Here is a 144,179-nt window from a genome sequence, read left to right on the forward strand (position 1 = left end):
GAGGCCTTTCCGTGACCCCGAGTGGACAGCGCTCCCCCCTCGGCTCTGTTTTGGGCGACGGAGGCTGACAGCCCCGCTCCCGCTCCTCCGGCCGAGCTGCCGGCTCCGTGCCGCCGGGAAGGAGGACGCGCGGGCGCTGACCCCTCCGAAGGGGCCGGCGGCCCGGTGCGCTGCGGGCACGCCGGGCACAGCCGAGCCCAGCCGAGCCCCGGGCTCCTTCTCCGCCCGGGGCCGGGGCCGGGGGAGGGAGGGAGGGAGGCGGCCGCGCATGCCCGCCGCGGCCGTGCCCCCCGCCCGGGCTCGGCCGGGCTCCGCGCAGACGTTGCGGCCGCGGCGGGCAGGGGAGCTGCGCCCCCGCGCAGCGATGCGCGCTGCCCCCGGCCGGGCCGGAGAACAAAGGGCCGCCGGCTGCCGCCTCCCCGCCCCCGGCTGAGCCGCGCCGCTGCCCGCAGCCACCTGCTGCTCCGCTCCGCGCCGCTCCGCGCCCCGCCGGCGCCCGCCACCTCCCTGCGCCGAGCGGCGGGGGAGGCGGCCGCGCCCGCCCCGAGCCGCGGCGGGGAGCGGAGCTGTCCGGGGCCGCGGCCCTGTCCGTGGTGCTGCCGCCGGCCCAGCCCTTCCGCGGATCCCGTGCCGGGGGAGCCGGCACCTCGGCTCCGAGCCGGCACCTCGGTCCGGAGCCGGCACCTCGGTCCGGAGCCGGCCCGCGGCTGCCGCCCGCCCTCGGCTCCCTTCTCGCCGGCAGATCCCAACCAACAGGCGCGGCGCAGCCGGCAGCCCGAGGCATCCTGTTGCGCGGGGTTCCCGGCGAGGAGGGGAGAAGCGGCGTCTTCCGAAAGAGCCTCTGCCCAGGTTGAGATTCGCTCCTGGCTCGGAACAATGGCTGCGCTGCCAAGGCTGGTTTGTGCGTCTTCGGTCGTGTTGGTGGTCTGGGGTAGGTGCTTCCATTCCGTGTTCTCTTCGGCCAGGTTCTCCACCAAATCTGGTGCTTGCCTCTTGCAGGATGCTTCTTTATAGCACCGCTTTCCCTAGCAAGGCTCCCTTAACGCTGTCATGAAAACCAGCCTTTGAAGTGGCTTTTTTGTTTACAAGAGGAGAAAGAAACAGTATTCATGCAGAGTTAGTATGAATGTGATGGAGTTAATATGAGCAGAAAAAGACGTTACTGCTAAGTAGACTTAGGGCACAAAGCGTGTGCTTTAATATGCATGCAAGTTCTTTACCGTTTCCTGTTTGCTGCTGTTTTGAAATTTGCAATGTAATTTAATGTTTAGTTGCCTCAGGGAGGATGTGCAAACCGTCAAGCAGTGCGTGTTAGTGCTAGTTTTCCGTGCAGTCTCTATAAACCGGAGTAAATCGTTTTATTGCAATTACAGTTTTTCTTCTGCAACCAAGAAAAGGTTGGTTAGTTTTGCTCATACAGCTACATTTGATGTGCACGTATACCTACAGCTCTGTGTGTGGGTGCATATCTGTGTGTACGTATCTAATTTAACCGGAGTAAAGCATGATCCAGTAGCTTCTTTCTTATTTCTCCCCGAAAGCTGGTGCTACCCATGGAGCTGATAGTACGGGAGAACTGGAATCTGGCTATTTCCAGGATAGGTCCTGGGATAATACAGTGCTCGAGAGAGTGGGTTAATGGTATCTCGGAGGCTGGGGAGGAGGGAGCAGCCAGCAAAGTCAGCATCTTCACAGAGCTGAACTCTAGGCTTTGGAGACAGGTTTGGACAGACAGAACCCAGTATTGTGTAGCCCAGGGGACAAATGTCAGCAGGGATTTAGTCCGAGATGTCGTGCTGAAGCATTCCTTTTCTTATCAAATATGTAGCTTCACAGACAATGATTTTTGTCTTGTTTGGGCGAGCAGTATTTCATGGTTGCCAGTGTTAGCACAGATCTGGTTGGAAGCATTTTGAACAGGAATGCATGTAAAATCAATAACTCCTCCCGCTGCCAAATTTACTCGAGCCCAAGCCCCTTGGTTCCCAGTACTGCTTATGAAACCTAGAAACAGGAAGGGTGGTGAATCCTCCCAGTTTGTTTTGAACACATTGCCAGATTAAAACATCCAGGCCTTTTAACTTAGCACAAAGAGCGAGCTGTTCCTCCACGCTTGCATTCTGGGCTTTCTCTCGTACCAGACTGTAATTGCTACTGTAACAGGAGTGTGCTCAGCGTGCATGGGAGAGAATGAACAATGCCTCTAAAGTGGCATTAATTACTATGGGAAAAATTAAAGTTGTGGCAAAGCAGATGCTGGAGAGGTGAATCTGCATGAAGTGATGACCCTCTGTTAATTATTATGAATTATTTATATCTCACAGAAGGAAGCTTGGTAAAATTTGACATTATCTGTTGTCAGAGGGTGCTAGTAATGAATCAAACGGTTTTCCATTGGGGATGATGTGATCATAAATGCCGAGATGTGGATAACTGATGTCTCTCTAATTCTGTCTTACGCTTCTCTGTCTCGCTTCTTCTCTGCTGCTCCTTCTCCCTAGCTGGTTTTTGTTCTGCAGTATGTGTTGAAGTTCCATCAGAGACAGAGGCTGTCCAAGGAACGCACATGAAGCTACTCTGCATCTCCTGCATGAAGAGGGAGGAGGTCACGGCCAACACGGTGGTGGAATGGTTCTACAGGCCGGAGGGTGGAAAAGATGAACCCGTATGTATGTTTGGTAGCTGAGCCCTTGTTTTCGTACGTCTTACTGTGAAACACAGTTCAGTGAACTCATGTGGGAGAAGCCAAAAGGTATTTATGAGAGTGTAAGTTTGTCCTGCGGCAGGATCCCCAAGGAAGACTGTATAAGGGAAGGAGAGAGACCCAAATATGAACAAAAGCTTTCTGCCACATTCTTATTCAAAGTCTATAGAAATGCCCAGCAAGCTGCTTTCATATCACGGAGAAGAGACGAGCTTGGAGTTCAGCTCTAAGCTGCAGATCTTCACAATTTGTGCAGCATTTTCACCCAGAGGTTCCACAGCACCAATTCTGAGCAGAAATTAAAGTGTCTCTTCCTCGCTTAGCTGATTTCCACACTTGGGCACAGCAGGAACTCATGGCAGGAAAAGCTAGAACCTATTGTTGAGTTCAGACATTTGGGGTCATACATGAATGTGAATTTCCAGTACCGTTCCTTGAATATGTGAAGTCTAGTATGTAAGGAAATCAAGAAGGGAAAGGGAAGCATGGAGTGACACCTGGCACCCTTGGCCAGGTTCCTTTCTTTGGACACTTCTGAATCCCACAGCTGTTCTTTGGAGGTGAAATCGGGCTCCGATAAATCTGTAGGACAGGATTTACTTCTTTTTGCCTCAGAGAAGGCACTGTTATCCTGACTGTGGGAGGATCTCTGAGAGTTGTTCTGGATCCCTGTCGGGAAAAGGTAAAATTTGTTTTCAGAGTGAATCAAAATGGGAATGGTACAGATGAGGGGCAACTGGAATTCAAGAAAGAATGGTAAAACGGAGAATAAGATAAAGGATGCGTGCACACATTTCTTTCTAGCTGTTTTTTTCTGAGTATGAAGCATTAGATCAGTGGTTGCATTTCATCGAGATTGAGCAGGGCCAGACAAGATGACAAATATTCTCCTACTGTCTGAGAACTAAAGGGACCGTGCTAAGGAACGAGATGGGAATTCACTGTCAGTGACCTTAGTGATACATTTGCTAGTGGCAACCCAAAGAATGCTAACGAAGGTGCGCTGCGGCGGGCAGTTTAATGATGGGGACCCTGGTCAGCCAGAAACTTGCAAGAGATTAAGCCTGCCAAAGCCACCCAAGCTCTGTTGTTCTGATGTACCGTTTTCACGCTGTCATATTTATCCTGCAACACTTCCATTTCAGCTGAATATCCCAGGGCTTACCGAAAATGACTGTTTGTCTTTGCTGTATTTATTCTGTGGTTCCTTCTTCAGATGATCTTGCGTGCAGTGCCCGACAGGCTAGGCACGAAGACTGCAGGATACTAATTTTCAGTTCCATTGCTGATCTTTTGTGTCATTGTCCACATGTGTGTCTGGTTTTCTGTGCCTTAGTTTTTCTGCCTCTGTGATGGAGATAATTCAGTTTTCTGTCTTTTGTAAAGTAGTCTGAGATTTTGAGGTAAATGAAGATAGAATATGAATAGCTGCTGTTGCTAAGGAAGCCATAGCTACACACATGTATGTTCTTGGCTAGAGGATGATGTTGTTCCTTGCATATGCTGTGGTGTTGTCCGAGATACGAGTCAGTGATTAATCAGAATACCCCTTCACGTTTCCTCACAGATCTACGAGTACAGGAAAAGGAACCACGAATTTCCAAGCCGCTTCAGCGGTCGGTTACAGTGGAATGGGAGTAAAGACATGCAGGATGTATCCATCACTGTGTTAAATGTGACCTTGAACGATTCGGGTATCTACACCTGTAACATCACCCGGGAGTTTGAGTTTGAGATCCACCGACCTCTCTTCACAAGCTCCAGATTGATCCACCTCACCGTGGTGGAGGAGGGTATGAAGGATTGGCAGACAGTGTGTTGTGCCTTAACTCGCCATGGGTGTTGTCATCCAGGGATACAGTTTGTCATTGCAGTGTGGGAGAGAGGAGACTGAGCTGCCAGAGAATTGTGCCTGTATTTGCCAGCGAGAAACACTACACAGGGTTCAGGAGGAAAGACCTGCATTTTGTTTGCCAGCTGCAGCCTCTTTTTAGGCTCAGAGCGGTTGCGTGTGACCGTGGGAAGGTACAATAAGCTTGGCAGGCTGGGGCAACAGCTGGGAACAGCTGGGCAGGCACAAGAAGCAAGCAGAGGTTTCCAGTTTCTCCGTTCAGAACCCTCGCTTCTCCCCTGGCGGCTCTAGGACGCTACAGCACAGCCTTTGCCAGGGTTCCCGCAGCTTCTGCTTCCTTGCTTCCGCCCCCTCCCTCTTGGAACGACTCATTCTCCATTTTGATATCAGTCTCTTGCTTCCACCCTCTCCCAATCCCTCCTTCCCTTTGCAGTGCTCCTGAGTCTGTCTGTTCCTCTTGGGTTTGCTCAGTTCAGTGCTGAAATCCTGGCTTGTTAGAAATCCATGGGAATTCTGCTGTTCTCTTCAGAGAGGGATAAGAGCTTTTAGCCCTCATCTTTTTCTGCTCTGTCTTCCCTTCCCTTCCGCCCCACAAGCATCTCTGTGTTTTGATCTCTTTCAAATCACTGGCGGCACAATACAGTCAAGTAACACCAGCGAGTAGGACGCATAAAGGAAACAGAGTGCAAAGATGAGATAGGCTAACGGTGAGCGATCTGTATGAACATGTGGGCGGCAGAGAATGCAAGGCACATGCAAGGCTGTGCACGTTTGATTCTGCTAGAAACACGCAGTGGGATCGCCGCTGGCGTATCCTGTTGGCAGCCTCACCCGTTCCCTGTCTGTTGCCCCCTCACAGTGTAGCGGCACCTGGGGATCTCTGGCAAGGTGGGTTAGGAAGGGTGACACGAGGGCGGAAAGTGTCAGTGGAGCTGCTGTGCTCCGATAGCTGCACGTAAATGATCAGAGATTATTTCGTTTTCTTAACAGCTGGAGAAGACTTCACCTCGGTCATCTCTGAAATTATGATGTATATTCTGCTGGTCTTCCTCACCTTGTGGCTACTGATAGAAATGGTCTATTGCTACAGGAAAGTCTCTAAGGCAGAGGAGGCTGCCCAGGAAAATGCGTAAGTGTGAAATCTCTCCAGATGCGAGCTGTTCTGCAAGGGTTCTTCAGATGTCTCAGTCCAGATCAGGCTGCAAGAAGACTGAACTTTGCTATCGCACGTTTCTAGCTGATGTTTGCCATGTCTGGAATCATTGCAATGTTTAGGAGTACCAAAAGAGGCAGTGCACTTGCACAGTGCACCAGGTAGGGAGGGTGGCCACGGTGCACGGTATTCCAAAGTGGCCCGGTTTGAACTGCGCAGAGATGCTCTCCTGGAAGGCCTGCTTTCAGAGATCTGGCTCACAGATGCAGCTGACACAGCAGAGTTGTTCCGATATTTATACTGGCCCATTCCCATCTTTCTACATACTTGGCTCCTTGTACATGGTAGGAAGGCTGTGTGTGTAGCGTTTCACAGTAGGGAAGACTCGGTGTCTGCTCCTGACTCTGCCGAGGAGAGTTTCCTACTGCGAGCATCTTCTACAGGTGACATTTGTTACCCTAGAGATACTTATAGGCAGGCAGTATCTCTCTAAGGGTGAATGGACCCGAACTGTTTTTTGCACTGTAGCAGTTGAGGTTATGCTTTCCTCCTTCCCTCCAACTACAGGACAGACTATCTGGCGATTCCATCAGAAAACAAGGAAAACTGTGCTGTGCCTGTGGAGGAATAGCAGAGAGGAGTCATCGGAACGAACGGCACCAAGGTAGGCGATGAGGAAACAGTCAGTCGCTGCTTGCGTCTGTCAACCCTTCAGCCTTACCACAGTGGGTTAGGCGTGCGTGGGGCTGGAGAAAAGGCGGACGGGAGCCTCCTGGAGTCTGGCTGTGCTCCTTCTCTGGAGCTTCCCCAGTGGCCTTAGAAGCACTATAGGTATCGTTAGATGGTGGGTGTACTGATACTACTTTAAACCCCTAACCGACACACACGTTCGCTCTCAGGCCATGGCGTAATTCCTCCTCCTTTGCCCATTCCTGTGGAGTTGGGAATAGTCACTGTCCTCAGCAGATGGGGAGCTGTGCTCAGGAGGAATATAAGGGCACAATCTCCAACGGAAGCATCTGCTAGGAAGGCCTTTGTGCGCAAAAGACCAAAATCTAGGTCTTTTAAAGTCTTGTTCACGTCCTGTCAGTTATCGCGCTAATTATATCACGATCCTCACTCCAGTAAGGTCAAATGACTTGCGCTCCAAGAGGAATTCTCTCAATTGCAGGGGCTCTGAAGACACAAGGACCGCGTCATGCCAGCCAGGTTTGAGGGGGAGCTCTGCGCCGTCGGGAGGAAGTACGGGGAAGTGTAAATTCTCTTCCATTTGCCTTGGACTCTGTACAGCCTTGACTTTGGCCTCATGACTCCATTCTGAGCTGCCAGCCCATTTGCTAAAGGACTCTTCTTTTGAAGCATGCTGAGCAAAGGGCACAGGGGTGTGGGCAGCATGGCTCCTTCCCAAGTTTCAGTCCCATCATCACGTTAATGGCTTTGTAAATGTTAAGTGTCATTTCTTAGCTGCTGTCACCACCACCTTTATTTGCTAAATATGCTAGTTCTCCATTGCAGAGGTAAAGGGTATGTATGTCATGTTACTCTGACCTGCAGGACTGGGAATGAGGTCATCTTAGGGTAATCCACTGTATGTTACAGCCCAAGCACTCTTATCGGTGTTAATCAGGAAGAATTTAATTAATTAGTTGTTGCTTGGTAAGTTGCTCTGGACTTTGGGCTGCCTGTGCACAGGCAGAGTAGGATGAGGACTATGATGTATTAGAATTGTTGAAAATGTGTAGTAGGAAGGATGGGTCCCTGTGCCATGTTCACACTTGCTTCTGAAGGAGGGAACTGAGAACACAGGTCCTGAAGCACTCCTACTTTAGGAGGCGGTATGACGTAAGTATAAGAATCCCCTGTGCCCCCCCCTTTCATTTAGCAAGTGTCAAAACTCTTAGTTCCTTCCATTTGCCTTGCATAGCAGGTTTACTCCTCAAGTATGCAGAGACACGGTGGTAGGAATAACCTGCGGAGCCGCGTGCTGCAACAACAGGCCAGCCGGTAGGACAAGGTATGCAGTTCACCTCTTCCTGGGGAAACCCCCGAAAGGAAGACAGCCCGATGCAAGTAGGCAAGCAAAGTAAATAGGATGCACAGCCCTCACAGGAAAAGGACAGGCAGCTTCGTAAAATGGTAGTACGTTTTGTAACTGTGCTATCAGTCTTCTCATACTATAGTGTAGCACCACCTAGAGGAATAGATAGAAAACGCTTGGGTTTTTTCTAGTTAATCGTAATTCTTTCTTGTGACAATTAGTCGCTGGTTTGAATAGTCAGCGTTCATCGTAAATGATCCACTGCTGCACAGGAATCACGCTGTAAATTCAATGTTTCCTATCCAAACTCGCCTTTTCAATTGTAGCGGATTAAGCAGAGTAAAATTTGTTTTCTGGCCTCAAACGTAGATTAGTTGAGCTCAACAACTAGGATTATGAGGGGAAAAAAGGCAGAAGCATTGGGCGGGGTGGAATTATACCTGAAGACAAAATGGGGGAAGGTTTGTTTTTTTCACATAGCAGATGTTGTTACATCCCTGCTGCAATGGAGCCTATACTGCTTGCAAGAGTTGACAAATTTTGCTACACTGACCGCTTCTAAATAGTTACAAAATGCTTGTGAATCAAGGCATGCTTCCCACTTAGGGAATTTCCTCTGCTTTGTTCTGCTGCTTTTTATGTGTTGCTAAAATCACAGAAATTACTCCATTTGTAAGTCAGGCCCGGGCCAGATTTCTAACTGGCAGTTGTTCAAAATTCCTTTTTTAGAGTGGGTGTCAACTTTAGTAAACTACTGCTTCACAGTAGGATCGCTCTCAAGTCCAGAGCCGAGTCTGGCAACCTGAGCACGTTTTCCAGATAAAGCACGCTTGTAGTCTGGGCACCGGTTCCTTAAAACCTAGTATCCAAAAGGGGAAAAAGCAGCTCCTCTTCTAATTCAGCTGGATGCCTGCATTTTCCCTAGGCCAACTTGCCTGGCCTCAGGGCAATTTGGGGCATAATCCCAAGTCTAAACCCACAGCAACAGAGGAGGGACTAGATTGTAACTCCAGACTTTCTGTTGCTGACCACAGCACTGACGCCCAACGGTGATTTTTAGGTAAGGTCACGTAACCCCTCTCCCACTTCAGCTCTGCTCCTCAGTCCCCGTGAAACATTGGTAACCCTCTGGTGTCATAATGTTAAGTCAAAAGCGGAGTAAATTGAGAACTTCTTGAGAGCTACCTCAGGTGGTAAAGAAGGGCCGTCCTTTAGTCCTGCACCTTCCAGTATCTTACGTGCATCTTCTTAAGATGCCTTTTTCTGGACATATCTTTCGCTTTTCCAGTTCCTGCAGACAGATATGACTGTTGCCCTGTGGTGTTCTAGGCAGGAGAAAATGGTGTGTAAATTTTGCTCAAGATTCTCAAAAAAAAAAGGGGGGGGGAGGGAGATTTTTCAAGGGTGGTGTTAAAGGCAGGCTGTGTCCTGGAAGAGATGGTCCTGGTTGGTCTCTGAAAAGACTCTCTCTGTATTTGGAAATGACAGAATAGACTTTAGAATAGGCAGGATAATAAAAAGAACAAAGCACTCACGAGTCGCGCCGTTTGTTTGATAGATTTTTTTTTTTTTTTAATTTATACCGTACTTCCATTGTACTAGCTACTTTACATTAAGTTTTGGCTGCATAGCCTTTACAATTCCTAGGTTCTAGCAGGTAAGTTTCATTATCGTTTTACCGCATTTGCGCACAGCGCAAAGTTTATGACAGTTAGACAACTCCTAAAACAAAACCACGGTTCTCCCCCGCCCCACCCTGGAGTTCACGTTAGCACTACAGGCGCATCGGCCTTGGCCAACAGCCCCCTGCTTCCCGGGCGCCGGTGGTGAAAGCCAGAAGGGAAGCGCACGCCTACGGGTGATTGTACGACCCACTCCCATTCCTTGCCGACGTGAGGCGATCCTCATTAGTCTGCAGTTACGCACAGCAATTGGGGTTGCAGGATCCAGGGCCTCAGGTGGGGAGAACGCGCTCCAGGTTTTTAGCAGCTTTACCCAGCCCTGGAGCACGTGATGGGAGATGAACTGCCGCGCGAATGGCAACATCCCAGAGGTGCCGCAGCCACGCCGTGCCAGTCCTGGGCGGTTGTAACACTGCAACGGTTCTGCTGCTCCTCCCTCCCCCCGACCTCGTCGGGCTAAGAGCCAGGTTAGTGCTTCCGCATCTGCTCTGTTAAGGGCTATCACAAGGGAGGTGGGCTTGCGAAGATGGGGAATGGCGCGCGTGGGACACAGGCTCCACCTCTCTGCTGGATAAAGTTGCTGTTTTGTAACAGCCGCTCTCCCAAATCCTAATGCCACTGGGGCAGACTGGGCCGAAACTGAGACACAACCAAATGGCTCTAGAACCTGAGCTGCACATTGGTTTTATTCCCTAACTATTCTCGGAGTTTGGGGTGGGGAAGGTGGCCATTTAACGTTAGCAATGGAATTGGCCTAAATGAGTGAGGTAACAGAAACGGCCAGAGGAGGAACCTCCCTGAGCCATGTGCAAATATAATTCCTTCAGCAGAAGGAAGTCCTTTTACCTACTGAAAAAAATAAAACACATTCACTTAAAAAGCATACAGACTGCGGCAAGGAAAGGCAAGCAGGGACAGCACCAGGTCAGTCCATCTATGACACCGGGAATGATTGTCTGGCAGCAAAGGTGTGAGGGGAGAGGGGAAAGCCATAGCAAGCACTGCAAAATGTGTGTGGGAGAGGGGGGCATGGCACGCCACGTATCCATGCTAAGGGTTAAGCCCATGCTGTCTGGCTGGATCGGGAAATAATCTCAATCAGCAGTCGATCGAGACACGAGGAGATTATTTGGCCAGTGTGCACATCTAGAAAAAGACAGGTATTATGGCACAGAGAGACTCGTGCTGTAGAGACTGCAAAGCAGAGAGAGATCAGAGCATGCCAGGCAGGGGGAATGGGCCAGAAAGTCAGCAGTCGTGTCTTGGAAACTACGCTGACACAAATGTTTCGTGAGCCACTTACCTCGGATGCTTTGGTTCAAGAGTCTCTGTTTCGAGTATTGTTTTAAGCAAGCCCCTGCCGGATATTTTAACTAGTGCCGAGACTGTCCGAAAAGACTAAGCCAGAGTCCGCGTGACTGTGCCATGTAGCACACCAGTGGCAGCAAGCCTGGCAGAGATCCTGTCGGAAAGATCTCTTTGGAGGTCAGCAGGTAGCGCAGAAAGCGCTGGTCTGTCAAGAGCTGTGGGACAGCAGCAGCTGCCTTGACAAATGTGACAGAATTGCCCCCTCCCAAACCAGGCGCTCTTCCTTTAAAGTTGTTACTGACTGTGCTTTTCTGCATACTGTCCCACCTCTAAATTGGGAAGCGGTTCGCTTCTATCCTGGTTGGGAAAAGCAAACGCTGACCGATGGAGCGCTACCTGGTTAAAAGGGCTAGTTCAGTACACGTGATGGAAACACTGTAAGGATGTTCCCTGGCAAAGTCCCCTTGGGAGCGTAGCATCTCCGCGCCGATGGCAGAGCAGTACCCAACGTTTGCCGCACGCTATGACTGAGCCCCGCTGCGGACAGAGCCTCTTCCTAGATCGCTGCACTAGGCTAGAGACCGTGTACGCCTGGGTACTAACCTTCACAGATGGTTTTTTCATCGACGTTAACTCACATGCTGGCTTTATGCTAACTGTGCTGATGTAAATGAACCCGAGAGGAAGAGGAGTCCCAAATGTTTTTCCGCTCCTAGTAGCACAGAAAGACCCATCTAACTAGCCAGGAGCGATTCGCTCCCCCACTAACCTCTGTTTCGCAGCTCATTCTGCGTGAGCAGTGCTGGTCTTTTTAGGGTTGGACGCTCTCTCACCACTCCGTCCTAGTGCTGGACAGTGTGAAGGCTGCAGGCTGCCCTCCCTGTCTGTCTCCTCTATTCAGATGCCATAGGATCACTGAAAGATGATGGGAATATGAGTCTGAGAAGGCAAAGCTACCAGGAAAGAGAGAGGGATGAAGGCCATGTGACACACAAGTACTGTATTCACCAAAACCTGCAGGTACGCGCACCCTTCTGGTTAGCACTTCTGACACGCAGAAAGCCAAAGCGTGAGGTTTGCAAGTGTGTCTTTCGCTCAGCCTTGCTGTATGGCAGGCGCCTTTCCGTCGCCTTTGTATCTGCACAGAAATGACTGTAGAGCACATCCAAGAGGTCTCGTTTCAAGTACCCGGACCAAAAGTGTCTCCAGCTGCTATTTGGAAAACAAATTTCTACCTTCTTAAAGGTAAGAAAAAGCATGTATGTAGGCTACATGGTTTAGTGCTGAGGAGACAAGTACGCTAAAAATGTCTGTCCCCATCTACATGCAGGTGAGCTTCTGAAATTAAAGGGGTCTGTCTGATAAGAACACAGATTAAGCACGCCAGGCTTTCTGAGAGGGGATATGGCAATGCAGGCATCATTATTTCACAGGCGGTTTTGTGCCAGGGCTTTAAATCCAGCAAAGCACCATGCTTTGAAACCTTGCCTCTTTCAACACAGGGTCGTATTTATAATAAAGGCATGCTGCGTATCTCTTGGGTTTCCCTTTATTAGATCTAAAGCAGAGAAGTGGGGTCGGGTGGTCAAATGGCAGACTGCCGCACCAGGCTGGTACAGCGGTCTATAAGCTGTGTGTAAATGCATGCTCTACATCAGCAGCGTAACGGAGATAAGCTAGGGGAGATCAAGGTTGTGTGACTTTTTTCTCTTCTCCTAAAGGACTTAAGGGAGCCAGAAAGGATTTGTGCAGAAGTTAGCATCAGTTAACATCAATTAATATCAAAGTTTTCTGACTGAAGCATGCCTTGGATTATCGGTTAATTGTTGAGCACGCAAAAAGCATGGTTGTCCAGTTCATTCATAGCTAAGCTCCCATTCTTACCCTTGCAGGTACTTTTCTCTCTTTTAAGTGGAATGTGCAGACCTAGCAATGCCCCCGTCTTGGGCACATGCTTCTGATCTTACGGCCTGAAATAACCTGTGTCTTTTGGTCCTTCGGACACTTTATGCGCAGGTGCTGCACTAGATACGCTTGGTATCTACTTTATGAATGTGTAATTGCACAGCAGTTATCCAGGTCTCAAATCCACTTTGAGCTTATCCCAGATGCCATAACCCAAACACCTCTTTTAAGGTAAGCATTAGAAGGCGTGTATTTATCAGAAGCAAGATTGCATCAAGCTAGGATTAGTGAGTATATTACACAAACTGGCAAATCGGAGCCTCCTGTCTCTTCTCCCTCCTCCTAACAGGTAGCACCCTACTTGGCAAGAATTAGGCTACTAGCTGTTGGCATTAGTCTCTATGTTTGGCTGGAGAAATGCTTTTTTAAAAATCTCTCTTTTGTAGTTGTTTGGGTTCTGCAGATCAAACCCCAGCTGCGCTCACCTGGCAGATTACCAGCGGCAGAAGGGTCAGAGAGAGGACTTGGCGGGGGGAAACGCGTCTACGAGGCGCTGTAAAGAAAACTACCATTGATGTGGGATTTCTGGCACAGGTAAGCAAGGCCAGCAAGTAAAGAAGCGAAACTCTGACAATGGAAGCCAAGCTACGACTTGGCTGTGGCTGCTTAGGGCAGGCAGAAGTACCACCCTTGTAACATTATTCAGGTGGCCTGGCCTTGCTCCTAGAAAGCATTGCTAGTTTCTCTAGGAAATGTACTCATAAAGTGACTGGTCCAAAATTGTCTATGGCTGCAAAAGGAATTAATCTGTCGACTGGGATTCGGCTGCAGTAGCAGGCGATTCCTATCATAGCTCTCTAGAGGAAGGCATCTAGGTGAAAACGTGCCAAGGTTTTGTTTAAGCCCTCACCTTCAGTGCCATTGTGGGTTTTGCCTTAAGAAAAAGACCTTGCTAGTTTCTCTTTTATTACTACTGTGATAAATTAAGAGGCAATAAAAGATCGTGAATCCTATCCAACCCCAAGCCAGACTTGCTGGCAAGTGGCAAAAAAGAAAGTAAATAACTAGGAATCTGAGAAAGAGAAACCTAAGGCCTCAAAGAGAAACCTTCCTCAGTCTGAAGGGCGCTGCAGGTACAAGGTTCTGTTTGGCGACCACCACCCTTAGGCTCTTTATTGAAAGATTTAACGTAGCTCTGTGTCAGGATATACATCAAATATGTTAAACCCAGTTTAAAGTAATGTGTGGGAAGAACGAACATTAGTGCTTGAGATTGCGATGGCTGCCTCTGCGTGGCCTCGCGTTAATTTAACAGAGCTTGTGCAATTCAGTCTCTAGGGCCAAGCCCGAGGAAGCCGTGTCAGCGGGAACATCTCGAACCTAACGCAACGGCAATCTGGAAGAATGCAGCAGAGGAAGAAGGATGCGCGGATGAACGAATGGATTTCTTGCCTCCGTAACTACCAAGAGAATGTGATATTGGTAAGAAACCAACTCTGATCGCTAGCATTTATTTTTCACCCTCTCGGACAGGTGGGTTTCTCTGCCTCTCGATGGGTTACGTCCATCTATGTACAAGCCCCTCCTAGCTACGTGGCAGAGACCCCACGTTCCAGGCTTCTCCCTCAAGACATGGCCTTGTTCTTTTCTGGCATGGGTGAGGTGGCAAGCACAGGGCTTCCTCTCTGTCTTCTTTCTTGGTGCTTGGAATTAAATTCTAGAAAAGGAAAAGATGGGCAGCAGGGGATTTTTCTGTGCTTAGTAACTGTGGGAGTGACTAATGGGGAAACGGGACTCTTGGCCAGTGTGGCAAGTCACAGCGGGGAGTCGGGGCCCTCCTGTCCCGAGATGAGCCGCAGAATGCCCTTCCCAGGCACTAGCACCTCAGTTTCATTGTACAGTAGCCATTTCAGCAGCCTCCCTGGAAGAAAGTCAGGGAGCAGTACAGTAGTCAGCAGCATTAAATTAAATAAATAGTCATAAATACACATTACTCTCTAGTTGCCGAGGCATGTTTTTTCCCAATTGTACCTCTTAAATGTCACAGTCCTTCAAATGTGAGTCGTCTTCTGCGAGACATGTTGTGTGTAGCACTTGGTCATGAAAACTGTAGGCAGGTTGGGAGAAATCAGCGGGTTACTTCTACGTACGTTACCTTGCCCTAACTGGAATGCACGAGCATGAGCTTGTGAGGGTTTTCCTTAGACACCCCTCTGTCACCCAGCTGCGCGGATGAGAGCTCCTGGTACAGAGAAGACGACCAGTTACTCACCCTTATGTCCCCTGCTCTTTCAGCGCCCATTGGAGCTAGAGACACCGTTTGCGTAAGAGGAATATGCAGCTGACTCCCCCTTGCTATTCAGAAGGTGGAAAAACCCTGGTGTTGGACAAGGTGGAGATTGAGGGCCTCGCATGTCACCTAATCTACCTGGCTGGGTAAGATGAGAAAGCATTTATTAAACATTCAAACAAGCACCCTGCATCCTAACCAGTCACAGTGGTGTTCAGTACGCCGCACAGCGCAGCCTCTGCTGGCCCTCTTCCTCCTTCAGCCACTAACGGGAGGCCGGAATTATCCCCCAGAACAAGTGGAGATATATATTGTCTTTCTAATGCAGCTCTACCATCTGACTGGCTTACAGAGCAAGTGCTTTGCTATCCAGCTTACGAGAGATACCAGTCAGAAGCCTCGCACTGTGGACATTCCTCCAGATGTATCCTGCCACCCACTGACAGTCCCTTTTTTCTGTTCTTTTCTCTTTTTGGTCCCCGTGACCCTTCCCAACCTCTCCTGGACTTTCGGAGGCCTTGTTGCTGTACAGATGCAGTCATGGAAATATCCCAGCAAAGGAAGTTGTTCTTTTTCTCCCTAAGGTTTTCCTGCAGAGTTTATAAGACCAGGTAAGGGCCAGGTGGTACAAGCAAAATGGTCTCGCAGACCAGGGGCAGGAGGGAAATTGGCTGAGCAGGGTAGCAGGAGCAGTTGCAAATAAATATTAATTTTGGTTTTCTTTTTTAAGTTGGGGTACTCCCCCTATCGTGGGAAGTCACACAGGTAGTAGCCCTTTCAGCACCGATGTAGATCTTCAGCACAGGGATGGCTTAATGGCAGGGGCCCAAGCACACAGAAAGCAGAGAACTACAGAAAATGTAAAGGGGACACTGTCAAAGGGAACAGAAGCGTGCTTTCTGTGGTGTGGCTCTCCTCCATCCACGCACCTTGTAGGCAGATACTCCCCACCATCTCCTTGGCTATTAATGCAGCATCAATAACAGGAGGCGGCAACCTAGTGTTTGGAGAAAGCATTTCAGCTCATTTACATTCTGTGCTTCGCTCTCTGAACCAGGCTGGCTGGCACGACAGCAAAGTGTATTTCTGCTCCAAGAAGTACAGAAGGTGATTGCCGGCGAGACCTGCTCTCTACAGACCTACAGCAATTCTGCCGGAGGCCCCCTCTCCAACTGCGGAACGGTTTTGTAGGGGATTGACGGCGATTGCCAAAACCTCTCTGCCCTGAAGCCAGCAAGGTAAGAAAGTTGACAGTGTCCCCTTTGTATGTATAGATAAATGTAGTCAATCAGGGACCTGCATGCGTAGGGAGGGTTGGGGGGGCACTCACTCTGATGCTTCCCTTTGGAACAACAGAAACAAAACAGACAGACAGACAAACAGCCAGGAATATTACAGAAGTGGTGCAAGGGCCCAGGGGAGCGCACTTAGGCGCTCCCCTAAGCGCACCTCAGTGCCGGGAGAGCACAGCCCTCCCACACACGCACACACCACGCTACCACCGAGACGCTCCATTTCAGCCAGTGTTTGGAGGTCAATCCTTCCTCTCGATACGTAGGCTTTTTTTTCTCTTAAAATCTGTATATAATATATATATTTATATTCTGTATATATATATTTATATATATATATTTATATATCCTATTTACACGTATTGCACACCGTCCTCTGGCCTCCTGCATTCCTGCCTGTTAGTGGAAACGTTTCCGTTTCTCCTCTGGATCTGACCCGAAGTCCCGGGACCCGATGCCATTCTGAAGATTTATTAGTGAATCCTTCATCTGCAAGACAAGAAATTTCTCCACTGTGATGCTACCCTAGAGGTGAGAGCACTTTGAGGTTTCCTTCCCCATCGGTGCCTCCTTCTTCCATGTAAAGTATCAATACCATAATCATCTGGTTTTTGGGAGCAGCGCATCGGGGCCGGGATTCACGGATGGGGACTGAGAAAATGGGAGACCGTTCTCCAAGGTAACAGAGAAGGGGCGAGCAGAATGAGGTATGGGGTGAGCACCTCTCTCCGTAGGGGAGAGCAGCTTTCATTTACGAACTCTGTTCTAAGCAGCCCGGTGTACAACCGGCTCTTCAGGCAGCGGATACCAAAACCCCGGCTTTGTGCTATTAAGGGCCCACGCAGAGCGCGTCCCCGTCGTCCACGCAAGCTACGTGTGAATCCAGGGCCGAGGTAAAAAAGTTTTCTTTCCAAACTGGGATGCCAGAGACTAGATGTAAGATGTGCTAATGTAAGGTTTTTGGCCCTGTAGAATTCTCTCCCTGACGTGCGTGGACCCCTGTGAGGTGACAGAGAAGCTGCAGTATCCAGCGAACAGCCCTGGGGACCTGCTGCCCACCGCTGCGTCAGAGGACGGATCTAAAGGGAGACGGTAGCGGAGGTGACGCACCCGATTGATGGACTACAGTGGAACCAGGTAAGGCTGAAGGATTGCGAGTGGGTGGCTACGGTGACCCTCTAGTCACAGCACTAACTGGCCATGCGGTCTCACCTGGTCTAGAAGCATCACCGAGGATTTGATGATCTCACGCCATTTTTGTAGCTCTGAGTCATGATACTTCTGCTGAGATTCTAGTAACTGGGCCCATTCTGTCTGAGATTGGGGTAACCTGTCAGGCAGAATACGAGCAAGAGTGAGTCTCGGGGAACTGAAGTCAAGGGGGAGCAAAGTGGATTGGGGGGGGGTGTGTGTGTGTGTGTGTGTGTGTGTGTGTAGATTTTATCGGTTTCTGTCTAATCTTTTCACCCTAAAGGGGCAGGTTTTCTTGAGCAAAACTGCATTTACATGTGCGTAGTATTTTCCTAAATTGGATACCAATGTTATTCTGTCTGAACCATGGTAATCAATGAATTAATAGCAAAGAAAGATGTGCCTTTTGCAGAAGTTGTTGCAGCGTGGGAGGAACCGAAGGCCCATTTGCCAGAGGGGAACGTGAGGACAGAAGGCAGCGTGCTCGGAGACGCGTATACTGAAAGATGGCACCGTGGCCGTTGATGGGGAATAATGCAACGCAGCGTAATGTTGTGGGACAGGTAGCCCTGTACAGCTTCTGTGTTCTGTTTTTTTGAGACATGCTGTGTCAGTCTTTATGTAATACAAGGCTTTCTCTTTATTATGAGCAATAGCAGCATCAGCTCTCTTTTTAATGGCGGGTAAGTGTAAGTAAGGATTGAGCCCCTCCCTTCAGGCTCAACTAATCCTCCAGAACAGGGCTGGAGGCTGCTGAGTGGAGCAGAATCGGGGCAGATGCGAGCAGTCAAGGCGCTGATGGGAGGATCACCGGGACTGGCCGCCCGGAGCTGCCACTCAGGGCCCCGGGCAGGAGGTGGAGCTTGGCTGGGATAAGTCTCAGTCGAGCAGAGCGACGCCAGGAGCGTAGCGACGAGGAGCGGAGTCAAGGCAGTTAGCGCGGCAGTTGGCAGGAAGGCACGGCAGCAGCACCCCACTCTGCCTGTTTCTCCTGAGAGGTAGGACACCTCTTGCATGCCAATAGCTAAGTCATGCTACTTTGTAACATTAGCTAAACATCTTTGCTGGTCTCTAAGATAGCTAAAAAGTCCCTTCTGCTTACTTGTTTGGGTTTTGCTACTTTCTAACATGGCTAAAAAAGTCTTTCCTACTCTTTCTGCTTTCCTCTTTGGTCTCTGCTGGTTTCTAAGATGATAGCTAAAAAGTCCCTTCTGCTTACTTGTTTGGGTTTCGCTACTTTCCAACATGGCTAAAAGTCTTTCCTGCTTTTTCTGCTGGTTTCTAACAGAGCTAAAAAGTCCCTTCTGCTTACTTGGGTTTTGCTACTTTCTAACATAGCTGAATCCCTCCTCTCAGGCTACAGTAGAGATTTTCAAGCCTCCGTGTTACTGAGAGCTGATCTGCAGCTAAAACTCACTTCTTGGGTAAGTTCCTCCTTTCTCCCTGGCAATGTAATGTAACAGTCTAACTTGTTCCCCTCTTACCTTGGCAAACAGGCAGAGTGGGGTGCTCCTGCCGATGCCAACTGCCGCGCTAACTGCCTTGACTCCGCTCCTCGTCGCTACGCTCCTGCAGTTGCTCTGCTCGACTGAGATTTATCCCAGCCAAGCTCCACCTCCTGCCCGGGGCCCTGAGTGGCAGCCAGTCCCGGTGATCCTCCCATCAGCGCCTTGAGTGTTTCCATCTGCCCTGCTCAGCGGGCTCCAGACCTGGAGATAAAACAAAGAAATGTTAATTAAGCATGACAATAAAAAACCAACACAAGAGAAAAAATCGACCCCCTCCCCATGGTCAATAATGCTAGTCTCTAATCAGGAACCCTCTACTGCTAATAAAGACTGCTTTCCCTGTCTGAGTGGAGAAGCTACATACTTGGGGTTGGTACACTTAGTTCGGGGGACCGCTGACTGCCCCCGCCCACAGGGAGCTTAAGTCTCAGTAGAACCAGATATGGAAAAAAATGTCTTCAGAGCCTCAAACTGAATGTTTCTAAGCACGCCCAGCAGATGGGTTCAGTCCACTTCCACAGCAATCATGGCTGCAACACAATGAAGTCACCTGTACAGGGCGGGGGGGGGGAACAGAGCTGCCCATATAATTCCAGTATGTGCACGTTACAAGAAGCATACAAACAGCATTTAAGTCCTATACTTAAATACTATATTGTAGTGGTCCAGATAAATACCAAGAGGGCCAGAGGAAGATAAAGCAGGCAAACATCGCTCCGTGTATCTATCCATGGCAAAGTAGCAGGGCTGTTTGTTATGGGGAAAATAATAATTCCCTTCCCTAATGAGGAGAAATGAGACAAATAATGCAAAAAGCCATCACAACAGTAGCACGTGGCTATGGATGCTTAAAGTTAAACCCAACTTAGCAAGGGAATAACTGTGACCGCACAAAAATACAGCCAGGAAGGGGACATAAGGGGACAAAAACACCTTAGCAAAGTGGACTTGGGATGTTCTCAACCTCTGAAAACAAAGTAAACAGGCAGGATACCTAGCACTTACTTACATACATAAAAAAAGCATTCATCTAAAAATGCCAGAAGGAATTCAAAACACCAAATTGCTGGCTGTCATTATAAACAAACAACTCGGGTCACCCCTGTAAATGCTGTCTACAAAAAGGTGCTCTGGAGCAGACTGGCAGGTCTGCCTTTGACCCTAGACAAAATGGGGGAGTCTATATAATAAAAGACTGATCCCAACAATAAATTTCACATTTTTGGCATGCCTTCTGTAAAGGGAAGTGGACACTGTACCAAAATAGGATGTCCAAAAAGCCTTGGACAAGGTTCCATGCTACAAATTACTAAAGAAATTAAGTCAATCTGCAGTCACACTTCACTGCTTACCATCTAGTAGTGCCAGGGAACGCTTAGGTTGTTAAGGAGCGCCCCGTGTCCTCCTAGTGATCTCGCTTGTCCTCCCACGCTCTAACAACTTGCTGATATCTGGACCCACACCTTTCAAAACACTCCTCTAACAGTCAGTTGTGTGTCACAGGCCCAAATTCTCCTCTGAGTACAAAGGGTTCTTTCTAGGACACTGCTTTTCATACAGAGGCAAGTTTAGCCATCAAAGGAGGGGAGGTGACGACCTTGGCCCAAGACTGCAAAACATTTATTCGTACAGCACCCTCCGTTACATGGGATGCTGGGAAGAAGCAGAGGTTGCCTTAACTCGCTGTCTTCTGCTGCAACTGTTCAGCAGTTTCAGATCTGGAAATGCTGATGGCCCCACAGCTTCAGCTAACTACCTGCTTCATCTGCGTTACACAAAAAGGAAGCCATCTCCAAGAGAGCCCGGGGCTTTGGCGTTCTGGGAAAGCCGCTAACGACCGGAGCAAACAACATGCAAGAAGAGGCAAAGACAAAGCAGGTGTGACAGTACCTTTCCTGTAGCCGCAAGCCCTGCCACGCCGTGAGCGTCTGCGTAGTATATTCCAACATCCAGAGTTTGTAGAACAGCATCATATTGAGAATGACCAGCAGCACCAGACTGGAAATGAAGAAAACAGTCGGTTTACTAGGAGTGCTTCATAGCCCATTGCCTGCCAATCACACCTGGGAAAATGCCCAAGGCTTTAAGAAGGTGTCTGGGGCCCAGGTCCACGCTGTTATGTGAGTGGGGATTTAATCTGAGTAAGGGCCAGGTGACCAGAACCCAAAACTTCGCCTTGTGGGAGAAATGTGTGAGCAAGGAGGACGGACAGACAGAAAGACAGGGATGATGCGTCCGACAGAACAGATGGATGAGTGGATGTGCTGAATGCAGAGAAAGGGAGGGAAACAGGAGAGTAAAGAGGTAAAAAAAGAGAGAGACAGTACCTGAAACAGATCCTAATGGGAGCAGGGAAGAGAAAAGACGGAGTAGCTGCAGGTTAGAAACAGACTGACACAGAACAGGAGAAACTAGGCTGAGCAGAGAAGGCTCAGAGACAGTGCAGAAGATATATGGGGGGGAGGAGGGAAGAAAGGAACAGTGGGAAGAGGGGCAAGAAGGACAGACAAATAACCGTGTGCCTGCAATTAATGGTGACGTTTCCTCAGCAAAAGATGAGCTGCGTGTAGCTCTTGCGGACAAGCCCAAAGCGCGCCCACGCAGGGCACTGTCTGGCGCGTAATCGCACGTTGCAGCCTGTGTGCATCCAGCTTTACCCCCTCCTATCGCACGCGGCGATGGGAACGCCACCGCAGGCCGCCCTGCGAACCGGCGCTTTGACCAGATCTTGTGCCGCTCCTCTCACCCCCCAGCTGCCGCGCATGGGCTTTTCCGCTCCTGTTGGCCACACGCGGGGAATGGATTCCAAAATAACAGGCTCGTGCCTGTCTCTGAATAGCACAGCTATTTTGCTGGAAGAATGGCCCACTATCACCCAATTCAGTCAGGCGGATGGCACCTGGCCAGAAGAGTATTCTGAAAACATTACGGAGGGCTCTCTGACTGCTCTAAGCTAAGCTGGTAGCCTGTCAGGAGAGATTGTCATAAAGCTTTTGTGCCTTCCTACCCTAAGTTTTAATTGCATCTCACCTGTCCGGATGCAGAAGACAGCACGAGGCTATCTTCTCATCATTACATTACCTTACTTATCATTATAGCAGCTAGCTGGGTTGCTGCTGCAACCCTGCGCAGTCTTTATCCCCACTGGGAAAAGGAAATGCGGAAAGCAGCTCAATTTGAAAAGTAACCTCAGTCTACCAGTCTCAGCTTCTTCCCACCTCACTAAAAGGTGGGTGGAGCTTAAAGAAAGAATGAGCCCAAGTTCTGCTGTTCCTCTGGGGTTAACAGGATGCTTCCATTTCCCCAAGCGATGAAAAAACCCGCCGTATCTGGATTGCTCCTTTAGACTGTACCACTTCACAGCACCTGCCCAGCAACCGCTGCAGCACTAACACATGAAAGCTGCCATCAGCCCAAGAGGCAGAGAAACACTAAATACGCCCGGCTTTAGGCATAAAGACTGAGCCACAGGGACACGAGGGGCCCATACCCAGCTCACTTGGAGCACACATCCAGCCGAGTCCAAGACTAGCGGCTGAAAGGTGGTGGCAGAAAAGGGCCCCAAACCAAACATAGTACTTGCTGCTGAACTAATGACATCATGCCAATCTCTCTTGCTTCATGTGTTTCTACTCTTATTTTGCAGAAATCATCTCTAAACAGTCCAGCTTCTTTCTGAGGTGGTATCTCTCACAAAGATCGCCACCCAGGACCAGACCAGAGGAAAGAAGTAACAGACTGACTCCTCACATACACTGAGCCCAGTTGTGATAGCACAGTAACTCCCAGAGAGCTTCGCATGGTCATCTTTCATGCTAACAGCTAGTTTGTCAGCAGATTACATTAAATGACTTATTTTAAACTAACAAAAACCCCACAGTTTCTAGATGCCATTGACAATCTCTAAACTGAATCCCTGAAATAAAAAAGACTCTTTCTACTTGTTGGATTTCTTCTCTTCTAAGTATTGACTCCCCTTTCCTTGCACAGCTGCCCTTCGCCTTGCTGGTCACCATCCATGTTGCCCATGTCCCAGACAGTACAGCTGACCTGCATTTAGGACTCCCAGAAACATGCAGGCCCGCAAAGCCCGTGCTTGGTTAAAACAAGGTCAAAACTGAGGGGAAAGGAGAGACTTTGATAAAATAAGATCCAGAACCTACAGAGCCAGATCAGTGGCCAGATGAATACTGGCAAAAACTGGGATCAAGCCAGACAAAACAGCTGATGGGACATTTGGGGGAAAGTTTAATTAAATTCTTTTCTGCCTGTCATTGCTTTCCTCTCCTCTGTCCTGCGCAAAGTTTGGGACCAGAGAGGAATACGAGAGAGGAAAAACTGGCAGAGGGGAGCACAGAATGCCAGAAACATAAAAGGACCAAAGTTGTTAAAGGCTGACTGTGAAGGAAAGCAAAAAAGTCGCTTACACAAAACTGATGACAAGGAGCAGCTTGGAGACGCTCTGCAGGTGGAAGCCGCTGGGGCTCTCCTCAGGGATGTGCCGTGTCTGAGTGGAACCTGAGGAGGCAGATGCGTTTAGGCTAGGAAATGCTGCCCGACGTGGAGAGCAACCCTCTTCCCGCTACCCACCCCTCCATCTCACTCAGGCAATCATCATGCATCTTCCCTGCCCTGGAAAGCCCCGGCCCCTCTTCCCATTAACCCTCCGTGAGCAAAGCTCCAGTTTTTCTTCAGAGGTACCCAGCTCTCCATCCCCAAGCGCGAGGGGTCTGCCCTTCCCTACCTGCCACATGCTTGATTCGATGTGCGACCTCCTCATCCGTGGGGGTGGTGACGGGACTCAGCACCTCCTCCAAGTGCGGCACCCGCAGATGGGCATGGGCCCGTTTCCTACGGCGCACGGTCGATTGCTTGCTCACTTTCTCTTTGGGGGATTGTCTGTGGACCTCGGCCAGGTACGTGCTCTCGGTTTTGGTCAGTTCGCTTTCTGTAGAGACAGCAAGGGAAAGCACTTAATACAAGCGGCACTGGCCTTGCAGAGATACAGACTTAAGCCCTCTAATGGGACGGCTGCTGGGCCAAAGAAGCTGGCAGGGTCTAAGAGGCCCATGCCAGAGGACACACTACACATCCCTTGCACCTTTTGCCAAACTCTGACCCCAGACTGCCTGCGCTCCTGCCAGAGAGCAGGATCAGATGACCTGACTAATTCCAGCAAGTGCTACCAACACTGTGGTAATAACTTTTGTAAGCCACGCCGAGGTCTGATCCCCAGTAGGCCAGCAGCAGGTGTCACGCTGTCATGCTGCCCGCTTGCAGGGAGGCATGCCTAAACTATGGAAGGTGCCACTGTTTGAGGGTCATTACCGCAGCTCCAGTCACTGCCACTCTTACCCAAATGACGGAAATAATCATCTAGGCCACTCCAAAAATTCTTCTCAATGAAGGATTTCACCAGCCCCCAAGGCTGTTTCCTGTAACGTAATTCTGTGGAAACCCTGCGTGAAGAAAGGAAAGTCATTCTCCCAAGTCTGCTTCCTTTGTCAATGTAAATACGAGAAATAACCATGCACACTGTTATTTCTGGAATGGTCTCGGCCCTTCGTGTTTCTCGAGGAGAAGCACTGCATGAAAAGTCCTTCCAAAGACAGTGGCAGGAAGGCCTCAAGAGAGCCTCCCCCGAGAGGACTCCCGAGACCTTCGGCCACGTGGCAGGCAGACATTTAGATTACTTACTGAAGTCAAACACAAAAGCCTATCGCTTTGCCTGGCACCAAATGCCTCTGCTCATCCCCCCAAGCGCCTCTTGGAGGCACAGTCCCTGGAAGTATGTCCTGTTGCTTATCACATGTAGTTGACTGTGTGTGACAACTGTCCCTGCAAACCACTGCTTCCGAGAAGGGGGCAAGAAAAGTCCGTAAATCCTCTCCCTGACCCAGCTGTAACTCCTCTGCATCGGGTCTATTGTTTGCTGGATGTCACCAGAGTAGGCAGCTGCCCCTATGGTAACTCTTCGTGACAGGAGTGTTCTGGCAACAGGACAAAGAAATAAGGCTAAGTTCTCCCCAACCCCTTCTAACACACCAAACAGCAGAACTCCCACCCAAAAGTAACTTTTGGTCGTCAGTAAAGCTCTTTATCCCACAAGAAGTGTACCTGAGTCGGCTTTTGTTTCTGGCAACACGAGTCAACGTGTAGCGGTTAATGGTGTAGAAATAATCATGGTAGGGGACGTCGTGAGTTAGCACCTCTGCATCTATGACATAGCACTCGCTTTCTTGGCTGGCTTTGTACATTGTCTGCATAAAAGACAGCATGCAAGGCAACTATTAGTCTGGTTAGGACACGGCTTTGACAGATTGGCACCTTCACTAGCACTTTACAAAAACAGCTCTACCACCAATAGGAGACCACACCCATGCCCAAGCCCCATCTCTGCAAATTTTCCATGAACAGCTCACCTTTCAGGGAAGGCATACTCGAGGAAATCAAGTGTTTCACTCAGATGTTTCCCAAGGGCATATTTCAAAAGGGACATTCAGATCCAGCAGCTCAACCTCCAGCATTTTGTATCAGAGACGTCGTTACCTACACTGCCAGCTGAGGACCCATTCTTTGGGACCTTTCCAACTGTACCTCTTCTCATTAAACTGATGTCTGGCTTGTGAGGGAGCAACCTGATCTAAAACCAGAGGTGGCCCTGCTTTGAGCAGAGGTCCTTTCTAGCATAAATGATTCTGCGATTCTAAACACTGTAAAAACATGTCAGTTGCTTCTTTTAAGCGCTTCTGATCTGCTTCTTTCTTTGCCCCAGAACAAACCTCACAAAGGCGACACAGTTAACTGCAGATCCATATGCAAAAGCATGGCTTTTCTTACAATTTCCACTTAACCTCTGCAGCGAGAACACAGCAAAGTGCATCTCGGTGGTTGACCCCAAACTCAGAATAAAACAGGCCACATCCTTGCTTGCCTGAAAGCGTACTCTTCCCTTTGCCATCACTTTTCTCTCCCCTTTTCTTTCTCTTATCTTCCCTGCGCACTGTCTTTGCTTCCGAACAGCACACTTCATCCCATCCTTACAAGGTACACCTTGCCGCTGGGATTCTCCTCTCCCTGAAATGTAATGCTCAGGCACCCCATCTTTTCTTGGCTCCCTCTTAGTATTCCCTCCAGCTAACTCTCAGTATTTACCTTTGGCCACCTGAACCTATCTCTGGACACAGAAGGAGGCTTTTCCTCCCTCTCTAGCTGCAGCCCCTACTAGATACAGCTAGCCTGCCTCTTCCCAGTGCATTGCAGACACTCCCCTTTTTTACCTTTTTAAACAGGTCATCTAGTTGTCCTCACCAGTAATAAAAAAGCCTGGACATCTCTTTGTAGAGCTGTGAGAAGGACTGGCCAGACAGTATCTGACTTCCTTGTGCTCTGCTCATGAATAACAGCTGCTGGACTGACCGCAGCTCAAAAAACACCAGTACAGGTGACAAACACGGTTGTTAGAATGTGCTGGCTGGTTTACAAACTCATCTGCTTTCGCTGGAAAATTTATGGTCCTTTCCTTGCAACGCAATCCAGTGCGAGTGTAAGACTAGCTATTCACATTTGCAGTGATACTGGGTAGCAAGTTAATACAAGAAAAATGTGCAAAGGAAAATGGATACGGAGAATGAAAACATGCAAAGCAGCATGCCCAAGACAAGAAAATAAACCACAGATCTGTTTCTACAAAGCATTACACCCCTGCTCCCCTTTCACATACCTGTGTCTCAGTGACAGTGGCAGTTTTGGGGGCCAGAGGGTTGGTGAGGGTAATAGTATACAAGATCACTCTGGTCTGATTGCCATTTTCTTCTTTCTTCCAGGGATGAAAGATAATATCTGAAAGGACAAAACAATATTCCAGTCAAGTAACTGGAGAGGGATCTCGCATCAGTTCCCCAAGGAAAGGCGTAACCACATAACCAAGCTCAGGACAGTATTTCCTTCCCCTTGGAGAGCCTGGCTGCAGAAGTACTACAGCTCAACTGAGCGTGAAAGAAAAGTCTCCTGTACTAAATGGGAATACTTTCCTCTCTTTCAAGTGCAGGGAAAGAGGGAGAGGCTGGGGACGTATCTCCTTTAGCAAACCTACAGTTACAGGGAAAGGAGGACTGCAGCATGCCAAGGGACACTCTCTTTGCATCGCCAGCTGCGCAGACCATGCCAGTGTCTGGTGTGGAGCTAGAAGAGCTTTTTCCAGCACACTGTTAGGCCTTGAACACAGGATCAGGCTTTAGCTGATGTTAAAAAATAAGAGTCTGCTTATTCCATAATCTTAGATCCGGCTCTTAGAAAACAGCCAAACAAGGCTGGTTCTACCTGCTTTTTATTACTGTCAGTACAGACTACAGCTGTCCCAAGATCTGCTCGGAATATTAGCCAATGCCTCTATCTGGCAAAGTTACACCTCCAAGGCGTGTGCAGAGACCTTCCTTCTGTACAGGCCTCGGTACCTCGCAGGGAACGCAGCCTCCGTCAGCGAGCGGGCTTTGCCACCAGCAGCTTACCAGAGAACCGGCGCTGTTCCATGAAGTCCCTCTGGAACTGGGAGTCCGTGAAAAGCAAGTCGTAGAGTTTGTCCACGCTGAAGTTGAACACTTCATTCACATACTGACGGCCATTCAGATCCTCGTAAAAGGCTTGAACTTCCCCTGTGGGGAGACAGGCCCGCAAGCCCTAGCCGTTAATCTCCGTGCCAGTATCAGAGTCTGTGCTTTCACAGTACCAGGACCTTAGTATTTTACTTTGTGAAGAAGGAACCCAAAGAAAGCACTGCTAACCCTTTTCCTCCACTGATCTCAGGACAACAGCTGGAAGGTCAGAAGGGGTAATTAATTAACTACACAGGTTATTTTAGAGACGTTCTTCCAAATACTCCACACATTCGCGTTCTGTGGCCCAGGATGGGAATTCTTTGCATGTTCTGAACTCTTAGGTTCCAGAAAAGGAATTCAATATTTGCCACTCCAGTCCCTCACTGGAAGGGATGGGAGAAGGCTGAAAACACCACTGATAGAATGGCCCTTCCCCACATACCTTCATCATGGGTCTCTGATGAGTCACTGAGCTCAGTGGGAATGTCTTCGTTGTCATTGAAGTCTAGGGAAGGGGAGCTCACGGGGCCAATGATCTCTATCTTCTCTCCCATAATATTTGCAATGCCAAGGTCTTTTTCCACAGGACTCTCCGCCACTGCCTCCTCCTCTTCTGGTAGCACTCCATCAAACTGCAGCAAGGAGAGAGCATTATGAGGGCAAGATCAGTACCTGGAAATTGGGGGTTATGTCTGAAAACTTTACACCTGTGGGCCAATTTTCATACCTTTGAACACTTGGCCTTGACACGTCTGGAAATTAAATAATATAGAGAGGAGGAAGGTTACCATATGGTGTTTGTAAAACACATGGTCATATTAGATCACCTCCTTTCAAAGAACCACATACAGTTCAAGCTTGGGACATACACAAGGCTTTTTGTTTGTTCAGACAAGCAAACAAACAATACCGGTTTTGCGCCTGAACAAGCCCTATACAGCTAGGAAAATCTGAGGTTATATCTAAACAAGGTCTGCTCTGCTGTAATACTGTGAGGGCACACACTGTTTCCTAGGGAGTAACTGAAGACGGAGAAGAAATTACAACCCTTTTATCTCCAACACTCCATTTCTTTTCATCTGAAAGTATGGAAAAGAAAATGCCCTTGCTGCTGAGAGTCCCGGTTTACTGGCTTTTAGGACAGGCACGCTTTGCTCACTTTTTCTTGGCCAAATGCCACGCTCACAGGTATCACTGACTCAAGGACTGTGGTCAGCTGCAGTGGGAGAGGAGCTGCAGGGTAAACAGTTACCTCGTACATTCAAGGACTGGATCCCAGAGAAAAGGATTACTGCTCCCACTGCAACGGAGGAAAAACACTTACCGAGGCGGGCGCTTCACTGCTTCCCGTAGATGTCAATGTGCTGGCAGTGACAGATTTCTTTGGCAGCTGAGGGCTAGCTTCTGGCTTGGCCTCCATGCTGCTTTTTGAGGAGCTGTCATTGACTTCATTCTCTTCCACGGGGATTTCTTCACAGTAGCTGAGACGCCACAGAGAACACAGGTTTTTATGTTTACCCCTCTCAGTACAGCTACAACTGGACACACAGAGCAAGTAAGAACACTTCTATGAAGTTTCCAGTCTGACCGGAAGTGGAAATGGCTCAGTGCAGGGAGGATCAAGCCCCAACTTTTCAAGTGTTTATACACAGACTGACAAGCATCAGCACTTTCTGACGCTGTAACACGCTGACTGGTTTTGTTACTGGCATGCTTTGGCATCTACAGAACTGCTCATCTACCTCAGCAAGTAGAGAGGCAGGCATTTCAGTCCCTATCAACTTCCATGAGGAAACGGTACGCTTTCAGCTTTTTAGACATTACACATTTAGGGGGAAACATTTGGCCAGAACCCAGAATCTCTCACTAGGGGCAAACAGCAGTTTGAGGTATGCAATATATCAGGACTCCTGCTCTCCTGAGGCCATCTTTTCTTCATCACAGGCAGATTTTACTCCTCCTCACTCACCCCATTGTGTTGAAGTCATCATCAGGAGGCACGTAGTCTTCATCATCACTGGTCAGACCCAGCTCGTTCCCGTAACATTGGTGGACAAAGTGCCAGAGCTCCTTTGGACAGAGAGGCTAAAAGAGGGAACAGAGAACAGCATACATTGTCACCTGAGAATACCAAAATTACCATTGTCAGGAGTATTACATTCCTCGCCCTGAAAGGAGAAGTGAGAGATTCTGACACAGCCCCTGATGGGAGGTGAGAGCCTTCCAACGAGCTCACCTCTTCCGAATTCCAGTGGTGCTACAAGGTGGACTGTGTGTTAGTGGCAGGCTGGCCCAGCGCTATGCTGGCTGAGGGCTGCGGGCGTATGTATCCTTATACTGTTTGGCCAAGCTGGATTAGAGATAGTCCCCATCAAGCAATAAGAGGCCCTTTCACCAAGTAACCTTTCAGCCTTCACCGTCAGCCCAGGTTCTGCCCTAAAATCTGGCTTTGTTATTTTTCCACGCCAGAATCTCATGTTACTTGAGACTATCAGAAAGCCAATGTGAGGCTACACCCAGAGCAGCACATGAAATGAGATTTCCCAGTACTACGATGCTGTGCGTGTAATAATATCATCAGTAAACCCGCATTTCCCTCCACATGTGTTTTCCTTGCCTCTTCTGTTGTGGCTCCATTTAAAGTCTCCTACCATACCAAATCCCAATGCCTTATGAGGTTTTTTCCCCTCCAAGTTTGTTTAAATTAAAGCTGCCTAAAGAATTACAGCTGCAGGGAAAATGATCTAAAACAGCAACAAAGAAAAACATTTCCTCTTGCAGTTTAGAATCAAAAAGAGTTTGTTTCACGAGATAAAATTGTGAAAAGCTTGAATATACTTCCAGTTAAAAAGAAAAACTGAATTATCAAGACCATTTACAAAAGCCCAGCTTTTTAGGGATGTGGGTCAGTTGATCACCATATGACTGCATTCTGCGGTTCTTAAGAAATGGGGCAGGAGAACTTGTGATTTAAATATGTGGTACAGGGATGAAAGGGGATGGATTTTTACCCATGAGGAATTTATGATCAATGACAAACACTTCTTGGTAATGAGGGAAAAGAAATCTAGTGAGCTTTTCCTGAGTTGTTGGCTTGAACTTCTTTCCATAGTCACTGCATGGGATAAGGCAGGAAATTTTTAATCTAGCTCCCACAAGTAGCAATCAAAAGCATGGGAAAAAACCTCTAATGAGAAACTTTTATCCAGCAAAATGTCTAACTCTGTTTCACCTTCTTCCCACATGCACTCTAACTCACACGTCTTATCGGGAAAAAATGGACTAGGTTCTTTCTCCCTCTCTCCTGCCAGGTATGGATCCTACATTTGGAAAAAGAGCTCTGGAAGTGTTTCCTGTCTTTATCACTCCACATCTCAGTTCCTGTTTGCTTTGACCTTGAAACCAAAGGCACTGAACTCTGTTAGGAAGTTCAAAAGGCTGATCAAAGTACAGCATATGGTAGCAACACAAGCTGCCCAATGCAAAGCGATCCTTTTGCATCCTAAATACTACCCCAATTTTCAGGACAGGATATTCTGGGTGCTTGATTACTTAAGCCTGCCAGTATGGTATGAACTCAAGCCAGAACATCTCGACATGCTGGCAGGGCTGTAACATCAGTTCATGAGTCTTACTCCAGCAGTGAGGCCAGAAATACTCAATGGACTGTGGAACAGATACTCAGATCAAATATAGGATATATAGGGCTTCTGGCATAGCAGGTGCACATCCCTGCTTTATTTTAAAATCCAACCCACTGAGCCCTTACCCAGTGCACCCCGCACCCACCATTGTTCTCGTTTCGTTTTAGGATGCCCTGAACACATGCTCTTTTTCTGTCCTATCTTGAACTCTACACTTCTGAAGCACAGACTTACTAAGAGCTTTGCCTGTGCAGTGAGCTGTTTCTGTTGCATTTTGAACTGCTTTCTTCTGGGCTGTTTCACTTGAATTATGGACCTCAAAAAACTCCTTCCTGAGATGCATGCTTCCACACCTCAGCGGAGGCGAAGTGGCATCTACTGCATGTGGAAGGCGTGTCTGTACATAGACAGAATTCCACGTGAAAAGAGAGAAATGCACCTGCAGTTATGCACCTGCTCTGCCTGAACACATGTGCTTACTGACCCCACGTCTTTTTATGCATATACATAAGTCACAGGTATTATGCTTCTGCATATATTCATCATCTCCCTTTCATCCCACCCCAATACCGAGGTGCTGGTCTCTGTACCTTGTCAAGGAGAGCATTCTGCCAGAGTCTGAACATCATCATGTATGTCCTGTCTCGAGCCCCAAAGGAAGTAAAAAAGTGCTGAATGGGAAGAGATGGAGAGAAAAATCAGTTCAGAAAAGGCCCAAAAAAGGGAAGAAGAAAAGGTAAGCCTGTTTGGATCACTTCGCAGCTACAGTCACGGAAGGACTGAGGAAGCCATAGACCACAGCTGCTCAGTTCTCGGGCACAGACTGAAGCTCACGGAGGCCTCACAGAGAGGCTGAGCACCTCTCACCCAAGGGAGCGAGTCTCAGCACAGAAACAGTTCCGTTCGAGACATGCTACTATATAACCCAGATCTTCTACCTGGCCCCACACCCCACATACGAGCTACATGTCCTCCAGACTCAGCCCAAGGTCTGAGAAGCTCTGCACGCAGCCCTTTTCCCTTGCTGCTTCCTCCCAGGCCCCAGGTAGCACAAGCAGTCATTTTGGAAAAATCTCGCAACACACTTCTGTTCCCCAGCCCCTGACAGCCATAAGGGGTGGCCCCACCAGTGGAGGCTTCAAGGATGTACCTTTTCAGTGTCAGTGCAAACTTGGATGGCATTAGGAATGAGCCGTGCTGTTTTTTCCTTGGTCATCGAGCAGATATCCTTCAAGCGAACTGTCAGCTACAGTCAGAGCCATGCAGAAAGGGGAAGGCAGAAAAAGAACACAGGTAAAGAGAGACACTGATGAGAAAGACAACGGAAAGAGTGCTTTTAAAGCAATGTCGGCAAATATGCTGACATAAAACACATGCTCAGTGCGGCAGTCTGACAGCCTTACCAGTGTCTCCCAACGGAAGATGTTGCTGTAGAAGCAGATCCAGTTTTCAGAGAGGTAGAGGCGGCCCTGCAGGAGAATGTCTCTTTGCAGCGCACATGAGTAATCTGTGGGTGGACAACAGATGATAATTTAGGAGCACCAAAACCAGAAGACAGGACAGCCTAAAGGTGAGGATAAGCAGCAGCAAAAGGAGCTACTCGACACAATCCTGCAGAAAGTCAAAGGCAGAGCCAGAAGGAACTGAGCCACAGCTGCTGCTCTGTCCACTAGGTTATGATTCCTCCCAGGGGCACATCCATCTCTCTTACTCACTGATGATCTTGCCTTATTAGCTGGTCATTCTGTAGCATCCTATGTACTATCTCCAGACTTTAATCTGTCTTTTCCTTTTCACCTTCTAGTGCCATTGTTCATTTCCCTCCCTGTTTAAGCCCCCTAAACAATTTCTATTCCTCTGCTAGGATGTGCATCTTGCAACAGTATGAGACATGGTATGAGATCACCAGTTACATAAGATAAAAGAACAGATGCAATGCACTAGGGAGTCACTAATCAGCTGCAAGGCCAAAACCTAAATGGATATGGGAAGGGCAGTCATGCGTGAGTAGGGAGCACCGGGGATCTTAGAAAAACGGGAAGCTCAGTGGTATGTGTGTTGATACATGCAACCCTGACCAAATGAGGAAAGAGCTCAAACACTAACACACAGTCAGGTTTGGGAGAGCACTATGGAGGAAAACACGCTCCTCAAATCATGAGGGAACATAGCTGTACAAATCAGCATGTAGCTGATACAAATCAGCATTGCTCTCCCTGAAGCAAAACAAATGAAACACATTAGAAATGGTGGAGGGGTTCCATCTGTGCACAAGAAAGACACAATGGGCTTGTTCCTTGGTGGCCATCTCTTTGAAGAAGAAAAAGCCACATGCACGTGTGCTGGATTTCCTCCCCAAACCATGGGCCAGCACAACAGACCACTGCACCAAAGGGCTGACCTTACCTACGATGAGACGCTCCGTGTCAGGAAGCTGTTTGAAGAGTTTCCTGAAATCTTCATTCCGTTGTTTGTATGTTGGACTCAACACCTGCAAATAACAGAGTGCCTGTTAAAGAGAGGGGTAGGCATGAGTACAGAGAAATGGAGTGGGAAAACAGGAACACCTTGGTAAGGAGAAGGGGGATCAGATGCACTTACAAAGCATGAGGCTAGGAGCTCCCATCACAGCAGACACACAGACGGGAGGATTTGGGATTTAGTGCATTGAGAAGAAGAGGAGAACCTGACTTGGGAGAGCAAGTACAGAGTAGAAGGGACGTACCCGTATCTGCTAGCTAGCAAAACGGAATTGTATGGAAGCTGTGGCTGCAGGAGCAATCTCTTTTCCTGCAATCCTAGACTGTGCAAGGTAGGACACATGCTCTGTTTGCAATGCATCAGTTAGCTGCCAATCCCCGGCTCTCTCAGGAACAGTGCAGCAACCCCAGAAAACAGGCGCTTTAGTACAGCTGCAGCCCTGCCAGAGGAACTTGAACGATCACCGTCATCAAGAGCTCAGGAATAACGCAGTCATCCCCGTTCCTCTCCCGATCAAGCACTCCACCTGGCCGTCAGTGAACACGTAACTACCCACTGGTATAGTGAGAACACTTTTGTGGGGCTCAGAAGAGGCTCTCGCAGGGACTCAACCATATTTTGCACTTATTCTGCAGACACTTGGCCTCATGGAAGGCCTCAGAGAAAACGGTGCTGTTGGCTGGAGGGAGACCAGGAGCTGGCTTCTCCCTGGTGTTTACTAAACTTTAATGTGACTCTGTCCATGTTAGACCACCTCCTACACACCATGCCCACGCTGACAGCTGCTCATAATAGCCAGAACATCTTCGAAGGCAGAGTTGACTGAAATAGAGGCAGGTGCAAATTCAGGAGGCCTGCATCTCCCATCTAATCTACCATGTTCTTTCTCCCACAAATGCAGGGAAGGCAAAGCAACCTGGGGTACAACCTCTTCCCTCCCTATCTCCATTTCCTCTCAACAACCCTCTCCTATCTCTTCCAGCTACGCAATACAACTCTCCCAAAGCAGAAAGGTGGGTGCATCTCAGAGCCTCCCAGCAAAGGCTCCAAAAAGCAAAGTGATTATAGAAGGTAGCTTCTATTTGAGAATGGTGTTGGTGGGGTCACGGGGGTGGGAGGAATATGAAGTTTATTTAGCATTAGCCTTACAAAATTGTCAAATGCTGTCAAACCAAAGACGGAAACATGGACCCGCCCCCCAAAGCATTCCCTCTTCTTCACACCAATTCAATGAACTAGAAACAATATTTTTTAACATCAACGCAGCACTTCCCATATTTGCTCCAGTCCTGTGGGCCCAAAGGAAAGTATCTTACTTCTGAATAAAATCTGCTAACCAGAAGATGCCAGAAATATGAATTTTACTTACCAAGCTTCTAGCCTGAACATCTGGAAAAGATCCTGGTCAGAGATGGGCTCCAGCAAGAGCCCAAGCCAAAGATTTCCCGGGACAAGCAGACAGGATGGAAAGGAGCGGGGAATAGGGATTATAATCAGCTCTGAGCTTTGGGTTCAATGCATTGCAGCAACCCAACTTAGCAGTACAGTTTCCATGTGGAGGGGTGCTCCCCTACCCCCCCCGCCCCCAGTAAGGGATGTTCTGACCTGTCTAAAACCTGTACTACAACAGACGCTTCTGCTTAGCACCAGAACTTCTGTCAGAGTGACAAACAGTTCAGTTTAGAGACACTCACAGCTGGAATTTCATCTGATCCATGGCTGACATTTTCTTGTGCTAAGTCAACAAGCCACTCCAGGTCCCACAGCAGACACGGCAGTTCTTGATCCAGCACAAGATCCCAGAGAGCCCCACACTCCAGCAAGGAATCCATAGCGTTCCCTCAGCACTTGCACAGCTCCCCGTGTTCTCAGTCAAACTCTGCTTTTCCTGTTCCTGCTGTCACTGCTTCTTGTTTAGATTCAAAGTCGAAAGAGATACAGCAGCTTGGCAGGAGTTTACGTGCCTTCCCCTACCTTCCTGCTTACATTCAGGTCGTCTGCCCTAGCAGCCTCTGTAGATCTGAGAGAGGATTTGCTCTCCAGTGGACTCTGAAGAAGTGGCTCATTAGGGTAAGCGTGCTGGCGGGCAATCTTTGTGCTCTTCTGCTCGTCTCACCAGCTTCTTCCTGTGGACATCACTTAAAGAAGCACTGTAAAAGTGCCGACAGCCTGAGCAGTCCCAAGCAGGTCTGTGCAAGGCATGTGCAGCTCCGAACCGAGGCCCGATGCCCAGGACTGCCAGAGCTAGCAACTGAAATAGCTCCGACTGCCAGGACCCCACCGGACCAGCTGTAATTCACAGATCTAGCCGCAGTTTCCAGAACTGAAAGGATAGTAAAACAGCTTGGAGACTTCAGCTGCCCTTTTTTTTTTTTCCCTTTGAAACCAGAAAAGCAGTTATTCTTATTCCTTCAGTGCCTGCCTCAGGCTGTCCTCTCTAGTCCCTCTCTGCTCTGAAATGCAGCTTCGGTCTTTGTTAACGTTTCTCATGGAAGGAGCGGGTGGGGAAGATACCAAAATGACTCGCACGAGCTTTAAGTTACTGGAGCTGGGTAATTCTGTCGGCCAATGCCCTGCAGTAACCCAGGCTCAGCCCTGCCTCCCAGCAGATGTTTCCTGTAATGGAAAGTTGCTGGACAGAGTGTGCTGGGGGAGGCGCGAGGGGAGTAAGGAGAGACCAGTCTAAAGAGTATAGCTATGAGAAATCAGCCATGTGAGACCCACACAGTTAGAAATCTTAAGGGCTCCACTACTCCTGTATGTATCTCTGAGCTCTCCCAAAAAACATAGGTCTTTGGAGGTCTCCTTCATTCATTAGCCAGGTCACTTTGGAAATGAAGGGCAAGGGCTTCCTTCAGGCTCCAGCAAATGAACTCCCTGCAGGTCCCAGGAAGATTGCTTGGAGCGCTGGAACCCCCTGTATCCTTCTGGCTTTTGTCCCCTGCCTCTCCACCTCTCTGCTCAAGTGTAGAAATGCACAGGTAAACGTCCATACCACAACACCAGTGCTGCTCAGCCATGATGCCGAGTCTGTGGAAACACATATACTGAAGTAAAATCCTTATTCCTCCTAACCAACTGGGCACATAGATCTCAAAAGAAACAAACTAAAAAAAACCCAACCAAGCAACCAACCAAGTCCCTGCAAAGCCACTGTTTCATTCCGGGGCCAGTGACTGCAGTTTGCTCACTGACAGGAAGGCCTGACAAGTGCTCTGTCTGCTCAGATGCACCACAAAAGCATTGCTGGTGCTAGGCACCATACAGGTCTCTCTGTTTAGCCCTGTTAGAAGGAAGCAGTACATCCATCTGCCACCCCAAGATGAGGGGACAATAACCAAAATTTCTGTAGCCTGGGAAGGACAAAGAATTAGGATTACAGACATCTGTGAGGTACATGCATTGCTTTACTGAATGGCCCTCTTTGCTGGAAACTGCTTATGGGATTACTTCCAAAATAAAAAAAAAACCTGCCAGGATGCTTCTGTCTACACACCCACCCACCTCCCTTTGCAGAGATGAATGGCACAAGTCATCGGAAGAGCTAACCCGGAGGTGGAGACAGCAAACATTAACTCTACTGCAAACAGAGAGAGACGGGACAGGATGGCACTGCAAGGGTGGAGAGGCTTGGTGGGGGAAATGGGGAGAAAAGGGTGACTCCCCGTGGTAGGATCTCCCTGTTAACACACGAACAAATCCTCTGACAGCAAATGTAAAGCGACTGTTGCTGGGGGATGGGACAGGACAGGGAAGTCTGACAACACAAGAACTGAGAAAGGTATAGACTTGTACAGCACTCGGCACAGAAAACAGGTGAGGAGGAGAGATGGCAATGGCAAGAGGCAGAGAGAAAAGGGGGAAGGAAAACCTTATCTTAACTATTTAGGGAAAATTTACATTGCTTCTGGACAGAACAGGAAAACTACTGGAAAAGAACAGAATACATTCCCTGCTTGTGTGGGAGAGTTTAGACCCCACTGACAGCTGGACTGCTATGCTGATTAATGCCAGCAAAGAAACCGGCCACCTGTCCCACAGCATTTCTTCCAAACCCAGTCTGGTCTCTTGGGATTTTTTCCTTTCTTCCCCCCCCCCCACCCCTTTTAAAAGTGAATGTACAGCAGAGGAAGAAGCTTCAAAGTAATCACTGGCTATTTGGGGTAGAAAGTGGATTTGAATTCATCATCACATGAGCTTGCACCCAAAGCTCACTTCTAATTTAGTGCCTCTACACCACAGTAACTGTCAGGCCTGGTAATCCATACACCCAAAATCATGGAAAATCTGAAGGGAATTGCCTATGAAAAATACCTGAAAGACAATGAGTTAACATTGCTCCAGAAACAGTCTGACAAAATGCTTACTGGAACTTAAAAGATGATTGCACTGATTGACGGAAAAAAAGGCTGTTCAACACCGTGCTAGCTCATCATCGGGCCTGGGTTTTTGCAATAAACCCCGCTTACATGATTGCTGTTGCCGAGTCAGGCTCAGGCTGCCACCCATTGGAAAGCTGTTTCTGATGTTTTCCCTAAATTGATGCATAATTTCTTTGTCTTTGTCAGGAACATTTTACTCTTTCCAACAGCTGAGTTTCCCCCTCCACTCTGGTACCTACGAGGTCTCAAGAGGGTAGTGCAAGAGAAAAAGACAGCACACCGAGACCAGCAAAGGCTGATTTCTTATGGTGTTCTTAAGAAGCTGCAAGCACTGCTCAAAGGTCTCCACAAAGAAAGGCCCTTCACAGCATCACAGTCCACCATGGATTCTCAGCCACGTCCTAACTCCTAGTGCCCAGGCTTTTGCCGCAGTTTTCCCAAAGGAAAACCTAGGGCTCTCTCCTTTACGAGGCTACCTGCTTGCATTTGACTGGATTTGAGACTTTCACCTCTTGCAAGCCAGGCTGAAAGTTGCCCTGAGTGCACAGCATTTGTTTGCAGAACTGCAGGTGCAGGGCTCCTGTCCCACCCTGTGTGATCCTCAGTGCAGACTTTGCTCTCCCAAAGACAAATGGGTAGAACGGTGCTCCTGTTGATCTTTTCAGACTTACTAGGACAGCAAATGTTTCTAGTAATACTTAAGAACACCTGAAAGAGACAATTAGTGGTTTTTCACTGTAATTTTTTTCCCCCACTAACCAGTCTGGGGCTATCCTGCACATAGATGAAGAGGGGATGGTTCAGGTCAGTTATAGGGAGAAGCTGCAAGAAGAAAAAAATTCAAGCATGGTTGCAAAAGAGAAGGCAGGTGAAAGGAATGTGCCTAGATAAACACAAAGGAAAGGAGTACAGAGTCAGGCAGATCTTGGGATCGGAATAGTAAACTGAAAAGCTCGTGGACAGATATAAATCTCAGCTCTTCACTGGTGTCACCTGTGTTTGCTCTAACTTTTCAAGATCATCTTATTCTCTTTCCTGGGAGTATGCTCTGCAGATTCTCCTGATGCCTGGTGTCTACCCAGGGCAGGGACTACAGGAGGGAATTTACAGAAGCAAGCCTTGCCATGGAGTGGCAGCTAGAAATGCTGTGGAAAATTGGAGACATACAGCCTAACTTAGGAACAGTCAGGAAAGTAGAAGGATCAACGGTCCAACTGAGAGAGGAGTAGGCAGAAAAAAACAGGGCAGACTTGCTAGGCTCCGTGCCTCAACTGTACACTGACCTGAAGACACAAAAACTGAGAGCTCCTCCATGCTCGGAAATAGGGCCCTTCACCCAAAGCCCAGAGAGAAGGAGAAAAACAAAGGAGAGAACTCCTGCCTTTGGCAGCAAAATATCTCCAGTTTGTCTCTAATTCTAATGACGTCTGCTGGGTGACAAATTCCTTCTACCAACTTGTGGAGTTCCTACCACCCCCACAGCCAGCGCAACCTTGTCCTTCACGTCGTCAGGGAAGTGAAACACAAATTTCCCACCTCTCTAAGCACATCAGGTCTACAGAGTAAGTCACGTCTCTGTTTCCGTAAACAAAATTACAGAGAAAATTTGTTTTTGAGATCTATTCTTTCTTTAAAAAATATATTTTAGAATTATTTTTAAAATAATAAATCAATTAACAATAATTCAACATGCAAACACACACAAACTGCATCCTGATGGCTAAGCATAGATGGGTGGGGCCTAAACCAGAGCTGACCAACAAGCTCAGTTTCAGTCCATAAGAGCAACAGTTCTTCCAAACCAGAGTCTCCATGTCTGCAGTTCCTCACTAAAGACATGAGAAACACCTCAAGGACTTTTTATTCCTGCTGCTAGTGAACTCAACCAGCCCAGCAATGGTCTGCTCTTCCACCATGAGGACACGAACACAAAGCAAACCCCGTAAGGTCGAGTATATATATTCTCAAACTGGTGTTCCTCTCTACATCTCACAGTGCATCTGGACCAGTTTGCATTTGTCCTCTGGAAAGCAAAGCAGAGAAAGCACACCAAGACCAAGAAAGGGCAGGCCTGCCAAACCAATCCATGACCTTGGTTCACCCCTTTTCTCCCACTTCTCAATCTGGCAGGGATGCCAATCCCAAAAAGCACTGGTAGGATCAAAAGGAGAACACACAAGGCGAGAGAGGTTGGTAGCTTCTTAAGGAAAAAGTAGAGAAAAAGGAATCTAGGAGAGGGAAAAGGAAGGGTTCTAACTGGCAAAGAGGGATACAGTGTTACAAGGACAGAAAGACCAGTTAAAAGCAGCAAAAACTGAAGTCGTCTTAGACAACTGGCATTCTGACCACCGATGCTCTGGGGATCTTCGGGCTCTTTGAGGCAAGAAATACATTTTGGGTTTGTGTTTGTACAGTGCCTGGCACCCGGGGCTGCTGAACTGGCACAAAGAACGATGTGGAGGGTGTTTGCTCTGAGCATAGTGAAGTTTATGTAAAATGAAAGCGGGGGAAAGCGAGTAAAGGAAATTGTAAGGTTTTGTGAAGGAGCAGCCTCCATAGATTCATTTCCAGAGCTGCTCTCGGGGGGAAAGGAATAGAAGAATCAGAATGGTCCAAATGCCAGAAACATCCTGCCTGGAAGGAGTTGGCAAAGAAGGGAAAGTATATCAAGGACATGCATTAGCAGATTTTTAATGCTAATTGTACTGCCAATTAGGATTGACTGCCTTCCTGGAGTTTGCAGCCCATCCGTACTTCCACATTGCTGCTTTTATCTGGCCAGAATGCCTCTACTAACTAGAATATGGTTTTGTTTTGTTTTCTAAACAAAAATAATTGGGGGGTAAACCACAAAAAATGCAGCCAGTGCTTACTCTCCGGATGTACTGTCTCTCATGCTGAAAATACATATGGAGGAAAAACAAGAGAACAGAAAAATAAGATAGAAAGGACATGAAAACACGAGAGACCCACAGAAGCAGACCACAGGAAAGCATCATGCAGCAGGGTATGGATCTCGGCAGCTACAGTCAGAAGCAGCTTTGGCATAATAGCACAAGTCACCTTTAGCCGCGGCCACAGATTCACATTTTTGCAGCAGCTTGGTTGGGCCTGTGCATCTGCCCAAACTGCCTCACTCCATGTTCCTTTATCTGCCGCTTCTCCACCAGTTTGGGCTACCGTGGTTTATACTTCATTCTTAATGCCCTTGCTGCTATGCTTCTCTCTGCTTCTGAGATCACATCTTTTCCTGTCCTTGCTACTATCCTGGTGCTGATTATATACAGCAAGTAAATAGGGCTGCCTCTCAGGCCTCTGTCAAATCTGACCACACTGTATCAGCCAAAATCCCCGGTTCTAATGTCTTAGGCTGCAGGAAGGTAGGAACTGTTGCTGAACATGGAATGGCTGCTGCATCTGCCTACAAAATCACGGTACTGCTGGTATCTACTTTAGAGCACTCAAGGGGTGGGGGTTCAACTGTGCAAAAGTGACAGTGATTGCGGAAATCTGCACAGCTTTGTACCACCAGCTTTGTACTGAAAACACTGCCACTTGTGCTTGCGGAACGAAAATAAGATCAAGGCAGAAGCAAAAGATGGTTTGTGTTTCTGTGAGGTCAATAGAAAATAATTCCTCTCTCGCCCCACACCACCCTGAGAGATGCAAAGGGTTTGCACGGTGGCAGCTCTGTTTGTCACCACGTCAAGACCAACTCTGCTGGGAAACTGGAAGGTACGGGATGTGGAGATCATCAGAAGAGTGACTGAAAAGACAAAGCTTTTGCTCTTTATCTCTGGCATCCTTTCCCTCAGGATGTCAGTCCTCCTTTGACAGTTCTGAGCCATTTCCATCTTCTCTTTTAGGAAATGGTCAGTATGCCCCAGTGCCACTGCAAAGCCCCTTTGCACCTTTCCCCCCACCCAGGTACCCGGCCCATATTCACCCAGGGACAAGAGAAACTGGAGTACTTACATTATACCAACTCTGGCTTTTCTGTAAGGACAAAATAAAAGAGAAGCATTAGTTAGCACAGAGATCTTAGGATCAAAAAGAAAGATGGACAGAGAAACTAGGTCCAATCTGGTTTGTATAATTAGTGAAGTGAAAGTGGGGTTAAACGGAAGTTTTCAATGGATTTCACAGTGTGGTCTAACACAATTATTTCCAGTTACAGGAACAAAGAACAAATCCAGAAGCACGAGTCCATAATAGGAAACAATTCAGGCTAACGTGTGCATGTCCACATGCGTGCACACACACACACCAACTCACGCGCGCATGCTGCAATCATTTTTGCAGAACAGCAGCGCCCACTAGCAACAGAGGAGCTAATCATAATCATTGCCAGCCATTTCTTTTAGAGGCTTCATTCTTCCACGTCTGCTGGCTAGGTTGCAAAAATCACATTGCGTTCAACAGACCCTGTGCAAATAAGCCCTCGAAGAACTACCAGAAGGCAGGGACACAATTTTACTCACAAAAGCCATCAGGCAAAACTTTAAAGAGTATTTTAAATTTTAAAAGGGAGACACATATAGAGCCAGGAAAACTGCTGAAGAAAATCACTAGAAAAGCTAAGCAAAAAAAAAAAAAAAAAAAAAAAAAAAGGCTGGTTTGTTTGTTGGGGTTTTTTTTTTCAGAATTTCAGTGCACAGTGTTTTGCATCATCTGCACATGTGATTTTTTGTTTGTCCTCATCATGGCATTTCAGATGGTTTGAGAGGACAGGCCACATGTCACACTGGAGCTAGCTAGTATGAAAAAGCTAGCTCAGCTTGGAAAATCACACTTGGCAATTTTCAGCTGGAGGTGAGATTTATCTGCACAGAGAGAGGAAGAAATAAGCTTCACACTCCCACTGCAGTCAGGCTGGCTTTCCAATGCCAGGACATTGAGCAGAACTGACAGAATGTATAGGCATCCCCCATTTTAGGGTGGATTTACCTCAGGGCAATGAAGCTGGGGGGCACTGTAGCCTTTCACCACTAACAGTGGTCAGCTACAGTGCATATTGCCAGGCACGTTGTGTGTCAGCAGCCACACAGCTGTGCCCGTCCCCCTCTCCCAACCAGCAATGGCATGCCTACATTACACTTGGGGGACTTGAGTCTAATAGACAAGGACAGAAGCAATATTTCCCTGCATTTCTTTCTTTGACGTCATCTCGTTTCTGACCTTGGACTGGGAGTATTTTTCACAGCTTTATACCCAGTCTGGAATATGAAGGAAAACGTACTGTTCTCCAACTTGTAACAGAGGCTGTGGAAGTTTCACTCAGAGTTCATATTCACAGAAACACAGAAACTATCTGCGCTGGGATAGCCCACAACAGGACCAACGACGTACAGGATGTTTACCACAGGAAAGTAAGTGCAAAGTGTTAATGAGATCAGATTGGACCAGAGATTTCTATGAAGACATGGGGTTGCTTACACTGTTCGTTCCCTAGACCTCCCTGCTTGCAGTTTCCTACGCTCCCTATATGCCACTCCAGTGGACAACCTTACTGGCATCTGGATCTCGTTCACGGAGTCAACATTTCTGAAGGATCTCTTGCAACCTTGGACATTTCTGCCAGTTTCACTGCACTGGTCTCTAATGAAAAACCGCACAGTAATACAGTATATGCCACAGGCCAAAATACAAAAGTTTGACGTTAAAAAAGAGCAATACCCCTAAGGCCTTTCCCCAAATCCTGGGAAAAGGATATGAACTGAAGAACTAAATACACAGTATGGCTCATCAACTAACCAGAGGAATTTTCTCTTACTTCCTGCACTTTTCCATACTTGGCCATATGCTCCATTCATAAAGGATCTGGTTGAAGTCATCCTTCTCTGCAAGTAGGACATGGAAAAAGGCCTTATGCAATTCAGCTATACTAAAAAAAAAAGATCAGGGGAATTAATCTTAACCCATGTACACACCACCTTGTCCTGAGGAGCACAGGGTCCAAGATGGAGTGATTTTCCTGCAAATTTGTTTTGCCATCTGTCTGCCTTAATGAGCAAAAGGCGTAACTCAGAAATTCCTGGGGAAAAAAAATCATAATCAAACTATAATTGGCATACGGAAAACAGAGACACTGCTGTCACTGTGTCTTCTAAATCAGGGTGCACATGTTGTGGTGTCAGCACACTGCAACAGGATTTCATTCCCCTCTGCTACATTAATTGCAGTAACTCTTTTTTCCCCCCTCACATTTGAATGTCCCCGAACTGTGGCTCCTCCGTGAAGGAGCTCTGCAGCTTCTCCTTTCTTAAGCTCTTCCACACAATTATACTGACATCCAAGCCTCATCTTTTGCCTCCCCCTGACCCCTATGTTTTGCAGGTGGAACAGACTACAGGCAGTCCAAAGAGGAAGGGAGACTCTCTGAGTCCTGAAATCTATCTTCAATTTTATTTACCCTTTTTTTAACTCACTGAGAGTCAGAATATAGGGGGATGCGAACTGTGAAAATCAAGAGACAGTATAATGGAGGGGGAAAAAGAAAGAAAAAGGAAAAACATATTCTTACTTTGAGCAGGTTAAGTCTGTCATACTGGAAAAAGAAACCATAAGCATTAGAACTGAAAAGAGAAAATAAATAAGTAACAGAGGAATGGAGTTGCACACAGAAGTGGAAAAGATGTCACTGATTTGCAGAGACGATGCTATAGGAGCAGATACCAGAGTTCACAGTTACATAGTGGCTGTAACCAGGAAGAACTTAGGAGAACTTGAGGACGGTGAAAAATGGGATATTTTCTCTGAGCCTTTAATTAATATAGTGTTGCCTCTAAATCTTCATGGGTTAATGATCTCATATTTGCATATACTGCTATGGAAGATTACAGCTTTACAGTGCAGATGGGAAGCAGTGGATCAGGCATACGAAGTTCAGCCTGCTAACTTGATGCCAACACAAGTTTCCACCTTTTAGCATTACTGGGAGCAGGATCACAACTCACTCCTACATACTGCTGCTTCCAGGGGAATGGAAATCTTTTGCCAAGTGAACGGCATGCCATAGAGCTCTAGAAGTACCCCTAAGTCCATTTTACAACTGAGGAAACAGTGGCACAGAACCAGGGTGAGAGCAGAGCTTGGAACGGATTCCAGAGCCCCTTCTCCTGACCTGTGTACTTCCAAAATCTATGCTATTTACCTGGCTTCTAAATGCCCATGGACAAATAACTCAAAGAAATCAATGAAATTTATGCCCAAATCCCTCACCCCAATCCAAAACAACCAGAATTTCATGACCTACTACCTAAGGGGGGATTATACCACCCAATGGGAGGGGTAAGTGAGAAGACACAGCCAAACTCTTCTCATAATCGCACACTGAAAGGACAAGGTGCAACAGTCATAAGCTGCAGTAAGGGAAATTCTATTTGGATAGAAGGAAAAAGCCTGTTCACAACAAGAGTGGTTAAGCACTGGAGCAGGGGCACGACGAGGCTGTGGGATCTCCAGTCTTAGAGGTCTGCAAAATGTGCCTAGCCAAGACTTTAGAGCAACCTGATCTAAGCATATCAGCTCTGCTTTGTGCAGGGGCTTGGACTAGAGACCTTGCAACTTAAACTGTTCTACAATCTCCAGGGCCTACATCAAAATTCATGTTTTCCCCTAACCTGGTATTTACCCTCAGCATTCATTATTAGCTATAGACAGTGGGAAGAACCTGAAGGATTTGCAATGGAGAGGAAATCACTTTTATCCTTGGCCAAGAGCAAAAGAGTTAAAAATACATATTTCATTGTTGGCTGCTAGCAAAGAGGTTTTTTTTGCTGAGTTCAGAAAGCTGTTCCAGAAGCAGCAGTGTTTGCCAGTAAAAGCCTAAGGCTGACACAGGCCTATAGGTGGTTTGGTCCATGCCACACTGGTGGACAGCATGGAAAAGCAAGCTCCAGAAAAGACTTCCTACAGATGTAATCCAGTGCTTAAAAACTCCTGGTGAAGCGCTCCCTCTGATGGCAACACTGCAGCACGACAATTAACACAACAGACAAAAGAGGGCAAGGGACTTCAAGCAGATCTGTCAGCAATTGTATAAACACAGCATCAAACTCATGGGCTCAAGCTGTTTCATTTCATTAGTGAGACAGGTTGGAAAATCAGACCGTTCTTCTTGCAGAAGAGGGGTGGGGAGAGGAGAAGAGGCTGAGAAAGGAGATTTTAAAATCTTTGTCCTTAAATTCTTTGTTCCTAACCTCTCCCTGTCCTGAACAGATACCATCATCATCTGCATGGGGAGAATGAGGGGGCTTATTACGCCTGAGGTTCCTCACTTGTTCCAGAGAAAGCCACCTTGCGGAGCACAGAAAAGAGATTCAGCCTTCATGCTGCTTTAGGCTCTCCCTGCGCACAGGCCGTGGGTGAGCAGGGCAGGTGGCTCTGACGCAGGCTGGCGGCGGTCAAGCCCTGGATCCTCTTCCTTCTACACATCGGCTTCCTCGCACTGGAACTCATCTGAGGACCACTTCCCTCTTGTTTCTGTAATTGTCTTAAAGTTGTTGGTTTTTTCTCTCAGACAAGCAAGGGTCTGGCTGCAAGTGCATCACAGTACCGCTACACATACATTTTATGCATACATCAGTCTCCACCAATGTTCTTCCCACCAGTCCCTCTCCTAACAAACCTCTCCACAGCTTAGGCAAAGCGCCTCCAGCCTTCCATAGCCTAGCCATGACCTGTCCTGACCCACACACCTCTGATCACCAGCAGTCCTTTAAGGACTCTCTGCTACTCCAGACCTGCATTTTCCATAGAACTTCTTTCACACTTCACTTGAGACATTAGTCCCACAGTCCTCCTTTGTAGTTACCCAAGCTACAGTTACCAAGCACAAGACAATCTGTCTAAAAAAAAAGACATAAAGAAGCTTCCAGCAGACACCAGCAATCATGCAAGGTCAGGCTGGTTACAAGAGGCATTATGACCAAGGAAAAACAGTAAGCCAGCACTGTAGACTTCACTGCTCTCTGAGAACTTTCCTAGAATGAAATCTAAAGGATCAACTGGGGAAAGGCCAAGGCATTGATTTCATGGATTATGAAGCCATCCAAGCCATTCTGGTTTTAACTTTACTTGTATACGTGTGGAAATGCCAACAGCCTGGCACTTTGTCCGATAAGCATCCCATCTGCCTTTCTGATTTTTACACTCTTCTGAGGGTAGCATAGAGATGTGAGATCAAATCTCAAATGAGCTTATCTCCAATCCAAGCACCCACAGAGGGATCTTCTACTTATTACCTTTCAGAGCGAGCCCATGAATTCTCACAATTCATTTGGGACAGGTCTGTTCTAACAGGTTTAAGCTGGGTTCATTTGAAATCACTGATCTTTAATATTTACATCACACAGGAAAGCGTGCAAGGGCAGTAAGCTGAGGTCACTGGCCACAAAGCTACTATTCATCATAAAAAGCAGGCAAGAAGTTATGGAGATCAACTCTTGTTTCTGAAAGGCATAAAGTAAGGAGAGGAAAGAGAAGGGATTATGGCACTGTTCAGCCTACCAAAGCCAACAGATTTCTCCCTGGCAAAGACAGCAGCTCACTTCAAGGGAGAGGGAAAGCAAACCTTAAAACAAATGCTAAAATTAGTTGGAAGTAATTGAAGGAGTGTGATGAACAGGCCAATTCTCACACCATGTGAGCAAATATTAATGAGATCCCAGTGATATAAGTGAAACCAGCTTCTCAGCTACAGGCATGGGGCTGAGCTCTTGCTGACATTCTCGCAGCCGCACCAGGAGAATGCCTTATTGGGGTCACCGCTCAGTACCACAGGGAGGGTGTCTGAGTGATGAGACAGTTCTACAGTGGGGGACAGGAGAGAAAAAAGAAGGCTTACTTTGGAGAGGCGCTTGTGTGACTTAATCGGAGAGAAAGCATGCAGGAATGAAAAGAGAGAAATTAAGGAAAGAAGAAAAATTACCTCGCAAATCAAGAGAAGGAAAACCCACAGACCCAACAAAAAGCATTATATCCCCCCTTCCTTGTGAAAAGCATCATGAACTCAAGTCAAGCTTTAGTAGTCACCATGTTGGTAAAAATCGCACTCCCATCGCCTTAAATCGCAGCACTTTATGGGCCAGGGCAATGCAACTCATCTCTGTAATTCCCCCTCACCAAGGACACTGTTCCCCTGACAGAGTGCCCCCCAGTGTGGCTATGAAGATAGCGTGCTCTGCATCCTGCCGGCCTCCCATCTGCATGACTTTCTTTTGGGGACAGACTGCTGGCACCATAATGCATGAGGGTCTCATCCGGTCCTGCTGTCATGGGGCAGTTTTTGTAGGTTCCTGTGTGCACAGGAAGCAAGTCTGACCTCAAGGGCAACCTCAGAACTGACGGGTCTCAAATGATTCATCTTGAAAAAAACCCTTCGCCCTCTCTTTTGAACTCACATACTCCTCCCTTAGCAGCGAGAGATCAGTTCAGCCCAGTGAATGTGGGCCAGTGGATGAACACTTCTTGTGTGCGTGACACAACGCAGCAATAAATCAGGCAAAGATCTAACAACTCATTTCACACAAGCCATCAGAGTTATGCCTGTGACACCGTGAAGCTATTCAGGCTGAAATATTTCACTTCAAAAATCTGGAAAAACACAAGTGCTCCTGACAGCTATCTTATAATACACCGCTGACATTAGGGTTATAATCAAAGGTTATGTTTGGCTCCCAAGGCCCTTGTGTGTGTTTTACCAGGTCCCACTACTCACAGAAAATAAAAGAGTCACCAAACCTGAAACCTGCTTCCTCAGTACAGCAAAGCGAAAACAAGGCTGTTTCTAATATGGTCAAAAGACACCATACCTTTCTAGGGAAAATATCATCTACCCTGGCCAAGACAGTCATAATACTGCACCGGTAGGAGGCAATGTGCAGAGGATTGACAAAGTGATTCTGTGCAACTTGAACCTCATCTCAACACAGGGTTTAAACAGGACTGGAGAAACGCATGGGCCCTTCAGAGGCTGTCTGCACAGAGGAACCTTTATTTGTTCCATGACCCTTGATGATCCAGATGATAAAAAGTAAATGCAACAAGGTCTTCCTCAAACCCACAGAGTCTCCCAAGGAAACAGGGCCTTGACTGCAAGAAGTTTAGCCTACACAAGCCATTACGGAACTGCAGTACAAGCCCATCAGCAACTCATGGACTCAGGTCGCTGAAAGGATGAGAGAGTTGTGCTGAAGGCTGACCTACGCAGATGGCTCCCAGTTAAGAGAATTTTCAGAAGTATGATGGGGGAAGAAGGCGGAAAGTTAGCCAGAGAAAAAAAGGCACAGGACAAAGCCAGTATACCGCGTTAGAGTGCTTAGAACTGGGGACATGTGCACATTTTGGCCAAAGTCATTTGCTAGCTCCTTACCTTGGAGTTCTTGGCCCCACTGCGGCCTGACTGAGAGGAACAGCTACGCTGTACACCCTGCTCCGGCGTCGAAGGGGATTTGTCTGATGAGTGGTCTGAGCCTTTTTCCACCATGGCGTCTCCTTGGGAGTCCTGCGGTGTCGGGGACCGGGAGCGTTTGCGCAGGATCGGGGAGCAGGCAGGCGTGCTGCGGTTTGAGTTACTGGCAGTACTGTAGGAAAAAAGAAAGAGCAGGGTTAATAATCTTCAGGTCAAACAGAAAGCAACTGCACCCTTGCCTTGAGGTAGAGTGGTACCCGCAGATTTCTCCAGAAGCACAGCAGACAAACGTGGCTTCCTGAAGCAATGCACCCAATGCCACACTTAGGACTTATGTCCCCAGTAAAATTAGGCTGTAGGCAGTTATCATTTACCAGTGGCAGAGGGAACGACAACGGCCTGCCAGTGTCTTTCTCCACCCACTCTTCAATTCATCTGACCACAGATGAAGGTCTATGACAATGAACTCATTCTCTCTTGTCGGCTCCGAGAGTTTAAAATGATGATCTGAGCTTAGAAAACCTAAACTTGCACTCAAGAATGAGGCAGGTGACAGTGTGTTCTTGATACAGTCCCACTCTGTCCCTCCTTTATTTTATTTCAGCAAGTGTAACTATTCTTAACAGGATGCACAAAAATGGAATCATATCTTTCAGGAAACACTCCATTAAAGATCATCAAAAATGATGGGGCACTGGGAACGCAGTCATGATGACAGACGATGCAGTCATGATTTCCTTTATCAAACCATCCTTTCCCACACCATTTAGAGTTGGGCATGAAAATGTTTTGCTAGAACATAAAAGCTTTCACGATTTAAAAAAAAAAAAAAAAAAAAAAAAAAATCCCCTTTCATAATAGAGAAAAGCGAGACCTTTCAGAGTTTTACGGAAATTATGAAACATTTAGGGGAATGGAACGTCTCATGCCGTATCTTCAGTAAATGCCCTAACACCTAAATCAGAAAGCCTGTTACATACAGAACAGGAAAACTCCGATTTCCTCACTGTTCCTTCTCTTTTGATGCCTCTTCTTCCTGCCAGACTCTTCAAAATACCACCCGCTACATCCATTTTTCCGTACATAACTCATTTCCTTCAGCAGTTAAATCTATTTATGACCAGCCCAAACATCTCTGAGGCCCTTCCAGCTGGTACTGTTCAACTCTGCAACCTGCAGGTTACAGTGGAACCTGGGCTGATCCAGGGATGAACTTTGTGCTAACTCTGCCATGCTGAGTTGTTACGGTACCCCGTTATCTTCTGAGCATTAGAAAGCAGGCCACATCTGAGCGACAGAAGAGCAGACAATAGAAAAAGGATGAGGGAATTACAGCTGTAAGGGACTGAATTAAAGAAGCTAGTACAATCAAACTCTTAAGGGCTATAATTTACGCCCAATTATATACAGCAAACTGAAGTTTGCTTCTCACAATGGGATGTACAGTGAGTTTGTTAAAACAGATCATTTCCTTTCTGAAAATCTAGAAAAGTTGAATACATGCCTGAGGTTTCATTAATTCTCAGATAAAAATCGTATCCACCTCTTACCTCTGAAGATGCCAAAAAAATTTTACAAATGTTAGTTAGTAGATACGGGTAGATAATGTAGTACACTCCTCCAGTACTTATCAGGTTTAGTTTGGTTTGGTTTAGTACTGGATGAACTGGTCTCATAAATTATCCTCTATTTGCTCACTGCTTGTGTTAACACACAAGTGATAAAACTTTCCCTAAACAACTTGCAGAAAACATACAACAAAGTTGCTTATGCAAACATTAGCAGAATCAAATTTCACACTCATACACACAATGAGCTTGCAATCGGCAAGAACAGCAGCACGGCACTTCGCAGAAAACCCTTAGAAGATATTTTCAAGAATATAAAGTGTGGAAGTTCACATAGATAACGAACAGGCTAGAGAAAATGGGTTTGCAAAATGTTCTGTAAGCAGTAAGATGGATTAAATTACAGACTCCACTCTGTTACCTATTTCTACTTAACAGACTGAGAATCATATAGATACAGAATAATAAAAAGCTGCTTGTTCAAATGCCACCTAAACCCCAAGTTAGCTCCAGCGCGAAGACCTGCAGAGTAATTTCCCCCCTTAGCTCGTTTCTTGACAGTTCACCCCTAACAATGGCACATCGCATGAGTGAAATACGCCGACAGCATACTGCGTCCTCCTTTTCCCTGCTCACGGTACAGGAATACCGAATACTAACTACATGTACAGCGCAACTGTAGCAATATTCAAGCTTTAATCCCTCCAAATCATATTTGAAACAAAACAGAAGACTGAGCAAAAGATGATCTGGACCATTCTCCCAGAAGCATTGCCTGCAACAGTTTAGGTATATCATGAAGTGAAATTATCAGGGTTTTTTTAGCTTATTGAAATGTACTAAAGTATCAGGTTTCTTCACAGACTTTCAGACGATCCAGTTAATATAGGAATTTCACCTTTTATGTCCTCCTGCTGCTACTTCTCCTGGCTAAACTCAAGATGTACACACTTTTTTAACAACCCAGCATGGTTGCACCTAGTGTACCAATTGTAATCAGCAACTACGTGCATGTGCAGAAGGTGCTGTGCAAATGGTACTAATACCTGAAGTACATCAGCAATGCTTCCAGAGATGGAAACGGTTTTGAATTGCCATTCCTACGGTTAAGAACTCTAAATTCTGAGGCTGAATTGCTCCTGCCTCATGCTGTGTTATTGCCTATCTGGCATTGCATCACATTTCCTAAATCTTGCCCCCAGGATGCTTGATTCAACATAAACTGGTTTATGTGAGAGGTACCTGGAAATACAGGGCAAGAATTTGAGGCCAATGGTCCTGAGTCACATATCACAGCACTAAATTTGTCTGATCAGACATACTCGTTTTTCTTCCACAGCTCTACTAAACCTGAGTTTATCATACACAACCTCCTTCTCATTTTCAGTTCATCTGAGTTCATACTCGCAAGTTTCATTCTGAGTTTCAGGTTCAAGCAGCTCTATAAAGACCAAGTCAAATTCAGTCAAGGTTCTGCTTGCTTTCAGGTTACAGTGATGAAGGAGCACTCAGTTTTTATTGCTTCTGAAGTAAAGCGCAAAATATCCAGTTCAAAACCACGGTACAGCTGCACCACATGCATGTGAAACTCAGATGAAACCTGCTAAGAAGTTCGGTACTGTTTTACTCAACTTGTAATCAAATGAGAAATGAGACAAATTTCTCCTTTTGTGGACTGCAATAAATACATTAATACTAGCTCCAATTTACACTCACTCACACACAGGCATGGAAGACACATTCTCAGTTTTCACACTCTGAGCACACACATGCTCCAAAACTGGCTTAACGTGCCTAGCAGAGATACTGCTAAGCAGCGTGCAGCTACGGAGGCCAAATTCAAGCTAATCACCCAAGGTCTTACAAAGCTCCTCAGATGGGTTTTTCAGTCATGGCTGAGTAACCCACACTGCTGCAGCTACACAGGAGCAGCATCAGCACTAACTAGCTTAAAGCTCCCATGTGTATGTTTGTCCAGGCTCAGTCCACGCTACTGTAGCCATACATTTTGGTGCCAGCTCTGCCAAGCACAATCTCAGGCAGACTCTGGCCTCCAAGTTAGTTTTCCAGTCACTTAGCATCTCTGGCATGCTTTAGAAAACTAAATCCGTATATATGTATTGTGTTAGGTATGTACAACACAACATCTATTGTATGGATTATCATCTTTGCAGAGATAGGGAAACAAAAATAGCTTCAAGGGTGCCTTTTTAGGCTCTCCCTTAAGTCAGTGGCAGAAGGCTGATCAAACTCAGGAGGTCTGAATCTGCCTCATACTATCTGATGACTGGGCAATACTGAATATTTCTCACACGAAGGACTCCATGGGTGTGCACACAATGAAGAACATGAAGAGTCTGTTAATTCAGCCTTTTGTCTCTACCACAGCGAGGATGGGCACAAAAAACACAAGCCTGCAGCTCTGTCCCACTCGCCTCCCCCTGCCCTGAGCCCCTCAAAATTCTCGCTGCTCCTGCTCAGTCCCTGAAGTTTGAATCAGACCCAAGGCACAGCCATGACGAACGCTTTCTGCAGTTGCCATAGTGACCAAGGCCTGCAACTGAACCAGGAATCAAAGTCTGAAATGCCAAAACGGCTTGACCCACTTTGAAAAAAAATAATAGTAATAAATAATGCTTTACAGACCTAATTGACCAGAGCGCATTCAGGGCCTCACATACCCCTGCAGTGTAGCCTTTAGTAGATGCAACACATTAAGTCAGGGACAGAACACAAACAAGCCCACCTAAGCAGCAGCCCCTTGCTCCTAGGTGAAACCCCTGCATAGAGTATATGAAAGCAGAGAAGGCAGAGTTCGTCTCCTTGGTTAATGTTCATACCATGCCTAAGACAAACACCTCGTCTTATGACTGGAGCTGCAGTAAAAATAACATAAGCAAGTGTGACACGGCAAGGAGGAGGCCAAACTCTGTTCAGTCGCATGGAAGACAAGCCTCGATATCTGGAGCGGCACAGTGAAGAGCTGAGCTTTTCTTTAGGTGGTGGAAAAAGAACAAACATTTAGCAATGCACAGACAAGCTACCTGGTCGCACCCTACTCTGGACACTCCACAAAGCAAGAATGCAAGGCCAAGAAACAAAAAGGCCAAACTTCCTCATCCAACAGAATATTCCCTGTAAAGGTTTGGATCAGCCGGTGAACAGAGACTTCAGCAACCAGTAGCTTTTGGGACAGGCTACAGTCTGTACTCCACAAGCTAGGCCTGGGATTCATACAGCTATAAAGGAACCCCTGAGGACTCTTTGCAATGGTCTAATGGAGAACTCAACAAGAAACTTGACTTTGTTCAAGCCTGTTAAATAAATTCGGCACGAATGACATTCAAGCAGGCCTGAATTGACATGACAGTCTGTCCATCCTACCAGATCTTCTGAAATAGTCACTCTGCCTGCCACTACAACACAGCCATCCCTGGGCTTAAGACAAGCACCCTGCTACAGTTCTTTCCCAAATCACACATGCCCCAATAGCCAGCAGCCATCCTCCAGACACAACAGCTTGCAGAAGCGCGGTGTCGCAGCCCCAGCAGCTACGCTGTACAATAGCGGCTTGTTGTTCTCCTCTCAGGTAGTGATACACACAGATTAAGAAAATGCACAGCAAATCCATTTGAATCTGCCAGTTGCAGGATGTGAATTAGATTTAGCCAGAAGTAATTGCTATGTTACCAAGAGTACCAAAGGATTTGTAACAACCAGGGCAGCTCATCCAAACAAGTGCCAGCTTCAGGCACACAATGCTCCCTACCTTCGTTGTGATCACCAGCTTCTCAGACAGCAGATCAATGACACCGCTTCCTGCAGTATACTTCTAAACCCCCTGGACTTCCTCAAGAAAGTCCTGATCTGGAAAGCTAATTGGCAGCCTCCAAATACACCACAGTTCTCAAAAGAACTTGCTTGACAAGAGTAAATCTGAAGAGTAAAGCTGAAGTTCCTGACATCTCCCTGCAGCCCATAGCATCTACCTGACAGTAAGCTCTTCAAGGCCCAAAACTGGGGTTACCGACAGTATTGCAAATGACTGACAGTATTGCAAATCTTGGGCTTAATTCCGGAAAGTGCTGAGCATTATGTCCCCAAACCAGCAAAGAACTTAAGTACATATTTGACTCTGTATGTAGACTCACTGAAGTCTACGGGCTGTGCAAACAAAGTCAAGCCTGTGCTTACATGCGTTCCTAAACAAGAATGAAGGAGATTCTCAAGCATAAAACAGAACTCTACTGATAAAGTCTTGAAAAAGCTACAAGGTCAAGAAAGCACCTCAAGCCTAGCTGTAGTACGAAAAGAGTTAATTCTCCTCAGAAACAGCTAGTAAGGGGGTTAATTAGACGCCTACAAAGATACTTTTCTATGATACAGTCTGACATCAGTGGAAAAAGAAGAGATTCAGAAACTCATTATGCAGTCTACCGAACAGCAAGCAGATGGTAACAACTTTTGGTCATCGCCAACCTACACTCACTTCAGACTAATAATCCAAGAATGAAAACCTCCATATATCCTCAAGCAATTCCCTGGGCTTGCCATTGCTGTACAAGCAATAACAAAATGCTATGCTTACATTACATCTCCCAGTAAAAAAGAGAAAAAAGAAAGCATTAAATTAAAAAGCAATGACACCTGTAGGACTGTACAGAAACCAAGCAGTGTTTCATGACAATTGCTTTAAAAAGAATAGGAAGAATAATATACTTTCTGCACATTTTTTAAGCAACTAGTTTTCAACAGAGAAGCCCATCCTTGTCAAAGATTCCCTCTGATTATTTTGGTGTCCTCCTCCTATGACATTCAATAGCACGTTTACATATTCATGAGATAAAATTAATGCAATTATTACGCTTCAGGGGATTAGCAAATCACTGCAAGCGTTAGGAAGGAATTTGCCTTCTGCCCATATACAGCACTGCAAGGCTGGTCAAATGTATTATTAACAATGCCATTGTCTTTCTCTGAATCATTTGATACTGGTTACCACTAGAGACAAGACTATCAACTCTGATGGACAAATAGTCTGATATCTTACAGAAACTCCTACTGTGCTGTGTTTGAAACAATCCCTCCACCACTCCCTTCTTACTTGGAGTTATTACAAAAATCCCAAGAAAAAGTTGGAAAATGCTTTCGAAATAGAACAAGACAGATCTTAATAATACTGTCCAATAATACAACAGTCATCATTTAAAAAGGATCATTAATCTTCAGAGAACCAACACGTGTTATAAATCACACACTAAACCACTCCATCACTCACAAATTAATATAATTCCATTTGTTCCAAAGGAAGACAAACCACATGGAACAAAGTATGATGGATAATACAATGAAATCTGGGAAGCGAAAAAGGGGAAATAATGCAAAATAAGAATTTCACATCCCTCTGAAGCTGACGGCATGTCTGTTTCAGACACAGCCCCAACATGGTCTCCTGCAGGTCACTCGGTCTATGGCTGTACTTCCAAAGGAGGAACAGATACAGCCTTTGTTTCCTCTCCTCCCCACCGCAATGCCAATGGCTCTTCTAATTAACAGCAAGAATTGCAATATCTGATGCTGTCTTCAAAATCTCAGAGCCTGGAACTTGAGACAGAACAGAGCTTGCAACTTTTGTTTAAAAAATAAATATAATAATGAAGGACACTGTTAAGCCATCTCTGAGGTGAAGAAAAGTTTAAAAACTTGACAGCTCAAAGAATAAAAGCAAAATGAAAATAAATCCATGCGTGTTTATTTTAAACCTCATTATTTCCAAGCTAACATCAAAATCTTTCAATGGTTTGGAGACGCAATATTGCTGTCCGACATCAATCCATGTGCATCTTTTCAAGGGAGAGTAAGAAAAATGCAATATAGCACTGAATAGCTATCAATAAAGATCCATGTGCATTTTTGGATGAGGACATAGGTGTGATACAACTCCTAGATTACCTCAAGAAGAGCACAAACATTCTTCCTTCCTGCCCATCTCCTGCTATAACTTCAGCAAGGCTATGAGCATCCCAGGACTTTATCCCCAGCACAGGTAGCATCCCCCTGAACACATTCCAATCTTGTAGCAGGGGTTTTATAAACCACAGATTAAACATCTAATGAAGCCTCACACCACATCTTATCAGCGACAAAGCGGGGGTGGACAGGGATATTGTAAATCTCAGAAGCAGAAGACAAAGCTAGAGCTTTACATCCTCCCACTCACTCCTGCTGCTCATCAGCATCAGCTTTCATAAGTTAATGGAAGATGCTGTGATCTTCAAAGCTGGGATCAAATAGATTTCTTTTGCTCATCCCTTAATGTTTCATCCCTTTACCGTTCTGAAAACAACAACGCAACAATTTCATGTCCCCTCACCCTGATATCCTCCATGCAACCTCTCTCCTTTGCTCTAACCATACAGCAGCACTGTCCAGCTGAAAGTTAAAAATAGAGAGGGCCAAGGGCTGCAGCCGATACCAGGAAGAGTCAGACACCCTCAGTGCAAGAGCCACACACTTTGTCCCAAGGACCTGGTTCAGGCTTGTCCCCCCACATGGCATATTCTCTCTTGCTTTATCCAGCTTTCTGGTTTTCAGTGGCACGGGCAGTTGGGGGCTTCCCTTGGCAGAATGCTGGGCATCCAAAGTTATTGCACTGATGTACAATACATCTCTGAGATTCAGCTTGAAGTTTCCTTCTGTCCTACTGAGCCAAAATTACAAGCTCCATCCTAAATCTACCAGCTTCAAAAGGAGTTCTCCTGCAGATGCATGTGACTTAATGAAGCAAGGAAACAGGAATATATCTTCTTTACTGAATCAGTGATTTCCATGAATGACAGGACAATGCCAGCTGCCAGTAATCTAAGAAAAAGCAATTTTTTAGTGAATGAGGATTCATCAGATTCTCACTGCCTCTAAACACACACAGTGCAATGAGCCCTCGTTTCCTACTGCTCTCCCCTGCCAAAAAAAATTTAAAAAAAAAAAAAAAAAGCCACCTGTGTAGACTCTGGAGGACAGCCTGAAAAAGTGGCACAAAACAAATTCTGTCCCTCACCATCTCTGCAAATATATAAACACAGAGCGGAATACAAAGCAAAACCAAGACATCACTGTGCATGCTCAGAGCCCTTTTAAAAGCAAGGGAGCACATGGGCAAACAAATACACCATATTTCTGCAGCAGCTCCAGCTGCCCTCCTGTGACGCATTGCCAGTTCATCCAACTTCAACCCCCTTCTGCCTCTCTCCATATACCCAGATGTTATGAGAGCAATAACTGCCCCTTCGGGGGTGGGGGATGGGGGAGACAGTAGGCGTAAAGGGAAAAGGAGGAGGGGTGAGGGGAATGAAAGCTGAAAAAAACAATCAGATTTGCTCATCGGTTGTTTCAAACAATCGAAAAGGCTGCTTTAGCAATTCCACTGCAGGAGGGGCAGGGTGTGTGCATGGGGGAGACCAAGCAAAAAAGGAATCAGCCTGTGGAAGGGAAAAGAAACGAAGCATCTCTGCAACATGATGTCACGCTGTCTGCTTTCAAGTCCCCCAAACAGAAAGGAGCAGCAGCAGCAACCAACATGGACTCCAGATTTAATCTGCCTTGAAAGTGTATGTCTCGGATGGTAGATTTGCTCGGCAAACCTGTGTTGAGCACAGCGCATACAGTCCTTTGGCTCTGTCTTTCACACACATACATGCATACATGCCTGCGCGTGCACACACGTTCAGAGACTGCAGACAGCACATAGACACACAGAGGGGAGAGGAAGAGAGGCATCAGCAGAAGGAACAGGAGAGTAACACTAACCTGGTAGCCATTAGGGACCGTAGTGCAGCGCGGAGCAGCTAGGAATTCATTCATTCATGCACTTGTGTGTGGCGGGGGGAGAGCAAGGGTGGGCCAGCGGTGAGGCGGGAGGGTACTCACCTCCTGCACCATCTCAGAGCCCCTCCCGAAGGGAAGAGGGAGTAGGGGGTGCCTGGGGCGCCTCACGGGCACCCAGGGCCCCCTCTCTCAGCTGCCTTGCCTACTGCTCGGGCGCCTGCCATGGCTCAGCCATGGCTCAGCCCCTCTTCTCCCCCCCACCCCGGCTCTTTGTGGTTATGATTGTTTGTGCGGCTCGACTGAGGTCTGCGCGCCTCTCCCCCTCGCTGCCAGTTCTTTCACACACGCTCCTGCACGCGCACACAAACACACACGCGTGCGCGCGCGTGCACGCAGCCTGTGGGCTGCCGCTTTACGTAATGCAACCCCCTTAATGCCTTCATTATTCGCGTCTGCCAGAGGAAAAGGGGGGAGGGGGACCTCCTGCGATTTTTCCCAAGGTCCCCTGATTATACCTGTTTGCTTTTAGATGCTGTTCATAAAGTTTAGCAAAGCCTACGAGTTAAGATCCTACAGGTTGAAAAAATCATAGTCATCCCCCCTGGGTACACACTACACCATTCAGCATGTGGGAGAAAGTTTCGAAACCTGTAAGCGTGTCAATGCAAGAACAGTCAGGAAAATTAAACCCTAATTAACTGGTAAAAGTGGATTATCTAAACTGAATTGTACACTGTGAGGACACACTTATTCAGAATTAAGGTGACCTCAACTCAATTTAGCTTACTTCATCTAGGAAGCTAATTTGGTTTCATTTTTCATGCCTATCCATGTGTAAAACAGGCCTGGGATTTTTAAAGAAACGTTATCAACCGAAGTTTACAAGTCTACAGCAGTATTAGTATGTGGTGTTTCTTTGGGGTACATACACACCACTGCATCCCTACACACCCACTCATGGACATCTTTATGCCAGAATAAGGACAAGGGTTTCAGACCCTCTCAGGAGCTCTCACAGTACAATACAAACTACATAAGCTGAAGGATGAAAAAGAAGAGAGCAAACAATCAACTAGCTTGCACTTTTCCTTCCAGCGTATGAAATCAGACCTTGGCCGTGCAAGGAAATAGCATAGAACTGATCTGAACAGCTTTCTGTACTAACACCCTTGATTTGAAGCACAAGTGTCCACGTGTGAAAGTATTCTGGGTTATTCCAGGGCTCTAAATGTGAAATAACTTTCCAGCGTAGACAAGCCTTAAAGACTATCCAGAGAAGCTCCTGTACCAGTGTGGCTACAGTAGGTTAAAATTTTACACCTTATATCACTTCTATTCCTCAGCAGTTTCTTCAGTCTACATTCACATCGCCCACCTCAGATGTTTATTTTCAGAGTTCCCTGTGGTATCAACTGAGCCAGGCAGTCAGCTCCAGGGTATGATTCAGAGTACCTCAGTCAGGAGTCTGAATACAGCCAAATTTAGATGCTGCGAATGCCCCCCCCCCCCCCCCCGACTTACTGCTCCCCACTGATATCAGAAGGAGCTGTGCCTTAAGTGATGCAAATACTCATCACTCTGCCCTTTGCTTTCTTTTGTTGCATTTTACCCATTCCATACGCAGGGCTGACCATTTTCTCTTCTCTTTAGATTTCAGTGCTAATGTCCCAAAAGAGCATCTTTCCAAAAGGCTGATTATCCATCATTTTGCTATAATCAAAATCAGTGGGAGCAGGAGGCGCTCTGCTCTTAAGAATCAATGCTCAGCACCAGCAGACTCATGCCACTGTGCAATTCAAATGCTGCACATGACTTTAAATGGAAAACACTATCACCATACACGTCTTTATCAGGATAGTACAACAGTACCATCATTTTTTTCATATTATTCAAAGAACACACATAGATGTGCACGCGTTCATGGTGTATATGCCACTATTTTAATAAATGCATCGCCCCATTAAGAGATCCATCAGCTTGATGTCAATTTTGTGACATCCTTCTTGTGACCAAGCTTCTTTCTTCACCTTCTCTGTTTACCGTACTGCCAATCACAAGCATCTAAAACACATCAACTTTCACCCCAAACATAAAATGTGCTTTCATAAAAGCAAACCTGTTTTTTATTCCTTTCATTCCATTAGTGCACATTTATTCAGGTTGTGTTCTCAAGGTTTTCTTTGCAGTCATGGGAGAAACTTCTGTTAAAATGAGAAAGTTTCTCATATAATTACATGTTTACAAGTGCTGGCGATTTACAAAAAGTACCAAACAAAATGAATCCATAACACAATCACAAGAGCTGACAACAACATTTGTCACTTCACCCAGTCACATCTGACTTTAGGCTTTAAATCTGCAAGTCCCCTTAAGGATGGAGCTTTCTACCCATGTGGAAATGCACCATCTCTAACAGAAGTTGTAAAGCTAAGTAACAACTGGCAATGAAGAGTTAGGGTCAAATCCCACACCATCTTGTCCTTACACACACTGGCCTTCTGCCAACGCAGAACTCTCTATTAATAATATTTTGCAATGCCTTCTCCTCAAGACTTTAATCTTCAATTCATTGGACACATTTCAGTGTTTATGGGTAAACCTGGTGTGTTTTGCAACTGGAGAAATCCACATGCAGTAGTCTTGTCCTCACCAAAAACCATTGAAGTATTTCTCCAATACAAACAAGCATAGAGCAAAATCTCATTATCCAGTCAGAAAAACCAAGGTGATCAGCAAAGCCACTCTAACTCACACCTTGACTTTTCATTTTCATATGTGACCATTACAAGTTTCAAATGCTTACAAAAGTTTGTGAACTGGTGAATTTACAAACACGTTTAAAGAAAATGGCGTGTAACATACAAACTTTCCTATTCCCTGTGTCCAGTGCAATGGTACCTCCATACCCAAGGATGGTGTGATTCCCATTGAAACGCTACATCTAAGACTGTATCTAGTTTCAACGCGTGAACACTGTGGATAAACTGGACAGGGTTCAGATAAGAGCAACAAACAATAAAGGCAGTGGCACTGAATCCATTCAATGCAAGCTGGAGGTCAAGGAATGACAAGCTTTAAATGATCACCTGGTACACAAGTTTGATAATACGGGGTAACAGATGAAAGTGCAACACTACCAAGTGCTGAAAGCTGAAGCTAGACAAATTCTGACTAGATCAGAGACACGCATTTTTGGAAGCAAACAAAACTAACCACTGTAACTAATTCAAGGCTAGATTATCCATCTGTGGCAAACAATATTATGCAAGGTTTTGTGTCTTTCTAAATACTGTTCTGTACCTCAACCAGAACAATTCAGGCAAGCCTTATACCTTGCATTTGACAGGACTTAGAAGAGATATCTGAATGGTCCCATTTCATTTTACAGTCTATGAATCTTTCAGTGTTTTTTTCCTATGGCTTTCAAAGACATATGAAAATAGTTGGAAGTGTGATTCTCAGCATTTACAAATTTTGGTATGTTTTGTCTGAATGACTATTAAGGTTTGAACAAGATATTATTTTTCAATAGTCACATGAGAGCTACACTGACCCAAGGGCTCTGATGAAATTCAGCATAATAGCTACTTCAGATCTGGAACCACGGAGAACACACAACGGCTCAAAGCAGGTCATGAAGTGGTAGGATAGATTCAATACGTGAGTTTAAGATCTACCCACTCTTCAGACTGTCAGGAGAGAAGATGAATCAAATGAAAGTTCTGCTTCCAAAAGCACTGTAAGAGCAGTAGTAAAAATGCAAGACTTTGAGAAAAGCTTCTTAGGCTTATCTGGGACAGCGTGCAAAAGGCAAAGTTGTAATGCGACACCTCAAATGCTTTACAAACTTTATCAGATCTGCAAAATTCAACCCAGAACTCTCAGAAGGACAAATACTCGTTACATTTCTGGGTCTTTGCAGCACCATTCACATCACTATGAAGGCAGCTTGTTTTATGGCGATAATTCTTTGATAATACTGCAGTGAGAAGAGGATCTTTAGGGGCCTTTAGGAAGCTCTTCTGAACATGAAGCTACCGGTTCCTGTTTTGTTCAAGAGCTGCAGAATGCATTTTACATTGACTGGGTTTATTTGCAGATACGTCTCTCGGCCCTTGCCCTGGTACTGGTGTTAAAGAATCAAGACAAGCACTAAGGCATTATTTCATGTGCGAAGAACAGCTTTAGGAGGGCTTGACTGCTGAGCTATTCATGGCATGACACGGTCACACACCACAGCCGGAATACCACAGGACTACCAAGCCCTACAGAAAGGTGAAAAGTCATACATCAGGAGCACTCCCTCCAAGGATGCTCTAATTTAGAGTATGCCGATCTGTGGCACGCTCTTCAGTGTTCATGCAGACAGCACGAGCCGTACCTTTACTGCCTGCTGGACTGAGTGGGAGGGCTGGTTTCTGCTCTACTGTCTCAGACCCAGCCGTAAGACAAGCATACTCATACATGTTGCATCTCTAAGGTGAGAGGAAATGATACACTGTCCAAGTAACTAAAGCCCGGGGGCTGACGACAGACACACGCGAGACAGTCCAGTGCCTGAACATCCAGTCCTACAGAGCAACAAGTGGCTTTGAGATAAACTCTATATCCAGCTAGAGCAATCTCACCCTCCCTGTAAGCCACACCAGTGATACAGAAAGAGCAGTCTTTAAAAGTCTGTCTGCAAAATGCCTAGGAACAATGAGAGCCTGGATTTGAAAACACATTAAGGTTTCTCATTTCCCCTTCCCCAATAATTCTTTGTCCACTTCTAATACGATCTACTTTGAAAACTTAAAGCCATTGAGACAGTTATTCCTCAACACCTCTACTTTTCAGCTGAGTTCAGAACAGAACCAGGGGATGCTTACACTTTCACAGTACTTCTGGCCTTGTCTTCAAAAAGACATACCAGAAATGTCAAGAAAGCCTGTCCTCAGGGAAAACCGAGTGTAGTGCTACAACCTCAAGATCTGCAAGTAGGATTAGCAGCAGGAGGCAATTGACACATCTGGATGGTAATTAATATTTTGCACATGTTTAATTTTTTTTCCTGTACCACTGTTGGAGCACAGAAGCTGCTTTTCTCCTAGACACTCTCTTTAACTATGACCATATGGACTCTGCTTTTGAATGCACAGCATTGTGCAGGCTGAGTTCTCCAACTGAGACATGTGGTCCTGTTTGCTAGCTCCTGCTCAGACCATGGAACATCCTTCCAGCCTCCAGTGTACAAAATGGGTGCTACTGTTCAAATCCCACAGTATTCTCACCCTATTAAGCAATAAGGAGCATTGTCAAAACTCTTCCTTCTCCCTTGCAGAAAATGGGCTCCTAGACAGGTACCAGATCAAGCAAAAATCCTTTTAGAGTACTCTGAACTGACAATGGCATTTTCATGGAGCAAGATACAGTGGCTGCTAGGAGCGCATGGATTCCTACAGTAGTGGGGGATGAAGGAGGCAGGCAATCATGTGCTCAAAGGCATGGGGAGGAAGAGGGGGAGGAGGAGAACAAGGAGAGAGAGAGAACAAAGTGTCAACATCTTAACTGGGACACACAAAGAGCCAGTTCTTAGTAAGAACTTAATCCAGGATTAACAAGAGGTCAGCTACCTCTTCAAGGAGACTGCACTAAAAGGAGCTAATTAGCTCTCCTTAATTGCACAAAAGAAACCACACAGAATTAAAGACATTCACAAGTAGCAGATCCCACCTCACCTAGGAAACAGAGCCCTACCTGTTCTCCTCAACACCACGCTCAAACAATCAGCACGTGGAAAGCCAAAAGCAGGAAAGGTGAAATGATATTAGGAAAGAGGCTGGGGGGAGATAGGCTCAGCATCAACAAGTGTTTGAGAGCTGGAGCCTACATCACACAGGACAAGCATTTTTAGCATGGCCAGTATCTTTCTAGACAGTTTCTTCAGCAACCACTGCCATCACATGTGGAACTGCCCAAGATCCCTACGGTAACTACAGCTATCACTTTCATAAGCAGTATTATCCATCAGAATATGTAATGCAGTTTTAGCCCTCTTTAATTCAATATGACCTCTGAAAATGAGGCGGAAGGATAGCACAAGGGGAGCCAGTCAATTTTGCTCTGTAGGCCCGACTGTGCCCTGTAGGTCGAGACTGACAGAATCACATCCCAACACAGGTAGGCACTGCATCCTGGTCAGGATAAATGGAGAGCACAAAGCAAATGCATCATGGCTCATGGACAAGTAATAGCTCCCAGCCTGGAAACCACCGGTTCGGGATGATGCACTGGAAAAGGCTGGCTGAGCTGACCTCCCATGAATTCTCTGTCTTGAATTCCTAATCATATATCACAAAGACACTTACTTACATACCCCAAAATCCCCTGCCAACTTCCACTTGATACTAAATCCATCTCTTTTCAACTCTGAAACCATTATATGTTCTGTTCTAGTGCACTGATGATAAACTGGTGCATATTTTACCCCAGAAGCACTTGCGTTGCACTGACAGGTAACGTACACAGCAGTTAGCATACTTGAAATGAAGATTAACAAGCACATCAATAATGCCAACAGACGTCTCTGAGATCAAGCACTAATGAAAATAACTCCTGTATTTATTTGTTTTATAGCACCGTACTGAGGTGCTGTGTGCAGCTTGCAGACAGTGCCAGATTTCAACCGTGCAGTGAAAGGCATGAAGACGAGAGGCTGCACTGATTTCAAACCCCACTTCAAGGAAGGGAGCCACCTGAGACCACCAGGGTCTGAGCGCATCCCAGCTGCAAGACCAGCGCTCTGTTTAAGAGAGGATGAAGAGAAAAGCAAAACAACAGGTTGACTGGGGGAAGGCTATCGCACACACAAAGAAAACTAACAACAGAAACAGGAGATCACTCATTAATTACAGGTCCCTGTGGAATCATTACAGTACTGCCTCCATTATCTATGTATCCTTCTTATCTCTTCAGGATGGAGTTAAATATCATGCCGTTGTACTTTCAGTTACATTGCAAAGGTAGCCACCAGGGGACAAGCAGCAGCAAAATTTCACCTCAAACCCAACACAAATTACATTCCTTGGATACCACTCTGAATATGAGAAAGCCACATCCCCCTCTGCTCCCAGTACTTGGGCAGCAGCCCTCATATATGCTGTTCTATGCAAGCTCAGCACAAAGAGAGAATTCCCTGACATCTGAATAAAGCTTCAACAGCTGCCATTGGAGAGAGCAAAATGCACATCGGCTGTTCTGTGCCAGGGGCTGGGCTACAGCCGGTCTCCTGGTACAGACATGCCCCACTCCGTCAATCCCCTCCACCACCACCACTCCCTATTCCACGCTGTACTGAGCTAGAACAGCTCAGACCTGTGAGTAGATTTATGGAAAGAAGGAAGAGGAAAAGGGTACTAAAAGGGTCTGATCTCTTCCTTTAGCACTGGCTGGTGCAGTGTGCACTTCTATGTCATATAATACAGTTACAGTTATGCCAGCTTCTCCATTTCTCCGGACTGTTCCAATCTGTTTATCCCAACCAAAATCAGCCTCCTAAAGCCTCCCCCCAAAGCACCACCCTAATCTCTACCTTCAGACTTCTCCTAAGCCACCTCTGATTTTCAGTCCCAATACCCATTCACACACATTAGATTCATCCCCACTCTCACTGATTGACTTTCTTAACCTTGCTTGACCCTTTCTTCCAGGATGGTCTCAGATTCCTGTAATCTTCTGCTGGGCTCACCCAGAAACTCACAAACACCACTAAACAGCTACTCAGTCCAGCCCCTACTCCCATGAAGACAGAACACTGCTCCGTAAGAGTCTTGCTCAGCTTCTCCCCCCACATCCCCACCCCTTCCACCCCGACTTTGATTTCTCAGTCAAACCTTCTGTGTCTGTGTCTCAGCCCTGCACTGCGTCAGGGCATCCTTTTTCCTGAGGAACTGCCGGACCTCACAACGCACGCACACACACAAAGGAACCTGCATCCACAGGAAGGAGTCCTCCTGCCTGCCTGAGAGATGAAAAACGAAGAGCTACATGATTGCATCGCCACCTGTTACCACATCGCATTTCCCAGGGCGCAGCTGCGTGTCTTCCCTGCTCCTCTGCTCTCCGATTCTGAAACCACCATTTAAACTGCAGACAGAAGCAATTCTGCTGGGGGAGAGATCATTAAACCATTCAAGAATCTTACTGCTCCGATGCATTTTATGCTCTCAAAAGTAGTTGACAAAAAGATTCCCCGCTCTGATAACAGCTTGGCATGGCTGAAACAAAGCCTTCTTTGCAACTTGCTACCCAGCTCTGGCATCTGAACTGGCTGCTGCCCACTAGAAAGAAAAGCACCCACTGTCTCTTTAAGAATGCCCTGTAGCCCACATCACTAGAGCTCAGTTAACCCTGGCTGCTCCTCACTCCATTCACTGATGACAGCTATGAAATTTCAGGACTTCTTTTCTCCGGCTCTTACCTACCTGTTCTACTGCCCTGGTACAGCTTCTCCATGTTGTTGCAAATCCCTGGCACCCCAAACATTTTTGCAGGGGCGCTTTAGCAGAGCTTTATTAAGTATCCTTGTACTCCCCACTACAAAAACCACCAGGGAGTACTTCCACCAGGGAGTACTTCTGTGACCACAAAGGAGCGGAGCAGTCAGTATGGACCTAAGCATCCCCATTACCTCTAAATTCAACTTCCTTACTCCCACACAAAGCACTCTTCTCTGACTACTTAGTCACTTCTACAGACACACCGACTCTTCATCTTGCTGAGCTAGAGGGACTACGCACCCTTCTCCGAACCTTATCAGACACAACACAAACCATCTACTTCCCTGATGCAACAGCACCACAGCCAGCAACAGGAGAAATACTTGTCTTCAACACATGGGTATTTTCAAATATAAACTCTATGAAAGGCCATCTTCTACAGAGAGGTTATAAAATGCAGAAGGTAATAATGTGACTCATATTGACAGTGTATATAAACACACATACAAAAACCTGTCTCACAAGAAAAATAAAGAGAGACTGTAGCTGATTCTGTCCTGGGCAAAGCATGAAGAACGCTACCCTACCACTGTCCTTGATTTTGTACTTACTCCAAGCAGGCATAAACGGAGGAAACAGAAAGTCATGCCCAGCAATTCAAAGAACTGAGAAAGCAAGAAAGCAGCACAGCTCAACAGTGCGCAGGGTAAGAGTGCAAAGCAAATTAGACATGTTCTTGCAACATGATATAGGAGCAGGAAAGACTAATGTGATTCAGAGCTGCATAGTCTGATCAATCATATCTTCTGGAAGCTGATCAAATATTTGCTCTGTATGATCAATTAATCTCTACCAGGAACTTTATTATAAGGGTGCCATACAACCAGAAAGATATTCTTATAGAGCAATAAGTTCAAAGGAAAGCAACAAAAACACCACAATATTCATGAGGCTTATTTATGAAAAGAAACTGGAAGGGTAAACAAAGTGGTCAACAAATCTTTGAAGAATGTAAATACCAAAGAGAAAGAGAAGCTGCATTAAAAGGTTTTATAACAAAAAGCAATGTGATTATAGTGAATTGAGGAAAAAAACTAGGCTGACATCAAATCCCTGCAGTCAAGAGCATGAGAGAAGTAGTATAAACCCATTCACTTGTCACATTTATAAACAACATTAGGCAACCATTAATAAAGACAAAACAGGGAACTGTCCCGCATTGGCAGGAGCATGGATCAATGCTTCAACTTCATCAAGTTTTTTTTTCTCTCTCTAGTTCTGCTTTCCATTATTTTCCTTATGGGCAGCAGCCCAGTCCAACGACTTCTTGCTTACTGCTATTTGCTAGCAATGCAAGACTCTTTAAAGGTTTGAATTTGGTTGGTGTTACAGCTGTTTGAGTGTTACAATTTAGAGAATTGTTTTGACTTACTCTATTTCTGTTCCCAAAATCTCCAAGTGAAACATATCCATATGATTTCGAGTTTCATAAGGGAAACTTTGCAAAGCGACATCTAAATCATCTGAAGCTCTTAATCTGGGCTGTGATCCTTGAAAGAACAAATGTTCTTATGAGAATTCTGGTATTTCCAAATATGAGCAAGACATAGGTTGCTTTGGGGCAACTATATGGACTCAGGTTGTGACTTTGGACAATTCCCCTATGAGAAGTGCAGGAAATATGGCTGGCTGGTTTGCATTTCTGATGCTAGCTCTTACATCAATACAGTTCGCTCTCTTAAAAGAACTGTTTTAAGCGATAACAATTTTTTGCTCGCCTAAGCCAAGCTTCTAGTATGGGAGGTTTTCTAGCACACCTCTATTAATAAACATGTTAAAAGTAATAACGCCTTTAATCTCTGTGTATCTGATCTGCAAACCAAGGCTAATACCACTTCCTTTCTTCTACCCTTTGTCCATCTTGCCTGTTTAGGATGTAAGCTCTCCAGGACACAGACTGTCTCTAGAGGTGTGCCTTAAGATCTCCTAGCACAGCAAGACCCTTCTTCTAAGAGCCTCTCTCACTGTAAAACAACACAATCTTAGAAAGAGATCCATTTCCAAAATCAGTTGTGCTATTACCTGTCTTTGAAACAGAAACTCAGAAGAATCAATAGGAAACCTGTTCTTCTCAGTTGGAAAGGTTGGAAAAATAATGTAACAGGCATTTGAAGCAACGAAGTAGTTTTACTGCCTTGAACCAGCCACTGAATATTGCTCAGATTCTCTAAGCTCCAGCTCCCAGACACATAACTTCTTTCATGGCCTACAGCTAAGCAACAGTTTGCCTCCCAAACCTTGTTCCTAAAATGCACATCAGATTGAAGGCCACCACATGAGTACACCATTTCTTGACAGCTGACAGCTCTGAAAAAAATAAATTCCAGTTGTGAGGGCTGCACAGTCACAAGCCAGTCTCCTCATGAGCAGAAAGCACTTCTTTCAGACCTCTATGACTACTTTGTTTCTATTCCTACAAGGTCAGAAATACACCAAAATTACAGCTCTAGCGTTCCACCAGCTTTCTAAAATGCCTCTGTCTCCAGTGCAAACCTTTTAATTCACAGCACTTCATGTGTCATCACTACACAAGTAAGGGATGAGACCTTGCAAACCATTTCTCTGGAATCCTCAGACCTGGCCATCTCTTCCTCCTGTCATTTAAACGCAGGCTTGTTTGCTTGGTATTTCATTAAAGGAACTATTCTAGTTAGAGAGCGCTGTTCTTACGCTAAAGATAAACAAGTCGTCCTTCCTCCTCCCCCCACAGCTGATTCGGTACCTTATATATGTGCATATATGGACATTTTTTTCTGTTACCAAATCTTTGCTACTCCTGAATATATACCTCCTTCTTCCTCCCCAAGTCTTTTTCATTCAACTCATTTTCTCCTCCATTTTCCTTCTTCCAGTTCCAAGACCTGAAATTAGGTGTGGTCAAGCCACGTTCTTCCAAACTTGGTATTCCAAGTGGTTTGAAAGTGATTCAACATATATACCCCAAATATATATCTCTCCCTCCCACCAAAAAAAAAAAAAAAAAAAAAAACAAACAAAAACAACAACAAAAAAAACCCTGCTTCTCTGTTCCTTTGCCATATGCGTAGAACTGCTGTGACACTGTCAAATGAGAATAGCAGCATTTTACATCTTGTGTTAATTGAAAAAAAAGCAGAGCATCTACCCCCAGGTCACTTGGCTGTGACCACAGAGAGCCACAGAGAGCATTTTGTACAGGAAAAATGGTTACAGAAAACAAACCACTGGAAAATGTAAAGTATAATCAACAGCACAGACCTAAAGTGGGCCAAATGGAAAAATTTAGTAAAGGAGAAATTCAGAGAACATTCCACCACCTTGTATTCAGCACGTGGCTCTGCAAGAGCATACAGAAGTTAGAGAAGGAAAAAAAAAAAAAAAAAAGCTACTGATTTATGTACAGCATTTGTTTTGGTGTCTTCATTTCCTGAACTTAGAAGTTTTATACTTGGATATTATCATTGCTATTATACCTCAGTTTATATAATTTACTTTCACCAGACTCAAAATACTGAAATTAACAGTTACCATTCATAATAAGTATCAGTTATAATAATAATGGCAGTCTGCCATTAGGATGCACTTTCTAACCAGGACTGAAATCAGAGGCATGCAAGGAAAGGTTCAAGCATAAACACAGCAGCTGCTTAATCAACCAAAGGAATACCACTAAATAGTTCAGAACAGAGAGTGAAGAAGAGACCTGTTCCCAAGGGGAATTTCAGCCAGCAAATGCGCTTAAGCAAAAGAGATCTTGACCAGGACACGGCGATTCTTGTGTAATGTGCCACAAAAGCTTGGATGGCAACATTAGACTTTTTCAGACCTTGACCGTGCCCACTTGCTGAGCAGAATAGCCCTGATCAAACAGAAATTTTAAGTATGTGAGTGTTTCCATTTAGTTCAATAGAACTATTAACACAAGCAGGGTGAATCACGTACTTACAAAGTGTGGAACACCGTTCAACATACCCCTTCCAGCACTTGTCGTGTGAAAATATCAAACCACTTCAGTGAGAGGGAGCACAAGGGGGGAAGGAAGAGAGAAATGGTACACCCCATTTTGCAGACAAGGAAACTGGGGCAGAGGCAAGATCATGATACAACCAGTCAATGACAGAGCCAGGCATAAAACCAGCCTCTCGTGACTTCCAGCTCCGATAGCCAGGACCTTGCTTCTCATTTGAAGGGACCAAGCAGTTAAACAGCACACAACAGTCTCAGCTCCACACTTAAGCTTTGAGAGGAAAAAAAAGTATCTGCTAAATTTTATCTACAGCCTCTTCTTGACTGAATCTGCCTCTTTCCATGCTTTTTCCTCCTGCATACGTGAGGCGAAGAATCTCTGGAGAAGCCTCGCTGCAGCCTCATTCATCTCAACCTAAGGCCCTGAGCAAGCAATGGCTGCAGAATTCCAGAACGGTTCCAAGCAGTTTGCCCTTCACCTGACATTTGTGAGGCTGCTGAAGGACTAGAGAGAGAGAGAGCGAGGTGATTTTACCATCTGATAAGCAGAAAAGGCAATTTTGGAGCAAAACAAATGATTAGGATTCAATTAGCCAAAATAATCTGCAGCCCAAGGAGAGATCTGAAGGAGAGCTTCTGGGTGTCGGCAGCAAGCTCTGCAAAGCACAGCATCTTCATGGCGTAAGTCAAAGAAGTCTTCTGCCTAGTTGCCCTCAGTAGAGGTTGCAGTAAGCACATATATATTAGAGAACAAAACAACGGATGTTTATCCAATTTTAAATCAAAAATTGATGCCAAAAGCATACCACATAACAAACAAAAAACACTAAAGGGGTACTTTTGCCAGTCTGTCATCACACAGAGCTACAGCAAACCAAATCTCAGATCAAGAGCTTCATAATGACTCAGTCAGTTTTTCTGCAAATAGCCTCCTTCTACTGTAATTTTATATTTTTTTACTTGCACTTTATACCATGTTACCACTGAAAGTATTAATTCAGTGTGGCGGTGTGCAGTCCAGGACAAAAACTGGTAATGAGCCAATCTTGGTTCTCTTTCTGGTTCAGTTAGTGACTACGAGTACAGTCTGGCCAAGTGAATTGCATGCCAGATTTTTCCTTGACATTAGTGCACTTGGATTAGGCTCCTAACTGCTTACTATCACTTCCCACTACTGAAAAGCCCAGATAAGTTAGCACAAGACCTGCTGCTAACCACTTCATTGTACTATGAAACCATTTACAAAATAAATCTACCGATACTGCTCAAAGTTGTTCTTTGGGTCACTTCACACGACATTGTAACGTTTCTTCCTGTTGAGAGAGAAAGAATAGAAACTGTACTTTATGAACAGAGGTTCAGTCAAATTGTTCAGAATATTCTGGATGCAGGGAGAGATGAGCGACCTATTAATATGGTTTCCTCTTCCTACCACACTGACAGCAAACGGGAATGTTCTGAATCCTAAGATCCATTTGCAGAATTTATAAGGAGTGAAAGCCTCTTCTTTCCGAAATGCTAGAGCCATATTTATATGTATGTGGGTCATCTTTGATGGGTTTTAGTGGAGGATTACCAGCACGTATTTCTTCCCTTTGAATAAAAAGCACAAAGAAGAAAGATGTAGATACAGAAGAATCGATGAAGACAGGAAAAAAGAACACTGAAACATAACATCTTAACCTGTAACATGAAGGTTGAGCAGCACAATATACACAGCAACGCAACTGCATAACTTCAACAGCACTATTTTGCTAGCCTTCTCCAAAAAATTGAGGAAGAACTGATTTGGAAATTCATCTTTCATTTGCAATGCAATAGAACAAAGTTCATTTTCACTGCACACAGTAGCTCTTTAAGTCTCTGCAGTATCGATATGAAATTGAAAGTGATTTAAATGGCATCATCATTTCACTATGCAATTAAGGAGGCAAGAATCCTAAACACCCACGTTTGTCACCTTTCTGTATTACAGCAAGCACAAATTCTATGTAACTGAGAGCAGAATACATTCCTTCTGTCTCTTTTTCACTAACCTGTTATTTTAGACGTCAAAGAAGTCGCAAGATTAGGCCATAAAAACAGAGCTACGTAGGACTAGTGTGATAGCTTGTGAACCCTGTCCCTCCCCTCTTACAGCCCTGAGACGCCGACAGAATCAACTGAAAGGGCAGATGCCCTCAGCCTGGTCTAGATACAAAGAACTGCTGAAGTCACAGCCTTACAGCATGCATAACTGAAACTACCTAATGTTAACCTTCACTGCTCCCTGACATCAAACAACTTCTAATTTTAGTTCTGCTGCTCTGTAACCATACCTAGTTCCCATCCCACCCCCACAACTACATAATAGATCCTTCCTTCAGATAAGTAGGGTGTTGGAACATTGAGAGTTTTTTTTCTCACCCACAGGCACTAGCAGAAAAATGAATTACAGATTTATTTTTAGGTAGAGCCTTTGGCCCTTATTTTCTCTGCAGGTTCCACATAGCAGGTTCTGTGGCTCAGAAATATTCCAATCAACAAATCAGCACAAGCAATACAGAAGGAACCACAAAAGAAGGAAAATCAGATGAGCAGAGTTTTGTTCAGTATCCCACTCACGGGACATCAAATTCACCTACCAGCTTGCTTTTGTCCCTGCAAGACTCTCAAGTCATTTGATTCTCATTTTTCATAAAAGATCCAGATAGTATCTATCTATGCTGTCTTATGAGCTCCCCAAAACTCCTAACAAGGGAGAATGCTAACGTCAAGCAGCACTGCCTGAGATTTGAGGGGAGGGAAAGCCTGCCTGCCCTGCTGTTGTACTTTCTGGCTTTCTGAAATTTAAAGCTCGGGGCCTGGCTCATTATAGTCCCTAAGGATCCATGAGATAACGGTGATGTAAGACTGGAAGCAAAAGTTCTCTCTTACAATACCATGTCACAACATAACGACATATGCAATGGTATTACAATATTACATTGTGACAGGAAGATGACCAATACTAGGCCCTGATGACACAAATTGTTGTCATGCGGTAGCAACCTGCTAGGAGACCGCAGTATCGTTTCTGATACCGGGCTGTTGTACCATAACAGTGTGGTGCTGCACTGGTACATCAGGACCTTGCAGCATCATACAATACAGTCATGTTTTGATATCATAAAGCTATGATAGCTATACATCAGGATTCTGCTGTACTGCAGTGTACTGTGACCACCTAATGACTCCACAGTATGCAGCTATGCTGTGATGTGATACCAGATGGCGATGAGATCATTTTGGGCAGAATTAGGTGGCGTACTACAAAAAAGCATGACATCGTATTAGAGATCAGCACGTTGTCTTGTGCCAAACCAAGCTTGCACTGAGACTCAGAGGTGGCCAGAGGTTCCCCGATAAAACGCGCTACGTTATCTTGTGCAATCTAACAGCACAAACTGAACGGGTGGTCTAAAAACAGGCAAGAGCAAGTCCTCTTCCTAACGGTCAGAGAGGGCTGCTCCTGCTGACAGCATTCTGTCCCTGTACTACTGCCCTTCCTGGTACAGAAAGAAATCATGTGTCTTTCTGAGAACCGCTCCATAAGGAAATCTGTATTAACCCCAGCAGTGCCATCTAGAACTGGAATCACCACTTCTACAGCAAGGACCAAAAGATTTGTTTGTATGCCATGCATTTGACATGTGTTTTTTTTTTTTTTCTTTAGACAAATACTAATCCTGTAAAGCCATTTCACTGCAAATATTGGAGGCTGCACAACCCGCATTAAGGTACCCTAACCAAGTTGGACAAACCAAGAGCAGGGAACGCTGTATTCTATGCTTAGATCTATGCTCCTCTAGAGCCATGCCAATCAGTCCAGTAGTGACAAACACATGTGCTTAGGTAAAACAAGACTTGAAATAATATCCTTAACTCACCCTTCTAGGCCTGGGTATTGCAGCACAATCAAATAAATAAAACTGCCTGTAAACATCCTAGAGAAGGAACAGAGTAACTGCTGCAAAGATCTAAAAAGCTGTATACTTTTATTAAATAAGGCAAGCGATCAGAATACTTGACTTGTTTCTCTTTGGGATTCAGAGAAAGATGAAGGGGGATGCTGAAGAGGCAGCCCAAGCAGGGCTTGGTTAGCACTCTTCAAGTGTTTCCAGGAGAACTGATCAGGGTCTTCACTGGACTCCCCACCAGAGCACCTGCACCTGGGACAGCACAGTGCCCCAAGGCCCCTGCCAGGAGCCTGAGACGGAGAAAACTCAGAGGAAGAGCGTCACCTACTGAAACACCGCTAGCATTTCATCCAGCACATGAGTAATCTTTTTATGCCTCCCTTCCAGCTCCTGAATCTACCAGCCTCACTTGCTCAGCTCTGAAGTCTGACAAAATTAACAGACTGGCTTCAACCTTAACTGTTATAAACGCTGTGATAGAACTGGGTATGCAAAAGCTCCAATTACACGATTAACAAAAACGTCCAGCGTTGCTCACAGATAGGTACAGAAATGAATGCAGTGGGGTGCCATGTTATTGCAGATACACATGATCACAGCATTTATAACACATGCTTTGCTCTCCCGGTAGTACGCTAAGCTATTATGCAACTCATCAGCCCAACTGCATACCATGTAAAACAGCAAATCAGTGCAAGAGCTGGGCTTTTTTTATTAAAAAAAAAAAAAAAAGTTTAAGATTTTCAAATGCTAATAGCTGTATCATTTGCATAGTCTATGTTACACGTGGCCACATACACATTGGAAAATTTCAGAGACTCTCAGTGTCATGAAATAAAAGACAAAATTACAGAAATTAGAAAAAGAGATGACCTATTGAGTCATCCCTGGCTCTAGTCCGTCCCCTGGGGCCCAGTACAAGATGCTTCCTAGCGCTGTGCTGTAGTGCTTTTATTTTTTACACAGAAAAAAAATAAAAATAGTGACAAGAAATAAAACAACAAATCAAAAATAACTTTGCAGTTTTCTCACACTTTACAGGCAAGGATCTCAAAGCACTAAATTCATTTGATACAAAACAGCACACTTAAGAGGAAGACTGATATTCATATGATTATTCCCTTTTTGATTACAGAGAAAAAGGATTGAGAAAAAGAAACAGGCCTTCACGTTGCTCTTATCATCCACTTTGCAATTTCAATCCAAATTACAAAGCCACATTCCGCTATTAACTATGGAACCGTTCCCATCTGATAAAGTTCTGATTAAATCAATTTCATCACAATAATTCAAAGACCATTTATTCCAACTAAGTAGTTTTGACATACTAAAGACTTAAAACAGTTTCAATATACTCAAGATCGTATATAAATCTTTGTCAGCCAAGTTTATATTAAATACTTTTTTTTAATATATTTGTACCCATGTATATTACATACGTATATATTTACCTACCCATATAAAATACAAACTTGACCAACAAAAATATTTATGTGCAAACATTTTAGATACACACACAGCTTTGTTGATCGACTTTCACCCACACAACGTTTTCTTTCACTGCCCACTTGTCCAAACCTGGAGAGTTTTACCCCAAAATACCCAGGAACAATCAAAGAATTAATGACCACTTTGGTATCTTCCAGGAAGCTGTTCGTTCCCTCGACTCCCAACTCTAATAGATTATTACAGAAACACGCCAATAAGGTGCATCCCCAAAAGCAGCTATTTAAAGGACAAGCCGAGCAGGAGCCATTCCACACACAGAGCATTCAAAACATTTTCTCCACCTTTCTTCAGAAAAAACTGCACATGCTTATTTTCTCTGTATGCAAATAGATACCGAGTCCAGACACTCAGGTGTGTGGGTATTATGTGCATGCATACACAGATGCAAATTCATGCACAATCATAGTGAAAGCTGGGAAGAGGATGAGAAAGGGTGGCAGCAGCAGGGAGGAAGACGCAGCCAGACCAGAGTGAGGCTCACGGCATCACAGTCCTGATGCAGAGATGCCCGGACAGGAACGGCCCGTCGCTGCATCTATTCCCGATGACTTCCCCGGCGGCTCCCTCCCTCCCCAGCCGCAGCCCCCGGCAGCCCGCAGACAGCCCCTCGGCGGTGCTGCAGCGGCCCCAGCTTTGCGGCGCAGGCACCAGCCAACTTAGCGGAGCGCATCCCTTTCCTCCGCCGGCCCCGCCGCCCCCCCCCCCCCCCCGCCGGCAGCGCTGCGCTCGCTGCTGCGGCGCGCAGCAAGGCTGGGAAGGAGGAAGATTTCGGGGAGAGGGATGATCGCATCGCCCCCCTTCCCCAGCTCTCTGCTTACCAGGCGAGCTTGAACCCTTTCATTAGTACAGTCACGATAATCCGGTGCCCGTGTCCTTGTCTGCCCACTGACAGCTCCAGAGGTCCCAGGACATATTGGAGGAGACCCGGCCGGCGAGCGTCCCCCGGGGAGCGCCGAGCCCCATGCACAGAGCCCCCCGCGCCGGGGCACGGCCGCCTCCCGCCCTCGGCGCCCCCCCAGACCCCCGCCGAGAGGCAGAGGGCTCCCCGCACTAGCACCGCCAGGGGCTGAGCCGCCCCGCTCTCTGCTGAGCATGTGCAGCACCGGCAGGACAGCGCGCCGCGCAGCATGCCATGGCATCCCTGCGCGCCCGCCGCGCCGCGCCGCCCCGCGGGGGCGGCCCCGAGCCCCCCGCCCTGCAGCGGGGCCGCGGGCCGGCTCCCTCCCCCCCGGAGCCAGAAACGGGGCAATGCGCCTGCCTCGCCTCCCGTCCCATCCCTCCCCCTTCTCCTTCCAGGGCAGTCAGAGTCAGCAGCCCCCCCCCCCCCCCCCCCCCCAGTTCTTTGCATGGGGATTAATTAAGCCACCGCTCCGACTGCAGAGCAAATAACAACTACTGGGGAAAGTGAAGGAAGTGCTTAATTGCAACTGAAATTTTCAGAGAGGCAGGAGCTACGTTCCTGCACTGGAACTGAAGTAGAGTGTGTCTTATCGTCAGGACAGCCCCTGCCAGCATTTGCACAACACCAGGACAGGAGCAAGTCGCGCACCATTACTTATCACATCAGAGTCGAGACCTCTTTATCCTCACACCATGCAGCAAAGATCTTCTGCACCACAGCAGTCAGAGGGCTGGGGCATAGGCAAGGCCTGACCAAAAGGGGGAAGAGGTGCCAGTTATTGCGTCACCCCCCTCCTTTCCTGCAATACACTGCACTTTTCCTGGGAATTCTTCTATTTGTCTTACAGGATCTAAACATAGCCTACTGCTTCCCCTGCACAGAGAACGTGGCAGTATATTTCAAATAACCTATAGTTTAACTGCTTCTTTAGTAAAGGATCATCTAGGAGTACTTCAAAAAGTGAAGCTTGGGAGCGTCCAAGGGTAAACATGCACACACTCTCACTGCATACGGAGAGCTTTGAACATCTTTGGTCTGGGGACAGAAACAGTCTTGCTTATGAACCTCACAGGCATTCAGCAGTTTCAGTGGTGGTAGAGGAAAGACAGCAGTCAGGTATATGAAAATAAAAAGATTCTACTATCTTGAAGGGGTTTTTTAATGTTATTTATCATTCTTCTGCCCCCAAACTCAAGGTTCACACATACTGACACACACCCCCATCCCAATGACTGCAGCTGACATCCCCGAGTGGAACGATAGGTATCTTGACCTGTAAAATCACCCCCTCCTTTCTGTCACCTCTCAGTGGACACGGTGGGGGCAGAGGTACTAGTTCAAAGTCTCTGTTCTAGTTTACAAAGCTTTCTGTGAGATTCATCCTCATTGCCCAAGGAAACATTGAGACTGTGATGCCTACATCCCCTCTGGGAAGTAACAAAAATATGTGCTTCTCCTCTTTCATGTTTTGCTTAATAAAGGCACCAGATCTTTTTTTGGATTCTCCCAAAGCCTGAACAGATGGACAGAAGCAAAGTTCCAGTTCTGAATTCAGCAGGAAGTCACTGTTGTAGGGCTTTGGTCATTCCAGGGCAGGTGAAAGGAAACAGGATCTTGGCAGTGGAGCTGAAGTTTCAGAAACTGCTCAAATGCTTTGAGAATTGCTTCCAACATGAACTTTGTGACATGCCTTTTTGTTTATTCCTAGACAAAAAGCATTAACTTAGCCATAAAGCTGGCCAAATGCCTTTTGACATGACAAACTGTATGGGAAAACACACATTCAAATCTCGCCCCACATCATTCCCGATTCAGCCCTCATTAGGTCCAACCTATAGTGGATGCCTGGCTTGGACTCAACTTTTCTCCATGGCTTGCAGGTTGTCAAGGAGGGAAGCAAATCTCAATGCTGTAAAATGGGTAAGGAGACCTGCAAGCTTGGCAAATCTGGGACAGACTAATGCTGCAGAGTCACATGTTTAGAAATCAAAGCTCAGGCAAGAAAGGTATTAAGAGATAAGCAGTCATGTACTTTTTTAAAAAAAAAAAAAAAAAAAAAACAAAACACACACAAGGGTTAGGAAATTACCAAAGGAGACAGACCACTTAGAAGAAGAAAGTGTCTGTTTAAGCATCCAGCTGGCAGGCGCAGCCACCTCTGCCACAATTCAGCTGGGATCTGCTCTCTGAAATCCTTGCAGCAGGAGCCTTGGTGAAGGGACTGTGGGTCACCCACCATCTTCAGTGAACCCCAAGCAGGTGACCCCACTGTCGGTGCTATTCACAGTCTCAATTCCACAGTCACTTGACTGGCCCATCTGTGTCAGCTAATGCTGCATGGGCAAGCCCTTTCCTTTTTCTCCATCCTCTTGCACATAACCACGGGGGGGGATATTAAAATTTAAATAAGGTAACAAAAGAGCATATGTAGATATCAAGAGAGATAGGCTACGCACAGCCACCCTGTCCACCTCCGCAGTGCTAAGAATACTTAGAAGTCACATGCAAGTTGAATTCCAGATAAATTATCTACCTACTCCATCCCAAGCATCCATCCTACAAAACAGGAAAATGGGAAAACAGTGAAAAAAAGCACACAGTCAGAACTGTGGCTTGACAGATCCAAAGCCATTTCTGGCTCTGCTACAGACCTCTGTTTTGAAACTGGATAAGCCTTATAATCCATGTCTTTTCACTCACCTGTGGAACTACATGTTGTAAGGAGACATTCATTACATGGGTGTAACAAGTGTCAATGATAGATTGTTTTGGATTGTATAAATGGCAATGAAAGTGACAAATGATCTTTGATGATCGTGTTTGGCATGCGAGAAAGCTTTCCCAAGCCATTGTTATTTTGGTAAAAAGTCTTTTATTTTTCCACACAAATACTAAAAAAAGAGAAAAAAAGTAATAAAAGCATAAACATTGGTTTTCCTTTTAGTTTGAAACATGAAAACAAGCATAATAGTTGAAAATAGTGAAAGATTTTGAGAGCAAGTGTCTTTTTGGCCAACATTAGCAATCACAAAATCCTGAAAACACCACAAGGTGTGGTGTCTTTGTGTCTCCCCTATCATAGCCTCTCATCTCTTGCCTAACCAAAATCTCCGAATTCAACAGCAGCTATTTGAAACATATGGAGGTGCCCTTCACTTCTGCTGAGAAAGGCAGTAGTCTCCAAAGTACAAGTGCTTAACTAGAGCGCCAGGACCATCAGTTAAGAGTGCCTACAACTTCTGTAACCCACCTCTCATCAGCCACAGTCCTCCTTCCCTCACCCACATATCTATCTCTATACAAGATGCTGCAGTTGTGGCTCTCCTGGCCTTCTGTTGACTGCCACCTCTGCGCCCCTATCAAAACTGTATCTTTTACCTCTTCCTAAACAGCACACTTCTCTCTACACCTGCTCCTACTTCCTTCTCCTCTCATTTCCTTCTTTTATATCCTTCCCCCATCAGCTATTACAGAACAGTTTTGTTGACCACCTTCACTTTTCAGTGTTGTGTTCTATTCTCAGCTCCCTTTCACATCTCAGTCATCAGATCACCTTTCCCCCCGCCTCAATCCAATGTTTTTTTCATTCTCTCTTCCCATACCAATCTCTCTTCTTCTTTGTACGACCTATTTACAGAGCCATATGTGTATTTTCACCAACCACCACCCTTCATACAGGATGTTAGATGAGATATTCATAATTTTCCCCTCTAGCCATAAAAATCTGTAAGTCAAAATATTTGCTTATTGCAATAGAATTTTGATTGTTTGGGAAGGGGATCTCCTTTTTTAATTGCAAAATATTAGGTACATCATTTGCTAAGCATAAACAATAAACAATAAGACAAGGTTACATGGTGTCTGTTGTCCCGCTTCATCCCCTGTCCCTCCCCCCAGACAAAATTCTCATAGACTTCAAAAAGGACTACAACAAGATAATTTGGATCCTGGCTTACTGCCAGTAACATTTTGACTATTTCTGGTCCAGAGCAAGAATACCATGAATACAGCCTCCCTTGTGGCTTCTGGTTGCTTCCACCACCAGTCAGGAGGAGGAAGTCAAACAGAACACACAAACACTAAAAACAGCAACAAAGTAAAAAACATACAGAACTTTCTCAAACTGAAGAAAGACTTGGAGATTATGAGCAGCAGAAAAAAGGAGTTAGAAAAAAAAAAAGACCAGATATTTTCCTGACCTGTAACTATAAACTGTCAAGGCCACATGAATTAAAAAAGAAGTTAGGGCTGTAATACACAAAACCAGATTTGTTTTTTTTTTCTGACCTCCAACTTGGATGAAAGTACTAAATGGTACTGTCCAGATGGGACGGTGCTTTACATGCCCTCTGCACAGGCAAGAACATCTGTACAAAGTGACAGACAGTAATGAATTAGGTCTTTGTGTTCTCTTGTATTCTGGTCAGATGGCAAGAAACAGGCAATTCGTACGGAGCATTTTGCCACCTCCCTTGTCAGGATCTGGATGAAAGCTGGAAGCACAGAGACAACTACAGAAATTAAAAGTCATATGACAATTTAATTTTTAGCACTATTTTATTCACACACCAGCTATTTTGCATTACCCAATTGTCCTTTTCCCCTTACATATACTTCTCCAATCAATCCCAGCCTGAGCAAGCGCTATCTAATAAAAGCCAAGGAAATAATCTCTAAGCAAGAGCTCTGGTACTGTAAATAGACATCTTTTCTGGCTTCACTCATCATTCCCATTACAGCTTATAAGAGGAACACATTTCCTTCAAGATGGAACAAGTAAATCAGATGCTTAAATATCTCTTCCCCACCCTAAAATGTCTGAGGACTTTCCACGTATGTACTTGCAGTACAGAAAACAAGAATCATCCAGTGTCAGGGAAATGAAAGGCAGCTCACCGATTTATGTTCCTCATTTCCACTAGTTGATTACTGGGAAAGTGATTCATGCTTTCCCAGGAAGCATTCTAGCTTCACATTGGCCTGATTTTTTTTTCCTCTAACAGGTTAACTACTTTTCCCCTTGGCACTCAACAAGGAGCAGGGACAAAACAATCAAAACAAACTTTTAGCAGGGCACCACGTAAGCAAAGCTGTGAGGTCACACAGCACCGTGTCACAATCCCAAAGCAAGGTGCCCCATAGCATACAAGAGAAACAGTTTTCTGATTCCACCAACAGTTCTGAAAAGCCTCAAGGTAAGGATGAATGATTGATTACCCTAGGATTAAAACCACAGGCTACGAAATAGTAAAAGCTGCATCCCTCTCTATTTTTAATGTGCTAAATATGGGACCATTCTTTGGCATGTCAGGAAATGCCAGTTCTTGAGAAACGCTGGAAGGTGCCCCAGCAGAAAAGGAAGCAACAGCGCAACACAATGGAGAGCAGCCGTGGAAGTAACATCCTGAATATTACATCCCATGAACACTTTTGGCATCATCTCAAACTGAGAAAATAAATCTGTTAAATCTTCTCAGAAGTTCTTTGCTAGCCTAGGCTAACCCTAGCAGAAATTAAGCAAAATTAATAGCATCCCTTGGAGGCTCCAAACCAACTGTAACAGGGGTAACTAACCCAAGCTCAGAAAAGAAAATAGACCATGGAAGAACATTTGGGCTTCAACAAAGAATAGGGGACTAAACACCACCACTTGCCAAAGTCCAAATAAACCTGTACATATTCCAGTAATATTTACATCATAACTAATTTCCAAGACATAACTGTTTTAAAAGGATCAAACTGGACTCAATTTTTCACTCAAGATACATTTTCCTAGAAAGATAATTAGATTTTTCACACTAAGATGGTGTTTTAACATTGTAGATCATGTTTTCCTTTAATTAAAAACAAGAAACTATAAAAAACAGGTACAGACAAAAAGAATTTTAAAGTGACTTTGTTGTTTTTGTCTTTGAAAGTGTCTGTTTTTCAACACAGAAATGGTAGAGTCCCCCAAAATGCCACAACAGCTGTAACTGAAACGGAGAGTGTCATTTTCAATTGGCTCCGATGCCACTGGCCCTCCAGCATTCTCAGCAGTACTTTTTCTTCAAGCACTACGGCTGTAAGAGGGTTTGCAGTGACATGCAGTTGAAGCTGCAGCAAACATGATAGTGAGGATAATTTCACCTTTATAAAGCAACATTTATCCAGAAATACTTCACACAATTTATTGACAGACACTAATAACTCAAAACCTGCACAGACATGCAACCCAGTCCCAGGGCAAAACCGGGCAGCTGTTCACCAGTGTCACCCAGGCTTCTGGCAAATGGAATTGAAAAGTATACAGTATTTAGCAGAAACAAATGCGAAGAGGGAAAACTCAAACTGAACATGAATTCTAGCCGAGACATAAGAATAAGCCTTACAATCTGTTAACAGCACCACAGGGTTTGTTTGTTTGTTTTAACCATGGACTTCTATCCCCAGGTAGAACAGTTATATCCCAGAACAGAGCATGCCATATTACCATGCTAGAGCATCCAGTTCAGTGCAAGCTCAAAAGCAGGAGTTTTATTACTAATGCCATTTCCTAGTCTTTCCAAGCTACGGCTCTTTTCAGCCATGCTTAATTTCAGACCCTGCTGAGATAACAGCACAAGATACATTTTGCAGACATGAACCCTGCACATTAACCTTGTTCTGATGCCAAGGGAAGTCACACTGGTGGCAGGCTCATGCTAGAAAACAAACAGTTTGCTATGAAGACATAATCAGTGGTCCCTGCCATCGGATACAACCATTCAATGGCGAGACAGTCTTGTGCTTCCCAGGTCTCACTGAACCATGCTGAAGATGGCACGCATGGTATACATCTCCCATTTCTACCTCATAAGCCCATTCTGATCCATCCAGTTCCATTCCCACAGGTTTCCAGTCTGCCAGCCCACAGGAAAGCAGAACCTACAACCTGGCAAAAGCAAGCAGCACAGGCAACAGAGAAGCCTCACAGAAAAGGGCGGATGCATCTATAAGCTCGAATTACTTTCTCACTCGGCACTCCCCCGAGATCCTTTCCAAAAAAAAAAAAAAATAAGGCTGCCAAAAGGCATTTCTACTCACACAACAGTCCCCGGGAGTGGGAAACCTGCCCCTAAAGCACCCTCTAGCGTCACTTTCTCATACAGCAGCAACGCAGGCTTCTGCCAGCATCCCGGCTCCCTCCTCGGCTTCACGGACAAACTGCCACCGACACTAACACAGACTCCCCCGCTTCTCTCCTAGCCACCCCCAACCTTCGCCTAGAGCATCAGCATTTCAAGATCTTCTCAAATCTTACAAGAAAAGCAACATATAGACTGTGGCCACAATGTTACTTCCTCCCAGAACCTGAATCCCATCATCAACCCCAGCACCAGTACCAACTCCCAGCATCAGGGAAAAGGGTCAGGAGAAAGTAAAAAGGGCAAGAGACAAAGTAAGAAGTTGCCAAGCGAAACCACTTACGCACAGTGAGGCCGGCAGCATTTCCATCCTACCTTTGCTGTCGCCATATCAGACGTCTCCATGTTTTCTGCTTGGCCTATCAGTAAACAAGAGCATTGAAGAAGGGAGGGGAGAGAAAGGGAAAGTCAAAAGAGGATGAAGAAGAGAAGACAAACAACTTGACAGGAGGATGACAACAGCAAGAAAGTCACTTAAGAGCTAGTCCCAAGTTTTCCCTCCTGCCCCCAGAGATGGGCAGAAAAAGCATCTCAAGCAGATGGACCCAATTTAGATACTTGGCTGGAGTCTGGCAGAAGACCTGAGTCATTGCCATCCCCCCAACTCCTCCCCCCTGCCACCACCCAAAGGTCTAGTAGGATGCTGAGGAACAGAGAGGACCCTCCTCCCAGCTTCCTTTTGAAGTCTGAGCTTCTGCAGGGAGCAGGCAAGCAACCCAACTTCTGGATGTGCTGCTCTTTCTCCCTCTCGCTCTATGGGAAGGGAAAGTCACACAGCCAACCCCCCCCCCCAAAATGGGTACTTTAGGAATCAGGAGAAAGGAAGAAAGCAAGTGGGTTCTGGGCAGTGCACAGGTAAAAGAGGAGAGATCAGACGTGAGGAGGATGGTAGTAGGGAAGGAAGAGGCAGCTTCTGAAAGGAAAGAGTGAAAGGGGTCAGCCAGACAGGTAGAGAAGCAATGCTGCAAAATAAGCATACCAGAGACAGACCATTTAAAGAGACTGATTTACACATGCAGAGAAAAATGCAAGGTGGAAGCTAGTCATCTGCACCCTACTGAGAACACTCACCTCAGAGTAACACTCAGAAATGATTGGGCCTAAACTAGGAACGCTTTGGTGCACACTCAGCTCAGACTGAAAATATCAAATCATCATCTAAGGTAAAATTTGTCCCAGCATCAAGAGGCATCCGTAGCGGCGGCGGCCCTGCCTGGCTGAGGCCGGCCCTGATTGGCGGAGCAGAGTGACTTCATGCCGCCCCATTCATCACCCAGCATCTCCCTCCCCGGTCCTGCAGGCTCCTCCTGGCCTACTTTACTACAGTAAATCAGTCTGGAGCCTATTAGCTAGCCAGCCCGGGAACCGTTGTACGCAACTCCTCAGAGCGCTCTGGCACTGGCAAACCAGACAGACGTGAGCAATCCTGGCTAGGAGGGAGGCAGAAAAAACACTGCAGAGCTCAGTCAAATTAAGAGCCTCTGAGGGCTAGAAACATCACCGCTTGAAAGTGCTTATTCATACAACAGTGCAGCACACCGCGCTCAGGCACACAGCAGGCACCACAGTGTAGTACACAAAGACCAGGGCACTGGCAAATAATTTACAACACTAAACAGTTTACACACATTGAAGGGCAGCTATGTAGTCCCTGCAAAACCATACCACTACTATTCCCTTGTGCACAAGCATACACGCACCCTGCCCATAGAGCAGACCCACTGAGTTTTATTATATTAAAAGTATTTTTGCAGTCCTGTCATAAGTATGCACTAGAATATATACCTAACAGATGTCACTCTCATGCAGATGTGCAATGTAAACAGTAAAGAGGGCCCAGCAGTCCACAGGCAGACACCACCACTTAGCACTCAGACCACCTCTGAGAAGGGCCATCAGTACACAAAACACACAGACAACACTCCCACCAAGCCCTGTCTTGGCTGACAGGAAACGTCTATTTCTGGTACATTTCTCTGTTGTGATGCATTCATGCAGTCACCCCCTTATGCAAATCAAGGCTGCCACACTTCACCTTTTTACTCAGCATATTCAAATACACCACCCTCATGCTTATCAGGGACATAAAGCCCATCTTATGAACATACACAGATCATGAGCCATGGGATGCCATAATATATATTTTTGAATCTCCATCCCGAGCATTGCTGTGGATATAATGCAGCTTCAACATACCCAATCCAATGCCACATAGGAAAAATATCACCACACCACCACCTGAGTTACACTCACTAGGATAAGGACCGTCATCCTTGTTACACTCTAGATGGATGTTCAAATGCCTCCTATGCTACAACACTGATGACAGTAGTCCAAAAAGTAACCAGCCTCATGAAGGACCTTCAGCAAATCCTAAGCTAGGGAACCAGTAAAGCCTGACTTTGCAATTCAGAAAAAGCTGAATTTCCATGTTGCAGTCTCTTTACAGCAGAGGTTATCTGTAGTTCCAGCAGGGTGCAACAGCTCATGAACTTAAGAGCAAACAGGAAACGCCTCCTGAGGAGGCCCACTTTTCAGAAGGGAACAACCCACTGTGACAGACTTGAGGTCTGGGTAAGAATTCAAAGCTCTATTAATAGCTACAGCAATAGTCATGTTAGCTCAGGGGGCTTGTAATTGCCTCCAAAAAATATATCTTACAAATTAGAAAGCGTTGCTTGTTATAAGCACTACCTACAAGTGTCACTGCCTCTTCAAATAGTCACACACTGTCATAACTCTCAGCCATTCAGGCCTCCTCTGTACAGATAGATCATTGTGGCTTTACTACTGCCCATCATTACAGTTCTAGCTTCACACCAACCAGACCAGACTCACCTCTGAAAGATTCATAGTAACTGAAAAACCTACTTATTCAAGTACCCACACAGTGGAAACGAGGGGCTTAGAAGGCTCAGATTAGTTCACTAGAAAAGGTGCATGACCTGCATGCACAGAATGCAACACGCTACCTGTGAGGCACCACTTCAGCTACAGTTTGATTCTCCCATATGGCAAGAAAGGAAAGTCTGCAGGAGCTAGGGGAGCAGTAAAAAAAAAAAACCAATCTGTGCCTCTGTGAAAAATGCATGCAAAACAAAACCTGTTAGTAACGGAACTAGTGGGAGGAAAAACTAGAGGCAAATCAGGAGACATTATGGTGAGAGAGAAAGAACTGCTACAAAGAATGCCAGAATGTAAAGAAGAGATAGTTTAACTGTTATGCACATTAGCGTACAGATCCCCGGGAAAACGTGCCACATGGATAAACTCCTGAAGCCTTCCCAAAGTCAGCAGCATTCTGCAGCTCTACAGCCTCTGTTGTCAGAGAAAATCATCTGCAATCACAGCATCTGCAAGCTAGGACACACCTCCATTTTTCCCCAGGGGGAAAAAAAAAAAAAATCTCAGAGAGGATTCCCTCTCTGCTGCAGCAGCTGGGAAGTCACATGAGAAATCATTTCCAGAAAGAAAATATGCATTTCACACTCTTAGCATCATGGGAGCTGTAGTCACACTGTATATAGAACAGAAAGTGCCTGTAAGCCACTTCTTTTTAAGCTATGTGAATGCAGTGTTTGTCATGGCATGCAAGTTATAACTTACAGCGTTGGAAGGAAGAGCAAAGTAGAACAGCATCACAGCAGAAGAGCAGTAGCTTCAGTTATCCTGGAAGAAGAGAATGGAAAGAAGTTCCCCTCCACCAAAAGGTGAAGAAAAATAACTCCCTATAGAGACTTTGGAGGAGGAAGAGTACTATTGTGTAAGGAGAAAGAGGATCAGTACCAAGAGGGTGGAGAAACTAGGATGATTCAGATTGCTACTGCTTCTTTCTTGAGCAATATTATAACAAAAGAGGGCTGCTGCTTTCATACAGAGTCTTTTGGCTCTTTTTCCTCCTCATTGTCTTGCATGTTTGAACTCTTAACCTTCCATTTGCTTGAGATGGTGCAACAACCCCTCCCACCCCAGAAAAGACTCATTCACTCTGAAAAGGGGCAGGCTAGCAACAGAAAACTTCATAACTCACGGCATGCTTCATAGAGAAATTCTTCCTTTATTTGAATTCGTCAGGAAATGAAAAAACATCTTCTTATTTTCACCTTCCTTTGCAAATAACTTACAGCCACCAGTGAACAGGCAATAAGAATTCATTACCTGGGGCAGAAATACTACGGCCTGATCATCTCCCTCTTCATTTAGGTCAAGATACGCTGAAATAACTCACAGCATGAAATAAGTCACATCACACCATAGCCCAACAGCTTAACAGAACAAGATTTTCACTCAGGGTAATGCCAAATATCTGGTCTCTCAAAATCAGAGTACTTTCAAGTACCTGACAGCCAAGGCACTTTGGATCCTTTGTAACTTAAGTCTTTCAAGTACGTCAAGCTAAATCTTTATACGGAGTCCAACAACCTTCAGTCTTTGGGCTGGCACTGCCTGAGGGATAATCCACAGACACACACAGGTAGCACACCAGAGAAAATCTTCTGTACTCATTTGGACTCACGGGGTATCTAATACAATATCCTATCCTGGGCAAAAAACTAACCTTGTATGTTTCAGATAAATGGGTGAAAACCTTGCAGCAAGAACACACACCACCATATTTTGGCTTTAAGAATAAAAAGCCTAGAGGAATGACTCTCTTCATGAGATGAAGAGAAAGGTCCTGGATCCTTCATTTCTGAAACCTGAGACAGAAGAAAGTAGCTAAAGCAGGGGCTCAAGACCCAGGTCTTAAACACAAGCTTTCAGTTTGCAGACAAGAGGGGTATTTCAGATCAGCAGTGAAAGCCTCCCACTGCCCAAGTCACTCACTACCTCTTGCACGTTCAAGGGGTCTTCCAGTAGCAGTGGCATCAGCAACAGGATAGAAGAAAGGATGGCAAGCTGCAAACAGGAATACAATACAGAGGATGCCTGTTTTCCCAGTGTCACATACCACAAAGCTACACTTTGTTGAGGAACCCAGAATAAAGATTCCTTGTTTCTGAGGGGACTGATGCACTGCAGGTGCTGCACAAAGCAACAGCCTGCTCAAGATCACATAAAGAAGTCTGAGCACTTACATGTCTAAGCCTGAAGTAAAGATTCTTTTCCAGAGTAGAGAAACAATGAAATCTTACAATGCTGGAAACTTGGTTAGACGCGCATTCCTCAAGCAGGCCCATATTACATATGGCCTGCCATTTAAACAAGAGGAAGGGGTTAGGGAGAGAGCACACATAACAGAGCATACTACAACAGAAGATTTGGGACAGGGTACTTAAGAGGGAAGGGAAAATAAGCAGCATAGAAGGCTCAGGGAAAACTATTAGGTCAAACTTGCAGGAGAACAGGGAAAAAAAAAGAGAGGGGCTCAAGGACGGACCTTGGCTAGTACCATTACAATGCCTGACCTTGTTACAATGCATGGTGCAGGGGGGGAGACGCATGCTGCCATCTTATCACCAAAATGCACAACAAATACTCTGCAAAGGCCAAAAAAGAAATGGATGGGAAGAAAAACAAGGGAAGAGGAGAAGGAAAAGAAGAAATGCAGAGGTCAGTAAGCACTCACACGGTTACAGTCATCTGCAGAAATGGGGAAGTCTGTCCAAGCGCCAGTGTGCTCCCCAGCAATCTGAGGAAGCGTCACTTCAGCAGCAAGGGAGCGAAACACTGTTGAGTTTAAAGAGGATAGAATCCCAGCTTGTTTAGACACGCACAGCAGTTTTAGGGGGAAAGCAGCACAGAGCAGTGACCTCAGAATCCACTGTGGAAAGATGTAATGCGACCATTGAGACAGTTCTAGGACGGCTCCTATTGATATTATTGTAGTCACTGCAGTTTGGCCCCAGAAGGAAGCAGCAGTGACTAGGCCGATGAGAAGGCAGAGCTATGGAGAGATCTCCAAAGAGCTTGATCTGCGCAAGAGGCACTGGTCTCCTTTCGCTGCTCTCAGATTTCTTCCATCACAGGCAATTCAATTTTAAAGGCACAGCTGCCTTTAAGTCTCTGCCAGATATGCTGCTGCTATGGGATAAGATGCAAAAACCTGAGAGAATTAAGAATTCTATCAAAACAAAAAGAATTTGAGGTTAATAATTACCAGAATGAAATTCTCAAGGCCAGGATTAACCAACTACCATTTCTCTTGAACTAGACTGTCCATTACCAAGTGGAAGCCAACACAGCTTTTCCCAAGTCTCCTGAAACAGAGGAGAAAAACTGGTTTGAGTATCAATATCACTACCAGTTTTCTTCTTGGTGAAAAGTATGGGGTTTTAGCTCAGAAGGAAGCCAGAGTATGGCTTGCAGAGGTAGAGTCCATAAAAGGGCGTTCCAAGCCCAGCTGACCCATTACAAGGAACTTGTTCGGCTCTTTGCCTTTTCTGCCAGGACTCTCTGATCCTCTGGTAAATGGAGCAGCCTGAGCAGCTCAGTCTGAGCTGTCAGGTCACCACGCTTCCTGCTTGATGATTAAGGTGCCCCCACTTCTCCCACCAACAAACCAGCACCAATTAATGCTTCTTCCCACAGACACACAGAGGAGCTCCTCTTAGGGTGTCCAATGCTCTGCTAAATGGAGTTAGAACCTCAGGGGGGAAAGGAGATACATAAAAAGAGGCAGGTAAAATACAAAGTTACAGGGATCTCTTTGTAAAGCATGTAACATTTAACTGCCTCATATTAACTAGCTATTCTTTGTGCACTGCATTTCCAAACAGCATCTTATTTCCTATAGTCATGGAATGCAGCAAGAATTAAGTACATACTTACCGTCATCACATAATTCCCTTCCCTCCCCACCCCATGTTGCTTCTGCTTCTTTATTTTGTATTACAACTCATTTTGAACACTTGGTCCCCACTTAGACAGTCGACTATGAAGTGCAAAGATTCACATATTTTCCAAGGTAACCATTGCAAATACTTGCATAAGCCAAAGATATTTAGCACTAAAAGCACAGAACAGGCCATGATAAAGTGTTTATGTGCTGACTGTAAAGTTAGGGAAAAGCCGATTTGTTCAGGGACTCACATTGAGAGCAATCTGTACAACAGACAGCAGCTATCTTATAAGAGTAGGAGGATGTTTCACCAAGCAAATCCAAAATAGCTTGAATTCCCAGTTCAGACAAGTGCCCTTAGATTTTGGGGGAATTTTTTTGTCCCTACAGAAAAGTAAGAAAAATCCTGCACCGAGCAGCTGGGTTTCAGAAACAGCTGATGACTGCACTGTAAGCAAGGGCCTGTAAAGGTCTCTCTAAGGGCAAAAGCACATGCATTCAAGCTGAAAAAGCGCTATTCCCAGATCCCCTTCCACCACTCCCATAACCTGCCAGAGCATCAGGGGAAGCTGAGGCAGCAGCAGCATGGGTCAACACCACTTTGTCCTCCAGCTGCAGCCTGAAGCTTAGGCAGGCTGATCAGCCTCCCTCTGTGCATGCAGCTTCCCTAAGCAATCGGCTACAAAGCCAGGGCTGAGAACAGCAATGCCAGCTCCGATTTAGACATATACTATGGTCCCAGATTCTCAAAAAATTGAGGTGGGAGAAGTAAAAATACACTGTAAAAAATATGCCTTCAGTTTCTGCCCTTCAACATATGCCAGTCCTGTCTGTCAATTTATTGGCTCAACAAGGGGGTTTTAAAACTTGCTTACCCCTGCAGTACTTCTCCCCACCTAGTCACTGGAGCATTTATCTTCTTTTCTATGCCCACTGCATGTCAAACAAGTCACTGTAAATTAGGAGATTTTGCTCCATCTCACCTCCAGGATTGTTAGGTAACACTTGAAAGCTTTGAGCTCTTATTAAAAATCGAGGCGGATTAAAGCTGTAGCAACTCAAGTGGCTACTACCTTGAGACACTCTTCTCACTCCACTAGCTTGGAATTACAAACCTCTGTACTAAGGACGGCAAAAGAGATGCTATGTGCTCCTTACAGACACCAAGATCAGCAGCACAATCTGCTAACTTGAACAGCCAACAGCAGCACAAGCTGAGACACTGTATGGTCCCCTTTTCAGCTGGGATGTCTGTTTGGCATCACATTTTAGCCTTTTATTGTTGATTATTAAGTGGATACACAGGCCTCATTTCCACCTCCCAGACAGTATTTTCAGGAGGGGAATGCCCCTTTCAGACTGAGGTTTTTTGGCTCCAAAGGTCACAGGGAAGCTAGAGAACAAGTTCTGCTATCTGCATTCTCCCATACTATGTCTTCTCTATCAACTGACTGTTGGCTTAGATTTACAGTTTGAGGTCTGTGCAGCTAAGATCACCTTTTGCTTCCACTTAAATAGCACACCAGGTCCCAGACTATGACCAAGGATCCCAGACACTGCTGTATGTAAATATTAACAAAAGATTCCAGTAACACATGACAACCTAGATTTGCAGCGGGGGGGGGGGGGAAGACAAGACCTGGTTAAACACTGAAAAAGTAACACAGAACTCCAGAATGACATTTTGAGATGTACTTTTTTTGGCATTTGTCCAGCTGCTTCCCCAAGCACCCCCTTTCCTTCACAAAGGAAAAAGATTAGAAAAAGGGGACCTGAAGAGCTGTACGCCCTCCCATCACATTTTACCACCACCTTTGTTTTACTGCACTGTATTAATCAGTCACACCACATAAGATGGAAGCAAGGAACAACATACTTTCAGAGCTTTTCTTTGCAGCAGGAGTGCCAGGCACATTCACGACACGACTCATATGTACATCTTGGTTTCTGATGACATCTCAGTTAAAATGTTCCCAGCATGAAGAAAGGTGGGTTTCTCTGACAGGGAGACAAAGAGGTATTGCCTACACAGTGCTCTTTTTGAGGAAACCCTGCACTGATTTCTATCATCAGCTCGTTTCTACAAGTGTTATCAGGAAGATGAAAGATCACTGGTACAGTTAAAATTCCCAGACCCTTCAAGTTTGGGCACACGCAATAAAATTAGAAGGACAGCTGTAGCCCTTAGATGTGTCCCAAGCCACACCCCAGCCTAAAAAGCCATCCCCATTAAAAAGGATGAGTTTTACACCTTGGGGAACTCTGGCCTAAAGATTTAGAAGTCTGCAATACAGTTCTATAGCTCCCTGCATCACTGCATAAACCCGGCCACATACTAACAGAATTAAGCATTAGGCTCCCCAGAAAAACCCTCACTTCTCTGCATCTTTGAAACCCCCTAGCTCTGGCTGTGAGAAGCTAAAATCAGTTAAGTTCTCTGAGACTCTCTGATGGCTAATTTTATAGTAGGATTGAAGTTTTAGTACTGCAACAGAAGCCCACAATGGCCTTGTCTGTCTTCATTGATCTTGCCCTTTATTTGGTCAACAATTGGACCATTTTCAGACAATCTCAAGAGGCCCTAAAAAAGGATTAATGCCAACACTTTCCCTCTCAGAATGCCCTCCTTTTCCACCTTTGGTACAAAACGGAAGGAGGTACAAGCAGAACAAATCTAAATTAGTCTTCTCAACAACCAGCCTCGCTCTCAACAGCCAGTTGGCATCTCACACCAATGACTACTTGAAAAAAGTGCCGGGTGGAACATGCGAGCAGGAAGACAAAGCTGGAAGTGCGATACATTCTGCACCACAGCCACTGCTTGACTGCAGTGCTCGTTGGCAGAGGCAAGTTAGTAAATCCTGGGTACTTGTAAGCAGGTTAGTTACACCAGGAAACCCTGTCCAAGGAGCACAGGGAAATATCTTTGATTAGCTCACACAAAGCTATAGGTACCAGTGCGCTCTTTGGCATCCAGTTGGTAGCCTCACTCCCTCAGACCTGCTGTTAGCAACACAGGGAAGGCTCCGAGGCACTGTGAATGCTTTGTTGCAAGGTGAAGCCATGGAAAATGCTCAGCAGCTGACAGCATACTGCACTAAAAGCCTGCTAACAAGGGCCAAGGAGGCTTACATACAGAACTGGAGAACTATGAAAGGGGATGGTTAATTATAATGCATCCCAGCCTCCTACCCTCTTTCTCTGCCACTTCTCCACATGCTTCAAGATAGCTGCCGTAATATACTGAGAATCACAGTGCTCCCAGAGGATACAGAGCCGATAGGGTGACCGTTACTTAAGGTCTGCAAGCGAAGTGCAGTTACACAACTGAAACTTCTGCTCTTGGGAACAGGAAGGAAGGGTAAGGAGTCTGCCCAGTGTCTCAGATAAGGAAAAAGAGGGACATTAAAACGCCTCTTCACCTCCTCCTCATGTTCCTGAGCATCACGAGCTAGTGACGCAGCCATGTGAGGTCTGTCAGACCTCCTCTGCATTCAGTGATATGCAAGGCACATTGGGGTTTATCCAGTCTTAACTAACACTAGTCCAGTAGAGACAGAACTGATCAGGAAACAGAGAAGCAAGATCCAAATCCTGGTTTGTCCTGCTGTTGCACCTAGAGTGTGCCTTTTCTTTGAGATTACCATTTTTAGAAGGGAAATAGACAGGTATCATTTTGCCATGAGGGCTTGGAACAGAGGGCCAAATTTTAAGAATTATTTCTTTTTAGTGATGGTGGGGATTCACACTATCTATTTTACTTATTGTCCGCACAAAAACTAAGATATCAATGAAACGGTCCCATGAGTGGCAATCAGCTAACACCCAGAGGCATGATACTTGACTACATTACTATACATAGCATAAAATTACCCCGCTCCCAAGTTTGCTCTGAACTCTTCAAAGCTCCAGGCTCCCATGCACTGAGCAACAACCACCACTGAGTACAGGAAAAGGCACAAGGAAGCCAATTAATCTTGCAAGGTGTCATCCTCGTCTCTGGCCCCAGTAAGACAGAGGACAGAGAACTGTCCTTCCATGCCCCTCAGTCATGAGGAGGGAACAACAGGAACTATCTCCCTTGCTTCAAAGTGTTCTCAATTCAGTCTCCTTAAGATTAAAGAACACGAATGGAAGAGATTGCAAGTGGAGCACAATTCTGATGAATCAAATCCAATACTTTCTACAAAAAGAACAGCCTTACCTCCACTGACAGCAGAACATAGGCACACTCTGCAATTAACAACAGCCCATCTTCAAAAGAAAAAACAATGTTGGCATATGAGGAACAGAGAGCAGGTGGTATTTCCGTTCACAGTAACTCTGCTAACAGTAGCCAATCTGGCAATCCAAGTGGAAGAGAGCTGATCTGAAGCTGCTCTCTTGTCTTATACAGCAGGGAATCAATGCTGGGGCTCAGGAAGCAGCAGCAACCAGAAGGTGAGAGGAGAAAAAGGATACAGCTCTGAATCTAAATAGTAACCATCTTTCCTATGTGACAAAGGAAACTCGTGCCATTCTGGTTAAACTTTCTATTTAATATTAAGTCCAACTGACTTGGAGTTTGGACCTAGATCCAAATCCAAACTGACCCTAAAGTTACTGCAAGAGCATCAGGGTTCTGGTCTGGGACCCTCTAAGCATCCATTAATCTCCAAGTCTTCTCCACAAGACCTTTAGCACCACTTTTGAAAACCTCCCTAAAGATGATGTATCAGGCATCTATCTGTGATGGATAAGAGCTACTCAGGGATTTCACTAGTATTAAGACCCTTCCTACCAAGGACTCAAAATTCAGGCTTCCCTTACAGTTAGCACTGTTGGAAAGGGCAGTGACCTAGTCTCCCCAAATTTTACACGCATACTAGAAACCACCAGCTGGCTTCTACTTATCATCGCCTTTAAAACAGCATCCATTCCCTTTGACTACAGTAAACTTTTCTCCTTAATAATGCAGAAGGCCTGCACCATGCTGCCTGGGTTGTCATAGCTCAGGTGACAGATACTGCACTCTGTTCCTTGCAGAATCGTCACATCTAGACACACAAACAAGGGTCCCTGGGCTCTGTTAGCCCCTACCCTCCCCTTTCTAGAACAGACACAGCATGCATGGCCACGCTTTGCTCTCAGTGCTCACCTATCTTCAGCTGCCCCAAGCAACGGAAAAAACCTTCCACTCTCCCTGAAGCTGCAGAGGTAGCAATCTTTGCTGTGCCTTCACTTGCAGTAAACAGGGGCACAGTATGTTATCGCCAACTGCTTTGTATCACGGAGAAAGGGACACATGCTAGGAAGATGCAGCATAAGCAAGCCCTGGGTACATAAATAAAATATGGAATTTATCCTGACCTCTTACACACACCCCAAGGATGTCATTTTGGCACGTTTTCAAAGTGACTTCTTTTCTGATCTTTACACAACTTCCTGGGAATCCAAGCAGCAGGCAGAATTTCTTAAACTTCCCTATGTCTTTAACAAGCTCTCTTGTGAATTTTGATCCAGTATTCGAGAAACCGTTTTGGCTTACGCAAAGGAAAAACAAGCCCTGCAGCCCTGGCACTAGCAGAATAAGGTACTGCACAGATTAAGGGGCTGATTAAGCTGCAGCCAAGAGGTAGGACATACCAATCAAATTCTGAGATATCTTAAAAGTAACTGCTCTTCCCCATTTCCTCCATTTTTATATGATCTCTAATGTAAATCATTTTGATTTACATTTCAATTTTCATGTAAATTGTTTTTATATGATCTCTTGTAAACTGCCACTCACTTCTCTCCATCTCCCCGTAGCCTATTGCTTTTCATCTTTGTACTTTCCATGCTCTCCTCTCTTCAACAGTCTGTCTCCTCCTTAGACTGAGTACAAGCCTAAGGACAGATTTTTCCTCTGGTTCAGTAGCTTACCTTTTACTCTTAATTACAACATACTCTGCATCCTAAACCTGATGGGTACCTCAGTGTCATAACAAAGAACAAGTCCTTGGATCAAGTAGAAGCAGGCTGATGAACTTGGACATAATCTAGATGAAAGCTCAAGGTAATTCATACATAACCTTGTCTTGTTACAGTGATTATGGAGTCTGCTGTGTGCACACATCTCACCCAAGTCTCTGGCTGTCTCCATGCCAACCTTACCCAGCCTTTGAATCACTTTAAGTCAAGCTGCTATTGCAAGCACAATTATTTGGACACTCAGTAACTCAGCTCTGCCTATCTTTGTACTTATACAGTTGTGGTTTTTCAGCATCTGAGCAACTCAGGCTTAATTCACCACCTCGATTCTCCTGTGAGGTAAAAAAAGAATTCTCCTTATTTCATAAATAGCAACATGAAATGACTCACCGAAACTCACCCAGGCAATCAGAGAGCAAGGAAGTGAGCCCTAAGTTCATACAAAACCTGATTCTTTCTAGCCTGTCCCACTAACTTCTCTCTTCTGTGGCTCTAAAAATACCCATAAAGCACATATGTACCCCAAGACAAAACAAAATCTGTATAGGCTCACCCTCAGCATAAACCAGGCATGATAGACACATGACAACTTACATGACTTTGCAGAAGGAAAGCTTTTTCCTCAGAGAAAATACACGCAGATGGCAGACCTGCTTCACTGCTGTGCTGCAGGACACCTTTTCAGAGTATGGGTTCTGGACCATGGCAGTACTTCACAATGCACAAGCCAACACCAGCACTCACACCTCAAGAAAAAGAATTGCTAGAGAGCACTGAATGCATCTACCAGCAGCAGGACAAAATTATTGGTCTTCTCTGAAAAGACCTGAGGGTTGGAGCATGGTCCTTGGAAATCCATCACTGAGAAGTTAACTCCACTAAGAGCACGCACCCCCGGTACCATCTTTTACAGTAAGAGCTGGCAGGCAGTTAAGATCTTGGCTATGCCTAGTCCAGATTTCAGCCATCCTCAGCTATATATTCCTCTCCATTTTTTTTATCCCAGAGTCAACTTAGCAATTCAGCATCCCTTTACTTTTGGCTGGGGTAGCTTCTTTCAGCACTTTCCCAGATGTACCGAGGTTGGTGCAGATCCTCGCTTGCTCTCTGCTCTAATCCTTCAAGTGCAGCATAGGCTCCTTCTGCCTGTGATAGCAGAGGCAGCACGCCAAGAGAAGGTACACCTTTCAGTACATACCACATGGTTCCTTGCTCTCCCCTCTTCTGCCCTACTCTGCTCAGCTTTTATCACAACTTATAGGATTGCTGAAACCCTTCGTGGTTGTGTTTTTGTTTGGGTTTTGGGTTTTTTTTAAGAGCTGCTGCACAACAGTCAGTTGATCAATTGACCAGAACTGCCTGTAGGTCTTTTTAACAGAAGCAGAGAGCTCCAAACCTGTGGGTAGAGAACCTTTTTGTTAGTGGTCAAAAATACCACAAGAGCAGCAAGAAAGACCCTCCTCATTCAATTTTCAAGAGTCTAGCAGATTCAAGATGCCTCAGGAACAACCTTCAACTTTGATAACAGGAATAGTAAACAGCAAGCTCTCAAGGGTTTTGTTAGCCTTCTCACTTATTCATGTCCAGCTTCACACCTTACACGAAACTCAAAATGTGCTGGAGTTACTTTTTGATTAAGTTTCATGAGCAGGAGCCACCAGTATCCAAAGGAAGACTATACCAGTCAAGCCTGATGCAATTACATTGACAAAGGAGGAAAGAAACCAAAGTGGCAAAGGCAATTTACTAGCCCTCAGATGGATCATTTTAGGATCAGTATCTTCCATGGAAATAAAAAAGTTACTTGTAATTAAATCTAGGCAGCAGGAATGTTGCAGGTCCCCACATGAGAGGTCAGCAGGCTCAACATCCCCCTGGTTCTGCATAAATAGGTCTGACATCTGATTGTGCTGTACCTAAAACATGTCTCTTCTGGCCAGGAAGACAATCTGAGCACCAGTCTAAAGGCTCCAGTTTAGTCTACATCTGAAACAGGCAGCACTTCCAAATGATTCTCTTCTTACTATGCCCAGAAATCCCCCATCTGAGTATTAATTAAGCTTAACCCGGTTTAACCTATGAAATCCCAGATCAAATGCCATAACAGCATGCATTACACAGAGGAAACCCAGGTATGACCTAAGTTCCCATCTGCTTTGCTGTCAGATTCTTTATTTCCTGGTTGCAGACACCACTTCCCACTAGTCAATTATGGCAGGCTCCGCAGCACCAGAGTGATAATTGGAGTGAAACATATGGAGGAAAAGGTTAGCTGCAACAACCAAGTGCTAATTGTGAGCCAATCTCTGTTGGGATACTAATTAGCTCTTCAGGGTCAGGGTCATCTCCCAAATGAGTCAATTCCTCAGATGCCTACTCAGCTGCTACTCAGTTCTTAATCCACTGGCCTTTGACTTCATAGTGAGGAATCAGAGTTCAGTAAGCATTTGTCCTACTACACAGTTAGTAAGAAAGACCTCTGACCTCAGAGACAGCTTATGTGGAATAACTAACAGACCTGAAACAACGCCCTTCTGATGCCCGGATATAAGCATGCAGAGTGGAACGTGCCACATTCAGAGGCTTCTTGTAATCCACTACGCAGCAGCACAAAGGAAGCAGTTCCCAAATCTCAGCATTTGCCCCCCCTGCAGGCTCATTATAACCCACAGTCACAAGATCAGCCAAGTCAAATGCAACCTAACTCCACTGTGCAATGCATTAATGAAATAATGGGAATTTCAGAAACCAAAGTCCACATGTAACGCTGGACCCAAGGACATTAGTATAGAAACTGGCCTGCAGGAGCTGGCCCAGGATAGAAAGGTGGTAGTACTTCAGGGCTCATAGTTCATATACAACAGAAGAAAATGAAGCAGATTCAGGCTCAAAAGATGAACTGCAAGATACAGCAAAACTCTTCATCATATGGCTCTGAGCAAAGCAACAATAATAGATCATGCACAAAAATAAGCACTCATTTTTCAACAGCTTTTGTGCCAATGCTGCAATTTGAAGCAGTCATTAATGAACCCAATGTACAAGAAATTTAAGTTTCTTCTGGAACTTCATAGCAGTTCTCACCCAGCTACTACACATGAGCTCTAGATACTTCATGACTGTCACAACACATCAGAAGTCAAATACAACAGCTAAGCTTGTTGTCTTTGCTGAGGACAAGAACCTCATACAAAATTTCACTTGTGTATTTTTAAGTATCAGAGCTGCTAATGGTCAATACACAGCAAGTCTGATGAAGCTTTCTACACCAGCTACAGTTTTGGGGAACGAGTCTCAAAACAAAATGCAGGCTACTTCAGGAGTTGGATGCATTTGTTCCACAAGTTCTACTTTCAAGTAGATGAAAAACATATCTTTTTAGACATTGATAAGAACAACGTAAATCACACTTGTTAAACAACTCTGAGCAACACAGGGAAAATAAATTAGGACCTCAACCAGCCCAGACCATGTAATTTCACTGAGTGGTTCCAAGCATTCCCCTAATTCAGCCACGAACAGACTTACCTGTCCTCACGCATATGAGGGCTCAAGAATCGGGACGAGTCATCATCGTGGCTGCTTTGCTGGCTGCTCTGCTGACTGCTGCAACATGAGACAGGAAAACAGAAGCAATTAGATTTGTTAAGTCCCTATGAAACACTGGTTTAAAGCCAGAACAAGAAAAATGCAAGGTTCATACTTCATATTTGGGGGTGCAAAGAGAAAACAACAGAAGACAGTAAGTTCATATCTGATTTACAACAGGCATGACTGGTTTGAATCCTCTTAACCTCGCTTAGCAACACTTCCCTAAGAACTTTCCGAAACACAGACGTGACCTTCCACATTGCCTATACGCAGTGTTTCATCATGCCATCCCAGAACAGTTTCATACAGCTTAACATTCAAATACCAAACTGCTGCATGTTCATATACTCCCCACTTCTAGGCAGCAAGACAAAACAGCGGTTAAAACAAACTCTTACTAAGGATGAAGTGGCCAATACTAAATTCCTGGTGGAGAGTTGCATGCTGAGCCCACAAGATGTCACCCTCCCTCTTTAAATGTGTGTTTTGGGGGCGATTTTTTTTTTCCCTGCACATCCATTGTATCGAGTTAGCCTTATTCCCTTCTAGCAGCCTCCACCTGCTCCAAGGACTCATCAGGGTTCCTGCTTCTCATTTCTATAGCTTCATTTCTTTGCAAGAGCTTTCCTTCTGAGCAGTAGATAGATCTGAATCTGCCTTCAGGTAACAGACTGCAGCGCAAAGAGCAGATGTTCCTGGGCTAGCTTTTATCTACTTTGCCTGGGTACCACTGGCTGTAGAGTCACAGCAACACACACAGCTTTAGCACAAACTGCACAGTCCCACCTGGGACAGTGGGTACACTTGCCTGAGACAAAGGCTCTGCTAAAAATGCTGTGGCTTCACTGTTGGTAGGACCTAAACTGTTCAAATAAAACTAGTTCAGGTATACATACACATGCTTGCAACCCCAGCTTCTACTGCACTGTACAGATCTGCACATCACATTGCCCAAAGGCACAGAAACACAAATACAGTATCAAAAAGGACCAAATTGCATCTTTTCATTCTAAAAAGCAATAATTCTCAGGCAGTAACACCGATTTTGGGGGAAAACATAGTACCAAACCACTGCAATAGGATTTTTTTCATCAAGTCTACTTGTTTGGGGTTTGTATTTGGTTTTTCTTGTGGTGTGTTTTGTTTTTCTTTTTTTACCTAGCCTTGACCTTTTTAATCATTAAGGAGGACCCTATCTCTCAGAAGAAAATACTCGCTTCTGCTGTGCATGAAGCTTCCTCTAACTTCTCTTTCCATTTCAGCAATACTCTCTCCCCCCCTTTAAATTAATTTCTCAGGAAAAACAGCATTTTTCCTCTCCAAATGTACTCTGTGCTCGCACAAAGAAATTCTAGCTATTCTTACCTACACCTACTTATGCTTTACAACTCAACGACAGAAAGGATACCTCGAACGGTAACAAGTGTATTGACTTGAATAAATTAAGTCCCATGCAAAAAAAAGAAAGGATTACTTTTACCACCACAGAATATTAACAGAGAAAAATACTCGAAAAGGTTTAGAAGTTTATCTATAATCTTGTCTTCATACTTCCAAGGAATGACAAAACACAGCCAAGCAGGCAGGGGAGGAACTAGAACCAGCAACTACCTCAGTGAAAGATGAAAACTACATGCTCTGGTACTAAACAGCATGTCTTCAGCAAATCTGTATAATACATGGCTCTAACAAGCCCCCATGTTCACTTTTTAGGGATCTGAACCCCTAAAATTGCTGTCATCCTCCCCACAAAGTATACTTCCAATTAGTTTGTTTTCTTGGAAGACTGTTCATACATTTTAAGGTGAGCATATCACAATCCTTTAACATGACTATTATGCTTTTTTATTTAAAAAAAAAAAAAGGAGAGAAGGGGAGGGACTTTCTCTTCCTCCTATGAGATCAGTTTTTGCCAGAGGTTTGTAGTTTCCTCTGAAAAGAAAAAAGCTAATGAGTCTTATTTTCATTTAATATTTTCATCAACCACCTTGATTTTGACCAGCTGCTTCTCCAAGTCCAAGGTCTTCAGGGACTCTTTCTTATAGAAAGTGACCTCTGAAAAACACAATAGCTGTCTTGGGGACTCACTTAGCATTTGAAAGACATCATACACAGCTAGCACTGTCCACTATTTTTGCTGCCTGTTCAGAACACGAGGCAGAAAACTGTTCCTTACTGCTAAGATAGAAAGGAAAGCAGGCTGAAGCTTCCAGAAGTAATTCATGATTAGCATTTATAAAGTCCTCAAATAAATAATATAGATGTTAGCCTTTGCGGTTGGACATACAAAACCGCAAAACTCGTGCAATATTTATGACTTTCAGCTACAGATTTAAAGTATGTGTGGTGCACATAAGTCATAGGTGTGTATCTTGTGTGGGCACAGAAACACCATCCCACAGAAAATGCTTTGCTTGTTTCCCCCATTGCACAGTATATAGTTTTACCATCAGAGCCAAGACAGGTAAACATTTTTGCAAAAGCCTCTCAGCAAGGGGACAGATTTAATTTTCTGTTCCCACACCCACATACTTAGTCATTCTTCTTTTCTTAAGTGTCTCACTGTAGAAAGGATAATCAGTGAATAAGAATTATATATTGGCTTCAAGCTATAAATCAACAGCTGGGTAAGAACAATATATCCGAAACAGCAAACATCTTTCCTGTACTTCTGAGCTTAATTATCACCCAGTGAACTGGTTTGGAAAGAGTGCAAAAGGAACCACACTTTCCCTCCTAATTCAAAGGAATTATCACCCTTTTGATATGAGAAAGCATGGCAGCGATTGTTTCTATAACCACTTGTTTCTTCATAAAAAACACTCCCACAAAGCTTTGCCATTTCAATTCAGATCAAGCAGATATAACAAAACTTACCAAAAGAGAACTCCCAATATATCACAGCCCAACAATAGCACCTACAACGCCGGTAATCCCATGTGAAAGTTTACTTTTAGACAGCTATATAAGAGGAACCTTAGACCTTTCTATGCTCACTCACCCATCATTAAATTTCTCATTCAGAAAGTCCTCCAAATCAAAGTTTAAAACTTAATGGAATCCAGATATTGCAACACAACGCCTCACCCCCTTGTCACTAGCGAACACAATATTACAAGCAATGAAACAAACTCAGACCAGGAGAGAGAAATTAGTTTTTACCCACTTGCCTATTTGATAGTATTCAACATGAGCTATGATTCACTTACAAGAGCATTTTGCATGGAAGCTTTGCAAAACTTTGTGAGCTCTTCACACAAAGAAAATCATTTCAACATTCTGAATGTTGACAGTGCAGCTGTTGAATTCTCTACAACATACAGGGCAGTTGAAATGCAGAGCCTATTGTTTTATTATGCTTTTCAGTCCATTTTAAGTTGACCTGCTTTTAAAATGACTGTGTTCCTTTGAGATGGTATAACAACAAGTTACTGTTGTTGTACTGGAGATAATATAAGGGGAAGATAAAGGTATGATTTGTACTGAAAAGTAATACGGGGGGAAGCTTTTAGATGCAGTCATGTCATTTTTGCATCTACAGAGAAGACCAAAAGCCGGTTAAAAATCTCAGGAAATCAGCAAAACAAGCTTATCTCACTCCAGAGCTCAGCAGTGATAAACCTGAATTTGGACAAGGCTTAAATCTTCAGCTACACAGGCCCAGTGGGCCCCTTTCTCTCTTTATAATTTCGAAGACACTAAACATTTAAGGCTTATAGCCTGTGGTTTTCCCTCAATTCTCATGCAAATATTCAGTCTCATAACATTACTTACAACTTTAGAAACGGATGCACAGTTTTAAATACAGATTAACCATGCCTTTTAACGATTAAATCTTTGAATAGTCTCTTTCCACCACTCTTCCATCTCACTGCTCCCAAACAATTTACCCAGGTAGCCCAAGTACAAAGAAACATTTTTCTACTGACTGAAAAACAGGTGTTCTGATCACACACACCCCGCTTTGTTCGAATCCGGAAATAAAAACAATTTTGCACTATTTGCAAGACTTCTGTACACTGAAGAAAAATAAGCAAGAGTCAATGTTACAGTAGAAGCAGCTCTATATTGTTTGAGCCTATCTTGATAGGAGTATAAAAGAAAACAGATCCTCAAACATCTTCAAAATCAAATTTGTATTCAATGTTCTATTTGCTATTTTCTTTACAATATCAGCTTAGTTGCCAGTTCATATTTCCACCACATCAGAAGACCCAACCACCACTATTCTACAGAAGAAATACATTCCTAAGAATGCTTGTTCTGTTACCTTTCTTTTCTACCATCTGTAATTTGTTACAAGTATTAGTTTTATTGACTTCATGACCTATGTACATGTACTTAGATAAACACTCACGAGAGTTACACAAAAGAATCATCTCTTCCAAATCTTGCCAGAAGTGCATGTGAACAGACTGCAGGTACTAAAAAAAGTGCAAAACTTGCTTTTGTGTCTTAAATATTTAAAGATTTTTCTCACACTTGGTCTTGAAGTTATGAGCTATAGAACTAGATTTTGTATTATTCTTATCCTCCTTTTTTTTTTTGTAATAAGTCTCATTTTATTCTGAGATTTCAGTCTCAGAATGATAAGGCAGAGCCAAGATCTCTATCATTATATGCATGAATAGGCTTTTAAAGCTAAGCAGGTCTTCTAGAAGATATTTGCCCAGATTTCACAAAGTTCAAACACTCAGGTCAGTGTTTGCACACTAGGAGCCTTCTGGGACTTCTAGACTCTCTAGATGTGGGCAATAAGCCCACCACACTTTTGTATCTGCAGGTGTGTTTGGCAGATTTTTATTCAGAGGATATTTTTTCAATAGCGATGGATGAATGGGGCGAGCAAAGAAATGCGAAAGAAATGGCTGTATCCTGGAAGACAGAATCAGTTAATGAGTTTGGAGAATTAGTCACAAATCTGTGGCTTTCAGAAGGCTATTATTATCATCATCCACAGCTATTAGCAAAATTTTCAGGTCTGAACCCAGACAAGTATTTTGTATTCATTTTGCTTAATTAACCCCTGAATTCTTAAGGCTTTGGGTTCAGTATTAAGCATTTCAAATAATAGAGAGAGAATAATAGACAATTGACAATCAAGTATACATATATTCAATTGCTTTCAGCAACTATGGCAACAGTTTTTGGAACTAAAAGCTACTGTTTAGGAAGTGTCACAATACATTAAGATTTTCTTCAACAGATTTGGGAACTAAAAGATATGCAGGTTATAATCAACAGAACAGTGAACTTGCATCAAGGTTTCTGTTAAAATTTACAAAGCTTTTTGGCTATGTGAACAACTAAAGGGTTCTTTTCATCCTCACAGCTGCAAGTGCAAAGACTTGCATCTACCTGCCTTAAAATATATCACAAAGTAATTAGGATGTCTGAAGAACTGCCACCAGAAAGAGTATAGCAGTACCAATGTCTGGTGAGAGTTATGGCTACTTCCAAGCTGGCAAAGAAATTAAATACATCATGCCTTTTAAGTGGTATTCCTATATTGTCAAAATCCATATTATTTTAAGCCAAAACTCTCTTTTAATTACGTCTAAAAGATTCACAATGAAAATGGAATAGTCTAGACAGTGAATTCCCTCATGTGCAGTCTTCACTGGAAAACTCTTCTGGTAAGTATTCTCGCCCATCTTTCCTTGGCAACATAAACACAGGACAATAAAACTAGACTGAACTTCAAGCCTCAGGTGTGTCAGAAGAAAAGGTCCCTCTGAGTCTTTTCCCACAGGGGGCTTTAGGAGCTTGTCAGAGACAAAACAACAACTTTAGCTTGCAATGTCACCCTCCGGCTCTGCTCATCCTTCCCGGGAAGTAGCCCCACTCTTATTTCTTCTGAAACAGCAGGAATAGACCTCCCAGTCCCAGCTGCCTAACAGCACCTCATTGTCCTTGGCAAATTAAATTCCTGTCATCAAAAGCACTGTGTTACTATGGCTGCATGGATACGTAAATGACTGTGCCATTACCAATGTCAAGGAACTGCCAGGTGGAGCGGAAGGAGAAAGGAGGATAAGGGACATGAGATGGAAATCACTGACCCAAGTTCCAAGGAATAACAGTCTCCCTCATCAAGAAGGGCTGTCCTTTGATACACCTAAAGTTTTCAGTCGGTGAATTGAAAGCCAAAGCACCTTCAGTGATAAAGCTTTCCCACGGGTGCTGCAAGTTTCCACTCTCAGCATACAAGTGTAAAGTTGTCAGGGGAAACAAATCCTTAGCACTGAAGGCAGCAAGCTAACATCAGGCTTTATTAAAAAAGTTAAGGAAGATTCGTGTTCAGCAAACTGTAATTGCTGAACTGGTACCAATCCCTATGGGAGGCAGGCACCACAACATTTATAAGGATCACAGCACCTTTTCTGTTTGCACAACCCAGCTCCATCTAAGGACTGACTCTGAAGGGTTTTCTTCAAAGAAATAGGTGGAAAGCACCCTGTTTCTGTGCACTTTTCACTGAAGTTGAAATGGAGTTAATGCAGATGCAAGAGGAAAATTTGTACCCAAACTCATGCAGTGAATCAGTGCAACAAATGGAAGGCAGAGCTGGAAGATGAAATTTCAGTGCCTTTTCTACAGATATCAAAGTTTTAAATATACTTTGAAAGATTAACAGGGAGAGACATTCCAAAAACTTGGGACAGTTAAAACGTGCAACAAAATTTGTCACCACCTCTCTACACTTCAAAACACACCATGTCTGACATTTGTCCTCCTGAAAACCTCAATTAACCAACTCCAGCTACAAGCAGAACATGAGAAAAATGCAATGCAACCCATTTGCCTCTTCCATTATGAAATCCCTATGGAGCTGTCAGTTCCACACGCAAATGAAATTTCAACAAGAACGTTATGAAAACTCAAAAAAGCAAAAATGCACTGGCAATCCCAGTACGCACGCATCTACCACTTCCTGCAGTGCCTTGCTCTATTTCTAGCAAAGGAGAAGCCACACTTCTCCTCTGTCCTAAAACTGAAACATGGAAGTTGATGAAAGCCAGAAAAACTGAGAGCTACAAAATTTTTCAAGTTAGTCATTTTGCAGTTTCTCAGAATTGTATGGCATGAAGTGAACAGAACCTTAGTCCACCAAGCCTTTCTAGTCCTCTCCTTAATCACAAGCAGCACAGAGCTTTGACAGTTTTCTCTTCATCAAGTACTTTTTCCGAGGTTAGTAAATACTGCCACTAATATTATCTAAAGACAGTATTCCTCTTGGATTGCATTTCTATAATAAAGACTCTATAGCCTTTACACTTGTAGCTTTTCGGGTTTTTATTTTTCACATTTAGCAGTTATGTAGGGGAGAAAAATCACATCCCTATCTCAGGCTTTCATGAGAGCTTTTTCCTCTAGAAAATGCCACAATGTTTCTCCTAGGTGCGGAAGGAAGAAAAGAGTGAATGAAGCATTAATTTATTCCCAGAAACATTCAGAGTGAATTTCAACTTTGTTAAGGAAAGCAAAAGCATTATGAACTACTTCAAATTAAGGATTCACTTATTTTTATATGAAAAATCAAAGTATCTAAAACACTTATGTGTAAATCATATTCTTACCACAAGCTCCAATAAATCAGCAGTTCACTGTTAACTGATGTATCTCAGTAGGGTGACCAAGAGACTTCACAAGTGAACTTTTTTCTTAAGAAAAAATAAAATAGAAATTTTACCTCTTTCTGCCAAAGAATGCGAATGGTAGCAGCCACAGAGCATACTGCTGAATGGTGCTAAAGATTCTCCTAATTTGTTATTTGTTTCATACTATCAGATAAGCTATAAAAATGTAGTCTGTAAAACCTCTATGGTTGTGTGCCCAGCAGGTCAAGAAACCTCCGTCTCCTCAGGACATACCCTTTTCTAAGATAAGATGGAACGCTTCTAATAATATACTTCATTTTTAACATCTTAATGTTAGAGGCATTTTAGGGCATAGGTGAGTCTTCCCCTTTAGCTGAACCTGTCATTTAGGACTTCAGTAAGCATCAGTTTCCAGCAGAAGACCAAACTGAGTACATTCATTCATCTTTGGAAACATCAAGAGCTACAGCACGATCTATTCCCCACTGATCCAACAAAATCCACAACAAGTTTTATATTCTTTGGAGCACCAACATTTTGCATTTCATTATTAACTAGTCTGGATGCTGTGATTGACCAAGCAAATTTATCTTTCGGACAAGCATTAACAGAAGACAAGCCAGGTGATCTTGGAGAGCTCAAAGGAAAAGGAGCTCTGGGAAAGGACTGCAGGCATCAGGACACAAGAGCTTCCAGGACCTCCTGCAAGAGCAAATTCAGCAAGGAATAACAACAAGTAAAAGATGATTCAAACCTTTTACCATCTTTGGCATTCTGGCTTATTTCTTCCCCCAGTAGGGGAGCACATTCAGATTACCACTATATGATCTTCGCCCAGCATGAATGCCTCACGGGAAACTGTTCAAGAAAGATTTACCACACCTAAAGTACTACATACGTACTGTTGTTGAACATTCACACAGGAGCCTAAGTCAGGCAATGACAGTACAGGGCCCACCTATTTACTTACACATCAAGAATCAGCAAGGGTGGCTTTAAGGAGTAAATAATAAATTATAAATTATAATAAATTAAAGCAGATACATTATTGATGTGGGCATGAGAGAGTGTATGTTTGTTACACACATAGCAAAATGCTAACAGATTGCATCTACTAGCCTGTGAGGAAAGAAACATCATCATGCCTTAATAAAAAATTTGTGTACTTGTGTGCAGGGTTCATACTTTATAAAGCTGTATGCAAGTAAATAACTTCTATCATTACCTGAGTAGCAAATGATGGATGAGGACTATAGGTAAGAAGCTATCTGCACCCCTTACAAAAATCATCCTATTTATCATTTGCATAGGTCCCCAGAGTACCAAACTTGTAGTTTGGATCATCATGCTTTTGTACAAGGACCAGTCACAGGGAAACTCCTACCCCCGAGAAACGGCTTCTTCCCGCTCTTTCACCTTGAACAAAACTGTCATAGGCAAGCAAGGCTCTTACATGCCATCTCTGCTGTTTAATGAAAAGAAATTAACAGTTTCTGTTCTGCTCTCACTATCAGCCACCTAACAGCTTTTAGAGAACGAGCAGGTAAATAAACCTTAAAATTATCTAGGCTGTTAAAAACTAGCCAGTGATATAGAACATTTTGTAGGCTGCAGTTTGCAGTTTCCAGATGAGAAAAGCAGCCAGCCTTCATCAGACCCGGAGCTTTACAGACAGCTTTTTTTTTTTTTTTTTTTTTTTGAGTCCTAAAAGCATTTGTTTATTCACTTGGATGCTTACTGTATGCTAATGGTCACAGAGCTATTGCTCTTGCTCAGGGGCATGTGAGCAATACATGCATCACTGGAATAAGTCAGCTGGTGCACAGTTTGCTCTCAGCTACCAGCTTTCCCGGGAAAAGCCTGCCATACAAACAGGCATATACCTGGCCACATAATGGGGGTAAAGGTTACTGCACTCAAAAAATATCTAACTGCTTGACAACAATTTAACTAGAAAGAGGCCAGTGACTGAAAGCAAGCCACATTAATTTCTCTGGTGGGAACCGCATGCTGATGGCTGCCCCCTTTACCAGGTGAAACTTGGGAACCTCGGCACCTAATAGCGTACCTGCGCTCCTAGCAGATGCATGGCACACTGACCATGTGGGAATACCTGTTACAATAGCGTTACAATTAACCAGCTGGACAGTCCAAGCATCATCACTGTAGCTCAACCGAGACAGGGTTTGCTGGAAAAACTGCTGGATGAAATGCTTCAGCCTTTACTCTAGTACAGTAGTCCCTGTTGCCCTTAAACAAATGAATAGTACAGTAAATGGCATTACTAGCATCTTTTACAAACAGCAACATCATAATAAAACAGCAGCAAGAAAGAGCCCGTGCTCTAGATGACCAAGTCTAAATTGGGGGAAGGTAGGCAGTATCTGCTTTACAGAAAGCCAGCTTCCTGCCCTGCTATTTTAAAACAGGGATTCACAAGCAACAGTCTCAGGGCACGGTAAGGTTTACCCCGCAGTGCTAACTGCTAGTCTCTTTCAAATTAATGCCACAAAATCCTTTAGGGTTCATCATTCTTTCTGTGACTAACTCCCCACAGATTCTGTGTTCTCTATGTTGTTTCCACGGCTGCTGAGCTTTGAAAGCCCAATGATGATCTTTGCATTCTGCAAGCCTAGAGGCTCAGCACAAAGTGACCAGCAAACTGGTTTGTTTTTTTTTTTTCCCCCTCTGGACTAGAAAGGGAAAAGTTCCATTTGAAAACATCATGTTTCCCATTGCAATAGGGATGGATTTGGAGCCTGCTACATGTGAAGAAAGGAGGTGCCACGCTGGCTTTGGTATGCTAATGCTACCTAATCCATCGACCACTTTAGCTTTTTTCCAGTCACTGCTTCAAAAACATAACCAGGGCTAAGGCAGAAATGTCTTATGATGAATAAGCAGAAAGCTGTCAGTGTAGCTGTGGAGATATCACATGTACATGTATCAAGTAAGTTTTCTTATGCATTCACAGCAAAAGAAGTGTGTCTTGGCCTCTGTCTCAAACACATCAGGAAGTCCAAATTAAATCCTTCAAATGAAAAGCCATCCTCTCTGTTGAACTTCAGACCAGAACTTTGTGATTCCGACACTTTAGCATATCCCCTATGCATTATCCTTCCCCCGTTTTCTATGCTATAACTGAATCACTGCTTATATCACCACAGCTAAGAGAAAATCAGTAACATTTCTCAACCAAGATATGTTTTTCAATGTTAACTTTTTAAAAGAGGTATTATCAAATCCTTGATGGCATGCATTTATTGATGAGACTTCCGCAAAACTTAATGACAGACTGACCTTGCTAAAGGGACCTCATGCAAGAAGAGTTACCACATAATCAGAGTGGATATCAGCAGAAGAAAAAGCTCTGTCCTATAAACACTCAAGCAATACAGGAGTCAGTCTAGTATGCTGGGTGCACAAGCAGTAAGAGACAAGTTTTGTCTTTTTAATGGAAGTGCAGTACATACTTTCAGGCATAAAGCCACACATAGGGTGCATGAGAGTTGCAAATCAACCAAAGAAAAATTGGCCCACACTAAGCTAGTATAAGGATTTATACTGCACTAATTTCTCAGAGAAACCTTTGAAGTGTCTTGTATATTTTGGGCCTTCAGGAAAGGTAGATTTTTCCACTCTGCAGAGTAAGCTACACTGCATGTTGTAGACCCCGATTGCACCTGCAGAAGGTTACGAGGTATAGCTTTTTCTTTGTATGGCCACACAATAACTCCCTAGGCATTAATTTTCCTGTGTTGACAAGCTGTTCGAGGTCTTTATGAATTCTTTGTCCCCTTTTGACCAAAAGGACTGAGTGACTTTCAAGCCTGGAAAGCAGCGAAGAAGTCAACCCAAACATCTTGACATGCAGACCCACCTACGAGCCACAAGGCCACTTTGCTTCTCTGTCTTGTCCTCACATTCTCCCAACGTCACCAACTGAACAAAGGATTTCAGAGAAGGTCTTAGCAGTAAGAATGAACATCACAAAAAAAAAAACCCACTGACAAAGGTTTGGCATCATCACTCCCTGCCCTGGTAAATCCCAGCAGAGAGGTCACCTCCTCTCTCTCTCTCTCTCTGAAGGGTCTCTTCAGGACACCTTTGTGAAGTTAAGTCTTATCACCCACTCTTTCAGGACAGTCTCCCTCACTCAGAAACAAGTTCTTTTCACTAGATCTGTATTACCTGTAGAAGGTATGCAGAGGAACATGAATAGGACATGGACAGTGCTAGGACAGATCCTAGCACTACTGCTTCTAACATGCCTACTGTTTGCATATAAGGATTAGGCCATTTGGTCTGACATCAGCAAGTCCAACCACCTACATTACCCATTCCAGCCAACAGGTGAGGACAAAGTTCCAGGGAGAAGCACACCAAGATTTCTAGGGGAACCAGAGATCCTACCTACCTATTGCGGTCAGGCTCTTCTTGGAAGCAGGGAAGGGAAAGTGGCCAAAAAACATACCTGCTCTCACTGTATTCCTTCTTCTCTCTCACACGCAGCCACTTCCGAAGGAGGAAGCGCTTGCGCCGCGGGGAGGCACTGGGTGTGGAGCAGTTGGACCACGGAGTGTCCTCATCACTGGAGGGAGTGATTTCAATGGATGGGAGCTGCAGGTATTCCTTGCTGGAGGAAGGAGAATCCTGATACCTGCTGGCCTCCAGGCTCTGCTCCTGCACATTCTTCATCCGCCTCATCTTGAAGCGCTTCCTGCGCAGGGTTGGGGTGGACGAACTAGACCAGGCACGGCCACCCTCCGCCACCTGCTGCTCTGGGACTTGCAGTGCTGGGAGCTGCAGGGTTTCTGTCATATTGGCAGCTGGCATCAGATACCCTTTCTCTTTCTGCTCCCACCCCCAGGCACACTAGCTCTGATCTCGGTGTAAATCACACCACAAAACCACAACTTGCCACAACTCCTCCCTCACCCAGTCCAGTATTGCCCTCCCTCTCAAGCAGGAAACCTCATGTTCTTCACGTGCTTGCATTTAACAAACAGCAGGGTGGGGAGGGGATGTTCAGAACACAGACATGCCACAGGGGAAGCCAGTCTTAAGTTTCTTTTCTCTTTCTCCTATCTACAAAACAAGGTCCCTTCCCTGCCTGGTCTCTCTCCAAGCAGTAGGTTTAGCACTGAGACAAGGGTTGCTGAAGGGTTGCCAGCAACAGCTTGGCTCACTTTCGGCTTCGCCCCCTCGCACCCCCCCCTTTTGCCTTCTGTCCTCTTTGCCTAACGTTGGTTCAGGAAAGACAGTCTCCTGGGACTGCGCTAGGAAACAGCTGTAGTCTTCTCAAGAGACGAAGCGAGTATGGAGTGGAGCGGCGTGGAGCTGTGAGGAGGTCAGAAAGAGAAACAGAGAGGGAGGGAAGCAACAATACTAGATAAAATCAGGAGAAAGTAGGAGGAGCAGCATGTTCTTTTTCTGTAGCGGGTAAGACATACGCAGGCAGCTGTTGCAAGCATAACTGCACTCTTAATCCCAAGAGACAGGGTTTATATTACCAAATATGCTGCTGCTACAAATCAACCGAATGAAAAAGGGTAAGAAGGGATAATAGCCTGCTGTAGAAGCCAATTGGACAGGCTTTCCCCTTGTCCCACCTTCCTGCTCAGCCAGCCTACCCCGTGGAAGGAGGGTGCGGGACAACTCGGACTTTCAGCCTTCTCTCACAACTAGGGTTTTTTTGTCCCCATTGGCCGCTCACAGAGACGGAGAGGGATTGAGGAATAGCTAAAAAGGCAGTAGCAGCAGGTGGCACCAGAATCGGAAGGCTGGCTGGTGTTTCAGCTCAGGTTCACATGAGTGAAAGCTGATAAAAGGGTTCTTGGAGGGCAACGCTGCTTCCAAAATGACAGTGGATGACAGATGGTCTCAGGTCCAGGAACCAACAAAGACACCACATAAAGACAATTAGACATGCAGAACAGATTTTAGACCAGGAGAAAGACACATACTACATGTAAGATTCCCAGGCATTTAATACCCTGAGGAAACTCTACCAAGGGTCAAGCATTGGGAGGAATAGCAGCCTCAGTACAAGCCTTGCAAAATTCTGGTAATGAAACCAAATCAGGGAAAAGAGCGTGACAGATTCTCCATCAAGATGCCGAGTTTCACTGAATGCTCTTGAATGAAGCTGTATTTTCAAGTGGAAAAGTGACATAGGAACTTAAATTCTCTACAGGAGTGACTGGAATTTAGCTGTGTCAATTTCAAGTGTACTGTCAGAAAAAAAACAATCTCTAAAATCAACCAGACACAGCTTTAGTTTTCATTGTTCAACAGCCTGAACCTTTAAAAATATTAGTTTCAGGTTAGAAAAATATTTGTCAACCCAAATCAAAATAGTTTTTCTTGCACGGACTGCCTCAGTTTTGTTTGAAAATAAACTTCACAAGAACTTTGAACACCAAAATCTGCCATCTAGGACATAGATAACTAAACATGTCCAAAAGCAAGATTTGTAACAGCAGGAACAAGGGGGTAGGAAACAATGTTTCAATAAAAGGTTTTGTTTGTTTTTTAAATCCTCAATTGCTATATTCTACTCTGTTGTACTATCCTTTTTGCTCTGCTCATCCTGTAAGTTAATAGCTTAAGCAACTTTTCAAATCCATTTCTGGAGCTCCTGTCACCTTGGCATCTATGCATCAGGTGCACGCACACACAATCAGAATGCCTTCTACAAACGCCCACTTAAATAAAAAAAGTCAAGTAAAGCAGTTTTTTTCAAGTCCAAGAAACAGAAATCTACAGATTAGACAAAATGCCAATATTCCATATTTGAAGCCTTGCACGAGTAGCTGTGCATCCTCTCTGCCTCTCAAGGGCTGATCCCTTTTCTTCCTCCTCTGCAATATGGAGAAACGTGAACCTGAGTACTTCAGCCACCTCTTGCCATGATTTCTATCATGTCACCACACATTCAAAAGCCACCTGTACATAACATTACTAGCTACCTGTTAACACAGTAAATGAACTTTCATCATCTTCCCATGGTATCTGGGAATCAAAACCATACAATATCGTTCCTAAATTTTAACCAAGGGTGAGTATGTGCAACTTTGGGGGAAGGGATTTGTAGCCCTTTGGAGGCTATCATAAAAAAAGTTTTCCTCCACATCTTAATGAGCTTGATCTCCTGTGGAATCTTTTATCAACTATGCAAGATTCTCATTTAATTGCAAAAGTGCAAATAACGGTCAAAGTTTGCACTTTTGCATGCTTTCTTTAGTAATAAGTTGCACAGCGGACATTGCAAACCCTCAAAATCCCCACAGATGTTATCCAATTAATCAACAAGAGACTCATACTACGTTGCTCTGGGCAATAGTAGCATTTAGTAATTACTTTCTTCAAGGAAAAACTGGCCCTTTCACCAATCTGCTTTTTGCTGCCATAGCCATGCCAGTACAATTTCTTCACCCTCAGCCTCATTGAACACTAGCAGAATTCACTTCAGAACAACAGGGGATCCTTCCCCACCCCCTTCACACATACAAAACTGAAAATAATTCTCTCAGGCTGTGCCATGACAATCCTTCCACTTAGAACAGGGTGCACATGCATGGGGACTATCCCTTTAATTCCAAGTACTGCACTGATTAGTAAGCAACACTTACTTGCACTCCAACAATCTCAGAGTACATTTTTATTTTGGAGAGAGGATGCTGGCCACCTGTCCGATGCTCTTAGAAAAAAGAGAAGCTATGTAATAAGAGAGACAGCTCAAACACCTGACCCACAAAGTGAAAAATACCAACCATGATCAAGCACTATTTCTGTACAAATCACAACAGCCACGATTTGACTGCTTCCATGAGAGCCTGTGCATTGCTAGATCCTTATTTAATGACTACTCCTGTAGTTTAATGATCCATCTAATGATAGATTCATTAGGGCAGCAAACGGTTGTCAATGCTTCCAGTTGATCAACCATCTCTCTGCCTTTCTCCTACTCAAACATTCTGGATTTTCCAGTATCCTCAGAAGACGACTTCTGAATTAAGCAAGAGGAAAGAAAAATCCTCTAACAAACTAAAAATCCCTTCCCTGAATGAAGAACATGAACTAATGCCAGCCCAGATTCTTTGCAGTCCTTTCCGTAATAGTTTTCCCATGCATTTAAGGGACAGTAAAATGTCATCCCTGGTAGATGAATACAGAGTGGGAGATGGCACTGAGAATACACTGTAAGAAAGCAATTTATTAATTAAAACCAGTTATTTTTAAATACTGGAAATACATACCACTTATTCAGAAGACTAACAAAGTCACTCAGATACACAATATCTGGCTACAGAAGCTCTGTTAGGTCAGACAGAGAGATGACTGCACTTACAGACTTGAAAAAATATCTTCCCATTCAAACTCCCCTTTTCCAATAGTTCAACGGCACGTTTAACTTATTTTCCTTTCTGTGCACACAGCTGAAAGTGGCAGCTTCTGCATGAGAAACCTGCCATGCCTACAACAACAGAGCATGGCCAGGTTTCAAATTCCAAAACTTGCATGTTTCTTTTTTTTGTTTAAATTCTGGAGTGATTTTGTGAGCTTAAATGAAAAACTAATATATTCAGCTGCATTTGCTTTTGTATTCCAACAGTTTTCTGCAAGAACAGTCATGTATCTTTGCAACTGAAACACTTCCTTACACTAGGACTTTGGCCATCCTTCCGTCTTTGCATATTAAATTAGAGTGAGGCCTATTATGATTTGACATATGACAACTTGTGCATACATGCAAGGAGCATGTATTGGCTAACCACTCTTACTTTACTTTAGGGCCCTACAATCTGTCCCTTTAAATCATGCACTACCAAGCAGCAGTTGCTATCATTTGAACATACACAGTCAATTTTATTTTGGATACGTGATACTGGATACCTTCATGTGTTGTTCTCTGAAACCCAAGGGCTATGTTACAAGACAGATGACACAAATTTCACAGGCTGCCGGGTGAGAATTATCAGCAACAGACTGATACCTTAGTGTATTACAAAGCAAGATGGAGGCACTCCTGCGGCCCACGCATTCCCCAATTCTTCCCCACTCATCTATTCAGGACTTGCCACAATCTCTTCCACAGGCAGCCCAGTCCAGAGAGCAGTCTTGCACATTGTTTAATGACAGCAAATCCTGATTATACTTGGGTTAAACACTCTCTCAGCACCTCTTCCTTCATCTCCCAAAAAACATGCTGTGAAGGAACATAAATGCATTTTTACCCCAAAGGACTCAGGATGTCCCTTCCATGCCACCTGACCAAAGAACACAACAGTTTTCATTGTAGTTTGGCCAAAAATAAGTGCTTTCAATCAAGTCTCCAGTCAGTGAGAAAGCTTTTGGATAAATTATATGAACTGCACCAGCCTCTGCCATAAGACTTCAACATGTCTGTCATTTTGGTCAGTAATAATTGGCCTCTGAATTAAGATACAGGTGTATACGTAATTGTACTCACAGTGCAAAGCACAGCCTACACATGTGCTCAGTGCATTACAGAAGGTTACCTGATCCAAAAACTAGGAGCAGTAACTCAACTCCTACCGGAATTGCATCATTGTCATCAACAAGTGGGTAACAACATGGGACAGAACAGGGTTGCAGCGGGCTTAGCCACATCATATCCAATCTCTCCTACCAGAACTAAACACAACTTGTGGAATACATGTTGTATTGCATATTAGCTGCTGGCCATTTTAACAACACTTGAAGAGGCTGAAAAGAAGGCTGATTCCAACAGGGCTTTCTGCTTAGAGGTTAACCTATATCTATTTGTGCCTTCTGTTCCAAAAGAAATAATTCCCATGTCAACCATAACCATTAAAGACTTCAATCTGAATTCTTACTAACAGTGTACCATGCGTGACCAGGCATTTAAATTTTGGCCTCATACACAGTAGCAAACCCCAGATTCTTCAGATACCATCCAGAACTCCAGAATTTGTCAAACATGATTCAAATAGCACAGCACATTACGTATTTTTTCAGCATTAGGACAGTACTTTCACAGTTAATTTCCTCAGGTAGTGCTTTTCCTCCAAATTAAAGGGGACAGCTGAGCCCAAGATAGCAAGCAAAACAAATTAAATCAGTGTCATGACTTTGCAATAATAATTCATCAGAAGACAGCAACAGGGCAAAGGTTCCAGGACATTTTTCTCAGTTTGAGTTTTCTTTGCAATTTGGAACTGAAGTGAATTATTTGGCGCTGCTTATTTACACTGTTCAAGACCTCTCACTTGAGCATCCAAAAGGGAAGCTCATTTCTTTTCAGAAATCTCATGGAGCAGATCTAGGGTAAATCAATCAAATTCAGTCCCTCACAAAACATAGGGCGACCTATTAGAATGAATTTCCATCAGAACTTTGCATTTGGTTTGCACTATATATGCTGTACACGAAGGAAGCAAGGGGACTCTGTCCAAATTCCTTGGAATTCCTCTACCTATGCTTACCTAATGGGTCACAGCTCACAGCACACACCATTAACCATAGAAGAACAAGTCTGTAAGTACAAAAGGTCTCTGAACAGTACATTCTTCCCTATCCAGCTAAAACACCTGCTTCACTAGCTCAGGTCAGTCAAGTTTGCTGTATTTAACCCAGACCTGCACACAGAAACATGCACATTAGCTCAAGGGCCACAAGCACACTGGAAAACTTCACTCAGCTATTTGGGAAGATAAAACCCATTGCCTACACAGGTGTGACAAACTCTCACAGTTCTCATTAAGAATTTCAACATGCCTAAATTTTATTTGCCCCAAGAGCACCAAAATTAAGATTAAAATAAATCCTTGCTTCCCTCTGCTAAACCACACACAAGCAGCACCAGGGAGCTGGATTCCAAATCACACCCTAACAAGTGTTCAGCATAGCAGCAATTAGGCCTTGTAGCATTTGTGAGCCACCCAGCCCGTACTCACAAACACAAGCAACAAAAGTTACTCTCAAGTGAAAGCAGGGGTGAACAAACATGTACAGCTAAGCAGCATACTGCACTGCTCACCACAGGATGACTGCTTCCCCCAGGTTTACAGATACTTGTTCACCTGGATATTGCAATGTAAACACCTATCCTCTAAAAAAATCCAAACATTTTGCTTTGTGGTATGTTCACAAAACAGTTTCAGTAAGAACTTAACTCTTTCCCCTCTTCAGTTTAGCCACCAAGATTTAGGCAAGTGGCTTAAGTCCCAGCACAATGCTCCTGGAATTTTTACCACTTGTGGTTTTTGGACAAATAACTGAAACAGCCCTTCCCTTTCCTCCAACACTGAAAATCAGCACCCAGCAGGCAGTTCTGAAGAAAAGCACAATATCTGCATGAAAGCATAAAAAAACTTCCACGGATAAAAAGCCCCTCTAATCAAGCAAGCACAGACCACAAAGTACAAGGTGTTGCCAGTTGAAAGGGGGAACAAATTTGGTGTTCATAGAAATAGGACAAGCCAAAGTACAAGAATAGCAAGGTTTTGGCATTTACTTCCAATTCTACACCTGGACAAAACAAAAATCTTTCAAACAAAACTAAAAAAGTAGGACCAATGTTTTGTTACAGAATACCCCACGGTCCAGTGATTGAGACTCTCACAGGAGCAGTCATTTTTCTTCTCATTCAAGGAAGATGCAATAAATACTCGTACAAAAAGCAGTCAGTCTGGCAAAGGACAGCTTTACCGAATCAGAACAACTTGGAGACTTGAATCTACAATACTTGAATCCTACAATACATGCAGTGCCCTTCCTGGAAGTAAGGGTTATGTAGATCTGCTTCCCACCTGGGCCTTTGTTTTAGCTCAGAAAGAAAAACACCAAATGCTTTAGCAAGTACTGTATTGTCCTTTCTAGGATGGCCTGACTCCAATTAAAATGTGTATCTGGCTAAGAGCAGCGGTTCCCAGCTCGTGACTTGCATGCTGTTTGCATGACTGATATAGGAAATATAGGTATCTAAAGCTAAGTCTAAATCGAATAAATGATAATGTTTCCTGCAGACCATTATTTTGTACTAACAGCACGGTTGGAAGTGGAATAGTCTTCAGTATTTCTGCTTTCTATCTTATATTTAGGACAAGTAAAACCAATCCTGAAACAACTGTCATCTCCCTCCTTTTATCTTTACAGAATAGGAAGAGGCAGAACATTTCTTAGTCCTACAGAAATACTGTGGAAAGGAATACCTGTCAGAACAAGATTTTCGAATCTTATTCTGCACAAGGCCAAATGGAAACCACCAAAACTAGCTCTGAACTCCCAAGAGCCCCTAAAGTGAGAGGAGGACAGAAAAGGTTCTGTCCTATAATCAGTAAACTCATTTTATAATAAGCATCTAGAAATTGCTTTATAAATACCATTCCTGTCCATCACCTCAATTATCCACAACTGCAACAGCAAGGCTGATAGAGCCCATTCCTTCAATTAGACAAATGCCTGAGGACAACTGTCACTTTCCTTCATGATCTCCGAAAGAGCTATTTGGAAAATACTTCATGGACAGTTGAAAAATGTCTCCTCCAGCTGGCTTTGCCATTCACAATCCTGCACTTGCTGTTATGGAAATGAAGCCAGCCAAACACATTTCTTCCTCCCCAGCACATACTCAACATACACATATGATACAGACACAAATCTCTCTCCATTGATGTGTATCACGTGCCATAAACATGATTGATGCAAATATGCACAGATGATAAAACCCATACCCATGTTTCTTGTTTGCATAACAGAGCACATGTAAGACAGTACACATACCACATCTGCAGCATCAGTAGGTAGAGATTACAGTAAATGAGTACAGAAGAGATCTATACATTGAGATCACAAAGCACTGTCACATGCAATGTCACAAAGCAGATGTCACATTTATCACGTATAAGCAGAATGCATTGCATATGCCCCTCAGGCAGAAGTTTTACTTGAGTATGCATGTACAGGTGGGAAACAACTGATAAATGCCTCCGCAATACACTAAGGAATGTAGGAGATCCTGTATATTTTAGAAACAGTCATTACAGCTATTGCCCAAACATGACTGACACCACCCTCCTAGACACATCTTCCCAGCAGCAATCTGTTACTACATTTTCATTTGCTAAGGCTAGCAATGTCTTTGCTGAAACAGAGTAGGTTACACTGCTAATACAGGTTGTAAATAAGCTAAATATACACACACAATATACACACACAATTTCAAGTGCCACAGAGTCTCTCACTGACCTAGTTCCAAACAGTTGCTAAGGATCATCAGTCTAATGGTCATCTTTTAATGAAATAGCTTAGAAACATCAGGTTACGTCATAATCACCAGGAGTCTGCTTCCACTATTTTCCCTCCAAATTATCATTATTATGCTCTTGTGAGACTCTTGAGGAAAGCAAGGTCAAACTCTGCAGAGGCACTCAATCAAGGTCAGAGTTAAGTGCTTTGGACAGAAGCTTACACTAACAATGCCCAGACTGTGCTTTATCTATTTTATCTCTCCGCAGAGCTACCAACACCAGTAATGACCATAAACTAAAAAGAAATTCTCTCCTTTGTTTGCCTTTTTGATACAGAAGTAGCAACAGAAACAAACAGGTGACACTTCTTCAGCTGTTTGGGTTTTTAATTAATGTTGAACAGTCCTAATTCCTGTTTTCATATACCAAGACTTCTACCCAGCAAGCATGTTGGATTTGAGTAGCACTAAGGTTTTATCTGTGGTCACAGAGGGAAGGGTTTGCACCACACATCCCCTTTTCTACCCTGTAAATAGTTCCTCAGCATTCTCACAGGATTGCAACCAGTGTAACAGTCTTCTGTAAGCAGAACTACCTCAAAAGGCTTTATTTCTCCTTAAAGCCAGGAAGATGAGGCACAAGCTAGTTAGATTGTTGCTGAGACTAGGTATCAGGGTTCCCGGAATACAATCCTACTTTTCTCTTTTGTCCTTCAACCATTTCACATTTAATCTCAATTTCCTTGCAGATAAAAATTGAGATAGCTGCCCGACGTGTTACAACTGTGCAAGTTTAATTTAAGAAAGCACATAAGTCACATGGCAATCTTCAAAAGACAGTCAAAATGTACAGTCCAGGAGACTCGAAGAGGTTATCTGAGCCACAAGAGCTGAAAATTCTATGTCCTGTCACCAACAAGAGCAATTGCAGTACAAAACAAGCATCCATTTCAAGGTGGCAAATAGAAAAATAAGTAGTTTGTTATTATTTCTCCTTCCTGATCAGAGCTAAAGTATGCATTGGAATCCACCTGCTTGTGAACTAGAAAATCTGTTTTGCTGAAGATGAATAATTCATAAGTATGACAATCTTACTGTCCTGGTTTTTTTTTAATGAAATTTGGGCAGGAGTGTCCCACTACTATTTGCTGAGCTTTAACTCTCAGTTAACATCTTTAGTTACATTATTATGTGTGATGCCAACTTCTCTCCTACCGTGTCTGAACTATAACTCAGAAGTTGTGAACAACAGGAAAAGTTTCTCAAATTAAACATAAAGCTGACTACTTTAACAATGCACCCTCTGCTGTTTGCCTCTGCTTTTTGTTTACAGCTCTTACCAAGTTTCATAACCACTGCCACATGCTCACTATGATCGCCAGTCACGGGTGAGTTCCAAAATGCAAGGACATGAATTTATGTTCAAAGTCCTTCTTAAACCAAGGGCCTAGATGACTGCAATGTGATACTACTGCATGCAATACTGTCTACATAAACAGAAGAAAAACAGATAGCCTAAAAAAAAAGATCCAAATTAGCTACACATAACAGCATCAAAAGATACAAGCTACTTGGTACAGGGGCTATGCCCTTTCTCCTTCATCCAACTAAATGGGGCTTTTATCACCTAATTAAATTTTATAAAAGGCAGCATCTTAAATTCACATTACAAGTCTGTCTCACCATCTGGCCTGTGATTTAAGTGGAGCATCCACGATGGATCACTTGTTCAACCCGAGAATTCTTGGATGCGTCATGAATCCCTACAACAAGGTGCATTTTACACTTGGTCTGGCTTCCTATTCCTGCCTTCGAAAGTCCACAGCCCCACCGATTCTCTGAAGGCCAAGTACAGTACGGCAGAAACAAAACAGCTGCTAGAGGACCCTTTACCAACGGGACCCTGCTGCTCTCTAGTGGCTGAGAAGCTGCAGGCAGTTTAACAGCCTAGCTTGTACTACAGTCGGCATGAATTGCTTTTAAAATGGTTCCTTACCTCTAAAGATACTGTTAAGTACAGGTACACAGGAATTACTTTTAACACAACATTGCAAGTGTTTGAAGTCGTTAGTTGCCACTAAACATCGCCAGATACTTCCACACCTAACAGTATTATTCTCTTGTTAAGAGCCCATAAATTCATAAACCATCCAGAAAAACATCTCAACCCCAAGAAATCTGTCAGCCAGTTCACTGGACAATAGCAGAAAGCCTGGGGCACAGCAGAGTCTTAAGGCAAGCCAGACATGTCACCTGCAAGCCACAGAAAGTAGTCTTCTCCAAGAGCTGGGAACTCCGATTACCCATTGATGCCATTCACCCACTTTGAAAACTGCATTTGAGCTCCTTGGCACTGGACTTTCTTCATAAGCTAGAAGGGTTTTTTCCAACATTCCAGTTGCTCGTCTTTCTCCCGTATCAGCAGTCTCAATGCTCATACAGAAACTAAGGATTTTCACACAGTTCTCACCTCAGAGTACAAAATGTTCTGAAATTATGTCAGATGCACTGACAAAGGAGACAAGGTTATGAGCAGGCACTAGCAGACCAAGGACCAAATTGGCACAGGAAGAGGAGATACAATCAGCCAAGTATCCCAGCTCAGGCTGGGACCTTTGTTTTTCTTTCTGGTTCAGAGCGTTATTCTGAGAAAATCTTTAGGAAAATAAGCCTCTTCCCAGACAGACATTCTAAAGAAAAGCTGAAGGACCTAGCTTGGTACAGATAGATTTTGCTAGCCAGGTGTGCAAGACAGTACACAGCATTTGCTGAGGAACAAATTAATCCATGGTATAAATTAAGTCAAAGAAATTACACCAGGAAATATTCAGTTCCAGATTTTATCCTCTTCCCCCACTACCTTTTACAGAGTTAAAACTATTTCTTCATTTTCCCCAAAACTGAATTCTACAGAGATCAAACAGTAAGCTTGATTTTACCTTTCTCCCCTCAGTAAGCTTGTTCTTCAAAGATTACAAACAAAGAAAAAACAAAAAGGGTATCAGTTTTCACCCAAAAATGGGGGGGGGGGGTGGGGGTGGGGGGTGTAAAAAAATTCTAGAGGAAAAGTTGCTGCTTCTTTCATAGCTCTGCTAAGTAAAAAAAGATAAGTATGTTGTAAAATGCGAGAACAGTTACTAAAACAAAGGAAAGCATATCAGGACTTCAGCCTTTAACTTCAGTATCTGCTACAGACTAGCTAAATAATCTTTGGCTAATCCCTTTAACTGAATCAGATCTTGCCGAAGTGTCTGCATCTCCCATTTTGCCCAATCTATTCAATTTAGAAATCAAGGGCTCCTTTCTCAGAGCAGACTGTTCCTGGATGTTAAAATATTAACTGCTGCTAATTTTAGAAATGCGTACATAAAGTAGGAGGGATAGAGGACACAGGGAAGGTGTGTGGATGAGTGTCTGGAAATCGCGTCATTCCGAGACATCTCTAATTTGGACTATTTGTCTTTCTTTAAAATTTTGTCATTGTTGTTTTGGGGTTTTTTGTTGTTGGTTGGTTGGGTTTTTTTAAATTTCTATGTAAGGCTATGCAGCACATTTTAAAGACTGAGCTAATAATTCACAAGCAGAATACAATCTTATTCTCAGGGTCAAATTCCAGCTGTAGTGAGGGGTGGGGGCAAAAAGCCAATTCTAGGAAACAGTGTCACTACATTTAGAACAGAACTGGAAAGCAGGCAGAGATGAAATCTTTGAACCATGAATTTAGTTTCCAAAGTTCTGACTCTTAATTACAAAATTATTCAGCCCAGACTCAGCATCTGAGTCAATAACCTCTGCAGGAATGAATACTTAATTCCTTGCAGAATCTTTTCATTAGCTATAAATATATCTGCCATTCATCCTTGCCTGTGTGCAATTTTACTCCCACTTCTTCCCAGCCAACCAGTATTAGATACAAGCAAACAATTACACTTATTAGATTATTTTTTTAAATTATATTTCTGGGCCTTTCATCAGTTTGCCTAGGGCTGAACTGCACAATGACACCTTTATAAGTTGTAATAAAAAAGCCCAGATTAAACGGAAAAGAAAAAGCTCCAGTAAGCAGAAGCTCAGTGAAGCATGAGATAAATGTCTGTCCTCAATACACTGGAATCTGGCAATTACCTACTTCGGATGAATCAGTGTTCCTGATATGAATAACATCTAGCAATTAAATCTAAGGCACAGAGCTTTAAGTGGTTGATTTGGATCTAAAATAACCAATGGGCTTTATAATTAGGCATAGCTAAAAAGGTACTGATAGCAGTAGGACAACTGCCAATTGCCCAATACAATTCCTGAAGAGTTCTCAGAGTAAAGCTTTTTATTTAAATACTAAGTGTGCACACCAAGAAAGCAGCAAACCTGCTTCCATCTTTTCAGGACAGAGCCTGGGGACCTGTTGACCTTCCTTCTGTTCCCCAACTTAGTCTGCCTCCAAAGAGAATGATCCTTAGTTTCATCCCTGACCTAAGAGGTTGGACATGTTGCATCTTTGAGCTTTACATAAAGACGTGAAACTGTCTCCAAAGTCACATCAGTGTGTTCTTTAAGTTATCCCTTAGTTTAAGCATGCTGGAAAGCAGCTCATGAGCTTCAAGCATTTGCTTAGACCACTAAATAGAATTACCATTAGAATCCCAGTGGAAGTTTGCAGATAGCAAATTAAGCTTTCATCTCCAGTACAACACAGGTAATTAATACTTCTACCAGCTTCAACCTAATAAAACTAAGGCATAGAGGGGAAAGTGATTTATTTATACTCATATACTCTGTTTATGCACAGTCATAGTTCAACAATCCTTGATTGTTATAGAACTAACTTGCACCAACTTTCAGTGAAATTTGTACTCCCATACCAACCACGTTTTGGGCGTAAGAATAATTGCTAATGCACCTTTTACAAGGTACTTGTGCTCAGTGGAATAAAGTGCTGTGCAAGAGATGTTATTCCAATTTTCCAAACTTGGATGGACAGACAAATCGGGTATACCAATAACTACAAAAAGAGATGTATGCCTGAGACACAAAAATATATCTCTTAACAGCTCAGATCAAAACGACCTGCCCACTTAGTCTAAAATACAGAGCACTTAATAATGAGGCAGAAGCCCAGACAGATGGATGAGCAGGCTGAGTCTCTCCCCCTCAAGAAGCAAGGATTCAACAGCATCTGCTGAAGACATCCAGAAGGTTTCTGTCACACAAAAAAAATAATCATCATCTGTCAGTCTCAAATCACTTAAGCAAACTCACATGCATGAAGAATCGAGATTCTCAGCTCTAGGAAAACCAGTCCTTCTCGAAAGGAGCCACACCAAACTTGTGAACATACAAGTCAGGACTGCCCTAGGAGCAAGGAATTCACATCTCATGTCACTGCTGGCTGGTGTTTCCCACATAAAACTCAAGGCAACTGCAGGAATTCGATATTTACTGAGGTGAGCATGGTAGGAACACACTTTCTCAGTAGATGCTTACACAAGCCATTTTCTCAAATGAACCTACGCCAAAAAATTAAGAACAAAACAAGGGAAAACCACAAATTACTTGTCTCAGAGGACTTTTTTTTAGAAAACACTCTTTTAGGAAGGAAATCAAGAGAAAGGGGAAACAAATGAAGATGTAAAATCAGAGCACAATGTTGCAGTGTTCCCTCCCAGCCTGGAACAAAATGCCCAGAGACCGCCTTGCAGCTGTTTATAGGTTAACACAAGCCGAGTCAGTATACCTCTGTCTCCTTCCCACTACCACAGTTGACCTCAGTGTTGTGAAGAGGCCTAGAAACAGCACAGGCTTCATTACAAATAGATTTGTTCTCAACTGTGACAGCAGTTGATGTGACACTCATCTGCCTCATTTACTGTGCAGAATTTGGACACCACAAATTTAAGTTTGTTATTCAAATGTGATGCTCAGGGCTGCTAATACAAATTGCAGGAAGACTGCAGAGGTCCAATACTGACTGCAGCAGAGAGATCAGCAGTAAAAACTATCAGCAAAGTGTGTTGAGTGTCCCTTGCTGCACTCCAGGAAATATCCAAGCATTTCCTCTCAAAGTTACATGCAAGTGTTCTACACAGCACCCTAAATTGTTAAGAATCAGGTGAGAAAGTGAATCCTCTTTAGCCATCATCCTATTGACAAACATGTGACCATTCTTGCTTCAACAGCATAAAACAGTTCCATTTGGCTAGATATTCTTTGGTCCCACCTCCCTCAAAACCAACATGTAACAGAAACCAGAACACAATCAACTACACGGTTTTAATGGTTTTTATCGTAAGCTTCTCCAGGACATAAAACCCCCTTATATTTCTTGTGCTCTAGCCACTTAAAGGTAGCAAACTTTCATCAGAGCATTTAAAAAAGTTAACTTAGTGGAGTTTGAACATGCTCATCCATGTCAGATTTTGCAAAGTTGTCAAGTAGAACAGTTCAAGGGACCAGAAATAACACATTTTAAACAAACATCAACTATTAAGACCAAATATGAAATTTAAGCAGTTACCCAGCCCTCTAGGAATCAGCTGACAATTGCATTTTATGTTTTTAAACACTGAAGAGTAAGTCAGCTGTCCACACAATATATAGAAAACAAACATAATACAAATTACTCATTTATTGTTGCTTGTGTACTTTACAAATCAGATACATTATTTAGGAATGCTGAACCTACATCTGCTATATTATTGTAAGAGAACTCCATGTCCATAGAGAACATAGTAGCATATTAAACTGAAGACAGTGTCCAGGGTTCGATTTTATAAACACACAGGAGCATTTTCTTCAGCAGTTATTTTACCTTTCATTTGCACTACTGCAGCCCACAACACCTACTTCTTTAGGTGCCAGATTTACACCCATACAATACCTTGAAATCTGTAGGATGCTATTCTTAAAGATTTCATTTCTACTTCAACACTTCTGTGGTCTCAGCTTTGTAAAGGAGCTGGATCAAAGGTGAGCTTTTTTTTTTTTAATCAAAAAATTGATCAGAGCCAAAGAAAAAACATGCTTCTGCAGGAAGTGGCAATGAAGACTCAGTACACTGTCTTCCTTCTGTGTCACTAAGCACAAGCCTTGCAACATGCGCTTAAGGTTCTGTGCTGCTTGCAGATGCTTACAGTCAAAGCACTATTTCACACTTAAAACCATCTCAAAAACAATCCTTAAAGCAAAACTCAATTTGGCTTTGATGCAGCTGAAGCAGCAGATGTTTAATCATTTTTCTTGCTCAGGCTAGCAGCAGACATGAAACTAAGCGATGACCGTTTGTGGCTGGTAATTCATGTTTCAGACTTTCCACACGAGTCTTGTTAAACATGTCAGCATAGGTACATTATCTTCTGCCCACCCAGGTATGTGCTTCCTTAATCTATCCTAAGCTTTCACACAAAATATTTTGATGCTGTTGCACTGTATTCTAGAACAGCTCATGTCTTACTAACAGCATATTCCTACCCTCCCTCTCACCCTAATTTCCCCATAATCAATATTTGTCCAGTGAAATCTTTCAAGAAATACTGACAAAATACATAGCCACTATCAAATTTAGCCCTTTTTTTAAGCTGCTCCCAAGTATAAAACTTATTATTACTTATTATCATCATCAAAGTTTTTTGTCTAAAACTTTAGAAGTTTGTCTCTGGGCCAGACATTTGAAATGTGTCTTTTCAACCCTTTGATTTAAGCAGTTCTTGTCAAGGGGGCTTAGATTCAGATACTAAGCAGTGGAGCACAGTTCATGATTCTACTTGCAAAAAGGGTAGACCCCAAAAGGTGAAGGCAAAATGGATCTCTAGCTTGATACTGGTTATTCTGTGTAGTACCTTGGCTTTTAAACTTCACTAGCAGACAACTCTCCCATTTATACTACAATTCGACAAATATATGAAGCATTTAGTGATGTATTTGTCCTTTGCATACATGATACATTCCAACCAAGGCTGATCAATTCAGTTAGGACAAAATGACAACTGAAATCATAGTTCTCCAAAGACTGCCACACCAAGACCACTTCTGATACTTGATGACATATGCATCCTCTTACAATCAATGTGATCTGCTTATTAGGGGCCAACAAGAATCACTGAAAGCATAGGTTTTATGCATAGCTCTGTCTCTGCTTACAGTCTATCTTTGGTCAAATCCTTGCCATAGGTCTCCATACAATGTAGGAAATGCTACTTGCCTCCCAGGTAAATAACTTCAGGGATCCAGAACAAAACTAAACCTCACCTAGATATAATAGAAAGGAGACTAAGATCCATTATTTCAAATAGGCCACTGATGAGCTAAAAGATGTGAACATCAATTTAAGTAACAACAAGAGGCTTGTATGAACTCACATTGTTGAGATCCCTTCACACTTTTCTGACCAATTCCATCTGTCTCAAAAAGTACTTGCCACTTACCTCATTTTTGAGGATAACAGAGCATCTAACATTCATAAATACTATTCTACTACAGACTAATATTTATACAATGCACAACAGTATTTAAGTCACTTTACCTGTATATCAGATTAATATTTATACTACGCACAATGGTATTTAAGTCATTTCACCTATATATCACTGGTCAAGAATCAGTGTTAACAAAATTGACTTAACATCATAATGCTTTTTCTGTACAGCTCTTTGACACTCCAATTCCACTAGCAAACTCCTCCACATTTACTGCCATTTCCTTCACAATACATCAAAGAAGCTACTCTTGTTCCATACAGCCTCACATGAAAAAAACATAAGCTACAACCAGCCAGCCTGATTAACACCCACTGTTGCACAATCTCAACTCATTTTTCTCCTTTCTGGTAGCTGATACTTTTTTGAACTAAAATTGCCTAAGTTTAAATAGTTAAATGCTCAGTAGAGTACACATTTCAAATAGCAAGTCTGAAATACACATGGTAGCACAGCACTTACAGGGTTAAACAAACAGCAGAGAGCATAGGTAGTCTTCTGTGGCTATCTTCATCAGGGAAACCTCTAGAACACAGCATTGGATTCATTTATCACCTTTGGGAGCTGCAGTGGCATTGGAGGGAAGGCACACTCTGTATGCATTCATATGTGGACAGAAAAGAGGGAGGGAGGAAGCGGAGTAGGGAAGATCCCCGGATCATAGGAAATCCTGCTGAAACAAGTATGAGAATCAGGCAGGATCTTCCATGGCTCTCTTCCCACCGCTATCCTAAGAGCAGTTTCAAAGCCAGAGGCAGCAAACAAGATGACTATGACTAACAAAGTTCATTTATAAACACCGGCCCTAATCTGTCTGAAACTGCAGTAAATTAACAGCTTGCTCTGGCATTTCAGCAAGCACAGAAAGCAACTGCAAGCAGCAACTGCTACTAACACAGCTGCCACAAGGACCAGAAGGAAACCGAGCAGCTGTCAGGTGGGTCTCAGGCCTGCAGGCATACACTGATGATGAGATTCTGTCCCTCACATGGTGCTTCCACTAAGAAGCAACTTTTCTGCAGCATCTGTTTTTAGGACAGGAGGCAGCAAGAGATGTGAAAGGAGATTGTCTTACATATGGAACATTGAAGATACAACTTTTCAGAAGTGACTAGTAATTCCACACATCCTTTTTCACTCTAGAAGCAGTCAGCAGTCTGATTGGATGTGTAAAAACTGAGATATGCCTGAAGGGGTATCTTCCCCCCTCCCAAGAATTATCAGTTGGACTGCAGCAGGAATTTGGCTTATATGCAAGTTTCTTCACTCTCAGGTGCTGCTTATGAAAATACACATAACACAGAAGCAAAAAGTGAACTGAAGCTCACAATGTGAAACAACAGCTGTCAGTAATCCAAGTAGCAAAGATGCACATGAATGTTAAACTGATCCCTTACCAGGACACACTCCGTATTAGTCACTTTCAATTCAAGAAAAGGCAAGTGACAAGAATACAAAGAGCCACAGTTTTCTAACAGAAGACTCAAGGCCCACATCTTCCAAGGTTCACATCATTTTTCTTCAGGCATTTCTTTAATGCAATAGTTGATAATCCACCTCCAGACACTCACAGTACTTCAACCAAACAAAACTTGCCACAGTCTATGCTCTATTTATGAGTCATTAGCAGAGCCTTCCCATCTTCCTCTCAGTTAATACCACTGAAATACAATTCCAAGTCACTGAACTGACATACATACCCAGGGCTAAGTTTCTTAGGCAAGTTTTTGGCACCTTTTCCTTGTCTAGGATTCTTCAAAGGATCTTTCAAGATTAAAGTCACAGGATGTGATCCAGAAATCACTACAGTCAACAAAACCTCTCATCTAATCGATCAGACCAAGGAAAACATCTCCAGAAGTGCAGTGGAATGCAGGCATATGAAGGACATTCCTATTCTCGACTTTGTCTTAAGTGACACAAACAAAAGATCAGTAGTTATTGTTAAACATGCTGTATTCTTCTCTCCTCTGATCAGTTCAAACTGAACTTCAAATAGCTGGCTGGGGAAGGGGGGCTGTTGTAGAAGAGAACGTGGCAAAACTCTGTTCCACGTAGCTGGTGGACCTGCCTTCATGTTTTTCCCCCCAAAATGTCTAGTACCTTTTTCTAATCAGCTCCAGTCTAGATTTTTTTTTTTTTATCAGCCCCCCCCATACGCAGAAGCTCAGATGAGGCTCTGCTATTTCACCTACAGTCATTTCCTGATCTCTACTCTGCTTCCAACACAAATGAACTGCACTTCCTGATTCTCCTTTAAATCACACAATGCTGTTGGTGTTGGCCTTCACGTAATTTATAGAGAATATTTTACTTCTTTCCTCCCCCAAATAAATATGGGAAGTTTAAAGGAAAAACTATTTTTTTCTCTAGACATACAATCAGTTTAATTATTTTTAAATAATTCATTTTATTTTACAGCTTCTTTAAATATTAAAAACAGATGCTTATGGATTTACAGGATTTATTACTATCCTTCCAGAAGACTCACTGACATTGAATGAAGTTACATTACACTATCCATTTTTGATGTCAAATGTCTTCACAGCTATACACAGCATGACAGAGTTAAGTTGAACTGCTCAAAATTCCTTTTTTCTTTTTGAACCGTAACTTTCAGAGTTTGAGCTTTATTAAGCCAGGCAGACCCTCAGGCTTTTTTCCACGATATTTGACATAAGCTGGAATAACTAATAGGGCAGTGAACACTGTCTTCATGTGTGTTATGAGCATACAATCATACATGGGGCTTACCAAGAATCAGTTCTTACTTGCTTAAGGTATCATGGGCCTTCCCTCCTTAGATGTTGCCATAGAAACCTCAAATTATGTCTATAGGGGAACAGAAAAAAGTTTCATAAGGTATGGAAGAAATAGCTCCATGGAAACAAGCCCTGACTGTCAGAGGAGATGAAGGGAGGGGGTTTGTGTGGGAAGACACCGTGATGATCGTCACCTAAATACATAAAACAAGAGCCATGCAAACCAGGCAAGCTGTCTTTCAACTATCTGCCTACTTCATGACTGGCGTTGAGACTTAATGGCATAAGAACTCCTGGCATTGTTGAGATCAGGTGTTGGCCAGTGATTCCAGTGCCCACAGGCACTGGAGATGTACAAATGTGTCTGTGTGGTTATAATACACCATACACCACTATTAAACCTAGGAGCCAGTCCAGCGCAACCCGGCATAAACAAACATGAGCCAAGCTAAGAAAGGTTAGGAGAGGTCCGTCAATTCACACAATACACACACCCCACTGACTATTCTCAACCTTACAAATCTGCAAGCCTGCTCTGAAATAAAAATATGGAGAGATTTCTGGTAAATTTTCATCCTGCTTGCCTACAAATATCACCAGATCAGCCTCTTTTGAAAAAGATGGTATTTATTCTTTGAGGTGATGTTGGAAGTGCAGACTCTGGAACAGGCACCATCTAATGCAAGAAACTTTCTGGAAATCCCCATTTTCTTCACAAGACAGAAGACTATACCATAGCAATGCATATTATTGTTGCATTGTGCTCTAGTCACTGAGGCTAAGAGTCAGCTACCCTCAACATCCAAGTCTGATGCAGTTACCCTGAGCTCCCTCTACAGTACTCCGAGGTAAACATATGCTGTTATCTCATGGCAAAATAAGCATTTAAATCGATCAGAAGCCTAGAGCAAATGAGTCAAATCTGATCCTTAATCAGCACATGCTAGCCCACTACTAACCTCAAACTATTTAATGCTGTTTATTTGAAACTATCGAGCAGCTGGTTATCTGCACCTCCATTCCCTAGCTGCAAAAAACAGGAACATTATCTCAGCCAACAGCAGATTCATTCATTAAGCATTGATGAGGATAAGTAAAGCATAAAACATCCAAACAGATACAGTAGTGTCAAATTCTTCCAGGAAAAAAAAAAAAAAAAATCAGAGCTTTTCCAGCATCTGGCTGCTTTGTCACTGATTTGAGAAGAAACATTTTGTGCAGAGTTACAAAAGGTACAGAGTTAGAGATACAGTTATAGTATGTCTTTTTCTCAGTTTCTTCCCTTTTCCATTCTCCCTCCCAGATTATTATTACCTGAAAAGAACTTTTTATTCAAACACTGTTTTGGAAACTCACATTAAACCATCCAGCTGCAGTTTACAACCCTGAACTTATAAAATATTGTGAAACCACACACAATCACAGCTCACGGCCAGACAGGTTACACACACAGCACTCAAAAGCTATTCCTATTTTTCATTAAGTTAATGTGAGGCAAGACTTCTCTCTAATAAGACCAGAATTGAAAGGCACACACAATATCCTGCCCTGCCCCCAGCTTTCCCAACAGCGCTATTCCGTGTTTTTGCAACCTTACACCACAACTCTCAAACTTCTTCCTGCCCTGCTTGATTTCACATTCCCCCCATTGCTTGCCAAAACCTAACTCACATATCACTTTCCTTATAAAATTCCCCTCTCTTCGAGACTCAAGAATAGCCTTACTTGTCTATCATTCAGCAAATCCAGTTTTCTAAACCATCTCTCCAGCCCTTTTAACAGGTCTGCTATTCACAGCTGGAAAATTCCACTTTCTCCACTGCAGAATGTTAAATCAAACCTACAGGAAAAAAAGGCATCACAAACTCAAAAGGCAAATTTCAGTTCACTGGAACAGAGCCATCTAAACTCAAGCGTTATGTGAATTAGTTCTCTTTGGAGCTCAGAATTGGTTTTCACCATATGCTTGTGAAGAGAATCAAAGCTGAGCTTTGGGCAAAAGGCTAGCATTATTACAGCAAGAATAGACTCAAAGGAAGTTTACAATTTGAAGTCATTAATTTCTGGAGCCTTTGGTTTCATTCAAACAATTTTAATAAGGAGTTGGTGAAATTAACAGGAACAAATACATAAGAAAATCAATTTTAAGTAAACACCTTCCAAATAAAACCACGCTGTGTACAGCTTCAATAGACACCTGTACTCCTCTAATAACCACTCCTTCGCAACTCAAAAGCACAAACAAGTTGTGCTTATCTTGGACTGCCAATCATACAGCTACATGGATTGTATAAATAGGTATATCAGTGTTGTACAGACTGAAGCTGAAAAACACTCTCATTTCTTGGGCTATTGTGCTTCTCTCCTTGTCACAATTAACAGAAGTTAAAGAAACATTTTCTACAACTTTAAGTTCTAAGCATCTTCTAAATTCATCTCAACAGAGCTGGTTGGTTTTGTTTTTTTTTTTCAGCACGAGCAGCAGCATCAAGCTGCTGTTCTACAAAGTAGGACAGGAACACTAGGCAAGCAGATGCAATTTGTTAATTTGTTTACCTAACAGTTTTATTTCCAGCAAGGCACCAAGGTACATCAAAATATTAGAACTGACATTTTACACCTAGACCAACTGAATATCCAGTCATGGAAATTAACAACAGGCTGACTAATATTTCAAGTAACCATTTTCACCCAGCATCATTAACAAGATATGTGCCATACAAATAGATTTCCCCCCAAGAGTCCTACTTTCAATCAACTCTATCTGTTGAATAGATGTTTATCTGCAACCTGCTGACAGTTACCCTATGGAATGACACAAGGAAGGAGGACTGATGGGAACTGTACTGACTAGCATACTAGTTTGAAAACATTTCAAAGATAGTTTGGTTTTATAAGGGTATACACTTTAGTTGTGCTGTCCAGAACACAGAGCTATGTATCTGGAAATAAGCTGACAAGCATGGAAGACAAGAGCTGCTTCACACACAAACACATTTCTGGTGGGGAAGCAGGACAGCAGAAAAGCCAGAAAAAAGCCAGGCATGGCATAAACAGCCTACCTGAAAATCGAAGTGTATTATAGGAACTTAGCAGAATAGGAATAATGAGGTAACTTTTTTTGTCTGTTTTTGGCTTTACAAAGTAGGAAGATTAAGTTCTAGCTAATTTAAGGTTTTGGAACATGACTTACACAGTCACAAAGTGTTGACCAGAAAAATGCTACAGTTGGGGCTGCAGCAATGGTGAAGTCTTCACAGGCAATTCTTTCCAGTGCCTATCATCACTAGAATTTCTCAGAGCCTTTAAATTCCTTTATCAGGGAAGACCTTAAGAACACTGGCACACTTTATATGCTAGTTTATAGAGTTTTAACGCATATATTTGCAATAAGACTTGGGTCTGACTTCACAGAATACAAGCTTCACCTCAGTTCCAAGCGAGCTTCATGCAAGACTGCATGTTTTCTTTGGATCACTAATTAAAATGGTTTTCTTCTATGAAAATGTTTTACTTCTCTGAGAAAAAAAAAGTTGTAGTAAAATAATCAGTGAGACAGCAGTGAGAGAACAAGACAGATATATACCTGCAGAAAAACCTCACACAGACTAGATTACACAGGTGATTTCACTGGCTACATCCACACTAGCAAGCAGCATAGGTGAAAAGAGCTCTAAAAACAGTTGGTACTGAGGACATGACAACATTCCAGATGCATTTTTTTTTTTTTTTTTTTAATCTGGTCTTGTGGATTGAATGCACTTCAGTGGTAAGGAGTACATCTTGCAATTTAGCTTCATCTGAAAGCAATCAAGTCTATGTAAATAGCATGCTCTGTAACGCACACCGAGTCAGACTGGAAGTTTTGGTTCAGAAGTATACTTCTGATCCACACTAAAATGCTCATGTAGAACCACCTATTTGCTGGAGCACAGGGATCCAGCAATAAGTAGATTAAGATATCTGCCTGTGTGTTGCTTTAATTCAGAAGCAAGCCACCCACATAGACAACATGCGGTCAAAATACACCAAGTAGCAATGACTAAAAATACCAGTAGGATCTCACAGGAGCATTTCATTTTGTCTTTTAAGTTTGGTTTGCATCGAAGACCTCAGGCACAACTGTCCAGCCACTGTCATAAACCTAATGCTCTTTTATTCACAAGGAGGGATAAGTTTTTTAACATGTGTCACAACCTCATTTGCACATGAGAAAAATGCACACACACCTGTAGTCCTAAACTTACAGGCAATTTACATTGCAGAGCTCCCTGGTGAAATGTTTCAGATTCTTCAGCTTGTCTGAACTTTACTCACCAATTCCTTTCCTTTTTTCCCCAGAACTTACAAAAGTCAAGCTCTTAAGTGGCTTTAAACAGCCAACAATTTAAGAGAACAGCTAAAGTACTGCTTACTCTGCCCTAATCCTCAGCATACAATATTCTTCTCCCAAGTATTTGCACCTACCCAGTTCTGAAAATTTAAGATAGTAGAGGATGCTTGTCTACATAAATGTAAATCTTCACAAACGTAAAATTCAGTTTATAGTGCAACACTCAGGGGCTAAGCACTGGAGGGGGCCTCAAGCAAGACGCTATCTTCAGATAACATCTACCAATGTTTTCTCTGGAAAGAAACGCATACACAAAATTCTTTTTCCTCCCAGTCTCAGAAGTACAGAATTTGTATCCCTTAATTGCATCTCCCAGCCAATTCTACGACAGCTGAGACCCACCCAAGTGCCTGATAGTAAATTCCCCATTTTCTTCCATATTCTTCATTTTGTTACCCATATTCCTTGCTAGCATTGCAATTCAAGTATTCCCATAATGGGAGAACTTGACTTTATAGCTTGATTGCAGAATTATATGCCATTATCACCATGAAGATGGCAGTTTAGAACTACAAGCAGTGGGACATTGTCCACAGGTTTGCAATAACTTAATCAAAATTCAAGCCAAAAAAGCAGCCATCTTTCAGGGGTACCTTTCTAAGATTTACCACTACCACTGAACAGAACTCCCTTGACATACTACTCAAGTGTTTATTTGTCCTCATCTTAAGCAGTCTTCTCCAAACTGCCTACTTTATGTTCTCTCCCTCTTTCTCTCCTCAAATCACTTCACTGCTTCCACTTCTGTCCAATATTGATGCATTAACTTGCATCTTTTGTTGCTCAGCATATAGAAGCTGAGCTCTCCCCCTTTTAGTGGGGGCCTTTTGCTTTTTTTAATGGGATCACTCCTTAACCCAAAACACTCAAGTAGGTGTAAGAGTTCCTGATTTCATTTCCTCCGCAGATAAGAGTTCCAGTAAAGCAGAATAATCAGCTGAATTAAACCCCTAAGAAAAAAAAAGATTATCTCAGGAATTCTGCTTACGATCCAAGGGTGCTAAAGAAAGGAACAACATACAGTAACGATTAGCAAGTTATTCAGAGCTTTACTAGAAAACACACAGATGGCACACAGACAGTCAAATGCTACACATACATTTTATGACATTTTGGAAGCAGCACATTTAGATTTGAATATGCCAAGCTGTTACTCAGAACAGCTTACTTGCCATCAACAAGACTCTACCCCATTTATTTTCATATTTAAACACATATGCAGCACATATCTTTGAGCATGCTCATAGTAAAACTATTAACATGGATTTGCTATGTTGCTGTGATTAGTTTTCTTCTCCCTCTTGAGTCTGGAGGGAGCCAGAAGCCAATGGAAAAAAGAAAAGCAATATGTAAACCCATGAAAAGGGTACCTAAATGAACAGATCCCTTCAGAAACTTCTCTTACTCCCAGCTCATGGAAGTGGTCATTGAAGGGACCTTTAGATGCCTCTGCCAACTTGTCGAAGTTCTTACAGAAACAAGTGCAAGAGTCTTGTACTTTCTCTATCCACCACAGAGGTTAAAGATGAGATGTTCTTTGCCATTCTCATGCTTCCCAACCCGTGTAGCAGATGAAGATGCCCAATTACCATTTTTAAAACAGATTCAAATCCTGTCAGTTTTGCAGTCAGCTCAACTGCTTCAGCAGAATTCTGCTCCATTGCACCAATACACCATAAGATTCATGAGTACTGTTACACAAGATATTAAAATATGCTTAAGTGAAAGCCATTTCACAGGTTTTATATATAGTGGGTTTTTTAAAACTGAGGAAGCAGAGCTGGTACTCTTCACAGCTGCCACAGCAGCAAGGGATAGGACACAGACATATGAATTTGTGAACAGAAGCATCTGCTCTAAACTCATTGTGCACAATCATCCAGCCCGTCACCAATGCCCATCTTCAGAAGGGCATAACCCAGGAGATGCTGACTCCCAGATTGCTGCTATAAATCCTAGACTACACTGAGCTAACCTCAGCCCTCCTTCAGGGTTATGCCAGAGATCAGAAAGACTCAGTTATTCCTATACTCCTAATTGTCCCTTTAATCATAAATTACATAATCTTACATAAAGTTTCACCGCATCCCAAAGAAAGCAAGAGAAAATGCTCTCTTACAGACAGGGCTTACAGGTTTTGGCCTCAAGCAATCTCATCTCAATTTCTGTTCACCCTTCATGATTAAGAGATATCTCCAGAGAGTGAAGGGCACTAGTAAGCAGATCATTTAGCAATAATTACACTTGACATTTAAATTATAGCCCAGAATAATTTCATTTAGGCCTTCACTGAGTAACAGGAGAAAAAAAAATAAACATCACAGAAGAACGACAGGCTGCTGTTAGACGACAGGGTGATGTTAAACCCCTCAGATTCCTACACTTCATGAGACTCATGAATGGGGGGAAGGGTAGCTACAAAACAAGCCTAAAACCCCTGCTTGCAGAACCCAATTGCCTCTTAAAAACAAGCAGAATAAAGCAACCACTGCAGTATCTCAGTTACAAGTGTGTAAAAACTAAGCTGCATTTAGAAATAAACAGAACAGCCGCCACAGTGCCCCATTTGGGTTCGGAGTGGTTTTCAAGGGCCTGGAATTTGAGCCACAGTACTTAACAGCATCAGCTTTAGCAAAAGAGTCTTCACAACATGTTTTAAATATCCAACAGGTTTCTTTTGTTGCCCATATAGTGCTGAGATTCACAGCCACTCTAAACTCTTCTACTCCATAGTGTTTAAACTGAGAGTAATCAATAGTGTTTAAATAAAGAGATCTCGAGCCATCTCCCTTTTCACATCCAAATTTAAGAAGCTTTGTCTGGTAATAATTCACATTTCAACAAGTCAAGTCAAAGGAGATAGACAACTCGGAAACAGCACTAGATCTGTTTAAAATTTGCCCTCAATGGCAACGCCTGCAGGAGGCAAAACAAAAGCACTTACTCCTTCTCTGGAAGGCTCTTTCATGCATTTTGCTCTTCACATCCAATGAAATACTGTCAGTAACGCCACCTGGCCTACTCTGTTTAATCTCAATTTCTGCAACTACCAGTCAAAGGAGACAATGAATGAAAAGATGTGGCCACATAAAAGCACAGACTTGCAGTGACATGGACAGCCCTGCAGGACCACATTAAAAAGCAAATCACTCCAGGCAAAAGTTCTTAGCCAGCATAAAGTAGAGCAGCTCCATTGATTTCAGTAGAGCTGCATCAGCTAGTACTGAGCAGTGGGGAGCTTGGCTTTATGTCCCCCAGCTGCAATCCATATCATCTGTGTTCTGGCACCAAGCATACTCCACTGGAAAAGACAACAGTTTGGCATATAAACCACTACTGAGGTTAAAAAGCTGATTTTTATTTCCTGCTCCAGTTAAATTTCCTGTTCCCCAGAAAATTCCTCATGCCCATCTTCCCCATTACATATATAGGGATAATACCTACACAAGAACAATGCTATTATTTGTACAGAATTAGAGCCAAAGAGCTCCTGTAGATGCTAGGGGCCCATGTCTTCAAGCTTTAACTACTCATAAAAGATAGGCCCTTCCTCAAAGATACCTTCAGAAATACAAAGCTTACCTACACAAACAGCAAACATACAGCTGGCCTGATCTGCTTACTCCAGCCACGGTATCACAAGGGCTTAGAAAGGGAGCACAAACATCCCTGAGCTCCCTAAAGGGCTCAGGGGCAGCACTTGGTGCAGATAGAGATAAGAGTATTTCCAGACCTGAGACACCCATATAGCACTTCACAGACAAAAGCAGCCAAAAAACATAGGTACCAAGAGATCCCCTAGCAGGGCAGAGGCTGAAACATTCCCAGTCCAGAGGAGCAGACTGCCTCGCAGAAGTTGAAAGTGAAAAGCTTTAGGGGCACTGCCCCATTTTGCTCTCTTCCAGCTTTGCTAAGTGACAGATCAGATACAGTTGCCTTTATACTCCAAGGTCTCATTAAAATAAAAGGAGGAGCTTCTCAGACTACCTACCAAGGTAGCCCAGAACCCCTCTAGACACTAGGCTTCTTTTTTTTTTTCCTCTTTCTCTCCCTTGTGACACAAGGGGGAAGCAAGTCTTTCAACAGTTAGACTGCTCCAATACTAATTAGATTTTTTTCCCACCCCCTCTATCCACCCTAGATCCCCAAAGCTTTCACTGGCAAAGGCAGATGTTCAGTTCAGATGAGATAAAAGACAAATGTTTCATATTGGTTACCCTATCCTATAAAAGAAAGGATAGAGATAAAAATGAAAGCCAAGGAAAAGATCTCACAGATTTGGTAACTGATTCTGCTGTTACAAAAAAGAAATCACAGCAAACTGGCCAACTTTGCCACCAAGTGGAAAATGTGGCAGAACCAAGTGATTTGGCTACAAAAATTCCCTTGGCTTGAGAACTTGCGTCTCCAGTCTACTGATTTTGTCTTGCAACCACTCAAAGACTTCAAAACCAAAGTGTGCAATACTGGTTAATTACTGGGTACCCCAGAGTCAGGAAAAGCTAAATATTAGGAAGGAAAAGAAAACTGGTAGAAGCAAAGAAAAAAAAAATCAAGAAGAGTAGAGGAGAAATTTATAAATTAGGCTAGAATAAGAAGTTTATAGGTGTACATCTTGGCTGGATGACAGCTGCAGTGACTCATATGATAAAACATCACACAGCCAACATAGTTGTTTAAAGAGGTCTCCAGAGTGTGAAGCAAGGAATAACAGGATAAAAATGAACCAAGACAATTATGTGGATGTTTCTTTCAGTCATCACACAGCTGAACTTGAGGGTGAGAAGGTAGGCAAGGGGTGTGGGTTGAGGCACAAATAAGGGTTAAGGCCATTTGCAAAACTCATATCCAGCCTGGTGATCAGAAACAGATTATTCTGTAACCATTTCCCAGCACAAAGGATGGAACTGATAATGGAAAGAAGCCATCTTTCCCATACCTTTTATTAGGGCTGGACTAGTCATAACCATGGAAAACCTCACAGCAAACAATCACACAGGCATAATGAATAAACTGCTGATTTCCTCCATCCTGCTGACCACTTTTCCAGGTATCCCGTTTCAAGAGCATTTTCTCACACAGGGTCTCCAAGTCCTAAGCCTGATCACTGACCTGGCATTGTCAGGAAGTCTTAAAACCTTCTCTACAGCAAGACTGTTGGCAAACCTGCCTGGGTCAGCTTGGGGTTTTGAGCACACCACTGTCACCAAGTTATTCGTTTATACCCCTACTAATCCAGTTAACCTCTTGCTCTTTAGTCAAGAAGTTAGGCCCTTCCAGTATTATGCTCTGAAGACTCAGGACGGCGTTACAGCAAGTCCAAGTTCTGTTCCCACTTTACTGAAATTTCAGAATTCACAATAAGGCAGGTAAGAATTACTAAACTGACTTTTTTGTGTGCGTGTCACAGCAAGTTTATGAAAACCACCCATGGGCATTTTTAGTATTTTAAATGCTTCTTAAGAACCCTACAAGGGAAGTGACACAAGGAAGTCCACAAACAAAAGTGCACATACTGCAAAGAGAACATAGCTCTGGACCTTTTAATGTGAAGCTACAAGGAGATGCGAGCCATTTACAAGCAATGGCCACAAAGTTCCATCAACAAAAGGAGAATCCCCAAGTTGTTTTCATAACATGAACTTTAAACATGCCTGACATTACACAAATTACTTGCTCTCCCTCTACACCAGCTTCCTCACCTGTAAAAGAGGGAAAGCATAAAAAGCATTGAGGCCATAAGACCTAAGGAGTGCTAGGGCAAAGCATCATTACTGAAAGGCAATAGCTAATCCAGGCCAAGCCTAACAGAGCTCTCATTTCTCCCCCTGGAATTTAAAGCTACAAGACTAAAACTAGTAACACAAAACAGGCTTGCATCTAGCAGGCAAATGCAGACCAAACAGATTCAAAGAGTGAGAAAAGGTGTGCTTGACTTGAAAGAACAGACAGCTGAAGGGACAGAAACTAAAATTGAGCAAAGGAAGGTAACAGGCAGCAGACAAACAGGGCCCAGGTGATAAAAATAGGTTCGGCTAGTTTGTCATTGTTTGCCACAAATACATTATTTAAGTCCCTCAGCACATGAGGAGGAAATCTGCATGACACTTGCCTTCTCTGGATGAAGGTGTCAGTATTTCTTATTCTCTTAAGAGCTGCATTCAACACAAACTTTTCAGAGCAACCTAGGACTCGAGCCTGACTGTTTCTCTGCTTGCAGTAATTATTTACTGGGCACAGAGCTCCTATTTTCAGGATCACGGATACCCTGTGCATCTCATCACACCAACTCCACAATGCCAGGTGTCAGCCTGCCTAAGCTCTACGAAAAACACACTAGTATCCTTTCAAGTCTCCCAGTCACTGCTCCAAGGCCACAATCCCTGAAACATGTCTTCATCACATATAGCCCAGATACTGCAGGTAGTATCACAAAATGCTACCTGGATGCAACTTTCCCAGACTCATACCGTACAAAATGTCACGCATACTTAGGGTGCAAGGCACTGGTATTCAAAGAATGCATCCAAGTATATCCTTAATAATATCATGCAAGTAAAAAG

General features: G+C 44.1%; 2 protein-coding genes across 3 annotated transcripts; one reads left to right on the forward strand and one right to left on the reverse strand.

Moving 5' to 3' along the window:
* The first annotated feature begins 864 nt into the window (after positions 1-864).
* SCN3B (sodium voltage-gated channel beta subunit 3) lies at positions 865-6,374 on the forward strand. Its single transcript, XM_082330623.1, has 5 exons — positions 865-931; positions 2,502-2,665; positions 4,272-4,497; positions 5,547-5,685; positions 6,277-6,374. Exons 1-5 carry the CDS (start codon positions 877-879, stop codon positions 6,338-6,340), a joined length of 648 nt encoding a protein of 215 aa, XP_082186749.1. The 5' UTR covers positions 865-876; the 3' UTR covers positions 6,341-6,374.
* Positions 6,375-16,623: 10,249 nt separating this feature from the next.
* Positions 16,624-113,592, reverse strand: GRAMD1B (GRAM domain containing 1B; the record flags this gene model as incomplete). Of its 2 annotated transcripts, XM_082330570.1 has the most annotated exons (23): positions 16,624-16,713; positions 17,437-17,554; positions 20,814-20,921; positions 21,251-21,262; positions 23,351-23,441; positions 23,668-23,871; positions 24,279-24,382; positions 25,041-25,183; positions 26,647-26,765; positions 27,434-27,577; positions 27,963-28,152; positions 28,845-29,058; positions 29,490-29,605; positions 31,755-31,835; positions 32,315-32,410; positions 32,568-32,671; positions 33,571-33,655; positions 40,901-40,924; positions 42,003-42,023; positions 47,875-47,895; positions 49,402-49,612; positions 101,093-101,170; positions 113,231-113,592. In XM_082330570.1, the coding sequence occupies 23 exons, from the start codon at positions 113,590-113,592 to the stop codon at positions 16,624-16,626; spliced, it is 2,736 nt and encodes a 911-aa protein (XP_082186696.1). The 2 variants fall into 2 exon arrangements, with proteins under 2 accessions (XP_082186696.1, XP_082186695.1); XM_082330569.1 differs by lacking the exons at positions 21,251-21,262; positions 40,901-40,924; positions 47,875-47,895 and having other exon boundaries at positions 17,437-17,593; positions 20,772-20,921; positions 28,845-29,001.
* Positions 113,593-144,179: the final 30,587 nt, after the last annotated feature.

The sequence above is a fragment of the Platalea leucorodia genome (genome assembly GCF_965183815.1).
Source record: "Platalea leucorodia genome assembly, chromosome: 20".
Taxonomy (NCBI): Eukaryota; Metazoa; Chordata; class Aves; order Pelecaniformes; family Threskiornithidae; genus Platalea; species Platalea leucorodia.

Coding starts and splice junctions, on each gene's coding strand:
- SCN3B (XM_082330623.1), top strand. CDS start 877: ATGGCTGCGCTGCCAAGGCTGGTTTGTGCGTCTTCGGTCGTGTTGGTG. Junction 932..2,501: donor GGTCGTGTTGGTGGTCTGGG/GTAGGTGCTTCC, acceptor CCTTCTCCCTAG/CTGGTTTTTGTTCTGCAGTA. Junction 5,686..6,276: donor GAGGCTGCCCAGGAAAATGC/GTAAGTGTGAAA, acceptor CTCCAACTACAG/GACAGACTATCTGGCGATTC.